The following is a 144,179-nucleotide window of genomic DNA, read 5'->3' on the forward strand; positions in this document are numbered from 1 at the left end:
GGGCGTTATATGAACTTTTCCCCTACACCTAATTCTCTCGTTTGAATTATCACAGTAACCTTTGAGAAAAATGGGCAAATTGAAAACGTTTTTTGGCAGTAAAAAGTGTTTAATTTTCCCTGAAAGAACAAAAATTGTGGAAGAAATATCCGGGAAAGTAGTTTTTTGTCCATTATATTAAAAAAAATCGACGAGAGTAGGTACTTTGTCAACTCGAACGAGGATTAACACTATGTAGTGTCTACAGAGATTAATACCACCAAGTTAGGAACTTGACGAGGATTAGATCCGGCGTTTATATAAAACAGGTCAGTGTTTTTTTCAAATTTACATAAAATCTCAAAATGGGAAAAAAAAAACATAATGAAATTTTGTTTCTTAAAATTATAATTGTGAACACCATAGAACGCTCACGTCGTTTCAATACATTTCGCGTATCATTCTGATGTTGATTTGAAGAAGTTAGCTGTTTTCAATACAACTTCTCGATGTTCAAAAATCGATGGAAAACTACTTTTCATTGCAATCATAAAACAATCAAACCGCTGCAACCTGCATTGGCTTAGTCCGAGCCGGGTTATCGGTGTGGATTTTTTTTATCGACCTCTTCCTGCCGATTTATGTTGTTGAGGAAAAGACAAATCAAGCTAAGACGATTTTATGATGGTGAACTAACTGACTACCTTTATTTTTTATTATCGGCCGGTATCGTTCGTAGCCAACAAGTCTCTCCCCGAGAAGCATTCCAAGGTCTTCTGACCGATTCCGACCTCATTTGTTTGTTGTGTGTTGTTTGCATTCGATTCCAGGCCAGTGTAAGGAATGCTTTTTTTTTGCTTCCTCACTTCCTTTGACGTGATTTGATTAGCCTCCAAATCCCACCGAAGGAACTAGGTTGAGGTAATGCAACATCAGCAGCAACCGATTGGGGGTCGCCGACAACAATTGGTCACCCGAGAATGTTCCGTGATTTGTCCGGTTTGAATTCCCTTACGTTCGAGTGAAGAATCACGATTTACCTAGTGACGTTTTTTTTCTTTTAATTGAACCCTCGGTTCTTTCTTATGTTAACGAGGTAATAGTCACGAAGACCGTTTCGCTGCGATTGACTGTGGAATTCCGGTGATTATAAAATCCTTTGTTTTGGAAGTTTGATAAAAATCTTCAATGTCGATATGTAAAACTTTCCAGTACGAAGACGATTGAGAAAGATTCCAAAACAAGAAGCGAAAAATTAACTAGGCAGTTGAATAATTACAAGGTAATTGATGTATGTATTGCCATATGAGAGTTTAAAATAGGTCAAACTAGAAAAACTAAAGCAAAAAATGTTTTGCTGTTGAAATTAATCTTAAAAGAAACGGTTCATCAAAGAAAATTGTAGCTATAAGTAGCAAATATCCAAAATGAGAAAAAAAAGAGATTTTGACAATTTCGAGCAATTTTAACGACTTTGACAATTTTTACAATTTCGATAATTTTGACAATTTTGACAATTTTGACAATTTTGACAATTTTGACAATTTTGACAATTTTGACAATTTTGACAATTTTGACAATTTTGACAACTTTGACAATTTTGACAACTTTGACAATTTTGACAATTTTGACAATTTTGACAATTTTGACAATTTTGACAATTTTGACAATTTTGACAATTTTGACAATTTTGACAATTTTGACAATTTAAACGATTTTGACAAATTTGACAATTTTGACAATTTTGACAATTTTGACAATTTTGACAATTTTGACAATTTTGACAATTTTGACAATTTTGACAATTTTGACAATTTTGACAATTTTGACAATTTTGACAATTTTGACCATTTTGACAATTTTGGCAATTTTGACAATTATGACAATTTTGACAATTTTGACAATTTTGACAATTTTGACAGTTTTGACAATTTTGACTATTTAAACGCCTTTGACAAATTTGACAATTTTGACAATTTTGACAATTTTGACAATTTTGACAATTTTTACAATTTTTACAATTTTGACAATTTTGACAATTTTGACAATTTCGAGCAATTTTAACGACTTTGACAATTTTGACTATTTTGACTATTTTGGCAATTTTGACAATTTTGACAATTTTGACATTTTTGACAATTTTGACATTTTTGACAATTTTGACAATTTTGACAATTTTAACAATTTTGACAATTTTGACAATTTTGACAATTTTAACAATTTTGACAATTTTGACAATTTTTACAATTTTGACAGTTTTGACAATTTTGACAATTTTGACAATTTTGACAATTTTGACAATTTTGACAATTTTGACAATTTTGACAATTTTGACAATTTTGACAATTTAAACGATTTTGACAATTTTGACCATTTTGACAATTTTGACAATTTTGACAATTTTGACAATTTTGACAATTTTGACAATTTTGACAATTTTGACAATTTTGACAATTTTGACAATTTTGACAATTTTGACAATTTTGACAATTTTGACAATTTTGACAATTTTGACAATTTTGACAATTTTGACAATTTTGACAATTTTGACAATTTTGACAATTTTGACAATTTTGACAATTTTGACAATTTTGACAATTTTGACAATTTTGACAATTTTGACAATTTTGACCATTTTGACAATTTCGACAATTTTGACAATTTTGACAATTTTGACAATTTTGACAGTTTTGACAATTTTGACAATTCAAACGATTTTGACAAATTTGACAATTTTGACAATTTTGACAATTTTGACAATTTTGACAATTTTTTCAATTTTTACAATTTTTACAATTTTTACAATTTTGACAATTTTGACAATTTCGAGCAATTTTAACAACTTTGACAATTTTGACTATTTTGACTTTTTTGGCAATTTTGACAATTTTGACAATTTTGACATTTTTGACAATTTTGACAATTTTGACAATTTTAACAATTTTGACAATTTTGACAATTTTGACAATTTTGACAATTTTGACAATTTTGACAATTTTGACAACTTTGACAATTTTGACAATTTTGACAATTTTGGCAATTTTGACAATTTTGACAATTTTGACAATTTAAACGATTTTGACAAATTTGACAATTTTGACAATTTTGACAATTTTGACAATTTTGACAATTTTGACCATTTTGACAATTTTGACAATTTTGACAATTTTGACAATTTTGACAATTTAAACAATTTTGACAATTTTGACAATTTTGACAATTTTGACAATTTTGACAATTTTGACAATTTTGACCATTTTGACAATTTCGACAATTTTGACAATTTTGACAATTTTGACAATTTTGACAGTTTTGTCAATTTTGACAATTTAAACGATTTTGACAAATTTGACAATTTTGACAATTTTGACAATTTTGACAATTTTGACAATTTTGACAATTTTTACAATTTTTACAATTTTTACAATTTTTACAATTTTTACAATTTTTACAATTTTTACAATTTTTACAATTTTGACAATTTCGAGCAATTTTAACGACTTTGACAATTTTGACTTTTTTGACTATTTTGGCAATTTTGACAATTTTGACAATTTTGACATTTTTGACAATTTTGACAATTTTGACAATTTTAACAATTTTGACAATTTTGACAATTTTGACAATTTTGACAATTTTGACAATTTTTACAAGTTTGACAGTTTTGACAATTTTGACAATTTTGACAATTTTGACAATTTTGACAATTTTGACAATTTTGACAATTTTGACAATTTTGACAATTTTGACAATTTTGACAATTTTGACAATTTAAACGATTTTGACAATTTTGACAATTTTGACAATTTTGACAATTTTGACAATTTTGACAATTTTGACAATTTTGACAATTTTGACAATTTTGACAATTTTGACAATTTTGACAATTTTGACAATTTTGACAATTTTGACAATTTTGACAATTTTGACAATTTTGACAATTTTGACAATTTTGACAATTTTGACAATTTTGACAATTTTGACAATTTTGACAATTTTGACAATTTTGACAATTTTGACAATTTTGACAATTTTGACAATTTTGACAATTTTGACAATTTTGACAATTTTGACAATTTTGACAATTTTGACAATTTTGACAATTTTGACAATTTTGATAATTTTGACAATTTTGACCATTTTGATAATTTTGACAATTTTGACCATTTTGACAATTTTGACAATTTTGACAATTTTGACAATTTTGACAATTTTGACAATTTTGACAATTTTGACAATTTTGACAATTTTGACAATTTTGACAATTTTGACAATTTTGACAATTTTGACAATTTTGACAATTTTGACAATTTTGACAATTTTGACAATTTTGACAATTTTGACAATTTTGACAATTTTGACAATTTTGACAATTTTGACAATTTTGACAATTTTGACAATTTTGACAATTTTGACAATTTTGACAATTTTGACAATTTTGACAATTTTGACAATTTTGACAATTTTGACAATTTTGACAATTTTGACAATTTTGACAATTTTGACAATTTTGACAATTTTGACAATTTTGATAATTTTGACAATTTTGACAATTTTGACAATTTTGACAATTTTGACAATTTTGACTATTTTGGCAATTTTGACAATTTTTACAATTTTTACAATTTTGACAATTTTGACAATTTTGACAATTTTTACAATTTTGACAATTTTGTCAATTTTAACAATTTTGACAAATTTGACAATTTAAACGATTTTGACAAATTTGACAATTTTGACAATTTTGACAATTTTGACAGCATTGACAATTTTGACAATTTTGACCATTTTGACCATTTTGACAATTTTGACAATTTTGACAATTTTGACAATTTTGACAATTTTGACCATTTTGACCATTTTGACAATTTTGACAATTTTGACCATTTTGACAATTTTGACAATTTTGACAATTTTGTTAATTTTGACAATTTTGATAATTTTGACAATTTTGACAATTTTGACAATTTTGACGATTTTGACAGTTTTGACAGTTTTGACAATTTTGACAATTTTGACAATTTTGACAACTTTGACAATTTTGACAATTTTGACAATTTTGACAATTTTGACAATTTTGACAATTTTGACAATTTTGACAATTTAAACGATTTTGACAAATTTGACAATTTTGACAATTTTGACAATTTTGACAATTTTGACAATTTTGACCATTTTGACAATTTTGACAATTTTGACAATTTTGACAATTTAAACAATTTTGACAATTTTGACAATTTTGACAATTTTGACAATTTTGACAATTTTGACAATTTTGACAATTTTGACAATTTTGACCATTTTGACAATTTCGACAATTTTGACAATTTTGACAATTTTGACAGTTTTGACAATTTTGACAATTTAAACGATTTTGACAAATTTGACAATTTTGACAATTTTGACAATTTTGACAATTTTGACAATTTTGACAATTTTTACAATTTTTACAATTTTTACAATTTTTACAATTTTGACAATTTTGACAATTTTGACAATTTCGAGCAATTTTAACGACTTTGACAATTTTGACTTTTTTGACTATTTTGGCAATTTTGACAATTTTGACAATTTTGACATTTTTGACAATTTTGACAATTTTGACAATTTTAACAATTTTGACAATTTTGACAATTTTGACAATTTTGACAATTTTGACAATTTTGACAATTTTGACAATTTTGACAATTTTTACAAGTTTGACAGTTTTGACAATTTTGACAATTTTGACAATTTTGACAATTTTGACAATTTTGACAATTTTGACAATTTTGACAATTTAAACGATTTTGACAATTTTGACAATTTTGACAATTTTGACAATTTTGACAATTTTGACAATTTTGACAATTTTGACAATTTTGACAATTTTGACAATTTTGACAATTTTGACAATTTTGACAATTTTGACAATTTTGACAATTTTGACAATTTTGACAATTTTGACAATTTTGACAATTTTGACAATTTTGACAATTTTGACAATTTTGACAATTTTGACAATTTTGACAATTTTGACAATTTTGACAATTTTGACAATTTTGACAATTTTGACAATTTTGACAATTTTGACAATTTTGACAATTTTGACAATTTTGATAATTTTGACAATTTTGACAATTTTGACAATTTTGACAATTTTGACAATTTTGACAATTTTGACAATTTTGGCAATTTTGACAATTTTGACAATTTTGACAATTTTGACAATTTTGACAATTTTGACAATTTTGACAATTTTGACAATTTTGACAATTTTGACAATTTTGACAATTTTGACAATTTTGACAATTTTGACAATTTTGACAATTTTGACAATTTTGACAATTTTGACAATTTTGACAATTTTGACAATTTTGACAATTTTGACAATTTTGACAATTTTGACAATTTTGACAATTTTGACAATTTTGACAATTTTGACAATTTTGACAATTTTGACAATTTTGACAATTTTGACAATTTTGACAATTTTGACAATTTTGACAATTTTGACAATTTTGACTATTTTGGCAAATTTGACAATTTTTACAATTTTTACAATTTTGACAATTTTGACAATTTTGACAATTTTGACAATTTTGTCAATTTTAACAATTTTGACAATTTTGACAATTTTGACAATTTAAACGATTTTGACAAATTTGACAATTTTGACAATTTTGACAATTTTGACAGTTTTGACAATTTTGACAATTTTGACCATTTTGACCATTTTGACCATTTTGACAATTTTGACAATTTTGACAATTTTGACAATTTTGACAATTTTGACCATTTTGACAATTTTGACAATTTTGACCATTTTGACAATTTTGACAATTTTGACAATTTTGTTAATTTTGACAATTTTGATAATTTTGACAATTTTGACAATTTTGACAATTTTGACGATTTTGACAGTTTTGACAGTTTTGACAATTTTGACAATTTTGACAATTTTGAAAATTATTGATTGGTTGTGATGGAAATGTAGGTATTTAAAATTCTGTCAAGAATGTTTATGTCAACATCTTAGTCACGTCCAGAAGTCTCATGTTCCCTCGAATTCTGATGTTATTGGCTCAAGCATGGGCCAGGCATAAACATACTATACACTTCATGGCAAATAATTTCGAGGACGCCAGCGAGCAATTTGTTAGGTCCAAATCGGATCAACCACTTGCATCTCATTAGTGTCCGGACTTCGCATCGTCGTCACGATTCTGGCAGGCTATTTGGACGTAATGCTAGTCTCAAAGCAAACAAATCATATTTTGTCTTTTCAAACAATCAATCTGTCATAAAATCGCAAAAAGCTGTTAGAGAGCCACAGACAAATGGATGTTAAAGTTATGGAAAGACCGATTTTTTAGTTTTTCACAAAATTGTTGAGAGAAACCTTTTTAGAAAAATTTTAGTCTCACAAAAAGTCTATTTAAAATTGTCAGGTCCACATCGCAGTGAAAAGTTACGAATCGCCTCATCTTGCAAGCTCATGTTTTCTGCGGGGGACCAAAGCGAAGAGTGACCCTGCCTGCCTTCCTGCCTGTGGGAGGGGCAAATCAAGAACCCGTGCGTTCCTGCCTTAATGACTGCAGGCAGTTATTAATGATTAATGTGGCTAAAAATAGATGCTTATACCATATCCAGTAAGCGAATTCATTCTGTTCAAGGCATGGTGAGGGAGTTGCACTGCCTGATCCCAGTTTGTCAGCATCAGGGGTTTCCTTCCGACTCTATTGAAGTCTCTGGTGGCTCCCTGGAAAGGTAGGTGCGATACCGAAATTCTGACATGGCACGAGCCTCGGCAAATTGAAGTCCCTCCCTCGGTTGACTCAACCAGCTACCTGAAGGCTTGAATAAATTTTGTAAGTGCCAAGCAGTGGTTCTTAATGTAAATGAGAGTAACAGAAAAATTGATTCATGAAATCTGTATTTAAATTCAGATTTCTCTATTTATGAAAAATATTAACAAAAAACGTTTTTCTGAAATCTGAAATTTAATTTGAATCCACAGTCTAAATGATAGACAAAATCTGTCTTACAAAAATGCTATTGGCAATTCGGCTCGAAAGGCAAGCACGTGTGTAGGCACAAATAAATTGTTTGAATCTAAATGCAGAATTATGATAATTGGTACTTGACAGTGAACAATCATGTTTAGCAATAGTTTATTTACGTTCGTTCATAAATATTCAAAAGCCAAGATCGATCGAATGGTGTTTGGTTATACCAAAAAAATAGCAGAAAATCTTTCAAATAGGTCGAAGAGCGGGAAGAGAGTGACAAGCTTTATGGTGTCAATGACAGCATTTATCATTAATAACAAACCTTTCAATACAATCGTCCAAAATGAATTTGCCGTCGTTGAGTTTAGCTTGGCATGTAAAGTTTGCTGGATGATTTATTTGAATCGCTCGAGCGACCCGACAATAACCCGGAGAGAAGCCCAATTGGAGATGATGATGGCAGGCAGGCAGGCAGGCATTCGAGTGACCTTCTATGAACCCTGAACTTGTAGGCAAGACTTACATCAATCTAAGCTGCTCCTTTAATGCCTCCGATTGTGAGATAAACCTTTTGAGTAAACAATGAATGGCTCAATCTGACTCATAGAAACGGCAGTTTGTAATCTGATTGCAGTTTAGCGATCGCGATCGAGTAAACACACGATCGAAGCTCCACAGCAGCAACGGTTGCAGTGGAATTCTCCACCCACTAAAATTAATTTTCCAAGATTAAGCGGGAATTCAGGGAAGGATCCAATTCGTCATACCCATAAGTCCATAAATCGAAGGTGCCATTCCCTAAATATGCAACTCAAGCGAAGGTGTGAGAAAATTGATGATGATTCAGGTTCAGTGTTGTCCAAATGAAAACAAATGAAAAAAAAACAAAATTCAATTAAAATACACAAGAATTTCAAAAAGAATTACAAAAAAAATTAAAGAAAACAGACAATTATGACAAAAAAAATTAAGAAAATGACAAAAATGACAAAAACGACAAAAACGACAAAAACGACAAACCGACAAAACGACAAAAAAGACAAAAATGACAAAAATGACAAAAATGACAAAAATGACAAAAATGACAAAAATGACAAAAATGACAAAAATGACAAAAATGACAAAAATGACAAAAATGACAAAAATGACAAAAATGACAAAAATGACAAAAATGACAAAAATGACAAAAATGACAAAAATGACAAAAATGACAAAAATGACAAAAATGACAAAAATGACAAAAATGACAAAAATGACAAAAATGACAAAAATGACAAAAATGACAAAAATGACAAAAATGACAAAAATGACAAAAATGACAAAAATGACAAAAATGACAAAAATGACAAAAATGACAAAAATGACAAAAATGACAAAAATGACAAAAATGACAAAAATGACAAAAATGACAAAAATGACAAAAATGACAAAAATGACAAAAATGACAAAAATGACAAAAATGACAAAAATGACAAAAATGACAAAAATGACAAAAATGACAAAAATGACAAAAATGACAAAAATGACAAAAATGACAAAAATGACAAAAATGACAAAAATGACAAAAATGACAAAAATGACGAAAATGACAAAAATGACTAAAATGACAAAAATGACAAAAATGACAAAAATGACAAAAATGACAAAAATGACAAAAATGACAAAAATGACAAAAATGACAAAAATGACAAAAATGACAAAAATGACAAAAATGACAAAAATGACAAAAATGACAAAAATGACAAAAATGACAAAAATGACAAAAATGACAAAAATGACAAAAATGAAAAAAATGAAAAAAATGACAAAAATGGCAAAAATGGCAAAAATGACAAAAATGACAAAAATGACAAAAATGACAAAAATGACAAAAATGACAAAAATGACAAAAATGACAAAAATGACAAAAATGACAAAAATGACAAAAATGACAAAAATGACAAAAATGACAAAAATGACAAAAATGACAAAAATGACAAAAATGACAAAAATGACAAAAATGACAAAAATGACAAAAATGACAAAAATGACAAAAATGACAAAAATGACAAAAATGACAAAAATGACAAAAATGACAAAAATGACAAAAATGACAAAATTGACAAAAATGACAAAAATGACAAAAATGACAAAAATGACAAAAATGACAAAAATGACAAAAATGACAAAAATGACAAAAATGACAAAAATGACAAAAAATGACAAAAATGACAAAAATGACAAAAATGACAAAAATGACAAAAATGACAAAAATGACAAAAATGACAAAAATGACAAAAATGACAAAAATGACAAAAATGACAAAAATGACAAAAATGACAAAAATGACAAAAATGACAAAAATGACAAAAATGAAAAAAATGAAAAAAATGACAAAAATGGCAAAAATGGCAAAAATGACAAAAATGACAAAAATGACAAAAATGACAAAAATGACAAAAATGACAAAAATGACAAAAATGACAAAAATGACAAAAATGACAAAAATGACAAAAATGACAAAAATGACAAAAATGACAAAAATGACAAAAATGACAAAAATGACAAAAATGACAAAAATGACAAAAATGACAAAAATGACAAAAATGACAAAAATGACAAAAATGACAAAAATGACAAAAATGACAAAAATGACAAAAATGACAAAAATGACAAAAATGACAAAAATGACAAAAATGACAAAATTGACAAAAATGACAAAAATGACAAAAATGACAAAAATGACAAAAATGACAAAAATGACAAAAATGACAAAAATGACAAAAATGACAAAAAATGACAAAAATGACAAAAATGACAAAAATGACAAAAATGACAAAAATGACAAAAATGACAAAAATGACAAAAATGACAAAAATGACAAAAATGACAAAAATGACAAAAATGACAAAAATGACAAAAATGGCAAAAATGACAAAAATGACAAAAATGACAAAAATGACAAAAATGACAAAAATGACAAAAATGACAAAAATGACAAAAATGACAAAAATGACAAAAATGACAAAAATGACAAAAATGACAAAAATGACAAAAATGACAAAAATGACAAAAATGACAAAAATGACAATAATGACAAAAAATGACAAAAAATGACAAAAAATGACAAAAAATGACAAAAAATGACAAAAATGACAAAAAATGACAAAAAATGACAAAAAATGACAAAAATTACAACAATAACAAAAAAAAGCAAAAGTTACAAGAATCACAAACATAACAAGAATAACAAAAATTACAAAAATTAAAAAATTACAAAAATTACAAAAATGACAGATATAACAATAATTTCAAAAAAAAAAAAAAACAAAAATTACAAAAATTACACAAATAACAAAAAATACAAAAATTACAAAAATTACAAAAATGACAAAAATGACAAAAATGACAAAAATTACAAATATTACAAAAATGACAAAAATTACAAAAATTACAAAAATTACCAATATGACAAAAATGACACAAATGACAAAAATGACAAAAATTACCATCTATGATGGCTTTATCTAATACAAGGGATAAATAACACGAGAGTGTCCCAGAATCCCAGAAAAACAAAGACAAAAACTTTATCTAGGACATGGAATGAAAAAAACTAACATGTGCTTTGGTCAGTTACTGCTTAGATAGATTTTCAGTTCCAAACGATTGCTTCGATTTGTCGAATATGACAGTTTTGAATCATTGTATAAGAAGACTATAGAGAACAGAATATTGGAAAAATGGATTTGCTCCTAAATTGTGCTTGCACATAATGAAACTCCCTATATCTATACCAAACCGGTCCAAAAGCTTTTAGTCTATTGATGGTCCTCGACTTTATCCAAAAATCTTCTTCATTCACTTTAAATACACAATCAGCATTCTGGCGGATCCATGATGCGAAATTGTTTATGAAAAATAACACTTTTGTACTCTCCGCTTGCTTCAAATAAGGCTTTTTTAGTTACCATTTTGGCCATAAAAAACATCCTGGTCTACGTATGTAGCTTTAATATTTTTGCCATAAGATGTTGAATAAACATTTTCGTCGGTGTTACCGTCGAACTCAATTGAACAGTAGTTTTTAACTGAGGACTCCTAATTGATAACTCAAATATACAAGTAGATATGTGGTATTACTCGCTCATTAGTGATTAAAACAATAATATTCAAGTAGTATGATCGACATGCAATTCAAGCTTACTCGATCGTATATTGGAAACGATTACTGGAAAAACAAACGAAATCTTTCACGACGACGACGACAGCATGGCACTGAATTTTCTCGACGCGGTTTGCATTTGATATGAGGATAACATTCGGCCAGCGGGCAGCAGTCATCAGTCGCATTGAGCAAATTAACGCCAAGATAAATTAATAAACAAACAGCTCGTCGTACATATAAGGCATCGATTTCGAGAGGCGGTACAACACCCTTTCCTGCCCTCTATCTTTCTGTCTTCTGAACAGGCCGACCACGTTTCTGCTTAACTTTGGAGGCGTCTGCATGTTGCTTGAGCTTTATGTGTTGCATTTAGAATGCGCACAAGGAAGATCGTGAATGCAAAAAAAAACCCGAATCACTAACGAACAAATAATTACAACCCTCAGGCAGGGGTTGAAAAACTTACCTTCTTGCCTTCTTCCCAGGTGGTGAGTAACTATTAATCTGCAGTTTATTGATATTGCCTTTTTCCTTAAAAAGAATCTAAATCTAACCAAACCTGTGGATTAATTGATGTTAGCAAAATAATTTAAAATGCAGCTGTAGAGAACATCTCCTCAGTTGTAGTACGGATATACGCGCCAGAAAAAGGCGTTGCCATTAATGCACCCACCACAACCCGATGCGATTTAATCGATCTTATCGTAAAATCTCATTCTCAATCACCGCGTGCATCTACATACGTATGTTGTAGGACTGAAACGCATTAGCATCGGTTTGTGGGAGGTGGCGCTGAAGGCAAATTGTTCCGAATATCCAAATATGCCTATTCGATCGATCTTAATCCAAGGCAATCCTCAATTCTGTACATGATCTAAGATCACGCTGATTAAGGAATGAATTTGACACTCCTCCGAACTAGTTTTATTTCATAGAATCATAAACATTACTAACACCCATAGAAAAGGTTGCAAAAATCCAATGTCAATTAAGTAATTCTCTGTGCCGAAAATGCGCTGAAAAGTGTATAGATTATATGATTGGAAAAGCGTTACTGGCATAAAGACTCGAGCTCCCCTGATATGGCGATCACAGGCGTACAGAGCCCTCTAACTTATTTAGCATGAGACCAAAGCCCAACTCCACCGTGGCTGGATACCCGATATCCTCAAGGTTACTCACACCCCAGCCCAGCTCCCAAAACTCTCCGTAGTGAACAACATTCGAAGATGCCCGCCTTGGTTAGGCTTGCCAGACGTCCTACTTTGATAGGACATGTCCTACTTTTTCGACCCTCTTCCTACCGACCTTCTTTGGACCCAAAATGTCCTACTTTTTTACGGTTAGGACCATTATCTTGTTTATCGAATTTTACTTTGCGTTTTTTTGCGATTCATTTTTCACGAAATCCTTATTGGCGCGCGCTTGATTTTGTGGATGTAAATTATCAACCATTGCTAAGCCAATCAAAAACAAGATGGCTTAGCTTATTTCCAGCCATTGAGAGACTTCTTGAAATGTTTCCAGCTGTGACAGAATATTATTATTCCGTAGAGCAACCACTGAAGCCAATCATTTCTTTTTGTTACGAATCCTTGCGCAGAAGTGTATTTTTTGTAAACGCATTCATTGATGGATGCTTTTCATAATAGTATGGCCTCGGTTGAGCGCGAACATAATTAACTTTATTCACTCTTAGGAAATTCTTGTACGTCTTTTGAAAAATCTTCTTCACTATCGGTTTCTGTCAATGAAAGTTAAGGCCCTTCTGGAAGAAATAAATAATCCATCGAAAACGGCTAAAGTGATAGAGGAATTCTGCCAAGTCTACAAGTCTTCTTTGGATTATATTCGCTAATGATTTGGCCCAATGAGTGATTTTAAGCCCTTCGATTGGCTGTCTTTGCTGGAACCACATAGTTTCAAATTCGAGCAGCTTGAAACCTGTGTGAAAATTTTAGGGAACAAAGGTATTGAAATCAACGATGTCAAACTGTATGACCAATTTCGTTCTTTCGTTCATTGCGAAGCTACAAGATGATTTCAGGAACAATCTAACTCATGAAGAATGGAAATTATTTTTCCAATCAAATCAATTACTCGATCATCACTCCGAGTTGCTGACGATTGCTGCATATTTCTTCGTCATTTCGGCCCACTACGCCAAAATATAGGATTTTCCATCATCAATACCCAGTGGACCAAGGAACGCGAAAAACTCCTCATTGACGCAGTAAGAGCGAATATCATACTGCAATACAACAACAGGGAAATTTCATGTTCAGAGTTCCATTCCATCTATTTGTTGAAAAGATAGGGGTTGCTAGAAAAAAATCGGCACTTCAGAGAAGTATGCTCCATAACAAGAACAACTTCTTTTTTTATATAAAAACTAGCTGATCCGGTGTGCTTTGCTACACCTTTCAAAAGTAATTGATATTTTCCCAAATTATTCAAACTTTTAATATTTTGGTGGCTTCATTTCAAATCAAATTATAACATAATTCAAAAGCGACCGCTATGAAATGAGAGCTGCAGCTGGAGTTTCGAACTGAAATACAAAGATGACTTAAACTAATTTTCTAAATCCTGATTTATAAATTTGTGTTGAAGATCTGATTGTTTTAATCTGTTTCTTTAAGCTCCGCTCTGAAAAAGGAGGGTCTCAATTTAATCGTACGCAAACATTCTAACTTATTGGTTGTTTTTGCTTGATATATTCTGGATTTATGCTAAAAAACTGATAAGAGAGCCCAAATGTCCTGCCCATCACCTCCTGCTGAACGGAGGTCGTGGTCTTTAATAATCATATTCATTTTCTTCGTACCCAAAAATCCTCTTATATCAAATATAGTTCCATGCATTGGTTGATAAGTTTTCAAGCTTTACTACAAAAATTTATATGGAGCCCCCTCCTTTCTTCCTCTCTCTACACTGTTAAGCGTGAGGGTCTATAACAATCGTAAAAACATATCTCGTAACCAAATACCTTTCCATGCCATATTTGTTTCTATTTGTTGGCTTCGTTAGCATAAATTGCTAACAAAATTGTATTGACCCACCTTCCTTCTCCTATGTACCCACTCAATGGAAGGAGGATTGTGTAAATAATCATAAAATCATACCAAATTTGTCCATTGTTCATTTTGTTAAATGTTAGTCTCCTCTTCCCTTTCTATATTCTAAGTTCTATCCTCTTAATGTGAGAAAGGAATGGTTTCACATAGAAATATTTGTCGTATTGAAATACCATCCCATGCCAAATTTGGTTATATTTGTGTAGTAAGTTGTGAGTTATGCATAAACTAGAAAGGAAGAACCATCCCCCCTTCCATTCTCCTCATTGAATGGAGGGGTGAGAACATAATATTTCTAGAAGTATTATTCGTACTCAAATACGATTTGATGCCAAATTTGGTTACATTTGCTCAATTAATTTATGCAAAAAATGCGAGTTATGCAAAAAATTTGTATGGAAGCTCCCCTTTCCCCCTTTATATCTTTCCACAGAAAAAAGGTTGTGCTTCAATTTATCATAGAGGTATTTCTCGTTCCCAAATACCCTTTATGTCAAATTTGGTTCCATTGGTTAATTAGTTTTCCAGTTATTCAAAAATTTATAGAAGAGGTCCCCTCCCCCTTGTATCTCTTTCTACTGGAAAGAGGGAGGGTTCTCAAATAATCATAGAAATATTTTTCGTATCCAAATACCCTCCCATGCCAAATTAGGTTCCATTTGCTTTGTTAGTTTTTGAGCTAGACAAAAAAAGTCCTTCCCCTTTCTATTGGAAAGAGGGAGGGGGCACGAATAATCAGAGAAACATTTTTTTGTACCCAAATACCCTAATTTGGTTCCATTTGCTTAATTAGTTTTTGAGTTATGTAAAAAATTATAAAAGAAGCCCCCTCCCCCTTTATATCTCCCTTCTGGAAAGAGGGATGGGTCTCAAATAATCATAAAAATATTGTTTCTATCCAAATACCATCCCATGTCAAGTTTGGTACCATTTGCTTGGTCGGTTTTCCAGTTATACAATCATTAGTTTTTTGCTTGGGAGACCCCCTCCTCCCTTCATGTTAGGGGGAGGGGTCTCAAATCATAATAGGATCCTTTCCCGGCCTCCAATAATTCCCCCTGCCAAATTTCACGAAAATCGGTTTAGTAGTTTCATTTGCTCGAATAGTTTTCAAGTTATGTAAAAAAAGGGGCAAGGCCCCTTCCCTCCTTCATGAATCTCCACTGGAAGAAGGGAGGGGTCTGAAATAATCATAGAACCATTTCTCGTATTCCACTACCCTCCCATGCCAAATTTGTTTACATTTGCTTTATTAGTTCTCCAGTTATGTAAAAAATTGTAAAGTAGGCCCCTTCCCCTTTTCCTATTTCCCCACTGGAAGAAGGTAGGGGTTCCAATCCATCATAGAAACGTTTCTCGGACCAAAATACACTCCCATGCCAAATTTGGTTCCATTTGCATGATCAGTTCTCGAGTTATGAAGACTTATCACTTTTATTTAAATGTCCCCCTCCCCCTTCCAGAAAGAGGGAGGGATCCTAAACTATTATAGGAACCTCCCCGACCTCCAATACCCCCACCTGCCAAGTTTCACGCAAATCGGTTCAGTAGTTTTCTAGTCTATAGGGAACAGACAGACAGACAGACAGACAGACAGACAGACAGACAGAAATTCATTTTTATATATATATGTAGATAAATACTAACGAAAAAATCTATATATATAAAAAGCAATTTCTGTATGTTTGTTTGTTTGTTTGTTTGTTTGTTTGTTTGTTTGTTTGTTTGTCCTCTATAGACTCAGCCGTCTTAAGAGCTAGAGAGCTGAAATTTGGCATGGATACTCATTAGGACCAGGAAGGATGAAAAATGTTTTCAGATTTTTGGATGACCCGTTCTGAAGGGGGTCGTCCATACAAGACAAATATTGTTTTCGCGATATTGACGTTATTTTTCGTCGGATTGCGTTGAAAATTTGCACATGAGTGTGTTGAAAGACGAGCAATCGATTTCAGGTGTCAAATTTTTTGTAAGGGGACAGCCAAAGGGGTCGTCCATAATAACTGTTTGCTGTTTTTGCGATATTGACGTTATTATACATCGTATTCAGATGAAAATTGGTAAACGATAATTTTGAGTGACGTGCAATGGATTTGAGGTATCAAATTCAGTGTAAGGGGCCGGCAAAAGGGGTCGTCCATATTAAATTTTCAGTATCTTAATTATATTGACGTTTTTATACATCGGATTGGGATGAAAATTTGCACATAGGAGTTATTAGGGACAATCAACCGATTTCACTTATCCAAACCAAAATCAGGGGTCGGCCAAAGGGGTCGTCCATGTTAAATATTCACTTTTGATGCGATATTGTCGTTATTATCCATCGGATTCGTACGAAAATTGGTACACGAGAGTTTTGAGAGATGAGCAATGGATTTCAGGTATTCAATTCAGTTTGAGGGGACGGAAAAGGGGGTCGTCCATATAAACCTTTCAATATTTTTGAAATATCGTCGTTATTATACATCGGATTGGGGTGAAAATTTGCACACGGTAGTTTTCAGGGACGGGCAATCGATTTCAGATGTCAAATATTTTGCCAGGTGTCGACGGAAGGGGTCGTCCATATAAATAGCGTTGTTATGCAATGATTTAGTCGAAATTTATACACGTGGTTTTTAATTCCTGATTTCTAATTTAGTAGCAGACGACAGACGAAGTGATAGTCCAATATTTTTGCAATTATTACTTAACAATGAATCTGGAAAATGCTTGGCAATTGACTTTCATACAAACTGTTCATAACATATTCCAAGTTGAAAGCGAAACGGAGTTCGTATGGGATCAGCTAGTATTACATAAAAGAATTACATAAAAATGTGATAAAAACGTTTTTGATCTTAATTTGTTGTGAAATCTTATTAAAAATTTGTGTAAAACCTTTTTTTTAAATGAATATCACAAAATAAGGCGTCCTACTATTCGTCCTACTTAAGATTGAAAAACGTGATACTTTTTCATAGTTTTTTGAGCAAAATGCCCTACTTCCCGAAATTTTATTCTGGAGCCTAGCCTTGGTAAAATATCACACGACTGAAGCAACCTGGGGTCACGGAAGACTACACGCAATCGCTCGTATCAGCGCTTCCAGGGGAGGTCGAGCTTGACGAAGCTCGAGCGCAATCGACGGAATGATTGGTTCGACGAGGACTGCAAATACCTTGAGAATCTGAATAATGTCTCATGCCTCATTTGGCTCGGTTTGTTTGATAAGAATTTTCGAGTTTTGTCAATAAAATATTAAAATAGGCTGATATGTTCTCGATTTAGGCCAAAAAAAATGGTAAGGGAGCCCTCCTGTCCTTCTCATCCTCCACTGCTGTAATGAAGCCGAGGTCCCTTATTATCATACCCATTCAAAACCCTTCATGTACAATTTAATCAGATTGGATAGTAAGTTTTAAGCTTTACAACAAAATTTTTATGTGTACCCCTTTCTTTTCTACCTTCTCCCCACTGCAAGGCATAAGGATTTATAACAATCGTAGAAACATATTCCGTACTAAAATATCTTTCCATGTCACACTTGATTTCATTTGCCGGCTCTGTCAGCATAAATTGAGAACTTATGCAAACAAAACTGCATTGAGTAATCCTCCCCCTTCTTATATTTCTGCTCACTGGAAGAAGGGTGGTGTTTCAAATAATCATAGAATCATATCAAAATAATTAACCATGTCTAATTTTGTCCATTCGTTAGATGAATTTTCGGGTCGTTCAAGAAAATTGTATGGAATTGTATCCCCCTTCCTATATTGTCAATCCTATGCTCCTACTGCAAATAATTAAGGAAATATTTCTCGTATTGAAATACCATCCCAAGCCAAATTTAGTTCCATTTGCTTGATTAGCTGGTTAGTCGAGTTATGCAAAAATACGTTAGAGAGTCCAATTTACCCTTTCTATCTCTCCATCGGATGGAGGGGTGAGTGCTTAATATTCATAGAAGTATTTCTTGTACTCAAATAATTATTGATGCCAAATTTGTCTTTATTTACCTGATTAATTCTTAAGTTATAAAAATTTTGAATGGAAGTCCCCTTTCCCTATTTGTATCTCCCCGCTAAAAGAAAGGAGGGGCCTCAATTTCTCATACAATCATTTCTTGTATTCGAATACCCTCCCACGTCATTAGCTCGATAAGTTCTCGAGTTATGAATAAAATTGTATGGAAGCTTCCTCCCCTCTTTCCATTCTCCCTGCTGGAGGAAGGGAGGTATCTCAAAAAACCAAATGAAAAATTTCTCGAATTGAAATATCCTTACATGCCAAATTTGGTTCCATTTACTTGATTCGTTTTCGAGTTATGAAAAAAAATTGTAAGAGAGCCCCCCTTCCCCCTTCTTATCTTCCCACTGGAGGAAAAAAGGAGAGGTACCAAACTATCATAGAACAATTTCTCTTACCGGAATACAAACCCATGCTAAATTTGGTTCCATTTGCGTTATAAGTTCTCGAGTTATGAAGACTTATTTCTTTTATTTGTGAAACCCTCTTCCCCCTTCAAGGGACAGGAAGGGGTCTCAAACTATTATAGGAACCTTCTTCGACCTCAGAAGCCTCTATCTGCCAAGTTTCACGTAAATCAGTTCAGTAGTTTTCGAGTGTATGGGGAACAGACATCATTTAATTTTAAGACATCATCATTTAAATATATTCAAATAGTCACTACAGACACGTTTCTAGTTTAGAACATGTAGTGACCTCTTTCGGGATGCTTTGTTACACCTTATTTGGCAAAAAAAAGACTGACCTCTAGAATTCGGTTTCATAAGGGGAAGACGAAGCTTACTCGGGAATTCATGAATTGGGATTTATTTGTTTGATTTCTCGATTGGACTTGGTCGTATCGGGTAGTTCAGGATACAAAGTCAAGCTAGGTCAGGTCCGTCAAAGGACAATAGAAGCTCCCAATTCATTTACGTCCAGTGATCGAAAAAAACAACACTAATTTATTAAACTCTAGCCGTTTTCGTTGCGTATGTGGAAAGTTATTCAGTCAGTTACATTATCTCGACAGAATACCATAATTTATCGGATGGGCGAGTCGAATAAAAGAATCATTTCATCACCCTGAGACGGGAAAATTCAATTGAGATGATGATCAGTCCAGCAGAAACCAAGCGTCTCCACCAAATGCACTGCCATAGAGAATTTGTAGAGGGAAAAAACAGAACACTGTGGTTTTTTTACGCGGTTGTTTTTACACGATATTTTTTTGCGGCTTTTTTTAGGCGGTTTTTTAACGCGGTTTTTTTACGCGGATTTTCGAATTAACGCGGTTTTTTTGAGAGAAAATATTCTAAGACTTTTTCAAAGCAAAACACTTAGAATGTTTTTGTAGATGGGAAAATCTTAGCTCTGAAACTGAGAACGTGATACATGAGATCTGAGACCTGAGACTTGAGACCTGAGACCTGAGACCTGAGACATGAGACCTGAGATGCGAGACCTGAAATATGAGACTCGAGATCTGAGATATGAGACCTGAGACTTGATACCTGAGACATGAGACTTGAGACATGAGACATGAGACATGAGACATGAGACATGAGACCTGAGACATGAGACCTGAGACATGGAACATGAGACCTGAGACATGAGACATGAGACGATCTGAATTCCACACTGTCAAATAAGCCTCACTATATTCTACTATTCTATTAATCTAATTGATTTTGTTTTTTATCTTAAAAATAAACTATCATGGTACGCAAATTTTTAAATAATCATGATTCTTACGCGTTTTTTTTTGTAACGTGCTTTTTGCGTGAATTTTTTAATTAAAATGGACTTTTACGTAGATTTTCGAATTTCGGGGTTTTTTACGCGAAATTTCGAATTAACGAGGTTTTTTTATACGCGGATTTTCGAATTAACGCGGTTTTTTTTATGCGGGACGAAATACCGCGTAAAAAAACCTCCCTCAGTGTACTATGGCCTAACAGTACTACGTAAAATTCACACATTAAACAGAACAAAATACAATAAAAACATGATTGCAATATAAGTTAATGACTACATTTGTGGATTAATCGAGCTATTTTTTTTTACCTTTGTCCTGATCCCGTTTTCATTCCGAGTCTGAAGTAGGGAATTGCATTTTGAATTCTTGGGTTTAAGTCTGAACTAGCTTAGCTTGGTTGACTACTCACATCCACCCGAATCATTGAACCCGAAATGCTCTGTTACAATGTTTTATAAAATGGTCATTATTATAATGGGTTTCTTTTAACATTCTTGCTAAGTGCTAAGGATTAGCAGCTCACTCTCAATGCAAAAACTGACACTCTCTGCTCTCTTTAACCATCAAAAACGGCGTTGGCCACGCCCTAGTAGTCTGTAGATAGGTAGGAAAAATTGTGAAAATATGATCAGGAAACACTTTTGACCAGTGCGATCTAGTAAATTTAACTCCTGGATTTTTGTCTGAACTGTTAATTAGTATAGCTTTATTATTCTTTTAAATTTCTTCTTAAAGCGGGCCATACACTACACAACATTTGTACAAATGCGATAAAATTCGATGAAATTTCGCCGAATCGATCTTTTCCGAAAAATCTGCCTTTCAGCAAATGCCCATAAGCTTCTCCTAATTTATGCGAAATGAAAACATTTATGAGACCCATAAAGTATCCATTGAACACGCTTTTACGCTAATCGATCGTTCAATCGAACGGCGGCAATCATCGGCACCAAAGCTTTTTCTAATCGCAAATCTACCGACTTTTGTTTGGAAAAAAAACAATCACCAATCTTAACACATGCCCGTGTATTACTAAAAATGTCGAATACACCGCGGGTTCATAAAATCCCGGTTACTGCGAGGTGACATTTATCGCTGTTTTAATCTACTGCCTCTGCACTGATAGTTCAGAAAGTCTCAGTAGGCCGTTTCTTTACTGCCCAGTTCCAAGTATTGCAACAACACGTGAGGTATTAATCCCATTTTAAAATTCATAAATTAATTTGAAAACCATTCGATGATTCAGCCAAATTGAATATTCAAATAGGGGTCAAAGGAAGTGGGGTGTTGAGAATATCAGATGGAGCAGGATCTCCTGATGACTGAATTCGCGCCCGCAACGCAAGCCAGCATCCGATGAGCTGTCCATTAAGATACAATCGCTGTATAGTGTAGAATTTTATGATCTTTTTTTCAGGGTTTTCATAATGCATTCTATGGTTAAGAGGCAAATGGGCATCACCGAATGTGGGGTCTGGAGCAAGGTGGAAGAACAACTTCGATCGCTGGGTAAGTTTTTCTGAGCAATAGATTACCTAAGATGTTGATTACAGATTAGTCCCACCCCTCGCAGTTATCCCGTAGAGCGTGTGGTGGATGAAATATGGGAACCACTCCTACTTTTCTCGCTTAAATTGATAATTCCTAATTGCAGGAGGTAAACTGGTTTGGCGAGGGCAATGGCTTAACAAACTTAGCACCTCCATCTCCATCTAGAATTGTCCTTGGGCCCAATGCAGTTACAGATTCTACGGATGTCATTTCCTGTATATAGATGTTCGGAAAACATAAGACCACAACAATCGAGCTCAAAAAAACTTTCACAAATTCAAATTTCCAAAAAGTAGTAAAAGCTATCTGACCGCAGCTTGCAGGACACGTGAGTAATCAAAACTTTGGTAATCCACTTTGCAACTTTTCGAATGACTTACTCACAACAATCGGACCGCATTCGAAGGTTCCCTTTCCTCGGTAGTCAGTATGGCGCATTCATGACTGGTCCGGTCGATTATAAAACCATCCCCGCAATCGAAGTCGCAAATCTACAACTTCTGAACGACCCGCGCGCCCGCAAACTTAACTTAGTCATCTTGATGAATAAATTTTACACTAACAGAGACCAAGGATTGAGTTGTAGGAATTCTCGGAAGCTTTAGTTCGTAACCGTTGCGATGTAATGACTAGATCGTTTGAAACGGTGCCGTCATAACCTCACTCGTGTGGGACGATTGATTAGTTCTGACGACAACGTTCCAATTGTCGTGACCTCACAACTTCAGGTTGATTCATGACAAAGTGTGAGGTCTATTGTAAAAGATGCATTAGCAATTTATTCGTTGTTTATCCGAAATTTTGGCATTTTTTTAAAATGTTTTTGCTTAAATGAGCTTAAATTGAAAAAATTTAAAACATACGACATTCGATTCGATAGACAGATCAAGTACTGATAACTGGCATCAAAAAAAGATACTGTATCACAAAAAAAGAAACTTTAAAGTGATATGCAAAGACAAACGTCCGGGAAGTGTCTGAAAACATTAACCAACAAAAATGACAAAAATAACAAAAAATCACAGTAACGATACAATGACAAAAATTACAAAAATGACAAAAATGACAAAAATGACCAAAAATGACCAAAAATGACAAAAATAACAAAAATGACAAAAATGACAAAAATGACAAAAATGACAAAAATGACCAAAAATGACAAAAATAACAAAAATGACCAAAAATGACAAAAATAACAAAAATGACAAAAATCACCAAAATCACAAAAATGAAAAAATGACAAAAATGACAAAAATGACAAAAATGACAAAAATGACAAAAATCACAAAAATGACAAAAATGACAAAAATGACAAAAATGACAAAAATCACAAAAATCACAAAAATCACAAAAATCACAAAAATGACAAAAATGACAAAAATGACAAAAATGAAAAAAATGACAAAAATGACAATAAGGACAAAAAATACAAAAATGACAATAGTGACAGAAATGACAAAAATGACAAAAATGACCAAACCGAGCAAAATGACAAAAATGACAAAAATGACAAAAATGACAAAAATGACAAAAATGACAAAAATGACAAAAATGACAAAAATGACAAAAATGACAAAAAATGACAAAGATGACAAAAATGACAAAAATGACAAAAAAGACAAAAATGACAAAAATGACAAAAATGGCAAAAATGACAAAAATGACAAAAATGACAAAAATGACAAAAATGACAAAAATGACAAAAATGACAAAAATGACAAAAATGACAAAAATGACAAAAATGACAAAAATGACAAAAATGACAAAAATGACAAAAATGACAAAAATGACAAAAATGACAAAAATGACAAAAATGACAAAAATGACAAAAATGACAAAAATGACAAAAATGACAAAAATGACAAAAATGACAAAAATGACAAAAAAGACAAAAATGACAAAAATGACAAAAATGCCAAAAATGATAATATGACAAAAATGACAAAAATGAAATAAATCATAAAAATGACAAAATTGACAAAAATGACAAAAATCACAAAAACCACAAAAATAACAAAACTGACAAAAAAGACAAAAGTGACAAAAATCACAAAAATCACAAAAATAACAAAAATCACAAAAAAAGACAAAACTGGCTAAAATGACAAAAATGACCAAAAATGACAATAATGACAAAAATGACAAAAATGATAAAAATGACAAAAATTACAAAAATGACAAAAGTGACAAAAATCACAAAAATCACAAAAATAACAAAAATCTCAAAAAAAAACCAAACTGTCAAAAATGACAAAAATGACAAAAATGACAAAAATGACAAAAATGACAAAAATGACAAAAATGACAAAAATGACAAAAATGACAAAAATGACAAAAATGACAAAAATGACAAAAATGACAAAAATGACAAAAATGACAAAAATGACAAAAATGACAAAAATGACAAAAATGACAAAAATGACAAAAATGACAAAAATGACAAAAATGACAAAAATGACAAAAATGACAAAAATCACAAAAATCACAAAAATCACAAAAATCACAAAAATGACAAAAGTGACAAAAATCACAAAAATCACAATAAAAAAAAATCCCAAAAAAAGATAAAACTGGCAAAAATGACAAAACGGGCAAAAATGACAAAAATGACAAAAATGACAAAAATGACAAAAATGACAAAAATGACAAAAATCACAAAAATACCAAAAATTAAAAAAATTGACAAAAGTGACATAAATCACAAAAATCACAAAAATCACAAAAAAGACAAAACAGGAAAAATGACAAAAATGACAAAAATGATAAAAATGACAATACTTACAATAATGACAATAATGACAAAAATGACAAAAATGGCAAAAATGACAAAAATGACAAAAATGACAAAAATCACAAAAATCACAAAAATCACACAAAAGACAAAACTGGAAAAATGACAGTAATGACAAAAATGATAAAAATGACAATACTTACAATAATGACAATAATGACAAAAATGGCAAAAATGACAAAAATGACATAAATGACAAAAATGACAAAAATGACAAAAATGACAAAAATGACAAAAATGACAAAAATGACAAAAATGACAAAAATGACAAAAATCACAAAAATGACAAAACTAACAAAAATGACAAAAAAGACAAAACTGGCAAAAATGACAAAAATGACAAAAAAAAACAAAAAAAAAAACTTGCAAAAATAACAAAACAAGACTAAACTGGCAAAAATGACAAAAATTACAAAAATGACAAAAAAAAAACTAAAATGACGAAAATCACAAAAATAACAAAAATCACAAAAAAAGACAAAACTGGCAAAAATGACAAAAATGACAAAAATGACCATAAATGACAACAATGACAACAATGACAAAAATGACAAAAATGACAAAAATGACAAAAATGACAAAAATGACAAAAATGACAAAAATGACAAAAATGATAAAAATTACAAAAACGACAAAAATGACAAAAAATGACAAAAAATGACAAAAAATGACAAAAAAGACAAAAATGACAAAAATGACAAAAATGACGAAAATGACAAAAATGACAAAAATGACAAAACTGACAATAAGGACAAAAAATACAAAAATGACAATATTGACAAAAATGACAAAAATGACAAAAATGACAAAAATGACTGTTTTTCGCACAGCTCAGGGAATTTAGCAAGAGGAAAAGCGAATGATTTTTCAGCTAGAACGGAGGAAATAAAAAACGCGTCTGACTTGCACAACGGTTAGATTTATTCTCTTATTTTCAAATAGGCAGTGGTGCCAATATATCTTAAATATAAGATAAACCGAAGGGCTGCCCAATTTTCGGAACGTTCATTCACCCCCCGTTGAGTCTCGATATCGAGATCAACCGAAGGAAGTACGGCTATTTGAGTAGCACCGTTGATGTTGTCTTCGCCTGGATGATAAGTCGCGATGCTTACAGGTCGCCACTGCTTTCCAACCAACGTTATAAGTAGGCACTGTTTCTTCACAAGAATCGGCAAGTCGCGATGAAACTTTCCACGGTGATTTCAGAGAAGCATAAAGTTTGGCCTGTTTATGGTTGAATTGACACACACGTGGAAGAGGTTTGGGTTTCCTCGGCTGAACAGAACCTGACATCACCCAGCCCAATTCTGTTTCTGCTAGGGTGAGGCTGCTGTTGTTCATTTTCAATCTACCATCTCGTACCAGGTTGAAAAAGATTTCATTACCAATGATCATGTCAACCGGATCAGGAACATAGAAAGATGGATCTGCCAATGTCAGACCAGTCGGAATTTCAAATGTTCGTGTGTCTATTTCGCATTGGGGTAGATTGGCAGACACAGATGGCACAACCAGAAATTCCAGCTCGGAGGTGGAAAAGTCTTTGGCACATGATTTGATGCGTGTCGAGACAGTATAATTAACACGGGTCTGAATGTCGTTGAGTCCACTAACCGGAAGTTCAACTGGTCGCATGTTAATCATAAGCTTGGAGGCCAAACTCTCACTGATGATGTGACTGTCGGATCCGGAGTCAAGAAGCGCTCGACACTTAACAGTGGAGCCATTCTTTCCGACAATTAGCACTTGCGCTGTCGATAGTAGCACCTGCTTAGTGGCTGCTCCCAAGTGAGCACACATTGTTGCAGTGGTGTACTTCGATGTTGTTGGCGTTTCAGCAACACCATCAGCTTCCATCTTTGCGCTACTGGTTGGGTTGGTGGGATGCAAGAAACTGTGGTGCTTTCGATTGCATCCTTCCACCTTGCACCCTTGCTCAGACGGACACTCACTGACTTGATGAAGTGCTCGCAAGCAGTTAAAACAAAGACTGGCCCTTGAGACGACAGCCTTCCTGTCCGGCAAATTCATTTGTTGGAATTTGGGGCACCGGTAGATGGAGTGATCTTCCTTGCAGCAGGGACACGACTGCTTCGCCATCTGGAAGAATGATCTTGCAGCTGGTTTCAGAGCGTATGTTGGGCGTCTAGCAGGAACTGTTGACTGCTGCCTTGCTGGCTGCTCGGAGCGACTTGTGCGCAGCAGAACTCGTCCTCTCTCCCGCAGGAAGTCGATGAATTCTTGAAATTCAGGTAGCTCGTTCCTCGGAAGTTTCGTTTCCCACTGCTCTTTGGTTTCTTTGTCGAGTTTCTTATACAGCACATTGACGATGAAAAGCTCAGCCAACCCTTCTACTGGGAAACCATGACCGCGAAGAGCATCGACGTGTTTGGTGCATGTTTCGACCAGCTTTGCAATGTTTTTACCTCGATGTTCGTTGGTGACTTTCGGAGAATCCAGTATGGCATCAATGTGTGTATCCAAAATCAGTCGTCGGTCCTCGTAGGCGTTTTCTAAAATCCTCCACGCTAAGTCATAATCGTTGGTGTTTATGACATCTTGGTCGATTTTGTCCTTGGCATCGCCTAACAACGCGTTTCGGAGATGAAGGATTTTCATGGCGGGAGTCTCATTGGCGTAGCGCTGCATGATGCTCTGGAAGAGGCTCTTGAAGCTAAACCAATTTTCCGGGTTGCCATCGAAGACCGGAAACGGAGCATGAAGTTGGGGAGCGGCAGCTTGGACGTACACATGTTGCGGGGGAACTGGTCGAGCCATTTCACTGCTGGTCGATGGGAGAGCGGGAGTGAGACAATCAATTTTTGTTTGGAGCGCAACATAGAGCTGGTTGTGTAATGTCTCAAAACGCAGATATTCTTCTTTTTGTTCTTCCCGCTCATCTCTCGGCTTGTTAGCAACGATTTCCATATGTACCTGATCGAAATCCTCTACACATTTTCGGAGCGTCTCTAGGTGGAGCTTAAGTAAGTGGATACTCACAGGTTCAGGTTTGAGGGAGTCATTTATCCGAAGCAGTTTTTCGTAGATCAATTCGCGGCGGTCGAGAAGAATCGTCATTTCCCGAGCCATCTTGCGCTGCTGGTCACGTAAAGCCTGGGCGGTTTTCTGTTCTGCAACAGATGGCAGAATATTCCTCGGAACCTTGCCTGGATTTGCTCGATGAGGAGTTTCCGATTCGGACATTGATTTTGTAGCACTTTTTATTTTGCACCCGCAGGTGGCAATCACTTTTTATTTTTTCCTATTGTAGGAAACACTTTTTTTTTCAAATTCAATTCAATTTTGAATTTAGCCAAAATGACCGACAGTTTTTTCACTAGTGCCTTGGGCACGATCACACACTCGGCACCAAGATGGTGGACCGATTTACACTAGTGCCACGTGCACACACACACTACTGTAGTGTCTGAATTTTTACTCGCCAAGATGGCGGACTTTTTCCACTAATGTGCTACGAGCACACACACACTGCTGAAAGTCACGGACTTTTCTTCGCCAAGATGGCGGATCTCTTCACACAATTGTGCTTCGAGCACTTTTCACCAATATGGCGGAATGTCTTTGAACTTGTGCGATGCGCACACACACACACAGTCGCAATTTGGAAGCAACGGATTTTTCCAAAATGGCGTCGAGCCGAAAATTTTCGCACACGGTACGAAATCACTCGCGATAAACTTTTCGATAGCCGGAAATCATTCGAAATTCCTCAGGCTATCCGGATCGATTAGGACCAAAATGTTTTTCGCACAGCTCAGGGAATTTAGCAAGAGGAAAAGCGAATGATTTTTCAGCTAGAACGGAGGAAATAAAAAACGCGTCTGACTTGCACAACGGTTAGATTTATTCTCTTATTTTCAAATAGGCAGTGGTGCCAATATATCTTAAATATAAGATAAACCGAAGGGCTGCCCAATTTTCGGAACGTTCAATGACAAAAATGACAAAAATGACAAAAATGACAAAAATGACAAAAATGACAAAAATGACAAAAATGACAAAAATGACAAAAATGACAAAAATGACAAAAATGACAAAAATGACAAAAATGATAAAAATGACAAAAATGACCAAAATGACCAGACCAAAATGACGAAAATGACAAAAAGGACAAAAAAGACAAAAAAGACAAAAATGACAATAATGACAAAAATGACAAAAATGACAAAAATGACAAAAATGACAAAAATGACAAAAATGACAAAAATGACAAAAATGACAAAAATGACAAAAATGACAAAAATGACAAAAATGAAAAAAATGACGAAAATGACGAAAATGACGAAAATGACGAAAATGACAAAAATGACAAAAAGGACAAAAAAGACAAAAATGACAGTAATGACAAAAATGACAATAATGACAAAAATGACAAAAATGACAAAAATGACAAAAATGACAAAAATGACAAAAATGACAAAAATGACAATAAAGACAAAAATGACAAAAATGACAAAAATGACAATAATGACAAAAATGACAAAAATGACAAAAATGGCAAAAATGACAAAAATGACAAAAATAACAAAAAAAGACAAAACTGGCAAAAATAACAAAAAAAGACAATACTGGCAAAAATGACAAAAATTACAAAAATGACCAAAAAAAACAAAAATCACAAAAATAACAAAAATCACAAAAAAGACAAAACTGGCAAAAATGACAAAAATGACCAAAAATGACAACAATGACAAAAATGACAGAAATGACAAAAATGACAAAAATGATAAAAATGACAAAAATGACCAAAAATGACAAAAATGACAAAAATGACAAAAATGACAAAAGTGACAATCATGACAAAAATGACAAAAATAACAAAAATAACAAATAAAGACAAAACTGGCAAAAATAATTTGGTTTCAGATTTTTGTCAAAAATTTCATGGAAAAATCATTTTTTTGGTTGAAAGTACAGATTTGGATGTGGCAACACTGAACGAGGGGCTAATTCGGATAAAGAAAGTTTTCAAAGACAAATTGATGCTTCAATAATTTTGTGTATTTATTTTGCGGTACAGTTCCGTGAACATTTTTATTTGCTCCAAGCTAACGCTAGGCTATGTTATTTTTTTCTGTTCTCTATAATTGTTACCATGTGACCCTCAGTAGGTTTGTAGTGATTCGTGAGTGAAAGTGTAAAGTGTGTTTTTTTAGTGTTGTATTGTTTCAAATAGAATGTCTAGTTTATTTGTTTAATTTATTTTTACACCTACTAGTACTGTTGTTGTTTTTTGTAGTTTTTCAACCCACTTTAATTAGATTATTTATTCTTAGATTTGGGTGAAGGGTGGAAATTTTAAAAACTCCTATATATAGCGCTGCTAGAAATATAAAAAATCTGCCTCTCTTATCAAATATATTATCTTCTTCCGTCCTTCTCATCTTCTGCACAGATCCTGTTTGCTAATCTCTTTTTTTTAGTTAAGTTTGTTTTCTTTATGATTTATTAATTTCCAACTCTGATTCAGTCCATTGCTATCGGTTTGTTTTAGTAATGTGTGTTTGTTAACACACACTTCAAGAATACTTATCAATCCCTCTTTTAAGGTTTTAGATGATATATACATTTTTTAAATACTTGATAGTTTGTTTAGCTAAAAATTACTCATTAACAGAAAGTTTAGATTGGACTAATATAGAAAGTTATAAGGTATCAATCAGAGGAAAAAGGTGAAACGGGATCAATTCACATGAATGAATGTGGACGAGGATGTTCCGGAGGAAATAAAAACAAAAAAAAATCTATATGAACAAAAACAAAGTTTATTTGCTATATAAGAATGTATAAACAAAAACGACGGTGCTGATATAAATAAATTAAATAACTTAATGTGCTGCTGATAAACATAACCCTAAACATACTCAAATCTGTGTGTGTGTTATAATCCAAACGTCAAATACCCTAATCAATCTACATCGGGAGGTTATAATAATAATAAAGATGATATTTGTCGTTGTTGCTGCTGTAGTGAACAACTCTACTATTTACAAACAAAAACCATAAACAAAAAATCTGTACTATTCGTTATCATGTTCAAACGGTGGACGCGACGACGGGTGTTTGTGAATGATTCCATTTCTAGTGTGATTGTTTTATGGTCAACTCAATGTTTGCCCAAGTTTAAGAAGGGTTTAAGTTTGATTGAGTAATTGATAGTAGCATGCAGTATGAATGATTGAATCCCCACTTTGACACTTCACGATGTGCTGGGAACTTTTTAAAAGTTTAGACAAGGATTTTAAATTTTGAAATCTGAAAACCAAACTCAATTTGAATATTTCTGAAATATCTAGTATTTTCTACATGATGATTTCATTCAGTGTCGGAGGTGCCACAGGTAAAGATTAGCAATCGCTATTGCGTTACGCAAGAGGCGAATCTACCAAGCAAGCCTCTCTAATAAAATAAATTAAATTAAATTAATTGCGTTACGCTGTGGCATTTTTATACAAGGTCTTGTAGAATCATTTACAATTCTTTTCTGGATTCTTTCGAGCAATGAAGACTTTCAAAGACAAGTTCCTACGGAAAGTAGCACACTGACTGAAATGTCAAATGCTGAGGCGTCTGTTCGATAAAACCCATCAACCTTTTCAAACGATTTAAATACGTGCTTAAATCCCAAGTTTAAAGATCCTAATCGGAAGTCCTTCATCGATGATGCGGTGGCCTCGTCAATATCTCCAGCGCCCTTAGCTGTAGCAACGTTTCCATTTTCGACGCTTGCGGCGCTTCCGGACCCACTCTCAAATGGCCGGCACCGGGGTGGCATTGGCGATGGTTCTCCGGGATCGGGCTCCCCTTCCGGTGAGCAGGTAGCTGATGTCGACGGCCGGCAGTGCCGCAGGATTCAACGTCATCTTGATCATGAGTCGGGCCAGGACCTGCTCCAGTCGGTTGCGCTTTTCGGCCAGTGTCTGCGACGAGAAGAAACGAGGTAAGAATTAGTCAAACAGTTTAGAAGAAAGGAGTCTAAGGGTACTAAATTTGGTCGCCACTTCTTGAGTTTGTCGGGTTTCCTTATATTTCTCTAGAAATTACCTCATTTGAAGGTAGCAAGGTAGCGCCCTCGGACCTGTTGATGGTAGTACTAGTAGTGGTGGTAGCAGAACTAGTAGAAGTAGTAGTATTGATGGTTGGATCAATCTTTTTGGGGTGACAATTTTGCAGGGTACCAAAAAACGATTGAGGAATTGGAGGGAAGGTATCGTACACCGGATGTTGTTGCAAGTTGTTGATGTTGAGATTGTAGATTTTTTGGTTTTGTTGACGAGATTTCCACGAAAAGTAGAAAAAAGTAAGGGAACGATACTGTGTTATCACATTGAACGCACACTAATTTTAGCGTGTCGATGAAGATACGATATGAGCTGATTGGATAAATGAACTAGCGGGGATTCGCGTTTGTAACGAAAGCTTGCGTGAACTGTGATGAGCTTAAGCGCTTGCGTTATGAGGCGTATTTGTTAATGTAAAATAGTAGCTACTAAATATGATGAATGATGAGCGTATATGGGTAATGTGTTTAGATGTAGGTGTCGCCAATATTCCTATGCAAATTTACAATTTTGCTGAAAATCCAACGTAACGATTGACGTTCCGATTCCAAGCCAACCCTTTTTTTCGAAATTGGATCCTATTTTCGTTGATCAGATTGATGGCCAGCAACGTAAACACCACCGACTCTGTTTGACGCAGTTTGTAAATGAATACTTCGATAATACTGAAATGCCTTTTGGCCTTGAAAAGAGTCCAGCTATGTACCAAAGATTCTTGAATTTCTGTTATTGGTTTAAGCCAATATTCTTGGCCAAAGTTAAGTTATACAAAGTACATAAACCTAATGTAAGCCAATTTTAACTGCAGAATTTGGGTGATGGTTTTGCATTAGGTCAAGTGAGATGCAACTAAAATTACATCCAACTTTTTACAGATTTGACTAAAAGAGAAAAAGAATAACTTTTCGATTCCATCGCCCATTGGAGGATTGGATGAAATATTTTCTCTGAATCGCCTTGAAGAACATAAAAGAACGAACTAAAAAATACATTTATTTCAAGAAAACAAAGACAATACGCATTCAGTCTTTCGAATACCTTCCATATTGAGTGCCGATTCCTGTAAAAATGATTCAAGTAGATGTTGATAAAGGGCGAACACGAAACTTCACGACACATTCGCCAGGGCATATTTTTTTTACCATTGGGTAAAAATCAAGCAAATTTTGCACACTTTCTCATTGATGTGTATTTTTTACATGCTGTCAAACTCGAAGTCGTGTTTTTCGATTCAACGAAAATGGATGTGAACCAACGCGAGGCAAGAAAACAAATTCTTTCGAAACCTGAAATTTTCTGACCTGTCAAAGTGGCAGTTGGGAAAAATGTTGAAAATTCACTATTCAACTGTCTCCAGAGTGTTGAACCAGTTCCAGGAGCAGTTGACGTTGGACCACGGCGAAGGAGCTGGAAGAAAACCGGGACTGGAGATCAAAAATACGGAGGCAAAGGTGAAGCGGATGACTTAAGTAAATTCCAACGACTCAAGCCGTGATTTGGCCAAAAAGATCGGCATGTCGCAGAGCTGCGCCCAGAATGCAAAAAGAGAGCTGGACTACAAACATACAAGGTACAGAACTTCCCAAACCGCATTGAGCAGCAACAACAAACGGCTTAAAATTCGGGCACGGAAGCTCTACGAGAGAAGATGATGGCAAAATATGGCAGCTGTGTGATGAACGACGAAACGCATATAAAAGCTGATTTTAAGCAAATTCCGGGGTTGGAGTTTTTCACCAGCAAGAGCAAGTTCGATGTGGACGACAAATTTAAGAAGAAGAAAATATCGAAGTTCACCTCCAAATATCTCGTTTGGCAGGCCATCTGCTCTTGCGGACTGAGGTGTGAGCCTTTCGTGACAAAGAGCACAGCAAATGGCGATATCTACAAATCTGAGTGCCTCGAGAAGCGCCTTTTGCCGTTCTTGCAGCAGCATGACGAAGCTTCGCTATTTTGGCCAGATTTGGCATCATGCTCATGCTATTTTTCTAAAAGTGTCCTGGAGTGGTATAAGGCCAATTCTGTCCATTTTGTTCCAAAGGACATGAACCCGCCAGACTGTCTGGAGTTGCGCCCGGTGGAGCAGTACTGGGCAATAATGAAGCAGGAACTTTGGAAGAGCAAGAAGACAGTCAAAGACGAAAAAGGACTCACAAAATTTGATTTGATTCTAAACATTAAAAGAAAATTGGCATGACATTTTTGGTGTCGCTATAAATTCGTGTTCGCCCTTTAATGATAGTCCTACCATGGCTCTGTGCAAATGAATGAGTGATGTAGGCGTGCCAGATGATGCAGGAGTCAAATAGTAACCAAAAAACAAGCGAACGAAAGTTCCTTTCATCTTGTTGTTTGAAATTGCTTACCTTCGGCGGTGGTGGCAACAGCTGTATGATCGGTGTCATCTTTTTCGAGCCGGAAGATCCGGACGCTCCGGAAACCGTCGAGGTAGAGTCGTCCTTCTTGGAGTTTTTCTTCCGGTTGTCTTTGGCCGTTAGGAGATGCGCGAGGGATCCCAAGTCATGTGGCTGTGAAAATGAATCAAATAACTACCATCACTGAAGAATTTTTTTAAAAATCAAACATACCGCAAAAGTCTTGGAAATTTTCAGTTTCTGCTCGAACTTGTGGAACGCATACGATTTCATGCAAATCGGATGGGCGTGTTTGATTTTCGAGAACAGACGAGCGCTCTTATCGACCCTAAGTTCGCAGATGTAGACGTGTGGTTCAGAACTATCCACCGGACGACCCTTGCAGAACGTTGCTGGATCCAAAACCCAACAACGAGCCATGACCAGTTCAATTGGAATCACTTCGTACAGTGGGACGCGCATCACTTCGTTGGGGTAGAACCTTCTCGTAGGCTCGTGGAACGTTTCGTGTGGCCTCAAGTAATGGTGTCCGTAAACGAACCGCCGACCTTCCTTATCTTTCCACAGACTCTCAACCCGGAAAATGTCGCACTCAGCGTAATCGATATTACCGATCGTTTTGTAGGTGTGCTTCCTATGAGGACCATTGGGGTTGTCGGGATCCGGAGACATTGGAATGTCACGTAGAACGTAAACCGTATCCGTCTGTCTTATCTGCAGGTTGCCCCGCATCAGCGAGATATAATACTGATAACCCTCGTCGGTGTAATCGTTGAGAGGAATCTCCGGGTCAACTGTTCGGGGTTCACACCTTTCGCAGAGATAGTTCTCGATGGCAGGATCGGCCTTTGTGCACTCAACATGTTGCCAAACCAAACACTTCGAGCACTGGATCATCATGCCTTCATCCTTAAACAGTCCACAAATACAACGAATGATATCTTCAGCCTGTTCCTGTTTGAACTTGCCTCGACCTTTCACCGGTGCCACAGGTTCCGGTTCTGTTTTCGGGATGAAACCTCTCAACAACTCATTCTGCTCACCAACATACGCGATCAACCGCTCAACCTGCCGCTGCTTGCAGATGAAGTAGTGCTCTTTCAACTTTTCCGACGCAACACCTTCCGGTGAGCTGATGCCGAAAAATTTAACCGCATTGCTGAACATTATCAACAGGTCGTCCTCGAATGCTTTCGGTTGTTTGTACGATCCCTGTTCGATGTTGGACTGGAGCTGAGCCAAATCTATCGGCCGAGGAATACGTTCGTAGTACAGAGGATTTTTCTTCTTTGACGGCAGCGTTAGCAGGTTCAGGTATAGGTGACCCCGTTCATCTGGAATTATAATACAAGTGTTAAAAACATTGAAGATGTCTGTAGATGTAAAATCAACCTACCTTTCAAGCTAGCGATCTCGAGGCAGATCTCTTTGAGCGCGACGGCAATCCGAGCGATTTTCTCCAGCTCCGGATCATCTTCGACGAAGGCCAATCCGCGAGTGCGGATGTTTCGTGGACAGCGTAGCGCAGAAATCTGCGAAGCCAGTGAAGGTTTTCCGCCAACGCCCTGTTGAGCGTTTTGACCAGATCCCAACGCAGGACTTGCAGTTTGCGATGCAGACAAATGTTCCGGTGAACGATCCTTCTTGCGAATTCTGTTCAAGTTCCTCAGCAGGAAACAGTGATGTTCGATGATCAGGGATCTTTCTTTTTGGGTGGGTGGAACAAAGTTGGGTAGAGGTTGGCCGTTCAATTGCGTAATTGGAGCGTTTTTCTTTGCCTGACGTTTTCTTGACCGAGCTGCACTTCTTGGACTTTGATCTGTCGGAGCGGCTGTAGTTGAAACCGTTTTCTCTGCTTCAACCGCCTCTAGAGGTTTCTTCATTTCCGTGGCTACTGGCAGTGGCTTGACACGTTGATATTTGCCACCGATAACGCCACGGCACTTATCCGAGCCACACATGCAAGGTTGGCCTTCGGATGGATTGAACAGAGAAAAGTTGTAGTCGTAGGATAGCTCTTCGTAGGCAGGAATGTCGCGAGCGGCAAAGAGTGCCATCCGGAACAAACCATTGACGGACCATTTCTGCATTTCACAATTCGGGGCGCACGAATGATTTACGAAGCGGCAATCACTTCCCATCCGATGACCGTCGATGACCAGTCCACCGGTTAAGTTCAAACAGTAATGATGCATATCGTTTAAGTAGATTGTACGCATACGCTCCTTGAACTCTTTATCGGTGACTACTTCTCCGAGATATTCCATAATGAACATTCCCTTTTTGATGCCTTCTTTCGAACGGATTCCCCAGCCCTTCTTCTCGGTCATAAATCGCTCCAAGCCTGGAGCGTATTCGTGTCTCTGAATCTTGGTGTTCCTGCAGCGATCACCACACGGACAGTTCTCCGGATCACACTCGACGTAGACCATACGATTCAGACAGTCCTCGATACAACCGGTTTGAGGTTTGCAGTTGCACTGCGGATGATCCGTCGAAGGATTAGCCTTGACGTCGTAGTAAACATTAGTACGGATCTTTTTGTAGTTCCAGCTAGCCACTGTGTGCCGATTGGTCAACTTCCTATTTTCGAAAGCCCACCACAAGTCAAAAGGAAGCTGAAAATCACGCTGCGTTCTTCGCAAGAATTTTTCGCAATAAGCCGGAGGTGGAAGTAAGGTTTCTGGCTGCACCTTCGGGCCACTTCTACCGGCACCTTTCCCGTCGTCTTTGTAGCAATCGGAGAACAATCCAGCAGTGATATACTTCTTGCGTGGAACCTTCTTGTTCTTCCCATCGACCGGTGGCGAGGGAGTTTCTTCTCGGAAGTAATCCGGAGGACCTTCCTCCGCCGGCAGAGGATCGTGCTCCAAATCTTCCTCCATCGATGATGATGCCGAAGGTAAATTTTCCAGCGGGGTCACCGATTCTTCCATGTCGTACTGTTGAAGGTCAACGCGAACCAACGGAACAACGACCTCCTGCGAGATAGCTTCGGCAGTATCTCTTCGCATCTTCTTCACAACTTTCTCTGCGTCAACCTTGAAGTCATCGCTTTTTCCGCGTTTCAATTTTTGCAACGGAGATGCCATTGGTGGAGCGGGGTCTTCTACCTTCTTCTGCTCCCTTCGCAACCGATCGACTACCGAGTCCAGTCTACTTGAACATCGACTTTTGGTACGTTCCCGAATTGCCGTCTCCAATGAGCTATTCAGAACGTTAGACTTATCCGATTCCCTAGGTTTTCTTTCGACTGTAGACGCAACAGCCGCTTTTTGATCCTTCTTGGTGATGATGATCTTGACAGGTGGAATGTCGTACAGGGAAGGTTCCGGGACGGGATCGTTTGAGAATGATTTGCGAGCAGCTGCAGATCGAGTCTCCTTAACTGGTTGAGGTTCCGGAGAAAGGGAGTTCTGCAGTGATCGTCTCGATGATGTGTCGATAACGCTCATGCGTGATCGACGAAGTTTGCTCAATTTTTCGGCTAGGGTTGGTGTAACGGGTATGGGCGCTGGGATATCTGGTTCTCCACCTTTTGGACGTCCTCGGGCGCGAGAGGTGGGTGTTTTGGGTGATACAGGGGTTGGTGTTGTCTCCATTGCTTCTGAAGCGGCTGCCGCTGCCAGCTGTTGCCTGGACACAGATCGCGATTGGAGACGTTTAAGCAGTGGCATCGAATCCAGTGAATCTGAATCGTCTTGGGTAATGGAACAGGGAAGTATTTTTATGACGGCGTTTTTCAGCACGATTTCTTGCTCTTGGGTTGCGTTACGCTTTGCAAGTTCTGATGGATCGAGAGCAATGGAAGAACTTCTGGTCCTTCTAAGCGGGAGTGGTTTCACCTCTTCGACGACAGTCTTGGGTTTTTTCACTGTTACGGGTGGGATTTTAGTAGACTCCTTTTCAACTTTGTTCGCTTTGGAAGATTTCGTGACCTCAATTGTATTTTGAACAGGTTCCGGTACCACACTTGGAAGTGGTTCTCTTGTTCGTGATTTCTTCTCCAAAGATTCTTTGTTGATGGGTAGAATATCTTTTACCCTCGAATGCTTTTCAGATTCGTCTACCTTAGGCGGTGGAATGCCTTTAACTTTCGATTGCTTACTACCAACGTCTTTCTTAGTTGGTTGCGTTTCATTGACCACCTGGGACTTCTCTAACGTACTCTCTTCAACGTGTTGAATAACCTCGGAAGATTTTGCCGATTTATCTTTCTTCGGATGCTGAACTTCTTTTGCTTTCGAATGCTTTTCACTTGATGCTTTGTCCAACGATTCTTTCTTCGGCATGGACTGTTCGACCGGTTCTTTCCTCTGGTGGAGATGTTCTTTTCGCTTGAAAATTCTCTCCGTCATATCCTTCTTAGTGGGCTCTCTCGTTTTGAACTTATCAACTTCGTCTTGGCACACCGGTTGAACCTCTTTAACTTTCGCTTGCTTCTCGAGATTCTCTTTCTTCAGCGATTTCGAGGACGAACTAGACTTCTTCTCTTTCCCCTTCGACAACGATTCATCTCTTTTCTCCAGTTCGCTCTTATCTTTGGACTTTCCTCGCAACTGTCTCCTATCAAATGAACCTTCAGTGTCGGATAGAGCATTCGCCAAATTTTGAGACACCGACTTCCTCCTTCTTCCAGCTCCGGTAGCCGGAGGCGTAATTGGACTCACCACCTCCCTGCCATTCAGAGGAAGTTTTCCCTGCAATCGCTCCAAACTAACTACCGACAATCGAGGCCTTGTATTCCGCTCAATGAAACTATCGGTTGGTTCTCCCTCCTTCGGTACTCGATCACAATTGACGTGAGTGTCCTTTTGCTTCGCTTTAGTTGACTTCTCCGTCTCCGACGGCACATGTCTGGTCAGATTCGAGGAATCGAACAAATCCGGCCCAAGCTCTGCCTTAACATCCCCTTCGGCTGGATCACGCTCAACCAACTTCTTTTTCTTCTTCTTAACGGTGGGGAAACCAGTTCGGTTGATCTTCTTTCGCTTCTTCTTCAACAGCAAATGGGCTCCAGTTTTGGTGAGCAGCTTTTCGATTACCTTTTCCGAACTTTTCTTCGACGAATCGTCTCCATCGAGCTTGGAGATGCCGTCCTTCAGTTGAGGTGAATCCAGCATCTCAACTTTGGCAATCAGGGACGGAATGGACGCTGGGATGGATAGTTCCAGATCCACCGTTGGCTCGAAAACGCCTGGGGGTGGAGCGTTTAAAGAGGATGTTGAGATTGCGGTTGTGGTTTGCGTATTGGAGGCTGACGAATGGATCACAGATGGACGGGATGGAGGAGTCGAACGATGGGTAGCCGCTGCGAGGATGTTATTGTCCGCTAGGATTGCTGCAACTGTGGCGGTTGGTTGGATTTTTGAGACCAAGCCTTCGAGGCGGTTCTTTTTACGGGTGAGGGCGTCACTTTTCTTGTGACCTGAAGCAGCTGTATCCAAGGCTGTTAGGTCAGCATTTCTAGCATCAATCGTAAGTGGAGAGTCGCTGGATTTGATTTGGACTATGTCCTCCGGTATAACGGGATCGGACTTTAACAGATGACGCTTCTTCGGAGTGATTGCTTTGGTGGGATCTTTAATGGTTGATGTAGAAGAAAATGTGGAAGTAATGGTAGACGCCACGTTCGTTCGACTTCCACTAGCTGCGCACGGGTTGATAACCGTTTGACTTCTCGTCTCCTCTTTCTCGGTGTCACGCTCTTTAGGCGTCTGCTCACTGAGCAAATAGTGACGCTTCTTCAACGGAAGTTTATGATCATCGGGGCTCTGAGTGGTTACTGACTTCTTATTCCGCCGTTTGGTTCCACTAGCAGCAGTCGAAGGAGATTCAACGTGTTCCGAAGCTTTACGCTTCTTCATGGATCGACCTTTCTGCATGCTCTTAGCTGCAGCTGCTCCAGCAAGAGCAGCCGCTCCAATCCCTAATAGAGTATCTTTAGCGGGACAGATTCGACACAAACTGTTGAAAGACTCACTCAAACGCTCCAACTCCATGCTCAACTTGATGTCCGAGGAAGATTTCGCCACCGAATTGGACCGTAAACGCTTTCGCTTCCTCTTTCGCCAGGGATGTCTCGATCCAGCCGATCTACTGCTACACCTACTCATCGTACTCATCCGACGATTCCGAATTGTGGTTCCGTAGCTTTTGACCGAAACGTTGTCCAGTTTATCGCTGGCACAGCTCTTTCGACGACTTCGTTTGGAGCACACGGATTTGGCGGGTGAAGCTTTCGGAATGTCTGCGTTGGTGATGCGACTAAGCAGATCTTGGCTGGTAGACCTTTGAAACCGTTTGCTACATTCCTCGGAGTTTTTGATGACATTCGCCTTGGAAAGTGGTAGTTTCTTGACTGTCATCTTGCCATTGTCTTTATTTCGATTGCTTTTGAGGAAACTAGCAAACGAGTTCTTCGGACTGATGTTGGAAGCAAAGGTGTCAAAGCTTCCAAACCTGTGGATTGACTGGAAGATTCCCTTAAAGTTGTTGATAGGCAGCAGTGGGTCTACCTTGTTCTTGGGAGTTAGAAGCATCTTGATACTTTTTTCTTTATTTGAAACTATGGGTTCTGGGGTGGTTTGCAGGGGCTTGCTCAGCGGTACACTGCTATTGTTATCGTTGACGGAAGATTCGGATTCCTCTGTGCTGCTGCTTTCCTCGCTAGTGCTTCCCAAAGTTAGTCCGGCTAGCTGAAGAATGTCTTGTTCACTAACGCTGGCAGACTTGTTAAAGTTCTTGTTGTTCATATTGTTATTGTTCGGCACAATCTTTTTCCGACGTTTTCTCCTTACTTGCTTCCTGTGTCGAGTGCTGCAATCACTTCGATAGCCACAACTCTTGGCTTTGACGCTGTAGTCACTCTTGTAGCCACAGCTCTTTCGCGATTTCGTACTGCAGTCCGATTTGTAGCCGGATAATCGTCTCCTTCGAGCGCCTCCATAATCGCTTATGTAGCCACTCTGAGAAGCCAGTTGTTTACTGCAGCAGATTGTCTGCCCTCCATCGCTTTTGTATCCACTCAGGTTGGGTTCGTTAAACTTTTTGCTTATGTCGATTTTTTTCCAAACCGGATCCAGATTATCCTCCGGTGGAAGAGGCTTCTCTTTAGCCGGTTTACTCGCCTTTTTCTTGCCCCTAGGTGGATACAAAACACGTTCCGTTGCATACGTATTCCTGTCCAAGCTCGCAATAGTGTATTTTGTTAAAGGAGCCACAATGGATGCTTTACTCGACCCACTACTGACAGGTTCCACTTCACCTTTTCGTTTCTGACTACTACTACTACTACTACTGCAAGCGATCGGTTGTTTCTTCTCTGTTTTCGGCGATCCAGTCGAGCTATGCGTCGAGAGTATTCCCGAATCAGGAGATTCACTAATCGTGTGAGGATGCGCTTTGACAGCTCCCTTCGACACAATAGTCATAGCAACGGGAGCAATTGAAGAGGTTTTCGGAGGTCGACCCCTCCTCTTGATCGGCACAATCATCGAAGGATCTGTCCTAGCTAAGGCCACACCGTTGATCGAGCTTCCAGATCCACCGGCCATCGAGGCTTCAGTCTTGATTCTGTTTAGGTCACATTGCGTATTCGACAAACTGGTTGAAGCATGTTGAGGTTGGGCGTTCGTCGAATTCCCTAGCATTGTCGTTTTGGCGACGAAATCTCGCAAAAGGCAGGAAGTGTAAAGAGGCATCGCCGAGGAAGTAGTCCCCTGATAGCTATCGTTATCGGATCCACTCTCAGCTACCCTCATAATAGCTGCATTAACCAACGCCGGAAGTTCATTGTCCGACGACGATCCACCATCAGCATCGGGAGTAGTTTGATTAGCCAACATCGCACCAGCTCCCACACTTGGCTTAGCCGGAGTCGACGTGGACAACGGCACCGATCCACAAGTCGATGGCCCCTGACTCTCCTGGCTGACGTCCTTACTATCATCCTGGTTATCATCGCTACTCGAATCGGAATCACTCGAGTCATCACTCCCACTGCTGCTACTCGTCGACCCACATCGATTGGTCTAAAATGAACGAAAAAACCGAATAAATACCCCATCGTTATCAATAAATTCAACCACTAACCTTCTTCCGCTTGACAAACTTCCGCTTCTTGTGCCCGCTTCCCGACGAGCTCGTCTTCTTCCCCGCACTGTTCCGGTTGTCCGAACTGCTGCTATCGCTATCACTATCGCTGTAGTTAGAAAGGCAGGACGAGCTCTCGGAACTGGAGTCACTTTTCCCTTTTGCTGCTGCCCCCTTGGCTGGCGGCGTTGAAGCCGATTGCTCTCCACCGATGGCTGGCTTACTACTGCTGGCCGTGGACCCGGGAGTGGCCGGAGCTGGGCTACTGGTGACCGCAGCCCTCACGCTAGTGGACGAGCTGGGCCGGTTCGATCCCGAGGGCGAAGGGGTGGGCGTCGAGTTGGACTGGTTCCGAGGAATCGATATTTTCATGCGAAGCCCTGCGGTGTCCGAGCTGTTCGGTGTGGGAGGAATTTAAAAAAAAAAAAGGAGAGCACCAGTTATAATCGATTGTTCATTAGTTGATTGAAGCGTTCGGGATGGTTCGTTCGCTTTTATGGGCGGCAGCTCTAATAGCCAGCACACAGTGCTTCCAAGTAACAGAAGTACATAGTTATGTAGGTTTGCTGAAATTAATGTATGACATTCGCAAGCTGATGTGGTTCTAATCAGATTCAATCTCATTTCAGCGTTTCATGCGTTCTTTAATTGGGAACCCACTTATATTTGTCAAGTTTAAAGGGTATCGATTTGGGGTCAGAAATGGTTTGAATTGATACTGTAACGAGTGATGTTTGACGAAGGTATCCTGAAAAGGCTTTAATTGAAATTGGTTGCCGTTGGAATGAAATGGGTTTAAATGGCATTAATAAATAGAAATATTCTCACTAAATTTCAAAAAGAATTCAAAGTATCTAGATAGCAAAACATGATTTAAATAAAATTCAGGTTAGTAAACCACCAGATTCATTTTAACCTTCTAAAGCCTATGCGACTAATCAGGAGTGTCAATAACGAACTAAGATATTCCGGAGATTGTGCAACGTTGATTATTTCGAGCCAATCAAGGAATGCAACGAATATACCGTTGGCCAAGAGGGGCCGTAGGTGGACCGTAGTTGACAGCAAACTCAAGCGCTCAAGTAAAAAAAATCATCAAGTTAACACTTCAATTAAAATAAATGGTTATTTTTCCTTAATTTTGCTCTTTTTAAAAAGACGTTAACTATGGTGGTCGGTTTTACCGGTTTCTTTTTCAAATCCGGTATTTGTTATTGATAAAACCGATAAAACCGCCATTTGTCGAAAGTATATCGAATCAATGAAAAGGGTTCGTCTACTTGCGATACGAATGGCATAAAATGCTCAGATTTTATAACGCAATTGATATAGTAGCTTTTTCTATTGAAAAAGACGATAATATACCTTTAAATTTTTCCTTTGTCATAAATCTATCATCATCCTCATGATAATCATTATATTTATCATTATCATTTTATTATTATAATTTCGCTGTGATGTTGCCGAAATAGTAGTTCATATAATTTAAAACGAATTTTTGTCCTATACTTTGTAACACAGTATTTAGAATTATGAACAGATTATAAAAGATTTAGTGAAAGTTTTTACAGTTTTTTTTTAAGAGAAATGGAACCAACAGTGTTGGTTGAAATTTCAGGGACTAGTTAAGATGACAATTGATGAAAAAAACATGCGATCGCTTTGTCTCCCGGTAGGACTTGAACCAACATTTTGTGCCTCTCCGAGGCCCATGCATTAACATTCTACTACATGTAGGTACAGGAGACAACCTGGCGTATGAAAGTTGAACTGGTCGAGTGTCGGAATGAAGGGAATTGTTCTCCCATGCTATCATCATCATTTTCGTGGTCTATTTCTATTTCCATCATTTCATCTTACGGTAGAAAAAAAAGATTTTATAACCTTTCATGAAAATGATATAAAATTTGAAATGCAAAAAGATTTTTTGTTAATAAATGACTTAATTTGATTTAACAAAACACAAAACACTGTAACTACATTTTTTGGTTAACTCACAGAATTACAGAATTTTGTTGTCCAAAATACGGATGTTTTCTACGCAACCTCGGTTGTGATCGCATTCAGTTGGCATTTTCAAAATTAAAACGAATAAACTGCCGTTCTACGCAAGAATGTCCCATGTGACTTTTGGGTCATTTTCACTTTTTTGTTGGAAACTGCTTATTATGATGTTTTCTTTCGAATACAAACACAAAAAAGTATACTTTGTTCTGAACATCTAAGAAATTTTCATCTAGGTGGTTGTCTCTATGTTGATGTTTCTACGCAAGAATGTCCCACTGAGAAAAACTCTTCAAAAACCACTCGACTGTAACAGAATTTCTCAAAAATCGCTTTAGTGACACATTGTACTGTAATGTTGAACGTTAAATGTATTTTTTTATGAATAAAGGTCATAGGGATGGACAAGGGAAAGGGGGTCACTTCAGTGAAAGCTTTTTCTCCACTCCCGGTTCAAATCCATAATTTTGTCTTATTTTTGGTTCCTCATAATAAGCATATTTTCGGATACTTATAGTATTTTTTGGCCTACGTTATCTGAGCTCCAGAATGTGTTATTCAAATGAGCTCGATCATCCCGGCTAATATGGTTAAGGCAATGCTTCTGGCATCCACTGGAAAACAATAAATCGATGCGCAATATTGCGCTTCCGCGTAGAATCTTCCTTGAATATTTTTTTCATAGTTCTAAAAAAAGTTCAAAAAAACTTGAATCGTATTCATTCGGATCTTAGAAAACTTAGAACTTAGAAAAAACATTTTAAGAACCGTTCTGATCCAATTCTGATTTCGGTGTCATGAATCCGAGTAAATCGTCATTACTGTCTGTCACTGTTCTCTAAACTTGACTCCAAACCGTAAACCTTCAGCAAATTTATCAATAATGCACTCATCTATAGTTTTGAACACTCAATTATATTTTTTTTCCGGAACACTTTTAAATCCTTCCCGTTCCCGCACAATAACAAAGAAGAAAAAAGAGCTCGTGAGACAGTTTTTCCATAGAAACAAAAAAACACACGCTCATATTCTACGCAAAAGTGTCACACGAAGCGTTTTTGACGATTATCTTCTGATTTGAGGAAAAAAAATCAAAAAGTAAGTATAGATTTCAATGTAAATTGACCAACTAAAAAAAACAATATGCATGAAAGGTGCGGAAGAGCCATAAATTTAACGAAAAACCGAAAAACAGATCAAAATTTCAATCGCGTTTTTCTCGCTTGCTCGTTTTTCCACATGGGACAATCTTGCTTAGAAGGGCAGTAAAAAGCTTTGAAAAAATCAAGCTATAAATAAAGTTATTTGGATATGACCCGCACGCTCTGTTGTTACTACAAGAAGGTTGAAAATTTATAAAAAACTTTGCCTGAAAAAAAAGAAAATGCTCCAAAAGCGTTAAAAATAAAAACAACAGAGTTCGATCAATTACCAATCACATTATATGTTTCAAAACGAAGTTTCTAATCCATTTTCAACATTTTGGGTCAGGCACTGCTTAGAACTATTTTGATAAAACTTGGTCTGTTTTTTGACAAAACATTTTTTATTTTCCAGTCATTGTACACTTGTACAGACTTTTAATGTTGTGGAGCTTTAGATGTATAGCTGAACTGAAATGTGTAAAAATTTCATGAAAAAATATCAGCTAAGAGAGAGATGGCAGCTTGTCAATTCTATTTTCAACGCCACTGTAGTTTTATTCAAAAACATCGAAAAGTTTAAGCAATTTGATTATTGCTTACATGAATCTTGCAGTAAGGTTTATAGAGCTTAGATTTTAAAGCTGATAGAACAAAATTTGTATATTCGTACTTCAATGCCAAAGAATGATGAAAAATTTACCGGAAATGCCAATTTTTTCGTCTAAAGTCAAAATGGACGGTTTCGGAAAACCAGTTAGACCACCCCAATATTGACACCATTCAGACAAATTTGAGCGATACGATCATCGACATGTATGCAGGCAGGGTTTATGTCATTCTTGGTGGATCGAAAGATGGACGCAAAAGCCAAAACTGTAAACAGAATTTGACAATAGAACCCCATTGAATCTCAAGATTTGTGAGCAAAACATGGTAGCCATCCAGTTTAACCTAAAGAAACTGTTACGAATTTCATAATTCAACTATATTGTTGCACAACGTTTACGTCGAATGGTCGAATTCACAGTGAGCGCGAAGCGAAGTGCGAAGCGAATTTCTAATTCGCGCGAAAACCCGCTTCTCATTGAAACACGTTGAAAAAAACATCGACTGGCCACAGTGCAAGCGAATTTTCTCGCGAAGAGCCGGCTCGATCGCGCGAATTCATCCAGTTCATCCGGACATACACTGAAAATATTCTCTGGGATATTTTTTATCGTAAATGACAATTAGATATCAAAAAATCTTTTTCAAAAGTTTATTTATTTAATTATCATTGCCGTTTCTGTGTTGGCTATGCAAAATGCACGGTTTTTTAGCGTGGATTTTCACTAATAACGCTAATTGAAGCAAAATCTAACTGGCAATAAACGACCGGTCCACAATATGTGTATAGGCTGAACGGATAGAAGTTGGAATTCATTGTCCGACGCCATCTTGAAATCCAATATGTCCCATTCAACTTTAAAATGCTGGAAGTGACTGAAAAGCACACGAAACTCCCACTATCTGGGTATTGGATGAAAGGGCTCAATAATTAGAAGTCGAATTTGTCGAATAATTAATGTCGGAAAGACCAAGTCGATGGAGATCAACTCAGGAAATCCCTCCAGCTTAATGGTAACTGGGCAACAAGTTGAGAAAGTGGAGTTCTTCCAGTATCTTGGTAGCCAGATAACGCCTGATGGTGGTACCATGAAAGACATCGAAACCCGGATCAGAAAGGCCCGATTTGCGTTTGCGAGTCTCCGAAACATCTGGCGGTCACGCCAGATCTCTCTACGAACAAAAATCCGAATCTTCAACTCAAACGTCAAATCCGTATTGCTGTACGGGTGCGAAACTTGGTGCACATATGCGGTGACGACGCGAAAACTGCAAGTATTTGTAAATCGCTGCCTACGGAATATCATCCGCGCTTGGTGGCCTGGCAACTGGATCTCGAATGAGGAACTACATCGCCGGTGTCATCAAAGGGCGCTAGAAATCGAGATTCGGGAACGTAAGTGGAGATGGATTGGGCACACGCTGCGGAAAGATGAAAACGAGATTTGCAGAGAGGCGCTAGATTGGAATCCAGAAGGTCATCGAAGAAGAGGCAGACCCAGAAACTCGTGGCGGCGAAGCCTAGCCGCTGAAATCCGAACTGTCGACGAGAATCTTGACTGGGACCAAGTGAAGACGCTGGCTCCGGATCGTCAACAGTGGAGGTCTTTTACCACGGCCCTATGCACCGGAGGATCGGCGCGGGATCATTAAGTAACCCAAGCAACATTTTAAACTCTGAATGGTTTTATAAGAAAAAATAGTTGTTGTATAAGGGATTTATAAAGTATTGTTTGCTTTGTAACGTAATTTATAAGGAACTCTATATAATTGCCCTTTAAGATAGCTTAAAAACCACTATAGAATCTTTTTATAGAACTCCTGTCAAATTTTGTGTTGGTTTTATAACCATCAATTTTTTTGGTTTAGAAGAGCGCTAAAAAGCAATTATTAAACCTCTCTAGAAAACCAACCTTAAAAAAAACAACAACAAAGAATGTTTTATAACCTTTAATTTTTTTGGTTCAGTAGAGCACTATAAAGCAATTATTAAACCTATTTAGAAAACCAACAAAGAATGACAGTCCAAATCCGATCGAAATGTCAAAATGTGTATGTGTGGCACGTCTCAAATGTTTACCACCAAATGTAATATTTAAATTTAGCAATTTATCTCCCAGGAGGAAGTGAGTTCGAGAGATAAAAGAGATCGGGACTTTTGTTGCAACAGAAAATTGTAATTAATTAGACCAAAACAACTTTATCGACTCGTTCCCAAAGTCTGCCGGATGCAACTTCGTCTCCAACAACTCCACCGGGTGCCGTCAATGCTCACCCTAAGATATTGATCACTTTATCATTCGAGGCGGATAAATCATGTTATGAAGTGTTCATTAGAGATTTGTTCATATGAAAGTGTTCCCTTAGAGATTTACCTTTCGACGTATTCTTGAAAACAGCGCCGACACTACCCACCAAAATCATTCAATTATATATTCAGCAACAAAGAAGAAAAAACAGGTTTCTAAATTCTCATTAGTTTCACAATAAACTCTTGTTATAATTTTCACATTATCTACACTTTTATTTCACAACTAAAACCATTGCTTGTACCGAAAAATCACGTTGCACGGAAACCGGTAATCATTCCTGTTATAATTATCCATTCTTCAGTTCCAGTCAGCATTCGAGTATTTCGCACCAGTAGATTCTACCTTGAATTGAAAACTTCCTGCTTCCGAGGTTTCATGTTATGTTCCCAGATTCTTAGTGATTTCCCAGCTGGTTTTAGAATTCCGGCGGACGTTTTCTTTTCGCAACAAATGATGACATTCTGTTCCGGATACAATTTAGCGGAAAAACCTATAAAATGTAAAAAATATGTTACTGTACGTTCAATATCAAACATAAAGGAATTATTACCTCGCAATTCAGAAACATTCCTGCAACTTTTGTGCTATGATCCCGATCGATGGCTGGGCAAAATCCTTCTCCACTTCTCCAGATCACCAAACCGTAGAATAAGGTACTCGAATCTTTCAGTTACGAGACCGATAAATAAAATATTTTTTGATCGCAATTTTGCAGTTTTCGTTTATCTTGATTATTTTGTTTTCTTTTTTGTCGCACCGTCAGCTGCACTGAAATAAGAACCCTTATAAAGATCCGTCAAAAGATCGTTTGGTTCTATAAGGTGCCAAACTGTTTTTTGGAAGAACATTTGTACTTGAAATGACATTTATCCAGAGTTGTTAGATTCATAGCAGATTTCGTCAAGTCAAAGAGATGATTTCAAGGAATCGCCATTTTTAAATGAAATCATGAAAGTTTAAATGTGATTTCTCATCGAATATTATAATAAAAACCATTATTTACCATCAATTGCGCCTAGTTAAATTATTTTAATTGGATATTTGATTAAATATTGACGTAGCAAACTAGAATACAATAGCTGAAATAAATTTGAACAATTTATTATTCCATAAAATATCTCATAAAATCTTCTATTTTTGAAATTTACAAGGGCGCGCAGTTTATATATAAGTTTCTCGAAAAACTAATCGATCAAATTAAAAGCGCAACATATTTATCCATAACGTTACCAAAAATATCGATTGTGATGTTTAGAATGTATATGAAAGGTTATTTTTGGGTCGTGGTTGAAAAAAAATCATTCAATTAGTTTTTGATTCGGTAAGATTATTTGATTTTAATTATTGCCATTGTAAAACTCTTTTCCGGATAAAAAAAAATTACGAACCTTTTGTTCAGTGCAGAAAGAACATGATTATCTAGAGAGATCTAGAGCAAGCCTTGATTAAAACTGTTTTAAGCCCATATTATTGTTTAAGAGTCTTAGAATGGGCACTTCAGAACCTCCTGTAGGTGGGCCTTTTTACACTTATAGTTGTTATATAAATGTTTTAATGGGGTTTATATAGCTAAACGTTGTTTTATAACAAAGTTTTGAAGTGCCCTTCCAGTTTCTTATAAAACTTAAATTGTTACTTGGGTAAGTAAGTAAGTGTCATATTTTCCATCATGTTGTCAAATATTTGTCAAAGTTTTTATTTCGTGTTTTGTTACTATTGTAATTTTTTGTTATTTAGTTTAGTCAACTTTAATTCATTTTTGTCAGATTTTTTTAATATTTTAGTCATGGCTTTGCCATTTTAATGTCAAATTTATCAAAGTTTTGGTATATTTTTCTAATATTTTTATCACCTTTGCCATATTTTTCTCAAAGTTTTGTCAGCGTTTCGTAATTTTTGTTGTCATAATATTGTAAAATATCTTTTCATAATTTTGTTATATTTTTGTCATAGTTTTGGTAGATTTGTTTTCATGCGATTTTCAGTCATTTGAAATATTTTAAAGTTGAGCGGAAGCCGCCGAATTGGATTTTAAGATGGCGTTTCATAGCGTCAGACTGCAAAATTCGACTTCTATTGATTGATTCCTTTCACCTAACTAATACCAAAGATACCGTCACTTCAAGATAAAGAAGTGGGCTTTGCCGCGAACATCAATTCTTCTATACGGACTTTCGATGTTCGCAACGCCACCTTAAGAGTTGGGGCAACAAGATTCATGCATCTAGCCATGGTAACCAATGTGTGTCTTGGAAAAACAAATCTGCTTTAAAAGTATATCTGTTGGAAGTGAGTACTTTAGAGCCATCTACAATGCTTTAAATGGTAAAAATATATTTTGGTTGACCTTTTGGACGAATTATTAACCATATATTGCCATTCGGAAAAAATTGATTTGAATTTGAATTAAACCGAAACTCTGCTTTTCTAATTTTACTCTGTTCGAGAAGAAAATCATCTATTGAATGCTCAATTGGGAATTTTTTTGTTCATAAAAACAAGTATGTTGAAATTGATACCAACAGTGCGAATACGAACAACGGTTGCTTTGATAATTTTGTATGTTATTTGACGTTGAAGTTGTTGAATACTCAAACCATTGACCCCCATGGAGGGTGTACAAGCTATTTTAGTCGCCTGTTATGATACCCCTTCTCAGAAGGGAGCAGCACTGAGCGTATAGAAAGAATTTTCGATAAGTTACATGGGTCTGCTAATACCCATAGAATGGGTGTTATAACTTATAGATAAAGATGCCAAATAAACTACATGTGCACTTGTACTTTCTGGCAAAAAGTGTTACCAACCCGTTACCAACCAGTAATTTGTGGATATCGATAGGAAACAATTGGCGGATCAAAGTTCAAGGACTAACAAAAATTTCAAAAATCGAGGTGATGGTACAGAACATACCAAAAATCTCCGGGCGGTGCTGAAAAGGTGTCTTGACGGTATAAAAAAATGGACAGAGGTTCGTCACTGCGCTGTCGTGGCAATCTTCGTAAAGGATACCGTCATCTGGGGCAACATGCAACACTTTTCAACTTCAATGGCGTCTGAAATCTTAATGCCTACAGATAAACATACCCAAAACATACATCAAAAGTTTTAAGGTTGATGGAACACCAAATTGACGTAGTCAGAAAAATATTGGTTTTACCAGTTATTTTTAAGTTTTCAAAAACATGCGATTTTCACCCTACTAAGAAAAAGGGGTAAGTTGCAACAAACTCTGTTACTTATGAAAAATCAAATGAAAACATTTGAAAATTTATAGTTTTTGATACATTTGTGATGTCATAACGTATAAAGCCTCAATTGCAGTATTTTTTTTTTGTTCGAATTAGATTTTACATTTTTCTATTAAAAATGTTTTTAACCCTCCAAAGCCGTTCGGGTCAATATGACCCGAAGCGCACATTTCAAACATCTTTATCATCATTCCAATATACTGATGAACTGGTAATTTTGACAGACCAAGTATGTTCTATGAAAATAATGATCAAATCAACGCCAAAAAATTAAAATTTGAGTTTTGAAAATCGGTTCATTGGGAAATGAAATACAGCTAAGCAAAGCCAAAATTGGATGCCGTTCTTTTAAAGTAAGATTTTTTTCTACCGGAAGATTAGTCATAGCGGTCAACACTTTCATTGGACCCCAACATAACTATACATTGTCGGGTAGATGGATTCTTGACGAGTTCAAACATTAATAAAACAGTTAAATACAGAAAAGCTGTCAGAAGTTATGAGTATTTTAAAAATAAAATTGATTTTTCGGACTTTTTACTTTCTGGACCAGTTTCTGAGAATGTGGTAATATTTATCAACTTTATTTTGAAATGTTGAGTAATTAGAATAAATTATCTAGACAATGAATATAATATCATCAAAATCGGTTAACATTTGCAGCCAGGAGAACGCTACTTTTAGTTGGGTTAGATACATACATCATTGCAAAAGTAGTTCTTAGAATCTTGTTTGGAAAACCGATATCTGACCTAAATACGCAAAAAAAACCGTACCCGATCATATCAAAATAAGAACTTAAACATATCTCAATGAGATATTTATATCTTTTTCAGTTAGAATATTGTTCTCATAATTTTCGACTCTTAGTTTTTTGAATCTTGGTTATATCTGATTTTGATTGGCATTCTTGAATAGGATTGAACTCACTTTCAACGATAAAGAATTTGTTTCAAATTGTTATAATATATTATAACCGTATCTTATTTGGATATGCACATAACTTTCCATGAAACACGAAGTCAACGGCCCCAATCGTAATTTAAGAGTTTCGCTAGGGGATGAATAAACCAATTGGTTTAAAATCCCAAAAAAAAAATAGTTTCGCTCAGCAGATTCATAAAATTGAATCAAATATTTGGGATACCAAAAATGGAGCATGATTTTAGCAAATAGTGTGGGTTACTGACATTCCACTAGAAATTTTTCTCGAAGCATTCATATCTTGATAAGTTATAATTTTGATAGGATTTGTTCTGCCCAATATCGATCTATGCTATCTGAACCAGATATAATCTTGATAGGAGCATATCAAAAACTGATATAATTTAGCTATGATCGCATAGATTTTTTAATATAATTTGAGATATTTTAACATCCTAGGAGTACTGAATTATAACTCATTTAGATAGAAAAAAATAGTTTCAAAATATCTCATCTTGATATAATTTTGTTTTTCCCTTCTGATCGGGTATTCGACTATTTCAAGTTCAACTGGAAGTGATTCCACCAGTCTTTGATTTTATTTTTTTGAAAAATAAGACTATAAGAGCAGGTTATTAGAGCAAGTTTTAATTTGAAAAATGTTAAAAAAGAAAACAAAATCGACGAAGGGCCGGACTGAGTTTTAAAAGAATAAATTCTACCAGAGGAGATGGTCAAGGAAGTGGATAAAACCTTTAAGGACTGTATGCCAATTTTGGGGATTGCGCCGAAAGTGTCTGCCCCTACCGTTCCTAAAATCAAAGGTTTAGCCTAAAATTCACAATAGAGATGAGGAAGATAATCTCGGGTGTAAGTAAACGCACCTACCGAGAAAGTGGCTAAGTGGTCATTGGACGAGTTTAAAAGGATGCCGAAACTCTTCAGATTGTGTTCAATATATGTATAGTGTTCATACCCTATCGAATTTTGCTAACTTATTTCAATACAAAATTATAATCAAGTTTTTTTTGAGTGGTTTCATTTTCTTCCTCGAGCCTACCTTGTCACACTAAACTGCTGCTGCAGTTGATGAGGCGGATTTTGTGGTTGTTGTTGAGCCTGTTGCTGCGACTGCTGTTGTTGCTGTTGCTGATTAGATGCCGCATGATGCTGCTGCTGCTGCTGCTGCTTGTCCGAGCTCTGCTTGCTGCTGGTTTTGCTCGTCGACGCCACCGAGGACGAGTCGGAATCGGACGACGTATCCGATCCATCGTCCGAATCCGACGACGAGGATGAGCTGGAGCTGGACGAAAGCGGCGATTTGCCCGGCGGGTTCGAATCCACCGGCGGGGTCGTTTTAACTGTCGTCATTACTGTCCCGATTGATTCTGTTGACGTTTGTTTACCACCCGCTTGTTATTTTTCTAAGATTGCTTTGATTTTTTTTCTGGCTGTTGTTGATTCACAAAACAGCTCGCTTCCCCCTAATTTTTACGGCGAATTTTGTGCGTTTCGTCGTTGTGGGTGTATTATTTTTCAATTCTTGTTACAACTATACTGGTGTTCCTTTATGAGTTCAAACGACGCCTCCACGTCGTTCCTCTTGGCAGAAACGAATTTCGGCACAGGTTGTTGATGTCGTCAACTTAACCTTCTGCCAGCTGCTGCCCAATTACTGGCCCACGTGTGTTAGAGGATCGTTGTCGAAAAGTACAAAAACATTGAACGAGAGTCCTGCAAGAGAAAAGAAATTAAAGAGAATTAAACGTCGTAAGCATTTGGCGGGAAAAACGCAAAAACCCCAACTTGCAAGCCTGCAATCCCCTTTATAAAATGGAATTAAAATATAATGCAAAACCACCCGCGGTTTTTTTTCATGCGCTCTCAGCAAGCTGCGAACGTTTGCTGTTTTTGGCAGATGGCAAGAATGGCAACGAAAGAAGAGAACAAGCGGAACTGCAACAACCACAACTCCACTGTACTGTCGAGGAAAGGAAGAAGTTTTATTCATCACATTTCTGTCGGTTTGGTCCGTGTTTGAATTTGTTGCTGGGACCGAACTTTTTGCAGTTGAAAGTGCTGGCCAAAAAACTCCGCAGAAAAAAATTACCTCTGAATGGATAAACTTTGGCTTTATAAAACGGTCTGATTCAAGCTAAGGTAAGTCATCCATCAATTCACTGATTTAAAAACAAAAATTGATGCCAAATTTAAATATTCCCTTATTTGATTGTAAAAAACTAATTTTTTGTTTTTAAATTCTCACTACCTTAAAAGTGTTTTTCTCTTTTAAGTAGTTTCTTACTATTTCGAGTGTCACCTTCTAGTACACGAAAGCTTCCGGATTATTTTTTCCTAACTTCCCCCGAACTCGTTTAGGGTGTTCCTGCTTGCTGTCATTGGAGGTGGTTTCCTATTTATGACTTTCAACAGCAGCAAACAAAAAAGTTAGTTGCAGCAAAGTTGCAATCAACAACAGTTGAATATGGAAATTAGAATTCATTGCTGATAGAAAAGGCAAAGAGTAATTAAGGCAGTAAATTGTTTTATGAAAAGGGGAAAACTTCTTGACCAGAATCGGTTATGGTAAACTTTGCAGATTAAAAAAAAAATGGTTGAAGTCATAAGGTACTTTCAAGCAGTAAAATTTCAAATTGACTGAAAAAGTTCTTAAATCTATTGAGTTCGGCAAAAAATCGTCACTGACTACACTTTGGAGACACTCGATTTCGTTTGTTGGATTAATTTTCCAGCAGTTCGAAATGTCGATTCCAGAGTGGGCATCGATCGCTTTTAATGAAATGCTTTCCCAGTTGGAAAGTGCCACCCGACCTCAAGGAAAAATTTACAATATCGACAATTTTTCCTACAGCTGTCAAATTTTACAGGGTTGAAAAACCGACGATTATTGACTAAAATAATTTTGTTCGAAATATAAATATTAAACATACTTTTTCATTTCGAAATTTTTCCTGATTTTTTTATGATTTTGTAGATTTTGTCATTTTCATCATTTTATCATTTTTGTTTTTGTCCTTCTTGTCATTTTTGTCGTTGTTATATACGTCACTTTTTCATTTTTTTAATCTATGTCATTTTTGTCATTTTTGCCATTTTTGTCATTTTTGTCATTTTTGTCATTTTCGTCATTTTTGTCATTTTTATCATTTTTGTCATTTTTGTCATTTTTGTCATTTTTGTCATTTTTTTTTTTCATTTATGTCATTTTTGTGATTTTTGTCATTTTTGTCATTTTTGTCATTTTTGTCATTTTTGTCATTTTTGTCTTTTTTGTCTTTTTTGTCTTTTTGTCTTTTTTGTCTTTTTTGTCTTTTTTGTCTTTTTTGTCTTTTTTGTCTTTTTTGTCTTTTTTGTCTTTTTTGTCTTTTTTGTCTTTTTTGTCTTTTTTGTCTTTTTTGTCTTTTTTGTCTTTTTTTTTTTGTCTTTTTTGTCTTTTTTGTCTTTTTTGTCTTTTTTGTCTTTTTTGTCTTTTTTGTCTTTTTTGTCTTTTTTGTCTTTTTTGTCTTTTTTGTCTTTTTTGTCTTTTTTGTCTTTTTTGTCTTTTTTGTCTTTTTTGTCTTTTTTGTCTTTTTTGTCTTTTTTGTCTTTTTTGTCTTTTTTGTCTTTTTTGTCTTTTTTGTCTTTTTTGTCTTTTTTGTCTTTTTTGTCTTTTTTGTCTTTTTTGTCTTTTTTGTCTTTTTTGTCTTTTTTGTCTGTTTTGTTATTTTTGTCATTTTTGTCATTTCTGTCATTTCTGTCATTTCTGTCATTTCTGTCCTTTCTGTCATTTTTGTCATTTTTGTCATTTTTGTCATTTTTGTTATTTTTGTTATTTTTGTCATTTTTTGTCATTTTTGCCATTTTTGTCATTTTCGTCATTTTTGTCATTTTTGTCATTTTTGTCATTTTTGTCATTTTTGTCATTTTTGTCATTTTTGTCATTTTTGTCATTTTTGTCATTTTTGTCATTTTTGCCATTTTTGTCATTTTTGTCATTTTTGTCATTTGTGCCATTTTTGCCATTTTTGTCATTTTTGTCATTTTCGTCATTTGTGTCATTTTTTGTCATTTTTGTCATTTTTGTCATTTTTGTCATTTTTGTCATTTTTGTCATTTTTGTCATTTTTGTCATTTTTGTCATTTTTGTCATTTTTGCCATTTTTGCCATTTTTGTTATTATTATCATTTTTGTTATTTTTGTCATTTTTGCCATTTTTGTCATTTTTGTCATTTTTGTCATTTTTGTCATTTTTGTCATATTTGTCATTTTTGTCATGTTTGTCATTTTTGTCATTTTTGTCGTTTTTGCCATTTGTGCCATTTTTGTCATTTGTGCCATTTTTGTCATTATCGTCATTTTCGTCATTTTTGTCATTTTCGTCATTTATGTCATTTTTTGCCATTTTTGTCATTTTTGTCATTTTTGTCATTTTTGTCATTTTTGTCATTGTTGTCATTTTTGTCATTTTTGTCATTTTCGTCATTTTTGTCATTTTCGTCATTTTTGACATTTTTGTCATTATCATCATTTTTGTCATTTTCGTCATTTTCGTCATTTTTGTCATTTTTGTCATTTTTGTCATATTTGTCATTTTTGTCATATTTGTCATTTTTGTCATGTTTGTCATTTTTGTCATTTTTGTCGTTTTTGCCATTTGTGCCATTTTTGTCATTTGTGCCATTTTTGTCATTATCGTCATTTTCGTCATTTTTGTCATTTTTGTCATTTTTGTCATTTTTGTCATTTTTGTCATTTTTGTCATTTTTGTCATTTTTGTCATTTTTGTCATTTTTGCCATTTTTGTCATTTTTGTCATTTTTGTCATTTTTGTCATTTTTGTCATTTTTGTCATTTTTGTCATTTTTGTCATTTTTGTCATTTTCGTCATTTTTGTCATTTTTGTCATTTTTGTCATTTTTGTCATTTTTGCCATTTTTGTCATTTTTGCCATTTTTGTCATTTTTGTCATTTGTGTCATTTTTGCCATTGTTGTCATTTTTGCCATTTTTGTCATTTTTGTCATTTTTGCCATTTTTGCCATTTTTGTCATTTTGTCGTTTTTGTCGTTTTTATTATTTTTGCAATTTTTGTCGTTTTTTTTCGAAAATCACGGCTATTTTTACATTTTGAATAATTTCGTCAAAGTTTACAATTTTGAGAATTTTGACAATTTTGGCGGTTTAGACAATATTGGCAATTTTGATAATTTTGACAACGTTAATTATTTAAACAGTTTTAACAATTTTGACAATTTTGACAATTTTCACTTTTTTACAATTTTGACAATTTTGACAATTTTCACAATTTTGACAATTTTGACAATTTTGGCGATTTCGACAATTTTGCCAATTTTGAAAATTTTGACAATTTTGAAAATTTTGACAATTTCGACAATTTTGACAATTTTGACAATTTTGACAATTTTGACAATTTTGACAATTTTGACAATTTTGACAATTTTGACAATTTTGACATTTTGACAATTTTGACGATTTGTACAATTTTGACCATTTTGACAATTTTGACAATTTTGACAATTTTGACAATTTTGACCATTTTGACAATTTTGACAATTCTGACAATTTTGACAATTTTAACAATTTTGACAGTTTTGATAATTTTGACAATTTTGACAATTTTAAAAGTTTTAACAATTTTGACATTTTGACAATTTTGACAATTCTGACAATTTTGACAATTTTCACAATTTTGACAATTTGGCAATTTTGTCAATTTTGGCAATTTTGACAATTTTGACAATTCTGACAATATTGGCAATTTTGATAATTTTGATAACGTTAATTATTTTAACAGTTTTAAGAATTTTGACAATTTTGACACTTTGACAATTTTCACAATTTTTACAATTTTCACAATTTTGACAATTTTGACAATTTTGACAATTTTGACAATTTTGACAATTTTGACAATTTTGACAATTTTGACAATTTTGACAATTTTGACAATTTTGACAATTTTGACAATTTTGGCAATTTTGCCAATTTTGCAAATTTTGACAATTTTGACAATTTTGACAATTTTTGAAATTTTTACAATTTCGACAATTTTGACAATTTTGACAATTTTGACATTTTGACAATTTTGACAATTTTGACCATTTTGACAATTTTGACAATTTTGAAAATTTTGACATTTTTGACAATTTTGACAATTTTGACAATTCTGACAATTTTGGCAATTTTAACAATTTTGACAATTTTGACAATTTTAAAAATTTTAACAATTTTGACATTTTGACAATTTTGACAATATTCACAATTTTGACAATTTTGACAATTTGACAATTTTGTCAATTTTGACAATTTTGACAATTTTGACAATTTTGACAATTCTGACAATATTTTCAATTTTGATAATTTTGACAACGTTAATTATTTTAACAGTTTTAAGAATTTTGACAATTTTGACAATTTTCACTATTTTTACAATTTTGACAATTTTGACAATTTTGACAATTTTGCCAATTTTGCCAATTTTGACAATTTAGACAATCATGACAATTTGACAATTTTAAAAATTTTGACAATTTCGACAATTTTCACAATTTTACAATTTTGACAATTTTGACAATTTTGACAATTTTGAAAATTTTGACAATTTTGACAATTCTTACAATTTTGACAATTTTGACAATTTGGACAATTTTGACAATTTTGACAATTTTGAAAATTTAACATTTTTAACAATTTTGACAATTTTGACCATTCTGACAATTTTGGCAATTTTAACAATATTGACAGTTTTGATAATTTTGACAATTTTGACAATTTTAAAAATTTTAACAATTTTGACAATTTTGACAATTCTGACAATTTTGACAATTTTCACAATTTTGACAATTTTGACAATTTGGCAATTTTGACAATTTTGTCAATTTTGTCAATTTTGACAATTTTGACAAATTTGACAATTCTGACAATTTTGGCAATTTTCACAATTTTGACAATTTTGATCATTTTGACAATTTCGACAATTTTGAAAATTTTGGCCATTTGACAATCTGACAATTTTGATAATTTTGGCAATTTTGTCAATTTTGACAATTTCGACAATTCTGACAATTTTGGCAATTTTCACAATTTTGACAGTTTTAATAATTTTGACAATTTTGACAATTTTGAAAATTTTGGCCATTTGACAATTTGGACAATTTTGACAATTTTGATAATTTCTAAAATTTTTTAAATTTTGAAAATTGGAGCAATTTATTAATTTTTACAATACTGAAATTTTTTTGATGCATGCAGTAGTAACTGAAACTTTAATTCTGAAACTGAGAAAACATTTAAAAATTCGTTAAAATATTTATCAATGCTGCACCTTTTGAAGAACCTTCAAAAGAGGGTTATGGAATTTTTAGATAGAAAACAATTGGAGGAATGATTTTTAATTCGGCACATGCAACAAACAATTTTTCTTCGGAAGAAATGTTGACAAAATAGGCTGAAATCCATCAAAAATTGCTCAAGCTATTGAATGGCGTAGTTTCCGAAATGTGTTTCCCTCGAAGCACTTAATCATTTATCGGGGACAATTGAGTTTACCTGTTCAGGTGTAAAAATGGGCTCTGGCTCTATTATGTGCCGATAGGCACGTTAACCTGTCATCTCGTACGTAATTTTCGCAGTAGAAACAGGTACCACATTTGTTTCGAGAAGAAGAAAGAAGTCACTCTGTACCGATAACTGTCAGTGATTAATGCTCTCTAGGGAAAGTTATTGAGTCTAAGCACAGGAACAAAAAAAAAAACCAGAAGCCAAAAACGAGCCAGGAGCAAGACAAACTGTCTGGCTTAGGACCGCACATTAGAAAGAATGAGGCCCTGTCATCGTTGAGGGGAGTCACGTACGCCCAAAACATTTTCCTTCTGCTGCCTGTCTGTGTGCCCTTTTAGAGTCTCCTAGTCCTACGTGGCTAGAGCAAGCAAGAAAATCCCCCGGATGGAAACGGCAAAAGTGATAAAAAATCCTGATCATAAATCACAGCCTTAGGTCGACCCCGACCCTATCTCGTTTGCCTCGGTTTGGTTTACGAGTATGTGTTGTATCTTGCTTGTGTCTTTTTGCTTCTAATTTCGTTATTCATTGCCATTCCAGAGCTGTTCCCCGGTAATAAATGGGTTATGATGTTCAAGGTCGTCTGCCATTCCGATAGAAGTAGATAGATACCGAGTATATGATGGGCAATTTGTTGCATCATCTTATCGGGAAGAGTTGCTTACCAGTTGCATCTCTACTATTTGACCTTTGAAGTCGTTTGGAGTTTGTTCGTGTGTGCGATGAGAGCGGGGAACATATCGTCACTAATGAGCAGAGGGTTGAGCACAAACGAGCCTCAAAGGAAGTCGTGGGCCTGAGCTGGAAGCATTAGGAATGTTTTCCAGCTCAAATGACATTTCCCAAATGCCTTGAGCCATACGCATACCAATTTTTACGTGTTTCTGACGAAAGAAAACGTCAGCCCGTCGTCTTCCCGGAACGATTGATAAGCCCTGGAGGTCAAATAGAAACGTATCGAATGGGTATCCGTTGTTGCAAAGCTTGATTCATCGTTCCTGTATCCGATCCGATAGATTTTGCGGAATTTTCATGATCTTTACTCCAGCTCTTCAGCTTTGCAGAAACCTTGGAAAGTTAATAAACTTGACGAGAATTGATTGAAGAATCAATATATCTTTATATTTTTGCTTTAAAGACCATTTTGAATCCTTTCATCGGTTCCTTGTTCGCCAATTCTTAGTGTATCATTTAGAAAAAAGAAAAAAATATTCTACAAAATATAATTTTCTATAATAGTGAACTGAAATGTAATGCACGACGTTTTTGATCAACATTTTGAAACATTTTTTAATTGTTTAGTTGATTTTTTTTTCAATATTTCGCATTTGAAAAGCTTAAACTTATAAAATCATTCTAGTTATATGAGACACTTGTACTGTCCAATTTACACCTACTAACTATTAGCCTATTTACAACTTATTACCTAACTGCTTTAGGTAAATTAAACATGCACATTAGACTGAGTCGATTTGGGGTCATTTTTGAATTTCCCAAACCCCGGGGTCTTAAAAGCTTCGTCTTGGTCCAAAACTCATCCACGATTTTTTGCAGAGTTTTTAAGTAACGTTTACATGAGTCAATTTGAACTTTTAGGTTTGTATGGGAAAATTGAATATTTTGTACTGAAAAATCAACATTGTTTCTGTTTCTTTTGTAGAGCCGAACCAGCTAACAGTTTTTGTGCCAATTTATAAAATTCTTAAGGGAAATTTTCCGCTGAACAACTTTGTCGAAGACCTAAACTTTGTATCTCATTAGGAAAAAAAGTTTTAAGCTTTTTAACAGGGTAATGTCTTTTGGCATTGCTGAACCATAAATTCAATTGACATCACTGCTGGAGCCTCGCGAAGTACAGCATGGAAAGTAATCATGCAATATCTCGATAGGCACCCTGCAGTGATGTCAATTGAATTTCATGTTTATCAATGCGAAAAGACATACCCCTATTAAACTGCTAATAACTTTTTTGCCTAAAAAGATACGAAGTTCCGGTCTTCGACAAAGTTATTCAGCGGAAAATTTCCCTTGGGAATTTTATAAATTGGCACAAAAACCATCAGCTGGCTCGGCTCCACAAAAGAAACAGAAACGATATTGATTTTTCAGTACAAAATATTCAATTTTCCCATACAAACCTAAAAGATCAAATTTACTCATGTAAACGTTACTTAAAAATTCTGCAAAAAATCGTGGATGAGTTTTGGACCAAGACGAAGCGTTTTAGAACCCAGGGATTGGGAAATTCAAAAATGACCCCAAATCGACTCAGTCTAATGCACATTTCCTCAAGATAGTTTGATTTTGCACACATGCATGCACATTTCCTCAAGATAGTTAAATTTGGATCCCAGATATTCAAACAATATCAATAACTCTCAATGGTTATGATGCACATTAGACCGTTGCGAAAAGTGACTTTTTATTTCCATATGTTTTTTCGATGCCTTTTGGGTCACCAAACATCAATGTAAAATTTGAGATGATATGGTTGTTTCCTGAGTTAGCGCAACGCGTTTCAATTTTGTATGGAAGAAGAAATTTTTGCACATTAAATCATCCAGAAAATTCAAATGAGCTTGAAATGAAGTCGGTCTTTGATTTTTGGTTTTGACTATTCATAAGCTTCATTTTTTGCTTACTTGCCAAGCAGCTAAGAATTTTGGCGTTTCAGCGCACTTAAAGCTAAGTATTTTTTTTAAATTATTTTATGCCACATATGGAAATTTCAAGCGTCATTAATATGGTAGGATGTAAAACATGATTAAAAATGTGTAAATATTTTTGGATTACAAATAGCTTAACTCTATTATAATGGGTAAGAGGGGGGTAGGACAGGGCATCAAACGAGCGGAAAACTGATATACAATGGATTGTGGGTTCAAACCAGCCGGAGTATCTCGGCAAATATGGAATCATGAGAAGGATACTATAGTTCCTTTTCATAATTCTAAATTTGTTTCGAACAGTTGGAAGAGAGTTTGGTGAGTCAAACCTATCCCAAACCAGTGGTAACGGACCCCTTGGTAGTGCTGCAATTATTGTTGATGAGTTAAGCATGAACAATATTTGAATGTGCGATCGAGACTTTCCGTACCGACTCGGGTCGAAAGACCTTTCAGCCACTGGTGGGTCAAACATACATACATACGTACATACATACTTGACAAGCAACTAAGAATTTTCTGATAAAAGTTATAACCATTTCAAAATAAAAAATCTGAATCCATTGAAAAGTAGGGGAGGTAAGGGCATAATGGCCACATTAAGGAAAACGCTTATTTAACCATAGAGAACAGCTATAATATGAGAATGACATCATTGTTTCATGTTCAGACACTCAAATAGTCTATTGACTAATTGGATGAAACTTGAAAAAGTATATAAAAACGTTTAAAAATGCATTTTAAAATTTTTTGCCGAAAGCTGAAAACCAGTTACTGTAGGGGCAAAATGAGAAACCTCCTGAGGCAGTATAAGCACAATTAATCGGGGCACGATGAGCGTTTTCTGCCGGGCAATCTAGCAGCGAATTCGACTGTAATCAGTTGACTCAAGTTCAATTCCTGGTCAAGGTGATTTTTTTTTCATGATCGATGCATTTTGCACTAAACGGTGAGGCGTAGATTCATCAAACAAAGCAATAACAAAATAATCTAGGTCTGTTGGTAGAATTCAAAGAATTAACACATGCTCATACATTATGTTTCTGGTGTTTTGTTTGACGGATGATGCTTTGATGCTATTAGCCGTGTAATGTAACAATAAAAAAAATCATCCATGAATATTATGTGAAAAAAAAATCCCCTTGAACAGGAATCGAACTCGAGTCTACTGATTACCTCTCCGACACCTTACCAATAGGCCAAATCGACAGATGAAACAAGTTAAGCTGTAGCTCTATTATTCAGTTGACTTCATCGAGTTGAATTCGCTGCTAGATCATACGGCAGAAAACGCTCATCGTGCCCAGATTAAAAGTGCTCTGTTCGCCCCTGGTCAACAAATTTAAGTAAAAACGCGTTTTAAAATTAAAGTGAAAAATTAACAAAAATATGATGGTGAAATTTGAGAAAAAATGTGTATCATGTTTCAGAGCGTAAATTTCAAATCAAGATGATTTCAAGGTCATAAAAGCTTATTTCGTGGTGCTCAAAAATAATATTTTCGGCTGAATCAAAGCAATCGAAAGATTCCTTTTAATTCAACCACGGTAAATGAAAAGTTCATATACCAGTATTTCGATAGCAACTTACTACAACTTCAGTTCACAGTCTGTGTGAAATTTATATAATGTTTGAGAATTTTTAAGGAAAATTGTATGTTTTTATCGGCTTTCAAGTGATTAACTATTTACAAAATAATTTGTCAGATGATCCAAAGGTTACGAGCTACTTTTGGCTTTTCACTCCTCTTTAGTGGACCTTAAATTAAATTTTTTTAACATAGTTTTCCATTTTATGAGAATGTTTAAAACTTACTTCATATAGCCATCTTCTAGACTACTACCACTACTACTTGCAGTTTTTGAATACTTTTGGTTTTGATATAATGTTATGTGAGCTAGAGTTGCCGAAAAAAATTCTGTTTATGAGAAAAAAAATCTGACTTTCTGTGATTTTACCCAAAAATTCTGTGATGGTTTTCTGTGATACTGTTTCCTTTAATTTCATAGGAAATCCATGATAAATTGGGTCTTTTTTACTTTTAAGTTCAGTAAAATTACCATTTTTATCTTACTTTACTGAATGTCAAAATAAAAATCTAAATTTTATATTGGCCAAAAAAATTCACTGAAATCTGTGAATTTTTCGAAATTCTGTTTTCTGTGACACAGATTCTGTGATGAAATTTTGCTCAAAATTCTGTAAAATTACAGATTCTTCTGGGATTTCGGCAACCTTGGTGTAAACTGACTTTAACGAAGGTAGCCAAAATATCAACTGACCGTAACCTGGCAAAATACGGACATTAAATTTCAACATTTTCAACCCCAAATCGGGACAAATTAGATCAAAATCATGAAATTATTCAGTAACAATTAAGCAGAAAAATACTAAAAACATTTTTTACAAACAAAACACGTCAGCAAATTTTGAATCGTATATTGGTCTTTCAAAACCCATACATGATTATGTAGATAAAATTTTCTAAAAAAAAAAGGTTTTCAGACGCTTCGGAGATTTTTAAATTAAAAGAATTCAATTTGACTTTTTTGAAAGATGTTGAAAAAAAAATGAATCAAACCGGGCGAAATGCGGGCTGTTTTGAAACAAAATCCGGGCAGCCCGGTTGTAGCCGGACTTTTCCTTAATTTTGTGTCAAATATCCGGCCTGGCGAGCTTATCTTAAATTTAATTGATTCTTTTAATTTTAAATAGATTTAAAGCTTATTTGATTTTTTTTTTTGGTTTAAGTTCACTGCCGTTCCATCCAAGCAAGATTGTCACATGTGGAAAAACGTGCAAACGAGAAAAACGCGATTGAAATTTCAGCTTTATTTTCAAATTTTCTTTAAAACTAAAAATTCACCGTCAGTTTTTTCGTAGTGAATAGTTCAAGTTAATCATTTTTCAATGTTTTCTGACAAAAGAAGATAACATTTCCTACAAAAAACAGCAAATTACAGCCAAAAACGCCCCGTGTGACACTTTTGCGTAGATAATAATTTGGGAAAAACGTTCCTCTTTGTTTATAAAAATGTATAGTTGAGAATGGATCCTTTAAGTAGTGCCTACCGAAAAATGTTTGTGGAAATTTCTCTGAATAAAACACTCAAGGCTTCTCGCTCCTCTTCCGCCCTTAATTTTAGTGTTTTTTTCAGTGAATAACATTATATTCAACAGTTTAAACTTATCTTAAGAGAATTTTTTGATAAAATTTGCATTTTCAATAGAATTTTGTCTAGTGTGACATTCTTGCGTAGAAACATCAACATAGAGACAACCACCTTGATGAAAATTTCGTATAAGTTCAGAACAAAGTATACTTGTTTGTGTTTTTATTCGAAAGTTAACACTAAAAAAGAGTGTTTCCAGCAAAAAAGTGAAAATGACTCAAAAGTCACATGGGACAGTCTTGCTTTGAACGGCAGTTCATTACTTTAAAATTTTCAACATTTTATTTTCAATGCTGATAAAATTGCAATGTGTTTTGATGTGCTATTTTTTCATTTTCGTTGAAAAAAAAACAGAGGTATGAGGCTTGAAATATTGTTTTCTTTTATTTTATTAACAAAAAAAAATCTAACTCGAAAATTAAAAATATTAGAAATCTGAAAAAATAAATTAGCTATTACGTCGTAATAATGAACCAAATTTTCAATGTTGGGGAAGATCCGAAGACCCCCGGCGCAAATTGTACACGGAAAATCATAAAAAGGTAAAATTTTCGAGATAAAAAGGTGAATGCTTGTGGAAACCAAAAAGGTAACTTGTACCTCACCGAGGTGAAACTCACCTCACATCGAGGTAAAATTTACCTGACTCGAGCAGACAAAAAAGGTAGCATTCACCGAGAAAAAAGGTGAATCCAAAAAACATAAATCTTACCTCGTAGCGAGTTGAAGTTTACCTGAATTGAACTGAATAAAAAAGTATAATCCACCTAGAAAAGAAGGTAAATCCAAATCAGATAAAACTTACCTCGTAGCGAGGTGAAGTTGACCTGGATTGAGCTAAACAAAACGGTACAATACATCTCGAAAAAAGTAACTATTTGCTGAATCCGTTTATTTGAGGTTAAGCTATTTTGCCGTTTCGAAACAAGTTTTGCTTCGTGTCTAATATGTGAGAATCGGAGTAGAATAGCAAGTGTTTTCTTAGATATCATTTAGTTGTGCTGATTCTCGTCATAATACTTTGCTTTTGTTTCAGATCGGCCTATAGAGCTTTGAGGTGTATTCCACATCATCCTCCAGCCGGAAAAGCCGAACCTGACCGGATTAGTCGAACGGAGGAGGTCATGAATATACGCAACGCAGGAGGATTCAGCGGCCATGGCGGCTCAGAAGAACGCTAAGCCGAATAACCAGTCCCTATTTATCTCAAATAAATATCACTTTTGAAAAATTTTGTATTTTTTAATTCTTATTGAAGAAACCAACCAATCCAACCAGCATTTACCTTTTAAATCAGTAAATGGGAAAACGGTTTTATTTACCATTTTGCTACATGAATGCAAAAAATGTAAAATTTACCTTTTTGCTACGTGAATGAAAAAAAAGGTAAAATTTACCTTTTTGCTAGGTGAATGGAAAAAAGGTAAAATTTACCTCAAAAGAGGGGTGGAAAAAATTCACCTCGCAAAAAGGTAAATTTTACCTTTTTTTTATTTTCCGTTTAAGATACAAAAAAACCTCCTGAATGGTGTTAAAATTGTACACTCAGAAGAAATTGTACTGTAAATTTCATGAGAGAAATCTTATTAACCGCTTTTATAAATCAAATGTACATAGTTGTTTATAACAGTCTATTGAATTACTTTCTTTTTCGTTAAAAGTTTTAGTAGAAAACAGAAAGAAATCATTGTTCATTCACCTGATGAATTTCGCAAGCTCGTTTTTGAAGGCTGACCACAGTACACGGGAATTCCGAAGCGATTCAACTTGGAAAAATCGTTTGAAAAATGTAAGCGGGAGATGCGTACATGCCACGACATTGTGTAGACGTCTACTTACTTAATGATCCCGCGCCGATCCTCCGGTGCATAGGGCCGTGGTAAAAGACCTCCACTGTTGACGATCCGGAGCCAGCGTCTTCACCTGGTCCCAGTCAAGATTCTCGTCGACAGTTCGGATTTCAGCGGCTAGGCTTCGCCGCCACGAATTTCTGGGTCTGCCTCTTCTTCGATGACCTTCTGGATTCCAATCTAGCGCCTCTCTGCAAATCTCGTTTTCATCTTTTCGCAGCGTGTGCCCAATCCATCTCCACTTACGTTCCCGAATATCAATTTCTAGCGCCCTTTGATGACACCGGCGATGTAGTTCCTCATTCGAGATCCAATTGCCAGGCCACCAAGCGCGGATGATATTCCGCAGGCAGCGGTTTACAAATACTTGCAGTTTTCGCGTCGTTACCGCATATGTGCACCAAGTTTCGCACCCGTACAGCAATACGGATTTGACGTTTGAGTTGAAGATTCGGATTTTCGTTCGTAGAGAGATCTGGCGTGACCGCCAGATGTTTCGGAGACTCGCAAACGCAAATCGGGCCTTTCTTATCCGGGTTTCGATGTCTTTTCTGGTACCACCATCAGGCGTTATCTGGCTACCAAGATACTGGAAGCACTCCACTTTCTCAACTTGTTGCCCAGCTACCATGAAACTGGAGGGATTTCCTGTGTTGATCTCCATCGACTTGGTCTTTCCGACATTGACTTTGAGACCTGCTGCCTTGGAACTTTCGGTGAGGTCGTCGAGTTTGCTCTGCAGACGTCGGAAAACAGATTTTCGAGGCCATTTGAAATTCAAGATAGCGGCTTCCGCCTGACTTAAAAAATGCTTTAAATGATTGAAAATCAACGAAACCCCCAAAATATCGGTATCGGGTGAAAGGACTGAATGAGTCGAAGTCGAGTTTAGCTGTTTGACGCCATGATGCGCCATCTTGAAATTCAATATGGCGGCTTCAAATCAACTTTAAAATAAAGTAAATAACTTGAAATCGTGGAAAAGTAAATTTAAAAAAAATCTAACAAAACGATGATAACAACAACACTAAATTATGATAAAAAAAATTACAAAACTCGGACGAAAAAAAATGAGAAAAATATTACAAATGTGATAAAAAAATCACAAAATTGTGACAAAAATTTGATAAAATTGACATTAAAATGAGAAATATTTGAAAAATCTATGATCAAAATAAAAGAATAAATAAAAATAAGACAGATGACGGAAGAATGACAAAAATTTTACAAAAAGTTTTAAAAAATCCTACAAAACGTGACGAAAGTTGTACAATAATAGCTAAACTCATATCAAACTAAGACAAAAATATTAATAAAAATATTTGTCATAATTTTGTAATTTTTATCATATTTTGGCATGAGTTTCCCATTTTTTTAACACATTTGTCATTTTATCGTTTGTTATATTTTTTTCAACGTTCTTTCAGACTTTTGTTATTTGTTGTACAATTTAAATAAGTTTTTTTTCAGATTTTGCCCAAATTTTGTTACATATTTGTCATCATTTTGTCTTATTTTAATAACATTGGTCATATTTTAGTATAATTTTTCATGTCTTTTTAAGATTTCTTACATTTTTTTGGGAAATATTTACCAGACAGCGAAATTTTGCATCTACAACGTAAAATTCTTATAACAGATAACACGGTTTGTGATTTGTTTAAAACAACATCGAGTGTTATCTTGTCCCACTAGGAAAATACAACCCCAAAATTTCGTCAGAAACAAGTTTGGGACTTAATTGTTTACCTGAAAATGACGTATTGAGATTGAAAAGTCTGATTTTAGTAAATACACAAAACAACAACGAAACAGAGAACCAAGCTGATAAGAAACGAACCGAAACATCAAAACAACAAAATAAATGATGACGTCGACCGTCAACTAACTGTTCTACTCATTTTCGTTCCAACACCAACAACCGACAGATGAAATTGAAAGACGGCAGCTTTGGTAATTGGAGTCACCAATACACTTGAAAAACAACTACGCACACAAGGATAGCAATTTGAGTCAAGAAAAAAGGGTTAACGATATCGCACCAACACATGGGCAGCGACTCCGGAGAAGGAAAAATCCGATGATAGGTGGTAGCACATCGTCAAGGTGTTTTCAAGAATGCAGCTGAAGATATTTCAACTTGCATGATCAGCGCTTTTCCTTTTTTTTTTGTTTCATGATTTGAATCCGCTTAATTAGCGCTGATAGTTGACTGAAGTTTAGACTTTTTTCTTGGCGATTTTTGTTGTGGAATAAGAAAGCTTTAATTTGAAGTTTAAAAGTCACTTTGAGGAGTCACGTAATCCATGAAAAATACTAGTACATCTTGGTCCAAAGGTCGTTGTGCACCTCGAGCAATGTAAGCGTAGAAGAAAAAAAAAACACTGCACCATTCTTGGATGCAATTGGTGTGCGTCAAGAACGGCGACCCCCTTTTCAACTCAAGTAGTGCGCCAAAAAGGGGGTCATCAAAGCTGTAAACAGCCAAACGTCGTCAACAGATGCAATTTGATAGCTGGCACAACGTTAGCGTAGCCTTGATATTCGTTCGTTTATGAAAAAAAAATTGACAGAAGACTGATACAAGACAGATTGACAGAAATGTATTAATTTGCTATCATTCCAGGGCATAACCTCAACCTAATGAGATATGCACCTTTCTTCTACGGACAAGATTCGTTCACTTGTTCCTGCAGCGCAATTCTATAACTAGATGCATGCATGCATCTGCTCCGACAGATCGTTCCTAATCGCTGTAAGGTGCTTTGAACTAGAAACTGGTTTCGCATCGGAGACACAACGGGCCACCGCAAATATAAATTCCATTTCATAAGACAGAAATCCAGGTCACTTGAAAGCGGGCGCTCACGATTCTTACCTAAATCAACATTTCACCTCCCCTCGAGAGCGAGAGTTACTTTTGCCACCACCACCACAACCACTTCTCTGCTCCATAATCCAATCTTCGGAATCCATTTTCGTTCCACTTCCGAATCATTACGACTCCGTTATGCAGCTTGACACTTTTAATTTCCCCCTTCGAAAATTGATCACACTTCCCAAAAAACCCACTCACAACTTCTGCCCCTTTTTCAAATCAACTGCCAGGCACTGATAAATCCCAAAACCCCGATAAATTACTCCGATCGAAGCAAAATATAAAAATTCTAAAATGGCGTCTCGCGTAACTACTCTCTAGCGGGGCCCCTGTCAAACACGATACACTCTTTTTCACGTAGCAAGGAGCCAACTTTCGAACGAAAAACTTTCCCAACACACCATAACCCAAAACCCAGGTCGCCCTGAGCCGAAAAATTCACTTTTTTAACGATTCAAGCGACGAAACACGGTAAAATTTGCACGTAAACGCTCCGAAAATGTTTGCGCGACACTTCACGGCCCACTTTGATCACTTCCGAGGGCAACGTGAGGGCGTAAATATTGACACAAACCGCAGGTAATTCTTTCGCGCGACAGTCCCGCAAAAATCGTCGTCGTCAAATTTCACGGACTGGCCACTTTTTCCAATATATCGTCTCAGTAGTGGAGTAGGGAACGCAGTCGAAAGCCAACCGAAACCACTACACATACACGCATACCGTGAAGGGCCTGTTCCGTTACAGGTTTGTCTGTGTGTGAGTTCAATGTTTTTTGGTTCTTTGCTTTCCATGGGAAATCGACGACTGAACACTGACAGTTGTCGCTGGTTCTTCTTCGCACGGGAGTTTGTTTCTGTTTTGCTTGCACTCCGCTGACTGACAGGCAGAACACGGGAAAGTGGGGTGATGTGTCGGTGCGGCATCATTTTCAATGTTTTGCTTTCAACACCCTGGAACTGACAGATTGCTTTGTGGCGCCTTTTGTCTGTATAACAGTTGACTTGGTGAGGTACACTCAAAGGTTGAGGTAATGTTAATTATGTAAATCAGATTGCTTAGAATCCGGAATGCTTAATGACGATTAGTTTTGAAACTTTTTTATTTTTAGAATAAACATCAAGAAATTTATGCTTATAATTAGCTTCATCATTTCCGGGACATCGTATTACGGAAGGAATTGCTCACTGCTTTTTTTATTGAATTTTTTCAAAGCCAGTGCAAATCTTTCCTTTTTTCGAAAACATTTTCGGGCTTTTCCGAGAAAATTTTTGAGAAAAAAAAAAATTTAAACAACTAAAAGTTGCATAGAAGCTTGCGTGCATGCTTTCAAGATTCTATTTGGATGATTTATCCTTCGTTATGCTTTTCTGCATTATTAATAAAGAAAGGGGTGAAGGTGAAGGTGGGATGTGAATTTTACGTGACTTTTCCTCAAGATGGACTGTCAAGAATGTTGATGCTAGTTTTTTTTTAGTTTTCCTATTACAGACCCTGTTCGTTTTTGGCAACATTCGATTTTAGCAACATCCGATTTTGGCACATGTGCCAAAATCGAACGATTTTTTGGAACGACTTTACCATATAGTTTTCGCTGTAACAGAACCAATACAATTTAGACAAACACCATAAATACGTTTAAACGTTCTTGATATTCCTAAAGTACAACAACAATAAATGAAAATTAAAAATAAAAGAAAGCAATCGAAAATGACGAAATACATAAAAATTTCAAATAACTCAAAACAAATACAAACAAACAAATAGAAATGACAAAAAATATCTAAACTCAACGAATTCGACACATTAAGGCTATGTGTAGACCCTATATATTTTTTTTTGTTTATTTGTGACACTTTACCAACGCTTTGGCATTCGTGTCAAGACCCTATATAGATTTTTGCAATTTGTTAAACAATTAGAAAATATGTGTCCCACATATATCCAAAAACATAGAATGATTATATGAAGCGACACTTGTAATGCATATGTGTAACAAATGAAAGTTATGAAATTTTGCATATAGAGGCTATAAGTCAGACATATTAGATTAATGAAGTTTTTTGTTGTTTATCAGTTCAATTTATTTATAAACGAAATTTCATAACGAAATATATTCTCGATTGCTCGTGTTGGCCGATTTCATCATGTTCACCGTGGTGAAATTGGCTAACGCGCCGTTGTACTGAAGCGGAGATTGCAGGTTCACGTCCTGCCGGTGAGCCATTGCATCTTTTTCGAAAAATTCATGATATTAACGGCTTATGTTCTTCCGTTCTTTGATACCTCATGTTTCTCTAATTCTTTCCATCACCTACGAAAAAATAGTTTATTTTTATTAGTAGGTAAGGAAAAAGTTGATGAAAAAACCGTTCGTTTTTGGCACGGTTCGATTTTGGCAACACAAAATTCTCGAGCGTGTTGCCAAAAACGAAAGAGGCCTGTAGTTTTATCATTTTCGTTATGTTTTTGAATTATGCTGTTTTTACAAAACACGGTATTTAAGCTTAAATTCAATACTTTTCAAAAAGTAAAAGGTCATTTTCAATGGAAAACACACAAAAAAATATTGAAGTTTGACAAGGATCCGAGGTTTGAGACATGAGTATGATCATGCCTTAATATGTGACAAGACATGTGAGATGAGACATAAGGCATGAGTCAGGTGGCCTAATACCTGAAGCATGAGACATGATAGTTGAGATCTTAGATCTGGGACATGAGCAACCAGTTTTTAGACATGAGATCCGAGATATGAAATATGAGAAGTATGATATCACATCTGAGATCTGATACATGAGATGTGAGACTTGATGCGTGAAACATAGCATACGGTCTCTTAAAGTACATCTAACCTGAGACATTAGACTGAGTCGATTTGAGGTCATTTTTCAATTCCTCAAACCCAGGGGTCTAAAGGTCGTCTAGGTTCAAAATTCTTCCATGTTTTTTTTTGCAGAATTTTTCAGTAACGTTTAATGAGTTAATTAGAATTTTCAGGTTTGTATGTAAATCAACTTCATTTTCGTTCCTTCTTTGGAACCGATATTGCTCATAGTTTTTGTGTCAATTTATAATTTAAAAAAAAATTCCGCTGAACAATCATAACTTTGTGGAAAATTATAACTTCGTCTCTTGTTAGACATTAGGTGATGAATTTGGCATTTAAAAACAGTAGATTCAATTGATATCACTGCTGGTTGCCTAGCGAGATATAGCGTGACTACTTTTCATGCAACACTTCGCGAGGCACCAGAAGCGATGTCAGTTGAATTTATTGTTTTCCATTGCCAGAAGACATACCCCTGTTAAGCAGCTAATAACTTTTTTGCCTAATAAGACACGAAGTTACGGTCTTCGACTGAGTAAGCGTAAAATTTCAATTCAAGAATTCACAAATTGGCACGAAAAATATGAGCAGGCTCGGTCTCACAGAAGAAACAAAAATGATGTCGATTTTTTGGTACAAAATCTTTATACTAATTAGCCAGTCACTTTTTTGATACCTAGACCAAGGTTGCTGAAATCCCCAAAAAAATATGTATGCCTTTTAATTGTACGAAATTCGTTATTGAATTCTTTTAAATTGTAGTTCGAGGCTTTAATTGTCACCCTTGAGTTCTGATAGCTGAAAACGTAACGAAAATCATCTTACTTAAAATCATCTGGTATAACTTAAACAGGCCTACAGCATTTTACATGTCTATGTTATTAAAAGCGTTTTCCAAAGCATTAAGCGTCCTAAATTTCAATCTTACGTCGGAGTTTTTCTATAAACCAAAGTTTTATGTTGAGACCGTTTTTGAGAATCGTAAAAATCAGTTTAGCTTATAGCCAGTCATCATCAACTTTGGAGAAGCAGGCGATGGTTTGTTTTTGTTGGTATCGCACGTAGTTTTTTTCGCTCCGTCGCGGTCAAAATTGAATTTTTGAAGTTAAGATACATTCTTATAATAAAATTGTGATTTTTTCTTGAACTAGTAAATAATGCATAGTGATCAATAATTACATGTTTCATGTTGTGCCCGACTCGATTCTCCGTTGATTTCGTCCACCTCCAGCAGGTTGAATGTTTCGCTATCAGAGGAAACACACTAGCTACTTCAATGATTGGTGAGTTCGTTCCATTACCCTTCTTATTCATTTATTCTGAACTGATCTTGAAATCCGGAAGTTTCTAGCCGAGAATTTTCAGAAGCATACCAAATTTGAAAAATCTGAAATACCGTTTATTAATTTACGAAGATATGTGAGGTGATCTCCCGCAATTTACGTGAAGTGCGTTGGAATTTTTCTTTATTCATATTTCATAGCATAGCATAGCATTGGGTGACTACACACATCTGGCATTGGCTGATACACAAAGTACAACTTAATAATCAAAATAAACACAAGATGCCAAAACGAGTATTTGGATTCAATATTCGTTCCAAGTGTTGGTTTTAAAAATAAGCGTAGTACAATAATGCACACTGCGACAAGTCAATGTAATCATAATGGGGATGATCTGATACAGCAAATAAAACTTTTCAGCTGAAGAGAACTCATACGACCCAGGACGCTATATTCAGATAGGAAGGGGAAGTGATATTTATATCAGAAATCGTACTCGGCAAATAGGACTGAAAAAATGAGTGAAAGCATTAAATTTTCAAAAAGAAACGATCTCACCAAAACCATAGAAGGTTTAGGCCGGAGCTGTCTCCCAATTCTTCCTGATTGGAGTTAACTGGAACAGGTTGCAACCAAATATTTTCAAAACATCTGTCGCATACAAGCAACGCGCATCGCAGCAATCCTAAAAAGAACTGCATTTTTTCACCCATTGCAGAATATTCCCCTTTTCTCTTGCTGTTGCCTAATAATTGGGCTGCGCCACTGCATTGCTGTTTATCCAAATTCTTCAGATGTCTTTAAAAAAAATTCCTGACTTCACCAGCAGACGACCACTGAGCACATTTTTATATCGGAAAGTACGCTTGAAAATCAATCGATAAATTTGGTACTGCGTAAGCGCAAATCAGATCACACCGATAGCCATTTTTCTTTTCTTTTAAGCACTATTTTTTTAATCGCAATTATTAAATCCCGGAAAGCTGCTTTCCAAACTTCACTCATCATTACACTTCACATCAACGATATCCTTTCTAATCTCTATGCACAGTTTCACGATTTTTCGGCTATTTACAGTATTGTTGTTGCGACTTCGACAGCCCACAGTGGCTGACTACACGGCACCCGCTGTCAGAACGATAACAGATGAGTATAAATAAATAAGTGGCAAACGAGATAAAGAAGACTGAAATTGAAATTTGATTCGTCATCCTAACAGTTGAAGTTGAGTTGCGTTCGATTCTAAACTTGGTGTTTTTTAGTTTAAATTAAAATCAACCCGACGTTCAATTCAGCATCATTCACTAAATCGTAGGTATTATCAGAATACTCAAAAGGTACACATAACAGAAACAGGTGTGCAACTATTTTTAGGCCGTTCCTACAGTTGGACAATAGGTCGTGACATTGAGGATTTCGCTAGCCGTGACTATAGTTAGTTGTGAGTATTTATAAATCAGTTTCCCACAAAAAGCAGTTAATTAAAACTGTATTTAGTTCGAGTAGGCAGTTGCGAGGACTCGAGATCTTTTGGAACGCTGCAAGATAGTAGGACACTCAATGTAAGCCTTAGTTTATAGTTTATTTTCCGTTTATTAAAAAGAAATTACTTTAGCTTTTAGCTACATCCTGTAAAAAACGGGTTTTGCTGAAAAGAGTCCGAATACGTTCCAACAAGTATTATTTTGATAAATTTTCACGGAGCACGGAAAAATTACGTCAGATGTCCAAAATTCATGGCCAACTTCCTAGATTTTTCTTAATTCATATTTCAACCTACTTTTTCAACTAATGGGGCAAATGTACTTTTACTACTCACCGAGATGCCTGTGTATGTATCATGAGCAAAAGCAAAAGCATAAGTATAGCCAGTCATCATCAACTTTACGTTACGTATCTCAAATTTCCATACATCAATCATTATCTAGACTAATCTAGATTTTAGAAGCTTTTTTTTAGGTTCGGTGATTCAACGAAACAGAAAAATAATAACAGAATTTTAAGAAAAAAATGAAAGAAAACTTGAGCAGCATTTATTGCTTCTTCATTTGACTGTAGAGGAGAGGCGGGCTATATGCGCATATTCAGGAAAGTACTCATTTTCTCCCATATTCCAATGGATAGGAATCTCAAAACTATATGCATATCAGCGGACACCTGTTTTATATACGTTAGAGCAACTTTTCTGTTAAAATCTTTTACAGTTTTTGTGAAAATAATTTTACAATGAAAGTAGTTCAAATAGCCGATTTCCGAAACCGGCGGGCTAAATGCGCGTATTTATGTTTTGAGTTTTATTTCATTTATACTTGCAATATTTTGATATTTTTTTTATTGGAAATGGTAGAAACGGATGCTTATCGTACGTCAAGGCTGAAATTTTAGTTTTCTTGATATATGCACAGAATCAGCCTGATATGGGCATTAAAAATCTGTCTCTTATTCCAATAGCTTCATGTTGAATTTCCGATTTCCAAATGATTTTGAATGAAACCCCATTAATATTTTTGTTTACAGATTCTGTAGTTGTTTGCCAATTGCCAAAAATCGAAATTTCATTTTCAATTCATTAGTCATATCAAAACTAAAGATTTTGCACAAAAATTTGGTTCATAGTCACTTATTGTGCGATTAAAATAGCTTGCACTTGTACGTGCTTTCGTCAAATTTTGGAAAAAATAAATGATAATTTCAATACATCAATGTTTCAGGTTATGCCATCATTAATACACTTAACCGATAGTTATAAACTGACAACACTAATAACAATTATCTGACAGCCTTAAAATCTTAAGAAAATAGAATTTATCAAAATTTTCATTTTGAGGTTTTGGCTAGGTTTCGGGGTGAAAAAGTCCTGTGCGCAGCGCTTCGATGATATAACAGTGACTCTTCATGGCGACCGTCAAAATTCCTTTAAAGGAGGCAGCGGGAAGCAACAATCTCAGGCCAGCAATAAGGCCAGCGAATGCTTACTTTGGACAATAAGCGCTTTTGTGAGAATCACACCTAAATTGATATGTGTACTGTATATCTTTAAATAAAGTTCTGAGCAACTTCAGTTGTTTCAAAAAAAGCCTCAAATTGAACAATAACAATAGCGGGTTAAAAACATTTTTCCCCTTACTCATTAGACTGCTAACGTAAGATTTCGATATTATCTCATAGAAAACATATGAATTTCGAATAATTTGGGGTATTTGTGACACAACTATGAAGGCAGACAATTAAGAACAACAGCATAGACTAACGTTTTTGGGATGCAACTGTTTTCTGAATATGAAATTCTATACAAAAACTAAGAATTCATCAATGATATAAATTTTCAGTGATTCAATTGACTGAATCGGAAAAAAATCTATCACCCATCCACCCTTGCGCCACTTTGTACCACACGAATTACCAATCCAATAGCTGATGGGACCTAGATAAGATAAGAAATGATACAGAGCAGGTAAGTGCCAATTGATTTGGCACACAATGAGTGCCAAAGCGACCGTCAATTAACCACAAATTACTGTCCGAAGCTCCCTCACCGCAACCACAGAACCAATCAAATCAAATCGACGGGTAATCAGTCAATTACGAGCGAGCGACCGGGGTGTAATAATAGGTGTTTCTGTATGATTTATTGTCGGTGTTGAGATTTTTGGTGACGGTTTAACGATTCTACTTATCGAGCTTGAAGCAGACATTCTGTGATTTAGGGAATGCGAAGTTTGATTCGGATCGTTAAAGTTTACCTCTTAGAGTAAATTTACTAAGTTTTGCGGGTGCACAAGTGTACTTAGTTCAAAGAGAGTGACTCTTCCTCACGAACTTCATTAATCCGTTTACGAAACCAAAAGTTTGACTTCTTGTAGACCATCATCATCACTGGACACTTGAGGAAGTATCAAGCTTTGGCTATAGAATTTCAAAGCAATATATTGGCTTGAGCAAAAGTTTGTCGAGAGTTACCGGAAATTGAAGAAAGAATAAAGCGGAAGAAGGAAGAAGAAAGAGTATCCATCTGCACGTGTGCTGTCTTGACGCTCTGGAAAAAAGCATTTAATCCACTTTCCAGACGAGTTGCTTAATGCGGAAAGGATCCACCGTCATTTGATTGGAAGCTTTCTTTCTCTTTGGTCGTCGTCATACCGTTTTTTTTCCCGTTCCGTTGCTCTGGCCAGGCCTCGGGGGCTGGACCACTCCTGACTGCCATCTGTGCCATCAGGCTCTGGAACCGGAGAAAAGATGCCGCCGCCTCTGAAGCAACGAGATCCGACGACGACTACTTCTGACAGCCTCCGCCAGCAAAAAGCAGAAGAAGAAGCTGACGAGCCACAGGATGTTGCCTTTCCGGAATTTGATAAAAGTGAGTGAGTGAATGAGTGAGTGCATTGCACATACAGAAGCAGAGATGAAAATATCAAACGAAGCGAAGCATTTTTTTTCCGCCCCGTGAAGTCCCCCTAATATGTGTGGTTGAGCCAAGTTGATAAAAGCTGTGATGAGTCTTGTTGCAGCATAAAAGCTTAAGCTAATTGACTATGTAGCTCCTCCAAATCCCGCTTATGAAGCGACAAACCTAAACTGTCGCTGACAGCCGGGCTTTCTTGTTTCTTTCACTCGGTTTCAACAAACGAGCTTCCTTTAGCTGAGGAAAGATTTGTTTAAATTTAATGGAGTTATTCTAGAAAGCGACCGAAAAAGTTTCAAATGAGTAAATTAACTTCACAAATACCTACAGGAACTTTTAAATTTTAACAAAAAACATTTTTCTTCGAAAAGAAACCAGAAGGCAAAGCAAATCTTGCCGTGCCTAAAATATCCAAATTTGAGTCCAACTACCGTAAGATGAAAAGATGGGAATAGAAATAGACCAAGAAAAATGATTATGATCACATGGGAGAACTATTCCCTTCATTCCGATAGACATCGACACTCAACCAGTATAATATTCATACGCCAGGTTGGTCTCCTGTAGAAGAATGTTAATACATGGGCCCCGGAGAGGCGCAAGATGTGGGTTCAAGTCTCACCGGGAGACAAGGCGAATTTTTTTCGCATGTTTTTCAACATCAATTTTCCCTTATCTAGTCCCTGAAATTTCATCTAAGTTGGATTCATCTCTCTACAAAAAAAGTTTCGCTGACTGAATGTTTGAGTCAAGACCCATCTTTGGGTCACGGTTTAAAAAAAGAAACCAGATATTTTTTGAAAATAATCGATAATTTTTGTCATTATTTTCATAACGTTCATATTTGTAATTTGTTATCATATCCATCATATTGTGAAAATTGTCAAATTGTCAAAATTGTCAAAATTGTCAAAAGTGTCAAAATTGTCAAAATTGTCAAAATTGTCAAAATTGTCAAATTGTCAAATTGTCAAATTGTCAAAATATTCAAAATTGTCAAAATTGTCAAAATTGTCAAAATTTTCAGAATTGTCAAAATTTTCAGAATTGTCAAAATTGTCAAAATTGTCAAAATTGTCAAAATTGTCAAAATTGTAAAAATTGTCAAAATTGTCAAAATTGTCAAAAGTGTCAAAATTGTCAAAATTGTCAAAATTGTCAAAATTGTCAAAATTGTCAAAATTGTCAAAATTTTCAAAATTGTCAAAATTGTCAAAATTGTCAAAATTGTCAAAATTGTCAAAATTGTCAAAATTGTCAAAATTGTCAAAATTGTCAAAATTGTCAAAATTGTCAAAATTATCAAAGTTGTCAAAATTGTTAAAATTGTCAAAATTGTCCAAATTGACCAAATTCTCAAAATTGTCAAAATTGTCAAAATTGTCAAAATTGTCAAAATTGTCAAAATTGTCAAAATTGTCAAAATTGTCAAAATTGTCAAAATTGTCAACATTGTCAAAATTGTCAAAACTGTCAAAATTGTCAAAATTGTCAAAACTGTCAAAATTGTCAAAATTGTCAAAATTTATCAAAATTGTCAAAGTGTCAAATTTGTCAAAATTGTCAAAATTCTCAAAATTGTCAAAATTGTCAGAATAGTCAAAATTTTCAAAATTGGCAAAATTGTCAAAATTGTCAAAATTGTCAAAATTGTCAACATTGTCAAAATTGTAAAAATTGTCAAAATTGTCAAAATTGTCAAAAATGTCAGAATTGTCGAAATTGTCAAAATTGTCAAAATTGTCAAAATTGTCAAAATTGTTAAAATTGTCAAAATTGTCAAAATTGTCAAAATTGTCAAAATTGTCAAAATTGTCAAAATTGTCAAAATTGTCAAAATTGTCAAAATTTTCAAAATTGTCAAAATTGTCAAAATTGTCAAAATTGTCAAAAATTGTCAAAATTGTCAAAATTGTCAAAATTGTCAAAATTGTCAAAATTGTCAAAATTGTCAAAATTGTCAAAATTGTCAAAATTGTCAAAATTGTCAAAATTGTCAAAATTGTCAAAATTGTCAAAATTGTCAAAATTGTCAAAGTTGTCAAAATTGTCAAAATTGTCAAAATTGTCAAAATTGTCAAAATTGTCAAAATTGTCAAAATTGTCAAAATTGTCAGAATTGTCAAAAGTGTCAAATCTGTCAAATTTGCCAAATTGTCAAAATTGTCAACATTGTCAAAATTGTAAAAATTGTCAAAATTGTCAAAATTGTCAAAATTGTCAAAAATGTCAAAATTGTTAAAATTGTCAAAATTGTCGAAATTGTCAAAATTGTCAAAATTGTCAAAATTGTCAAAATTGTCAAAATTGTAAAAATTGTCAAAATTGTCAAAATTGTCAAAATTGTCAAAATTGTCAAAATTGTCAAAATTGTCAAAATTGTCAAAATTGTCAAAAATGTCAAATTGTCAGAATTGTCGAAATTGTCAGAATTGTCGAAATTGTCAAAATTGTCAAAATTGTCAAAATTGTCAAAATTGTCAAAATTGTCAAAATTGTCAAAATTGTCAAAATTGTCAAAATTGTCAAAATTGTCAAAATTGTCAGAATTGTCAAAATTGTCAAAATTGTCAATATTGTTTAAATGTCAAAATTGTCAAAAATGTCAAAAATGTCAAAAATGTCAAAATTGTCAAAATTGTCAAAATTGTCAAAATTGTCAAAATTGTCAAAATTGTCAAAATTGTCAAAATTGTCAAAATTGTCAAAATTGTCAAAATTGTCAAATTTCTCAAAATTGTCAAAATTGTCAAAATTGTTTAAATTGTCAAAATTGTCAAAAATGTCAAAAATGTCAAAATTGTCAAAATTGTCAAAATTGTCAAAATTGTCAAAATTGTCAAAATTGTCAAAATTGTCAAAATTGTCAAAATTGTCAAAATTGTCAAAATTGTCAATATTGTCAAAATTGTCAAAATTGTCAAAATTGTCAAAATTGTCAAAATTGTCAAAATTGTCAAAATTGTCAAAATTGTCAAAATTGTCAAAATTGTCAAAATTGTCAAAATTGTCAAAATTGTCAAAATTGTCAAAATTGTCAAAATTGTCAAAATTGTCAAAATTGTCAAAATTGTCAGAATTGTCAAAAGTGTCAAATCTGTCAAATTTGCCAAATTGTCAAAATTGTCAACATTGTCAAAATTGTAAAAATTGTCAAAATTGTCAAAATTGTCAAAATTGTCAAAAATGTCAAAATTGTTAAAATTGTCAAAATTGTCGAAATTGTCAAAATTGTCAAAATTGTCAAAATTGTCAAAATTGTCAAAATTGTCAAAATTGTCAAAATTGTCAAAATTGTCAAAATTGTCAAAATTGTCAAAATTGTCAAAATTGTCAAAATTGTCAAAATTGTCAAAATTGTCAAAATTGTCAAAATTGTCAAAATTGTCAATATTGTCAAAATTGTCAAAATTGTCAAAATTGTCAAAATTGTCAAAATTGTCAAAATTGTCAAATTGTCAAAATTGTCGAAATTGTAAAATTGTCAAAATTGTCAAAATTGTCAAAATTGTCGAAATTGTAAAATTGTCAAAAATGTCAAATTGTCAGAATTGTCGAAATTGTCAGAATTGTCGAAATTGTCAAAATTGTCAAAATTGTCAAAATTGTCAAAATTATCAAAATTGTCAAAATTGTCAAAAATGTCAAAATTGTCAAAATTGCAAAATTGTCAAAATTGTCACAATTGTCAAAATTGTCAAAATTGTCAAAATTGTCAAAATTGTCAAAATTGTCAAAATTGTCAAAATTGTCAAAATTGTCAAAATTGTCAAAATTGTCAAATTGTCAAAATTGTCGAAATTGTAAAATTGTCAAAATTGTCAAATTTCTCAAAATTGTCAAAATTGTCAAAATTGTTTAAATTGTCAAAATTGTCAAAAATGTCAAAAATGTCAAAATTGTCAAAATTGTCAAAATTGTCAAAATTGTCAAAATTGTCAAAATTGTCAAAATTGTCAAAATTGTCAAAATTGTCAAAATTGTCAATATTGTCAAAATTGTCAAAATTGTCAAAATTGTCAAAATTGTCAAAATTGTCAAAATTGTCAAAATTGTCAAAATTGTCAAAATTGTCAAAATTGTCAAAATTGTCAAAATTGTCAAAATTGTCAAAATTGTCAAAATTGTCAAAATTGTCAAAATTGTCAAAATTGTCAAAATTGTCAAAATTGTCAAAATTGTCAGAATTGTCAAAAGTGTCAAATCTGTCAAATTTGCCAAATTGTCAAAATTGTCAACATTGTCAAAATTGTAAAAATTGTCAAAATTGTCAAAATTGTCAAAATTGTCAAAAATGTCAAAATTGTTAAAATTGTCAAAATTGTCGAAATTGTCAAAATTGTCAAAATTGTCAAAATTGTCAAAATTGTCAAAATTGTAAAAATTGTCAAAATTGTCAAAATTGTCAAAATTGTCAAAATTGTCAAAATTGTCAAAATTGTCAAAATTGTCAAAATTGTCAAAAATGTCAAATTGTCAGAATTGTCGAAATTGTCAGAATTGTCGAAATTGTCAAAATTGTCAAAATTGTCAAAATTGTCAAAATTGTCAAAATTGTCAAAATTGTCAAAATTGTCAAAATTGTCAAAATTGTCAAAATTGTCAGAATTGTCAAAATTGTCAAAATTGTCAATATTGTTTAAATGTCAAAATTGTCAAAAATGTCAAAAATGTCAAAAATGTCAAAATTGTCAAAATTGTCAAAATTGTCAAAATTGTCAAAATTGTCAAAATTGTCAAAATTGTCAAAATTGTCAAAATTGTCAAAATTGTCAAAATTGTCAAATTTCTCAAAATTGTCAAAATTGTCAAAATTGTTTAAATTGTCAAAATTGTCAAAAATGTCAAAAATGTCAAAATTGTCAAAATTGTCAAAATTGTCAAAATTGTCAAAATTGTCAAAATTGTCAAAATTGTCAAAATAGTCAAAATTGTCAAAATTGTCAAAATTGTCAATATTGTCAAAATTGTCAAAATTGTCAAAATTGTCAAAATTGTCAAAATTGTCAAAATTGTCAAAATTGTCAAAATTGTCAAAATTGTCAAAATTGTCAAAATTGTCAAAATTGTCAAAATTGTCAAAATTGTCAAAAATGTCAAAATTGTCAAAATTGTCAAAATTGTCAAAATTGTCAAAATTGTCAAAATTGTCAAAATTGTCAAAATTGTCAAAATAGTCAAAATTGTCAAAATTGTCAAAATTGTCAAAATTGTCAAAATTGTCAAAATTGTCAAAATTGTCAAAATTGTCAAAATTGTCAAAATTGTCAAAATTGTCAAAATTGTCAAAATTGTCAAAATTGTCAAAATTGTCAAAATTGTCAAAATTGTCAAAATTGTCAAAATTGTCAAAATTGTCAAAATTGTCAAAATTGTCAAAATTGTCAAAATTGTCAAAATTATCAAAATTGTCAAAATTGTCAAAAATGTCAAAATTGTCAAAATTGCAAAATTGTCAAAATTGTCACAATTGTCAAAATTGTCAAAATTGTCAAAATTGTCAAAATTGTCAAAATTGTCAAAATTGTCAAAATTGTCAAAATTGTCAAAATTGTCAAAATTGTCAAAATTGTCAAATTGTCAAAATTGTCGAAATTGTAAAATTGTCAAAATTGTCAAAATTGTCAAAATTGTCAAAATTGTCAAAATTGTCAAAATTGTCAAAATTGTCAAAATTGTCAAAATTGTCAAAATTATCAAAATTGTCAAAATTGTCAAAATTGTTAAAATTGTCAAATTGTCAAAATTGTCAAAATTGTCAAAATTGTCAAAATTGTCAAAATTGTCAAAATTGTCAAAATTGTCAAAATTGTCAAAATTGTCAAAATTGTCAAAATTGACAAAATTGTTAAAATTGTCAAAATTGTCAAAATTGTCAAAATTGTCAAAATTGTCAAACTTTTCAAAATAATCTAAAATGTCAAAATTGTCAAAATTGCCAAAAATGTCAAAATTGTCAAAATTGTCAAAATTGTCAAAATTGTCAAAATTGTCAAAATTGTTTAAATTGTCAAAATTGTCAAAATTGTCAAAATTGTCAAAATTGAAAAAATTGTCAAAATTGTCAAAATGGTCAAAATTGTCAAAAGTGTCAAAATTGTCAAAATTGTCAAAATGGTCAAGTTTGTCATAATGGTCAAAAGTGTCAAAATTGTCAAAATTTTCATAAATCTCAAAATTTTCCAAAATTGTAAAAATTGTCAAAATTGTCAAAATTGTCAAAATTGTCAAAATTTTCATATATCTCAAAATGTTCCAAAATTGTAAAAATTGTCAAAATTGTCAAAATTGTCAAAATTGTCAAAATTGTCAAAATTGTCAAAATTGTCAAAATTGTCAAAATTGTCAAAACTGTCGAAATTGTTAAAATTATCAAAATTGTCAAAATTGTCAAAATTGTCAAAATTGTCAAAATTGTCAAAATTGTCAAAATTGACAAAATTGTCAAAATTGTCAAAATTGTCAAAATTGTCAAAATTGTCAAAATTGTCAAAATTGTCAAAATTGTCAAAATTGTCAAAATTGTCAAAATTGTCAAAATTGTCAAAATTGTCAAAATTGTCAAAATTGTCAATATTGTCAAAATTGTCAAAATTGTCAAAATTGGCAAAATTGGCAAAATTGGCAAAATTGTCAAAATTGTCAAAATTGTCAAAATTGTCAAAATTGTCAAAATTGTCAAAATTGTCAAAATTGTCAAAATTGTCAAAATTGTCAAAATTGTCAAAATTGTCAAAATTGTCAAAATTGTCAAAATTGTCAAAATTGTCAAAATTGTCAAAATTGTCAAAATTGTCAAAATTGTCAAAATTGTCAAAATTGTCAAAATTGTCAAAATTGTCAAAATTGTCAAAATTGTCAAAATTGTCAAAATTGTCAAAATTGTCAAAATTGTCAAAATTGTCAAAATTGTCAAAATTGTCAAAATTATCAAAATTATCAAAATTGTCAAAATTGTCAATATTGTCAAAATTGTCAAAATTGTCAAAATTGTCAAAACTGTCGAAATTGTTAAAATTGTCAAAATTGTCAAAATTGTCAAAATTGTCAAAATTGTCAAAATTGTCAAAATTGTCAAAATTGTCAAAATTGTCAAAATTGTCAAAATTGTCAAAATTGTCAAAATTGTCAAAATTGTCAAAATTGTCGAAATTGTTAAAATTATCAAATTTATCCAAATTTTCAAGATTGTCAAAATTATCAAAATTGTCAAAATTGTCAAAATTGTCAAAATTGTCGAAAGCGTCAAAATGGTCAAATTTGTCATAATGGTCAAAATTGTCAAAATTGTCAAAATTGTCAAAATTGTCAAAATTGTCAAAATTGTCACAATTGTCAAAATTGTCAAAATTGTCAAAATTGTCAAAATGGTCAAAATTGTCAAAATTGTCAAAATTGTCAAAATTGTCAAAATTGTCAAAAGCGTCAAAGTTGTCAAATTTATCATAATGGTCAAAATTGTCAAAATTGTCAAATTTGTCAAAATTGTCAAATTTGTCAAATTTGTCAAATTTGTCAAATTTGTCAAAATTGTCAAAATTGTCAAAATTGTCAAAATTGTCAAAATTGTCAAAATTGTCAAAATTGTCAAAGTTGTCAAAATTGTCAAAATTGTCAATATTGTCAAATTTGTCAAAATTGTCAAAATTTTCATAAATTTTAAAATTTGCCAAAATTTTCCAAATTGTTAAAATTGTCAAAATTGTCAAAAATTGTCAAAATTGTCAAAATTTTCAAAATTGTCAAAATTGTCAAAATTGTCAAAACTGTCAAAATTGTCAAAGTTGTCAAAATTGTCAAAATTGTCAAAATTATCAAAATTATCAAAATTGTCAAAATTGTCAAAATTGTCAAAATTGTCAAAATTGTTAAAATTTTCAAAATTTTCAAAATTTTCAAAATTTTCAAAATTTTCAAAATTGTCAAAATGATTAAAATTGTCAAAATTGTCAAAATTGTCAAAATGGTCAAAATTGTCAAAATTGTCAAAATTGTCAAAATTGTCAAAATTACCGAAATTGTCAAAATTGTCAAAATTGTCAAAATTGTCAAAATTGTTAAAATTGTCCAAAATGTCAAAATTTTCAAAATTGAAATTGTCAAATTTGTCAAAATTGTCCACATGGTCAAAATTGTCAGAATTATCCAAATTGTCAAAATGGTCAAAGTTGTCTAAATTATTAAAAATTCCAAATTCAAAAAAATCCACGGTCGCCATTGAAATTCCGAATACTAATGAAGATTCGAGCTTGCAGTGGATAAATTTAGCATATTTGGTGTTGTATTGATTATGTGAGTTACTAGCATAATGTTAACGCTGATGATTTTTTTCTATCATCTGCTTCGCTGTTCATTCACCATTTCTTGCGTCCATCCAATGGAGCGTAAAACACCATCCACCGCTGACCATTTCAATCATAAAATAATTTGCAATACGCGATCAAGCAGGAGCAGCAGCAGAAAAAAGATGGTATGAAAAATGTCGGCAATCAAGCAAAAAAAAAAACCCTGCCAGAGATTGATGATAACAAATTATTTCGCACGGTTAAAAAACGTTGTCGTCCGGGTATGGATGGACTGCTCCGAGAGAAAAATTTATTGGCGGAGAAATTTCCCGATAAATGTGCGCCATTGTTTGTCTGGAAGAGTTCGCGATGGTGATGAAGGAAGGAAAAAACAAACTCACAAAATAACGACACGTGTTCTAGGTATTTCTTTGCTTACAGTCATACAAGTTTTTCGCTAACGGCATCTGATTCTGTTCCATTAGTCTACTTTAGCAATATTATTGCATATTTATTCGGCTGTTAATTCAGAAAAAAAAATCTTTAAAAAAAATTAGCAACAAATATCCAATCCGATTACACTCTCGAACTCGTTGTGGGACCACATATGTTGAAGAAAATTTTCAAAAAGAGCAATTTGCGAACTGAAATTGCAGCTTGCAACATTTTTCCACATTGATTTTTTTTTCACATTTCCTATCAGGAGCAGAATTGATTTTTCCAAATTTCTCCTGTCATCATTTTTGTCATTTTTGTCATTTTTGTCATTTTTGTCATTTTTGTCATTTTTGTCATTTTTGTCATTTTTGTCATTTTTGTCATTTTTGTCATTTTTGTCATTTTTGTCATTTTTGTCATTTTTGTCATTTTTGTCATTTTTGTCATTTTTGTCATTTTTGTCATTTTTGTCATTTTTGTCATTTTTGTCATTTTTGTCATTTTTGTCATTTTTGTCATTTTTGTCATTTTTGTCATTTTTGTCATTTTTGTCATTTTTGTCATTTTTGTCATTTTTGTCATTTTTGTCATTTTTGTCATTTTTGTCATTTTTGTCATTTTTGTCATTTTTGTCATTTTTGTCATTTTTGTCATTTTTGTCATTTTTGTCATTTTTGTCATTTTTGTCATTTTTGTCATTTTTGTCATTTTTGTCATTTTTGTCATTTTTGTCATTTTTGTCATTTTTGTCATTTTTGTCATTTTTGTCATTTTTGTCATTTTTGTCATTTTTGTCATTTTTGTCACTTTTGTCATTTCTGTCATTTTTGTCACTTTTGTCATTTCTGTCATTTTTGTCATTTTTGTCATTTTTGTCATTTTTGTCATTTTTGTCATTTTTGTCATTTTTGTCATTTTTGTCATTTTTGTCATTTTTGTCATTTTTGTCATTTTTGTCATTTTTGTCATTTTTGTCATTTTTGTCATTTTTGTCATTTTTGTCATTTTTGTCATTTTTGTCATTTTTGCCATTTTTGCCATTTTTTTCATTTTTGTCATTTTTGTCATTATTGTCATTTTTGTCATTTTTGTCATTTTTGTCATTTTTGTCATTTTTGTCATTTTTGTCATTTTTGTCATTTTTGTCATTTTTGTCATTTTTGTCATTTTTGTCATTTTTGTCATTTTTGTCATTTTTGTCATTTTTGTCATTTTTGTCATTTTTGTCATTTTTGTCATTTTTGTTATTTGACGTTTTGCAAGTTCCACAGCTTTCTAAATATTAGCCAGTTTTTGATTCCCAAATCAAATAAATGTTTGACTGTGAATATTTTTTATTTTCTTAACGTCTTTAGATTTAGTTTTGAATCTGTTCTAACTGAGGAATAAATGACAGTTTGGCGAAACTTTAATTTTTATTTATTCAGGATCACACTCTAGGCCCTTGATTCAATCATAAAAGGGAAATTTCATGTTTAGGATCCACATATTTTTCTAATGAGATTAAACCCCAGAAATACAAATTTACATTTGTCACTTCCGGACGGTCAACTTCTTTTACTCGACATTATCTGTGCCTTGGGTATTTCCATTTCTGAATTATTAAAAAGGGTTGAAGGACAAAATGAACACTGCCTTATTGTAATGTGACAAGCTTTATTCTCCAAAGCGATGACAACACAGAAAAAGCAAAAAAAAAATAGACATTTTCAATTCGATTTCCTCTCCTGCCCCTTCTCTTGAACAGGTCCGGCCTGCATCCACGTGTTGCTGCTGAACAAAACCATCCGGTTGTTTGTGATCCTGGGACTGGCTGCCGTCGTTCTGCCGGCCTTTGCCTATCTGTTCTTTTTCTCACAGGAAATCGGTCACGCCGAGAAGCGCCAGCTGGTGGGAACATGTGGCCACCCCACGCTCTATCACATCCAGTGCGGGTACGCCAACATTTCCCTCGAGGAGTGCCACTATCTGGGATGCTGCTTCACGACCCGGGGTGTTTGCTATCACACTCTTCCCTCCGAGTATCAGTACCGGGCCGAGGATCCGGGGGTCTGCGGCAATGGAGCCGTGCTGAACCCGGTCCGAGACAATACCCCATTCTGTCGAGGAGGAGAAGGAGGCCAGAATCAATGCGTGCCATCGGCTCGGAACGTTCGAATTTCCGTCCAAATTATTGACCAAAGTATGGTCCAAATTTCACTTTCCACCAACAACACTGGAGAATCCGCCGTCAAGAGCACTTGCGAAACGCTCGAAACCAACGACCTGCTGGTGGACATCTACAACGAAACATTTTTCGTCGAGGTCAAACGGAAATCACCGGATGCGAGCATCATTCTGTCGACGGCACGGGGACCGCTGATTGTTACCGAAGATGGTTTCCTCGAATGGACCCTGCATCTCGGAATGGACGTTCTCTATGGGCTGGGGGAGGCCGTACTGGAAGCCGGACGAAAGTATTTGCTGCTGAACAACCAAAATTCGTCCGCCGTACCGGTTGTAATGGGATACGGTGAGTGTTTGATTTTCCGTTCTTTTTTTTTCTTGGTTTTGGGTTCGAATTTCGGAGACTCACTAGGTCGGGGCACACATGGCGCGACATTTTCTCGGAAATGAGCGTGAGAAATTCTTTGTTGAAATATGTTCGATTTTCTTTTTATCCATTCGAACTGATTGAGGTTGTTTGAGGTCCCCAAAGAGCGAGTTGATACAAGTAAAACTTATTCAAATATGGTCGTTGCAGCCAATGAAATTGGAAAAATCGAAATTTTATGAGACCAATGCCTTAAAAAGGCATGGAACGTCAAGATCAGGTGATATTAAAATTAATTTCAGTGAGCAAAGGGACAAAAATTTAAAAAAAAAACTAAAAAGACAAAATGCAAAAAAGGGAAAAAAATCAAAATCAGATAGCATGACAAATATTAAGTATGTATTACACAAAATGCAAGACACCAATTATGGCTAAATCATAAAACCGTCAAAATTCTAGAATTCACATCTATTAAGGATCCTGCAGGATTGATGCAAAAATGTAGATTATGACAAAAATGACAATCATCATCAGAATTCAAAACATGCTGAAAATGACAAATATAACAAAATTGACAGAGATGAAAAAAATTGAAATAAAATAGTAACCGAATTGGAAAAATATTAAAAATTTCGACAACAAAGATGAGAAAATGGGAAAAAATATTCAAAAATATTAAAGTGAAAAACTTTGAAAAGTACGATAAAACTGGCAAAAAACAGCAAAAATGGCCATAATAACCAAATCGCCACAATATCGAAAATAATTTTTTTAATTATTAAATAATAAGATTTTTTTTTATTTTGACAAAAAGCATCTAAATGAAAACAGAGAGAAAAAGGCACGCAAACAAGAACGATGAAAATAACAAAAAAAAACTGACAGCGATTCCAAAAATGTAAAGAATTACAAAATTCGACTAAATTTAAAATTGACATAAATAACAAAAATGTCAAAAAAAAGTAACATACACAATTGTCGAAATGATAAAAATGACAAAATGGCGAGAGTACGCACGCAACGCACGAAGTACAAATACGCAACAATGGAAAAATAAGAAAAAGAATAAAAATAACAAATATTTCAAAAATCACATAATTTGTCAAAATCTCAATAATGCAAAAAATAAGTAATATTTCACAAATTATAGAGACCTAAAACGACAAATGATACAAAAAAAAAAAACAAAAGTAACAACAATGATGCGAAAGAAAAACTGATTAATTGACAAAACTGATTTCAAAAATTAAAAAATGAAGAAACTCTGCAAAAAAATGTTGAAAACTCAAAAAATGATAATATGATTATCACAAATTGTGCGAAATTGCAACAAATTATGCAAAATAACAAAAGTGACAACAATGATGCGAAAGAAAAACGTACAAAATTGACAAAACTGGCAAAAATTGCAATAAGTTAAAAAAAATCTACAAAATAAAAAAAAATAGTGAAAACTTGAAAAAATGAAAATATTGACAGAGATGAAAACATTTAAAGAAAAAAAAAGAAAATTACCAGATTGGACAAAATATTTAAAATATCTGATTTGTTGAAAATGACAAAAACGAAGCACGACAAAAAAATCAAAAATTAAAAAAATTCAAAAATTATAATAATAATTAAAATTGTTGAAAAAAAGCCTAAGTGACAAACATTACAGATTTTCTAAAAGTCTCAAAAATGGCAAAAATGAAAAAAAAAAACAAAATTATCAAAAAAAAATTAGATCAAAGGATTAAAACGGAATAATCACAGTAACAAAAATGGGAAAGACAAGCAAACGGCAAGAATAACAAAAATAACAAAAAAAAAAAAAAAATACGAACAACAAAACCGACCAAAATTGCAGAAACTTAAAAAAATATATTGTTGCAAAATTCGTTAATATTAGAAAAAAAATCATGTACAGACATGATTAAAAAATAAGCCAGCTTTGTCTCTCGCAAATGACGAAAAGGGCGAAATTACACAATTGACCAGAATATCCTAAATTTAAAAAAAAATCGAAATGATAAGAATGACAAACACGACAAAAATGACAAAAAAATTCATAAATTTTCGAAACGCCAACTATGATAATCAATAAAAATAAAAGTAATCAAGAATGATGAAAATAACAATAAAATCAACTGACAACGATTGCAAAAATGTTGAAACTGACAAAATAACAAAATTCGGCAAAAAAAAAAAAATTTGTCAAAATGATAAAAATCACAAAAAGGCGGGTTTAACAACAATGCCAAAAATGAGAAAAAGAAAAAAATTACAAATATGACAAATATAACTTAATTTGTCAAAGTTTTAAAAAATGAAAATAAAAAGCAGTATTATAAAAATAAAAGAGACCTAAAATGACAAATAATACAAAATAACAAAAGTGACAACAATGATGCGAAAGATAACTGACAAAATTTACAAAACTGGCAAGGATGGCAAAAATTAAAAAAATGAAGAATTACTGCAAAATAAAAAACGGTTGAAAACTTTAAAAAAATACAAAACTTTAAAAAAATACAAAAAGACAAAAATTCCAAGAAAAAAATAGAAATTTATCAGATCAGATATAATATTAAAAATATCAGATTTGTTAAAAATGACAAAAAGAAAGCACGATAAAAATATCAAAAATGAAAAAAAAAATACAAAAGAGATATTAATAATTAAAAATGCTAAAAAAGTCTAAAGTGGCATACATTACAGGTTTTTTTTTTTAAAAAGTGATTAAAACCGATAAATAATTTAAAAAATTTTAAACTTATAAAAATGAAAAACACGACAAAAATGACAAAAGGGCTTAAAATGGAAAAATATGCACAATTTTTCGAGACTACAAAAATTGCGGAAATTAAAAAAGAGAAAAAGGCACGCAAACAAGCATGATAAAAATAATAGTAAAATCAAATTGACAGCGATTGCAAAAAATGTAAAAATTGACATAATGGACAAAAAATAAAACAATGTCAAAAAAATGGAAAATATAATATTGGTCAAAACGATAAAAATGACTAAAAGGCGGGTTGACAACAATGCCCAAAAAGAGAATAAAACAAATATTACAAAAATCACCAAATTTGTAAAAATCTCAAAAACACAAACAAAAAATAGCAGTGTTCCAGAAATTAAAGAGACTCAAAATGACAAAATAACAATACTGACAACAATGATGCGAAAAAAACTTACAAAATTGACAACTCTGGAAAAGATTGCAAAAATTAAAAAAAAAATCTGCAAAATAAAAAAAAATGGTGAAAACTGAAAAAATTACAATATTGGCAGAGATGACAAAAAATCAAAGAAGAAAAAAAGAAATTTACCTGATTGAATATAATGTTGAAAATATAAGATATGTTAAAAATGACAAATAGAAAGCACAACAAAAATATCAAAAATGAAAAAAATACAAAAATGATAATAATAAATAAAAATGTTTAAAAAAAGTCTAAAGTACATTACATTTTTTTTTTAAAATGATAAAAAAAAATGGCAAAAAAGAAAAAAAAATCAAATTATCAAAATACAAAAAAATAAGATAAGGATCACGATAGAAAAATCACAATTACAAAAATTACAATTAATAACTGGCATAAAATAAAAAAAAAATCATCTCTTTCTCACTCAAATGACAAAAAAATGCTGAATTATCCAATTGGTTCGATTGTTATAAATTAAAAAAATAAAATAAAATTATTAAAATGACAAAATGAAAATGGCAAAATATCCAAAAACTTAAACGATAAAAATGAAAAACAAGACAAAAATCACAAAACCGCTTAAAATTGCAAAGTATCCATAAGTTGTTTTAACAAAAAAAATAACGAAAATTGCACGCAAACAAGAATGATAAAAATAACAATAAAATCAAACTGGCAGCGATTGCAAAAAATGTAAAAACTGACAAGAATAACAAAAACCGAAACAATTGGAAATGACATAAATAACAAAAATGGCAAAAATGTCAAAAGTATCAAAAAAAAATGTAAAATACATAATTGGTCAAATTGATTGAAAATGACAAAAAGGCGGGGTTGATAACAATGCCAAAAATGAGAAAAAGAATAAAAATAACAAATATGGTATCAATTGATTTGTCAAAATCTCAAAAATGAAAAAAGCTGTACGACAGAAATTTAAGAGACCCTGAATGACATTTGATACAAAACAATAAACACAAAACAATAAAAGTTACAACAATGATGCGAAAGAAAAACAGACAAAAGTGAAAAACTGGCAAGGATTGCAAAAAATTAAAAATGAGGACTTGCTGCTAAATAAACAAAATGGTGAAAACTTAAAAAATAAATACAAAATTGACAAAGCTGATTAAAATTCATAGAGGGAAAAAAATACAAAAATGATAATAATATTTGAAAATGTTGAAAAGTGAAGTCAAAAATGGCATACAATACAATTTTTTTTAAAGTGACTAAAAAAATAACCAAAATGAAAAAATAAACAAAATTATGAAAATACAAAAAATAATGATAAGGATCACGATAGAGTAATCACAACGACAAAAATTAAAAAGACATGCGTGGCAATGGAAAAAATGACGAAAAAAATAACTACAAACAAAACCGACCAAAATTGCAGAAACGTAAAAAAATGATCGGTACAAAATTATTTGATATATTAATAAAAACACAAAAATTATATATGTACATGACATAAATTTAAAAAAAAGTCATCTCTGTCTAACTTCAATGACAAAGAAGGCAATATTATACTATTGGTCAGTATGGTTAAAAAAATCAAAATGATAAGAATGACGCTACAAAAAGGAGAAAAATGCTGAAAATGGCAAAAATGCACAAGTTTTGAAAGCGCCATGAAACATGATAAAAAAATAAAAATTAAAGTAAAAACGTTATAATTGAAAAAGAGTGCCAAATGACATGGATGGAAAATAGAATCAAAAATTAATAATATAACAAAAATGTTGGAAAATAACAGAAGAAAAGTCCAACCCAGAAGGAAGTTTAAAAAATCCCAAATATGAAATATGTAAATGTTCGTTTCGAATTCTAATAACGTGTAATGTTTTCTTCGTGCAGGTATCAACACCACTTTCTTCAACGGAATTGTATTCTCGACGCCCGGACTCACCGAGGTGGAGATCACCGGCGCCCGGCAGGTACTGATCCGTGCTCAGTACACCGGTGACTTCAAGATCCAGGTCCTAGCGGGTCCCAGCCCCCAGGACATCCACCGGCAGCTGAAGCAAATTACGGCCAATCAGTATCTGCCACCGTATTGGGCCTACGGAGTTCATGTCTGCGATGAGCGTAGAAACGTTTCACTTCCGGATGTTCATCAGGATATTGAGGATTTGTTGACCGAGGGAATGCTGTTCGATTCACACTGCGTCAACGACGACGAATTTTGGCTTTCGAGCCAAATGGCTTTGTCTAATAATTTAACGAATATTTTAAATATGCTGCGGGGTGACGGAAAACGATTCCTGGCATCACTGGTTACGCTTTTAGAACCGAAAGCTGATCCGGCGTATTTGAAGGCGAAGTATTTGGGATTGTTTCTGCGAAATGGAACCGATATCACAACCTACCGAGGATTAGTCCGCAACAGAACCGCTGTCTATCTGGATTGGATCAATCCACTGTTGGATGGTTGGTTTGATGAGATTTGGCCTAAAGTAGAGAACTTAAAATCGGATGGGTATAATCTACGGGAAGCATCACTAAGAGATGATGGAATCCATTCGTATCCCAATCAAAGCCATTTGATCTTTTTGCCAGAAAGTTTGAATGTAAGTTTACGAGATCTCATCCGCTGGGACACCAAGTTATCGAACAGCATGGAACGAGTTCTGAAATCTCAAAATCAACAAGGTACGGAGATGCTTCATAAAGTTCAACGGAAAATGACCCCTGATCAATTGCTTATAAGTGGAGCCTATAATATGACTACGAAGGCAGCCATCATGTCACAGAATGTAACGGCGTCCTGGATTTCCCTTCGCAGGGAAGTCAATCGAGCTATTGGACTCTCCGTTTCCGGAATAAACTTCATAGGATCTCCCATCTGCGGTAATGCCGGTGACAACATTACCGAAGAACTTTGCATCCGATGGTATCAGTTCGGATCGCTTCTTCCTCTTTTCAAAGTATCCGCAAATCGAACTCCCAATCGCTTCAGCAAGTTTGCCGCACGGATCATGGCCAGCACCATCAGACATCGCTACGCCCTGCTGGAATACTACAACACCTTGCTGATCAACGAACAACCATACCTGAAGCCGATGTTTTTCAACTACTTCCAGGAAGCGAAGGACTTTTCGGTCGAACTGTGGGAACAGTTTACGATCGGTGATGCTCTTCTGGTGGCTCCGGTCCTCCTTCCGCGGATGGAACAAATCGATATCTATTTTCCGGAGCTATACTACGAGCTGTGGTCTGGGGAGCAGCTTCCGGACAATAAGGTTCTGCATTATTCGGTTGTGGAAGCCGATCTGCCGATTTTCATTCGACCAGGGTGGATTGTTGGGTTGAGGAACGTTTCCGATGAGGATGTTCTGGTGGAGCAGACGAGATTTCGTCCGTTTCATCTGATTGGAGCCTTGAAATGTGCCGGAAGCTCCAGGATATGTTCGGCTAATGGAACGCTAACGTTGGTAAAAGGTTTCGATATTACTTTCACGGCCGTTTTTGATGAGGTAAGTGAATATTGTTTCACGTAGGATTGCCTAATAGATTTTTTTTCCCAATCGACGATCGATCCTTAAATCTAAATCCAGAATATTGGAATACATTCGAAAACAAACGAACTAATTTCATCATCAAATACTTTTTGAAATATTGCATGCGTTATTTTCAAACCAAACGGCATTCGTGTGAATTTATAATTTTACATACAGTGAGCGAAACAAGAATAGTACCATTATGTTTTTGATTGTTATAATATGAATCACACTCAGTTGATAACTACGAGCGTAACGGCGCGTGTTTCAATCGGGATTTTTAATCAAGTTTTTCTTAGCGATAACGGTTTTTCGGCACGGTGATTTTCACTTTGAGAGATAGCCAGTAGTTTGAAGCAACATAGCGTGGTGAAGTTTTTTCGCTTCCGGTTCGAGCAAAAACGATATTAACGATAACACTATCTCACCAAAACACCAAATTGGATAGTGTTGTTATTGTTTTGGTTTTCGGTAGTGGCAGTGGATTACCATAACCAGCTCATCCCGCTGCCATAATCTAACCTGGAGCGTAGCAACGAAGAGCCTAACTTCAGGCGTTTAACTGCTCGAAAAGCTGTGATCTCTTCGGCTCCTTTTACATAAAAAGGTTGACTGGCTCACTTAAGCATCACGTGTTGAAAATATTTGGATTGAGTAGAGCATAGAACAACGAAACGTGGTACCTTCGCCCTTCGCGTTTCCGTTGTTCGCCTAGGGTAAAGGGCTGTACCACTCCTCTAGAGAGTGGGTCTGTTTGTTTTCCGTAGTAGTGGTACCTTAGCCTCTTGCTACTACGTGAGGCGCCAGGTTAAAAGGCTTCAACGGCTTGTACCTTCGTGCGCCTTGGGTCGTTGAAATTGGACAAGGGTAAAGCGCACCGTATCTGCTTATCGAACGAATACGTTACTAAATCTTCAACTCTACCTGAACATAGTTACCATATACTGTGTGACGCCAGCAACATTCGCTATCGAACGATATAACCAGCTAGCCTTATGGCTAGCTCGGAAAGCCCCCCGGGAGGAGGCTCCCCGCCGGGCATAACGTACAGCCGAACACTGCCTGAGTGGTTCGGTCCACACGAAGACACCGTTATATTGCAGATGAACCCAGCCGATGGGCACAACCTTCCGAAGAATCCTTTCACCATCAGCAAGTCAGTCCAACTTGACGGTGGCAAAATTGAATACGCCAAAACCGAGGCCAAAGGAACCAAGTACATCATCAAGGTTCGTGGTCGAAAGTTGGCTGAAAGACTATTGAAATTAGAAGCTCTAATCGATGTAACACCAATCCAAATGATACCGCACCCCCAACTCAACTTCTCGCGTTGCGTTGTTTCCTGTCGTGATGCCATTGACATAGACGAATCCGAGATACTGAACGAATTAAAAAGCCAAAACGTTACAAACGTCCGACGAATCAAAAGGAAAGTTGAGCAGAAAACAGTAAATACTGCCACACTCGTTCTAACGGTAGCGGGCATCGAAAAACCAGAATACATCAATTTTGGTCTCCTCCGTATTCCAACCCGTGCCTACTACCTAACACCGATGCTTTGTTTTAAGTGCTTAGATTATGGACATACCAAAGTCAAATGTACAGCCAATGAAAGATGCCAAAACTGCTCTCAGGAGCACCCAGGAAAATGTGAAAATCACACATTCTGTCATCACTGTCAAAGTGGTCATTCAGCACTTAATCGCCAATGTCTAAAATATGTTATGGAAGACAAAATATGCAAGATGCAGGTAGATCTTAAAATGTCTTTCCCTGAAGCCCGACGTTTATATGAAACGAATAATAAACAGCAGTCATACGCCGAAATCACTTCACCAAAATCACCGCTACAAGAAGAAATTGACAAAAAGGACCAGATCATCCAACAGGTGCAGAAAAAAATCACAGAGCTCGAAAGTATCAACAAAAATTTGCAGTCTAATTTTCTTAAGGCGAAAACGTGGATCCAAAGATCATAAAGCCTAGAAAGGAATCGCGCCGGAAGTCAAGACAGAAAGCAACTCTTGCCAACAAATGCCATACAAATTGTAGTCGAACCGCCGAGAAATGAAAACTCAACCAACGCTTCAAGAGCACAATCACAGCAGTCCAACCGCCCAAGTCGCTCATTGGCACCAGCTCAATCCCAAGCAAACCGTTCAACAACACCGATCAAAAGAAACCAAAGCGACTCTCTCAAACAAACGCAACCACCACTGAAAAAGCAAGCAACCACCCAACCACCTCCCGAATCCGAAGGCTCCGACGATCTAGGATCCGAAACCGAAGTACCAATGGACAGTTGCAGCCAGGATATGTTCTCCCAAAATTAAAATAGCAAAATGACCACCTCTCAAAATTCTTCAACGCAAAACCCGTCCCCACAAGACTCGGAACATCAACAAGGATCGCCCCAACACAACGCAATCAGGTACAACCCATGACTCTAGAATCACCCATGCTCAACACCTCAACCACAACAAACCATCGCACAAATCGTAACTACAGTAGAAACCGCCCTCAAATAAGAGAAGAAACACTAGTCCTGCAGTGGAACGTTTGTGGTGCCCACCCACGCAGAGCAGAACTCCAGCATCTTATTACCCGATACGACCAAGTTGCAGTTGCCATTCAAGAGCTTCGTACATCTAATCTACAACGGTATGTTAACAACTTTACCTGGTTTTCATCTCCTTGCATATACCCTCACACATCAAGCGCCGGGATCGGAATAAGAAATGGTATTTCGTTCTCCCAAGTAAGCCTAAACACAAACCTCCCTGTGTGCGCAGTTACCATCGAAGTACCCATCAAAGTCACCATCTTATCGACCTACATCCCGAATAGAGAAACCCTCACAACATTTGAAACGGAGTTCGAAAATATAATCCATTCTCTTCCACACCCTCTTCTAATCGTTGGCGATTTCAACGCCCATAGTACAACCTGGTGTGGAAAACGCACTGATCGTCGCGGCTGTCTTATTGAAAAACTCAGCGCTGAAAATGCACTCATAATTCTAAATTCTCTTGACCACACCTACTTCTACCTATCCAACGGCACAACTAGTGCAATCGATCTTTCCTTGGCATCGCTATCCATCTGCAACCGTCTCTCATGGCAAGTCGAAAACGACCTGTGCGGTAGCGATCATTTTCCGATTAGAATCACCTTAAATACACAATCGAAAGTGCAAAAGTATCGTCCCCGCTGGCTAGAAAATCAGGCTAACTGGCAGCTTTTCGAGGAAACCTTACAAGAAACAATAGACCCTAAGGCTACACCCACACTAAACAAATTAACAGAAGCAATTATCAAGGCAGCCGAGGCTAGCATCCCCCGCACTAGCGGATACTGCCAGCGCAAGGCCGTTCCTTGGTGGAACGAGAGAGTTAAGGAATTGATCGAAGATCGTAGAAAAAAATTAAGAACCCTGAGGAGTCTTGCTCCGGACGATCTCAGTTTTGCCGACGCTTTGAAAACCTTTCAAATAGCACGCAACGCCTCACGCCGCGGTATAGCGGATGCAAAAAAAGCTTGTTGGGAAAACTTCGTTGCGTCTTTCTTCTCGGCAACTCCCACATCGGTAATGTGGCAAAACTTCAATCGCTTTTCTGGAAAGCGCAAACCATCAAGAATGGTGCTTAAAACACCCAACGGATTAATAGATGATAGTCAGCAAATCGCAAACTTTCTCGGTGATCACTTCCAATCCATGTCCGACCAACCACTACTTCCTTTCCCTCCTGCACCAAGAAGCAACCGTCATAACCGGAAAGCCATATCGGATTTAGAAAAGAAATTTTCTATCAACGAATTTTTCACTGCGACAAAATCAAAAAAAGGCCATTCTGTTGGACCGGACAACATAAGTAACGAAATGTTGCGTCGACTCCCTATTGCAAATAAAACACAACTGCTGGATCGTTTGAATGAGTTATGGGAAAATGGAACTTTTCCCTCTTCATGGAAGGAAGCAATAATAATACCCATTGCGAAGGCTGGCAAAGATCCCAAAATAGCTAGCAACCAGAGACCTATATCGCTTACTAGCTGCCTTGGAAAAACTATGGAGCGTATGGTTAATCGTAGGCTCGTTCAGTGGATCGAAGATCGACAATTGTGGAGCTCAAATCAATACGCCTTCAGAAAGGGGAGAGGAGTTGATCAATACCTCACGGAATTGGAGGTGGCGCTAGATGGTCCGTTTGAAAAAAAGCAACACTCCGAGTTAGCCTTACTTGACCTTAGTAAAGCGTACGATACCGCACAAAAAGCACCGATACTTGCAACCCTTGCAAAATGGGGCATCAGTGGAAAACCATATATGTTTCTGAAAGATTTTCTCACGAACAGAAAATTCAAAGTGTCGGTCGGTGGAGCTTTTTCCGAATTAAAATCCCAGAAAAATGGAGTTCCCCAAGGATCAGTCTTGGCCGTAACACTGTTCCTTATCGCAATGGAGCCGCTGTTCGAAAGAATTCCTCGTGGGATCCAAACCTTTGTGTATGCCGACGACATTGTCCTGCTTGTATCAGGTGTACAAGTCAAAAGTCTAAGGAAAAAACTGCTAAAGGCAGTTACTTCCGCTGTAGAATGGGCTGCTGAAATTAAGTTTACTATCTCATCAGAAAAGTCAAACATCCTTCACATCTGCCGTAGGAGGAAACACAAAGCAGTTCCCCAAATAACGATCCTCGAAGAAAGTGTTCCTGAAGTGAAAAAAGCTCGCATACTTGGAGTGACTTTTACTAAAACCCTCAATTTCGCGTCTCAGATATTTGAAACTAAGACAGCACTGCAATCTCGGTTAAATCTGCTACGTGCCATAGGCGGCCGACCATAAGGTGGTCAGGGGAACTGTATCCGGAATCTGTTCAAAAGCATAGGTGAGTCAAAAATGTTTTACGGCATAAACACGATAGCGAGAAAAGGCACCAACTCACTAAAAGCGCTCATGCCCACATACAACTCCGGAATACGCATCGCAGCAGGAGCTATGCGCAGCAGCCCAGATCTGTCAATGCATGCTGAGAGTGGAACACTTCCGTGGAATTTTCGTCTCACTGAACGCCTCACAATTAATTCGATACGCATGCTTGAAAAACCACATGGTCTAATAACTCCCGCCTCGAAGAGGTCACTGGAGGCTTTCGAAACGCTTACGGGAAAAACGATTCCCGCAATAGCTCGTTCTATCACAGTCAGCACTCGACCCTGGAACGCTTTACTTTTTTGATGAAACAATTGGCGTTGAGGACCAAGAATATGGCAGCACTATCTTGCAGTTAAAGCCGAATTAAGTCTGAATAATGATTTTTCGGGTTTATTTAGGACCATCTATATATATCAAAGTAGTTTTCCAACACAGTTTTGTTGAACTTCACACTGAAGGAATCTTTTCTGGATTTGCAAAAACTCACTAGCACAAGTATATACCAAAGTCGAAGTTTCTACTCATTTTAACTTCCTAGTCAATTGCAAACCTTACCAATAATACTGCTAGACCAGACGACTATCAAGTTCTATTGGATAAAACAACAATAGTCTGATTATCGGACCGAGAAAGTCACTTTTAAGTGACCTTGATGCGATTCCAATTATTAGAGCAAAAAATTTTTCAAACATCACGGTTGACATGGTTGCTGATTTTCCTTCACCAACACGTTTCAGATCTTAATCATCTGCTAGTCAATCTTGAAGAGACTGGAAAAACTTGACTGTCGTCATGGACTTCTCTTCTCGTGACGGAAGATATTTTTAAACCACGGTTGTCAAATCAAGTTGACGTGTTACTGTATAATTCGAAAAGTATCAAAGTTTTGGATTGCTTTGCTGACGTCCGTCGTGTGCGATTTGCTTTTTGACGTCGTTTTCGATATTTTTGTTTTAAAAGTAACCGGATCATTCTTTGGCAGGCCCCGTGGAAAACCTTTGCAACATTCAGTTACAGTATCCAAGCCAACAGATAATCCACATTGGTCTATGTTTCTAGGAGGTCCCGAAACGCAAAACAAGTTTATTGTTTATTGTTTATAAAAATTAAATCATCTGACATAGTTGTATTAATGATTATCTTAATACTAATTTTACAGAAATCGTACATTTAGTCACTATTGATTGTTTCTCATTTGATCACGAAGGTTACATTCAATCAGGCGTTTAAAGGTTGCAGTTGAGACATTAAAATCAAACAGAGCGTAGTTGCGTAACAAGCTTATTTTTGCGGAACGTAAGGGGTCGTTGTTGCCATAGCGCGCACTTCTTATTTCCAGTGAAAGCCAGTCACGATGTCGGAGAGCTCTTTCTGGTGCATATATATTGCAACGAGATAATATCCAGGAACAGTCGATTTCATTGCGAAGAATCTTTGCCACGAACAGTGATTAACCGATGGTATGACGATGTGACAGCGTCTGAAGCCCAAGCAGAGCATAACGTTTTGCATACGGCGGCAGGTTTAAAGGGTTCTCCCAAGGCAGCTCACGAAGAGCATAACGGACGAATTTACGTTGAATCGCTTCAAAACGCGCTACCCATACAGCTTCATAAGGCCACCACACCAGGTTTTCAGATTCTAAAATTGAACGCACCAGACAGCAATACAGAGCTCGTAAGCAGACAGGATCTGTAAATTCTTTACTCAAACGTATGATAAATCCCAGCATTCGGTTGGCCTTTTCAAGTGTGACACAGTAATGACGCTTAAAAGTCAGGTGACTATCCAAAACAATGCCCAGGTCCTTTATTTGATTTACACGTTCTAAAACTTCGCCTTGTATGTTATAGTCGTACATGAAAGGATTTTTCTTCCGTCCGAATGTTATGATACAGCACTTAGAAATGCTCAAAACTAGTAGGTTTCCAGCGCACCAATTTACTACGGTACCGATAAATTGCTGTAATATATGACAATCGGATAAACTGTTTATGACCAGAAAAATTTTCAAATCGTCTGCGTACTCCACATCCAACAAGCGGCAAATTTATGCCGTTGCAGAATAGTGTGAACAATAGCGGGCCCAAGCTACTACCTTGTGGTATCTCTAAAGTTGGGATGAAATCTACAGATTCTGATGATCCAATTTCAACGGCTAGACGACTATTAGTTAGGTAGCTTCTGATCCATGCACATAGTCTTTTGGAGAATCCCAAACGTTGCAACTTTTAAAGCAGAATTACGTGATTAACTGAATCGAATGCAGCAGTAATGTCCGTGTAGATAGCGTCAACTTGCTTGCCACCATCCATATTGGATATACAGAATGATGTGAACACTGCCAAGTTTGATGTTATCGAGCGTTTCGGAAAAAATCCGTGCAGATTGTCTGAGATCCAATTACGACAAGCTGAAAACATGACATTGTTGACAATTCTCTCTAAGACCTTCGAGCAGGCAGCTAGCGATTTGACACCTCGGTAATTGCGCACCTCTTGCTTATCACCTTTTTTGAAGATTGGGCTCATAAAAGATTTTTTCCACATGGCAGAAAATTGCTGCAGTCCAATGGACTGATTGAAAATATAGGTTAGAGGCTTCAATAGTACACTTAACGAATTCGACACATTTGGGCTATGTGTCAACCTTTATAGTTTTTTGCAATTAGTTGTACAGTTGAAAAATATGTGTGCGTACATATAGCCCAAAACATCGAAAGGTTATAAGTGGAGAAATATGAAAGGCACATGGGGGACAAATAATTTGAATAAATTTCTGCATTTAGAGTATATATGCGTGGCAAATTGCTTTAATTAATTTCAAGGGAGAATTATATGCTTAATAACTTTGGACTTTCATAGCTTTATTCCTAATTTCTTTATTTAAAATTGCACAAACTGTTTTCCTCACACTTCTTCATTCCTTGATGGGTCACTGATTGGTTAAGGGAATTTTAAGAATGAAGATCCCCGTCCAGATCCAGGGGGAGCAGCACCGGTTGTTCCAGATGGTTCGAGCGGCTTGATTCAGGTTGTTGGTGGTTGAAGATGCAGCTGCATCCAGGTTCGAGAACTTTTTGCTTCCACATTCCCGGATGTTCTGAATCATTAACTCTGATGTAGCTTTTGCTTTTTGAACTTTTCGGGTCCTGAGGGAGCATCTGCTGAGGCAGTTCTCTGTGCAGGTTCTGAAAAAAAACCGTAATCAATTGACCTTATGAAAATAAATAACAAACTCAGGCCATATCAGTGAGCCTGGCAAACACGGGGACGTACATCCGGAACCGCAGCTTTAATCCTCTCCTCATGATTGAACCCGAATGAATCCGAATCGCACCCGGTCGTCTAGCAACAGGAAACTAACTTTTTTTACAGTTTTCGTTAAATTTCTTTTCATGTTCGAATCTTATTTCCGCGTGCGCCATTTTGAAACAGAAACAGAGAAAACATCGACAGCCGGTTCGATGAAAATTTGACTGTTCGCACACGCTCATTTCATTTCAGTCAGCCTCATATATTTACCCCACTTAAAACTTATGTGTGAACGATTTAATTGTTATGAGAATCATATAAAATATATGCGTAGAGGAATTTTGAAGACTTATGTGTGAGGGAAACATACATCCGAAGTGTGGATTTTTTGCAGTGTAGAGGAAGGCACTTTTTTAACACGCAAGCAGGTATTCCATCCTGTGTAGCTGAAGTAGAGTACTTTAGATTCCTTATAGACTCTGAAACCATTTCCTCGCTTATAACAAACACGTCAAGGTTTAGCACATCCATGGGCAATCGTTTGATGGCTGCGTTGATTTGATCTGCGGTTGGCGATTGTATTTAGAATACACTGGAGAAGTACTCCGCAAACAGATTACATTTTTCAGCAGGTGATATGGCAGTTCTATCATCTAAATGCAGCTGCGCAGGCAGACCAGATTCCTTCCGTTTGGTATTAACGAATTTCCAAAACTTTTTGGATTAAGGCGATGCTCACTCTGAGTACGATCCACATAGCGACGGTAGCATAGTCGATTGTAGACCCGGTATTGCTTGGTAGCGTTATTAAGTAGCAGTTTAATTAAAGGACACCTGGAGTTAGTAAATTTTCGCAGCAATTTTGAACGAAGCTGTTTTAGCCGTTTCAAACGAGCATTAGTCCAAGGAGTTCGAAGAGGAAGACGAGCCATAGGCACAGATTTATCAAAAACATCATCCATAGTTGTTGTCGATCGCACTCCATTCGGCCACATCCACAGTTCAGGGACATGAACCCCCGAACGCGTGACGGACACCAGAGTACTGGGATCTAAATACCCAGATGTCCAGATCTGTCCGTCGTATCTACCGGATCTTGGAATAGAATATGTTTACAAATTTCATTCCGTAAGACGCATAATTCGCCATTATTGTTCGTTAGAACCTTTTTCTGATTTTGCTTGCTTCTCTACTATCTATTACTCATACACTTCAATCTCGTACAATATCGCTCCAAAAACTGACTACAAGTTCGACGTATACTAGTTCAACGTGTCTTTTTCGTTAAATCCCTCGTTCAATCTCCCTCTATTTTCTACCGTACACGAACTATTTCATCTATAACTAGCTGATCCCATACGAACTCCGTTTCGCTTTCAACTTGGAACGTGAACAGTTTGTATGAAAGTCAATTGCCAAGCATTTTCCAGATTCATTGTTAAGTAATCATTGCAAAAATATTGGACGATCACTTCGTCTGTCGTCTGCTACTAAATATGAAATCAGGAATCAAAAACCACGTGTATAAATTTTGACTACATTATTGCATAACAACGCAATTATTGCCAAAAAGCTAAACCTCTTTCGGGGGCTCTTATATAAATTTTGATATCTGAAATCGATTGCCCTTCCCTCAAAACTTCCGTGTGCAAATTTTCAAAGCAATGGAATGCTGTATAATTACGTCAATATTGCTAAAAATAGTGAAAAATTAATTTATATGGACGACCCCTTTCGTCGACCCCTGGCAAAATATTTGACATCTGAGATCGATTGTCCGTCCCTGAAAACTACCGTGTGGAAATTTTCATCCCAATCCGATGTATAATAACGTCGATATTGCAAAAATATTGAAAGGTTTATATGGACGACCCCCTTTGCCGGCCCCTTAAACTGAATTGAATACCTGAAATCCATTGGTCATCTCTCAAAACCCTCGTGTTAAAATTTTCGTCTGAATCCGATGTATAATAACGACAATATTGCATCAACAGTGGAAAGTTAACATGGATGACCCCTTTGACCGACCCCTGATTTTAGTTTGGATAAGTGAAACCAGTTATTTGTCCCTAATAACTCCTATGTGCAAATTTTCATCCCAATCCGATGTGTAAAAACGACAATATCATTAAGATACTGAAAATTTAATATGGACGACCCCTTTTGCCGGCCCCTTACACTAAATTGGATACCTCAAATCGATTGCACGTCACTCAAAACTATCGTGTACCAATTTTCATCTGAATACGATGTATAATAACGTCAATATCGCATTAACAGTGAACAGTTAATATGGACGACCCCTTTGGCTGTCCCCTTACACAAAATATGACACCTGAAATTCATTGCTCGTCTTTCAACACACTCACGTGCAAATTTTCAACACAATCCGACGAAAAATAACGTCAATATCGCGAAAACAATATTTGTCTTGTATGGACGACCCCCTTCAGAAGGGGTCATCCGAAAATCTGAAAACATTTTTCATCCTTCTTGGTCCTAATGAGTATCCATGCCAAATTTCAGCTCTCTAGCTCTTAAGACGGCTGAGTCTATAGAGGACAAACAAACAAACAAACAAACAAACAAACAAACAAACAAACAAACAAACAAACAAACAAACAAACAAACAAACAAACAAACATACAGAAATTGCTTTTTATATATATAGATACACTCTATATCCATATACTCAATCTCTCTTCGCCAAGTCAATGGCTATTACACACTTCGACAAATATGCTTCTAGTTTTCTCTTGTTATCTAATACTTTTTTCTATCATAGTCCTATTTTCTACATTGTCGACGGCCTTTAGTGGGTTTCGTGATAGTTCTCTTAGCCGTACATCTGCAATCACCGGGACTTGCAGACACGTTTCCACCCTGGACCACGAGGAGGTGGAACTACCAGTTCAAAGCATAGGTCTTTTTTTAATAGATAATCACCCAGGTGGTAAATCATTTTTAAGGATTGCATCCCAAGGTAGGGTGAGCCACCACATCCCCCCAGTATGCTACTCTGGGTCCATGGGTAAAATTGGTCGACTCATGATACTATGTACCCCTGCGCTATAAAGCCTCTGGTCATAATTCCCATCCGGACCTGCATCGAAGGCTGTACCCGAAATGGAAGACCAAGTCCGCGATTAAGCGCTCATCGGCTTACTCAATTTCAAGTCAAACTCCAGCATACATACCCTGCCTCTTGTTACGATTCAAGACTAAGGGCCTCTCCTCTGACGACTCGAAGTTCGGCCTTTATTCGAAACTCAAGGCTCGCATGGTTTGCATGACTATCGTGCACTCGACCTCTGTTCTAGACCACTGCAAGAGACCAATTGTGGTACAAACATGTGGAAGGAAGAATAAGAATCAATGAATTAGAAATTCGACCAAAATGATACAAGTTTCGGCTTATATCCGTTGAATCTTGGGTGTTTTAAGATAAATTTGGTTTGTATTTAGTCTAATAGTTCAAGCTTTTCCTTGGATAACTTAAAATACATAAATTAAACTCTGTATTAGGATAAATTCTGAACAAACGTTCGAAATCACCTATCAAATTCCTCCAAAAACGTGGTTCTCGCGATACACTTGGAAGGAGTGTCTCTATCACGGACATCTCTTTGGTTGAACATGCAAAGTGCGACTAAGAAAGGGATTTTTGTAACTGTTGAATCATAATTAATAAAGTGAAAGTGTAGGATGGATAAACCGAGCTCGAAGGTGAGTGGCAAGCCGTGTTTCTAACCATTCGGGTCCCAGCCGTCCGGACTCCAGCCAGCCGATGAAAACGATGGCCTCCCGCAAGCTGATCGAAAGGGAGCTTTTCGGAGATACCGATGACATGGATGAAGATGGCCCTGGTTACGACAACAATGACCTCTCGTCTAACGACTCGAGATCTTGACTCCGTTTGGTTTGGCTCGCTTCCCTCTCCTCTTTACCCGTCCGTTTGCCGAATCGAGAGCAACTTAGCAACTTCCTGGATACGCGTCTGTCACAGCATACGTCCGGAGCTTTATGAAACATCCCAGATGATTCCCGGCGAAGACGTTATCGTACACCGATTCGAGTGACCCAGCCGCCGACAACGTGAAGTCACTTTACTCGAGAGTATTTTGCGGCGTAAATACTCTTCCCCCTACGAGTTCGACTGCGAAGAAGGTGAAGTCTTATCCTCGCAACTTCCCTTGTAGGGAGTGCGTTCTACTCAGATACTCCGCAGCGGTGGAGGTATCCCTCACAACATTCACGACGAACCTAACAGCTCGGCATACGCAGAAGGTAAAGTCTTATCGTTGTATGCTTTACCCCCTTTCCTTTGACAAAGCATTTCCATTCTTCGGGAAACGTTTCCTGCTCTATTCGACGGCCTATTAGGCTCCTCTAAGTTTCGCTACAGTTAGATACACTTGGCAACTCTCCGAAATAAATTTATCCATTTAAAATTTCAACAATTGACTTAGCAGCAAGTGATCATGAATATATACGTTATCTCAGAGATCCAGGTGAATACTAATCTGATGTGTTCAATTAGTTTTGCATCGCCGTTTTTGAGAAGGTACATCCATGGAAAACTTTTGAAAGGAAAAGTGTACAACTCCGTTTCTAATCTTATTTCCATAAAACAATGTTTTTTTATTCAAACTTTGCTAAATGTAACTGTAGCAACAAAATATGAAAAGTAGAACTTTTTGGTCTAAATAAGGACGATGTAGGACATGTCCTACCAAAGTAGGAAGTCTGGGGAGCCTACTTCTATGGTTCGTTGAACCAAAGTGAGAGTCTTTTAAAACCCAAAAGTAATTCGCGTAAACTCATACTTCTTCCCGCAGAGTGAACGACGGACTTTATTAAGACCTAACCATTTAACCTCCCTGAGAGCATATAATTTATATTCCGTTTATTTTTAGACTCTCGCTGTCACCGTGGAGCTGATAGCCGATGACGCCAGCCGGATTGTTGTCTGCCCACCCGAAGCTGATCCAAATTCGGTTAAAATTTCTGCGGAAATCACCAACTACTTGTTTTACAACAACCGAACTACACCGTTGGCCGGGACGCTGCCCGATTGTGACCTCTGCCAGAAAACAGTGTGCAACAATTAACCAGAGTGAAAAATATAAACGATTTGTTATAGTTTGGTAATGTAATTTTGGTGTTGAAAAATGTCAACACAGCACCCAGTCATTGACTTTAACTTGACTTCGCTAGACGATCCGAAAAGTTGTTTTCATCACCACAAATTTTTTCACCGGAAAGTCCCATCCGAATCCCACAAAACAAAGTACACTTTTACCCGGGAAAACAACAACATGGTTCAGCTCTCGGAGTTTGGGCGAAAACTTCAGTTCTTCGGAAAATTTCAAGGAAGCAGCTCGTTAGCCGGTCGTTCGTCGTTGACGAACTTGGGAAGCTTTCCGTTCATCATCATCATGCGATGCCCGCAGTTGGGGGTCGTTTTTCAGCCATTTACCGGGAATGAGGAACATTTTAAACTATTTATTGGTTTCCTGAGAGCGGGGCGAGAGCACAAAGAGTCTCTCCTTCCATTTTAAAAAAAAAGATAATGGCTACGGGTTTCTTTGAACCATCGTCGGCATCGAAATTGGATTTCATTTTCCGCCGAAATCCATCTGATTATCTTTCTTTTTTTCGTCATCGGGTGTGGCATTTAAAGACACCCGGAGCTAATTCATTCATTCGTGAAAATGGCGCGCGTTATGCGTCAAGCTTAAATCACGCGGGGGAGGTTTAATTTGCATCGTGTCGATGCCACAATGTTGAGACGCTCAATTTCTGGGAAAGCTACAAGGATTTTTTTTTTTCAGGTTCAATTTTAAATTTAACGAGTTCCGCGTCCCAGGTAACTTTTCCTAGCGGGGTATTTCGATTTTCCTAATCTAGTTATGTCATAGGTTGTTGATAGAACTTACGTTTCTAAAAAAAAGCACAAATCGAAGAAAAAATTAATGATTTTCTAAGAAGCTGCCAAGCAGAGCAATCAAGGAAGTGATTTCCTCCTTCCTCCTTCTTTTAAAAGCAACATTTCCCTCGAAAGCTTATTAAGATTCAAGCGCTAGTTTTCGGGAAAAAGTCTTCGGATGTCTTGAGAATGAATTTAAATCCGAAATCTAAAAGCTGAATCTGAACATAACATTTGAAATCTGAATCTGAAATCTGAATCTGAAATCTGAATCTGAAATCTGAATCTGAAATCTGAATCTGAAATCTGAATCTGAATCTGAAATCTGAATCTGAAATCTGAATCTGAAATCTGAATCTGAAATCTGAATCTGAAATCTGAATCTGAAATCTGAATCTGAAATCTGAATCTGAAATCTGAATCTGAAATCTGAATCTGAAATCTGAATCTGAAATCTGAATCTGAAATCTGAATCTGAAATCTGAATCTGAAATTTGAATCTGAAATCTGAATCTGAAATCTGAATCTGAAATCTGAATCTGAATTCTGATTCTGAATACTTTTTTTTTTATTTGAAATCTTTTATTTCTTCAATTATAAACTTGATGCTTTGGGCAAAACTTTGGAAACATTTTTCATGTAGAGATCAACCCATCGATTCCCTGAAATAGCTCAGAAAACTTCGAGTGAATGGTCACGATTTTGAGGACACACTTGGGTTACAGAGGTAAATTTTCCCTAATGGAAGGAAATAACGACTACCTAGAAGCTCACTTTTAAGAAAACTTGAAACCGATAGGATATTCCGGGAGCTTCATCCTGGTGGAGTAAAGAAATTTATCCTTTCACGGTAAAGGCTTAACTCCAAAAGATAAACTCTTCAAACTGTTCCCATGAAATTGCGGAAAATGTTATCGAGAAATTTTGGATTTCTATGAACATTCTGAAAATGGTAACAGCAACTTTCATGTCCTAGGTTGAAAAAAAAAAAACAAAACATTTTCATTCTCCCCCCGATTGCCATCCATTTCAATCAATCAACCTCTCAATTCGTCGGTGTTTAAAAGTTTGTTGGTGAAATGATTGATGTTCTGCTAAATGCTTGATTTGTTTTCCCTTTTTAACCGGTAACCCTCAAGACTTACCCACTAGCAAAAAAAAAAAAAACAGGAAAAACACAGGCAGCTTTCCCTGTTGACTTCAAAGTATTTGCTGAGAGAGAGAAGTTGGAGGCAGAAAAGTGGCGGTTCTTCGTCATCGTCTGGTTGAATGGAAATAAAAGCAGAAAGTGAAAATTCCGTCGCCATCGGAGCCTAACCGAAAATGTTTTGGGGGATCACTTTTTGATTTGGACTTTTCTATTGGTGGGACCTCGAACAAATTCGACAGAGGTATGTATAAATATTAAAAAAAATCGAGGAGGGTTTCAAAATCCCTTCGACTTCTATGAGTGTGTGGTTGACCTGTGTGGTGAAGTAGAAAATATTTACAAACCTTTTCGGGGTGGAAATATTTAACCGATAACAACATAGCATGACTGAATCTCGGTCGTTTGGTGTTTCCATTTTGAGGTTTTGATTTTTGGTATCTGATCAACTCTAATTCAAGTTCCTTAATCGAAGATTCAGTAATTTCAGCAACTTAAATGCATAGCAAAAGTGGCATTCACAAACCTTCAAAAGTACTAAACCTGGAAATACACAGTTGTACTCGAAAAAAAATCCACACTTTCAATTGTCATTCAATTTTGGATGCAAGGGTAAAAATTCAGGAAATAATCAGGGAATCTACCTAGTAAGAAAGCAATGTTTAAAACAACGACAAAAAAGACAATAATAAAAAAAAATCTAAAATGATAAAAATGACAAAAATGATGAAAGTGACAAAAATCACAAAAATAATAAAAATGACAATAAAGACAAACGTGACAAAAAAAAAACAAAAATGACAAAAATAAATTGCTAAAAATGAAAAAACAAAATTTAAAATTGACAAAAAAAAAAAGACAAATATGATGAAAACCACAAAAATGACGAAAAAGACTAAAAATAACAAATATGACAGAAAAAACCAACTGACAACTGAAGAAATAAAAAAAATGATAAAAATTACTATAATAACAAAAATGACAAAATTAACAACAATTCAAAAAAAATGCCAACAATAAAAAAAGTGACAAAAATGACCAAAATGACAAAAATAATTAAAGTGACAAAAATGACAAAAATGAGAAAATAAAAACAAATAATAAAAATGACAAAAAAAAAACTTAACAAATATGATAAAAATGACAAAAATAACGAAAAAGACAATAATGACACAAAAAACAAAAATGAAAAAATTACAAAAATAACAAAAAGTTAAATAAATGACAAAAAAGGCAAAATGACAAAAATAACCAAAACGACACAAATAACAAAGATGTCAAAAATGTCAAATATAAATGAAAAAAATTACAAAAATTTCAAATATGACAAAAATGAAAGGAATGACAAAAGTGACAAAAATAGTAAAAATGACAAAACTCACAAAAGGAAGAAAAACGACAAAAAAAAACAAAAGTTAATAAAATGACAAAAATTACCGAAATGACAAAAAATATTAAAGTGACAAAAATGACAGAAATGAAAAAAATAAAAACAAACAATAAAAGTGACAAACATAACAAAATGATAAAAATAACAAAAATGACAAAAATGGAAAAATAACAAAAAGAGAAAATGAAAAAAAAAAACGACAAAATTAACAAAAATGACAAAAATAACAAAGATGTCGCAAATGTCAAATATGTAAAAATGAAAAAGAAAAATCAAATATGACAAAAATGAAAGGAATGACAAAAGTGACAAAAATAGTAAAAATGACAAAATTGACAAAAGGAACAAAAACGACAAAAAAAAACAAAAGTTAATAAAATGGCAAAATTGACAAAATGACAAAAAAAGACCCAAATGACAAAGGTAACTAAAGTGACCAAAATGACAAATATAACAAAATTACAAAAATGCCAAAAATAACAAAAATGACAGCAACGACAAAGGTTACAAAAATGAAAAAAAAAACTAAAATAACAAAAGTAAAAAAAAAGACGAAAGTGACAAAAATGAAAAAAAATATAACAAAAATAACAAAAGTGACAAGAATGACAACAATTTTTAAAATGACAACAGTGTTAAAAATGACAAAAATGAAAATATGACAAGAATGACAAAAAAGACAAAGTGACAAACATGACATAAATGACGAAAAATGGCAGCAATGACAAAAATGACAAAAATGAAAAAAATGTCAAAAATGACAAACATGACAAAAAGACAAAAGTGACAAAAAGAAAAAAAGCGACTAAAATGGCAAACGCAGCAAAAATAACATAAATGGCTAAAATGACAAAATTGACAAAAATTAGAAAAAACAAATATGACAAAATTGAGAAAAATAATAAAAATAATTAAATTAACAAAAATGACAGAAGTGACAAAAATGGCAAAAGTGTCCAAAGTGACAAAAGTAACAAAAATAAAAAAAATAACATAAATGGCAAAAATGACAAAAGTTTAAAAAAATGACAATTTGACAAAAATGACAAAAATAACATAAGTTAAAAAATTAACAAAATAACCAAATTGACAATTTATGCGCACAAAAAGTATGTAAGCTTGCTACACCTGAAACCTGAATAGAATAGAATGAAGACATAAGAAAGAGACCTGACACATGCGACTTTGTAACCGATGAAATGAGACATGAAACTTTATATCTTAGACCAGAGGCATGACATGAGGCCTGAGACTAGAGACTGTTTGTCTCAGTCTCTAGTCTCAGGCCTGAGACCTGAGGCATAAGTCATTAGACTGAGTCGATTTGGGGTCATTATTGAATTTTCAAACTCTGGCATCAGAAAAGCTTTATTTTGGTAAAAAATTCTCCTATGATTTTTGCAGAATTTTTGAGTAACGTTTACATAAGTAAGTTTTAACCTTTCGATTAATATGGGATAATTGAATATTTTATTCAGAAAATTCATCATTATTTAATGTGTCTTCTGTGGAACCGAACCTGCTTATGACTTTTATGAGAATTTATAATTTTTTTAGAGGAAATTTTCCGCTGAACAGCTTTGTCCAAGATCGTAACTTCGTGTATTCTTGGGCAAAAAAAATTATTAACTGTTCAACTGAGGTACATATGTCTTTTGGCATTAAAAAACGATAAATTCAACTGACATCACTGCTGGTGCCTAGCAATACTTTGCTAGATATCAGCAAATTAAAATTGGATGAACTTTTGTCTATACTCGCGGTTTTATTGTCAAAACAAAATAAACTTTTATCTTACTCTCTGGAGCCACAACTTTTCTAAGCAGCTTTGGAAATATACCCAAATTTGGTATCAAAGAGATATTCATTAGTTCACATTTCTACAATTTTCAGTTAATTTGAATACTAATGACGGATTGACTTCACTCGTGCAATATCAATCTCACTCTCTGGAGCCACTACTTTGTAAGAAAAGTTTATTGAAAAAGATATTAGAACAAGACAGTTAATTTGCTTTTTGAAACACACTACAGAAATGTACGCGGAACTCGGAAAATTGGATTCAATGTGAACACATTAAGGACTGCAAAGAAATCTAAGTTCGATAAAACCAAAATTTTACATTTCTATCTCAGAAATCACTGGACAAAATTCTAAACATTTTGTTTCATAAGTTATCGAAAGTGTCTAATTTTGTAGAATAAAATTTCTTTATAAAAATAGAACACATTGGAGTTATGCCTCTCAGTGAAGCGCATACGCGACAAGTGAAAAAATGAGATATCTTTTTTTGTGTTGAGGTGTGTTAAGCTCATGCTTATGAACAACAATTCACTTTTTGTATGTACCTACCACTTGTGTTTCCTTAAGCCAAAGGGGTATAAGTGTATTATTTAACAGTTCAGTTGAGGATGTCAAGAGATTGTTCGTTGGGGTACCTTGAGTGCTGAAATCACTCCTAAGCCTGCCAGTGAAGGCCTCATGCCAAATTCAAATTCATTTTATTTGCAGCGACCATCAAGTTTGTACTGACATTTGACAGGATTTGTTATAGCTAAAATGCAAAATCCGCTCACGGACGCTATTTAACACATTTCTTTTGAAAACCGTAAGGTAATACGAGTTATGACAAAAAGGTTTTAAGCGTAGAAGAGAGATATTGGTCTTGGTCTTGGTGGATATTGGATTTGGTGGATATTGGATCACTCGTTGCGCCCCTGCTCGTCTCGTTACTACCGAATTCGTAGCGACCTCGTCGAATAACACCTTCTAGCGCTACGTCGAACATCATGCAGGATAGACAGAAGCCATAGGAGGATTTGCCATAGTGTCAAAATTTGGTCCGTCGTAGAACGTTCCTCCATTAAGCCGGCCTGATGACTTCCTACGAATCCAACAGGGGATTGTGGCGTTAAGCGGCGGAGTAAGATTCGGGACAACACTTCCCAAGTAACACAGATTATGCCAACTAGCATTAGCATTATTATGGTTTAATTATGGTATTTTTTAGTGCAGCTCGTTTTATGACGGTTTTATTATGGCCATGCAAAATGCTTATATTTTTTCTCGACCATATGTTTTCAGATGGTTTTGAAAACGCTAATAAAACTTTTATTAAACATACTGTTTTAGTTATTTTGAAAGAGTTATGAATGCTCTTTTTAAACTATAATAAAACCCAAACTTAGAAGTTTGCTTCAAGCTTTCTTTTGCATGTTCTATAATAGCACTCAGTGCATGATTATTAAACCGCCATAAAACTTAGTGACAGTTCTCGATCAAGATGTCAAAACAGGACACGCTCAGATTAGATAGCACATATTTGAATTGGAACTCCCATTTTTACACATTTTTGGTAAGTTATGCGTGTTGGTTTTGAGTTAAAATTAAAAAAAATACATCTTTGAAAACTTGAAATCACCGAAAGTGGTATGAATATCTTTACAACATGAGTATTGAGTGAAAGGGCCCAAATAGTAGGAAAAAATTGTTGCTTGACGCCATCATTAATTCAAGATGGCGGCTTCCGCTTTATTTTTAAAGCTGTAAATTACTGAAAATATCGTGAAACCTCCACAATATAATTATTAGGTGAAAGTAATAAACGAGCAGAAGTCAAATTTCGTTGCCCGTCGCCATCTTATATCCAAGATGGCGGCTACAACTCAACTTGAAAATACTGTAAATGACTGAAAATCGCATAAAACCTATATTATAGGGGTATAAGTTGAAAGAAATCAACCGGTAGAAGTTGAATTTCGCTATCTGACGCCATCTTGAAATCCAAGATGGCGGCTTCAGATAAACTTTAAAATGTAGTGAACGACTCAAAATGACATGAAACCCAAATTGGTAGTGGGTGAAAGGGCTTAACGAGTAGAAGTCGAATATTGCTATCTTACGCCATCTTGAAATCCAAGATGGCAGCTTTCTATAAACTTTAAAAATGCTCTAAATCATTGAATATCGCATGAAACCTCCAAAATATGGGTGTTTGTCAATTGGGATAACCTATAAAAAGTTTATTTTTGCATTCTGACGCTATCTTGAAACCCAGGATGGTGGCTTCAGCTGAACTTAAAAATACTGTAAATGAATGAAAATAGTATGAAACTCCCAAATATATTGTATTGGGTGCTAAGGCTAAATGATAGAAGTCAAATATCTCTTTTCGCGTTTCTCTGAAAATCTGTAAGTGACTGAAAATCCCACAAAAACCACCACAATACAGACCCCGTTCGTTTTTGGCAACATTCGATTTTGGCAACATCGAATTTGGCACATGTGCCTAAATCAGACGGTTAACAGAAACAACATAACCTTATAGTTTTCGCTAGAATAAGACCAATACAATTTAGACATAATAGCATGATGGGAATAAAAGAATTACATAAATGGCAAAAAAATCCAAAACTATAAACAAAACAAGAAAAGTGCTAAATGCATTAGAAACATAATGAAAAAATAATAAAAGTGATTTAAATTATCTAAATTGTCTTAAAATAGTAGTTTTAATGTAGTATTACGTGAAAAAAAGTTGTGTTCAAGAGATTTTCATTGATTAACAGCATTTTAAATTCATTGGAAGCTGCCATCTTGGATTCCAAGATGGCGTCGGAAAGAAAAAAATCGACATCTTCTAGCTTAGCCTTTTCACTCAATACCCGTAGGGGAGAGTGGGGATACTTGATCCCCTTTTCTTATTTTCACCATATCTTTTTGGAAAAATTTAGCAACTCGCCGTCTTTGACATTTTCTGACAGCTTGTAACTTCAAGTTTCTATGCTCAAAAAATTAGAACGATACTTGAACCCGTTGATGAACTAGAAGCATTTTCGTGGGAGTAAAAAAATTGCGATGTTTCTGAAGTTAGGGGAGACTTGATCCCCTATTGAAGGAGACTTGATCTTTTATTGAGATAGCCCTAATCCTTGTATAAAAATCAAACAAAACCCCAAGATAGAATGTCAATTGACTATTTTGGTCATGTTTGTTCACATTTCACAGTTTATAGCAGACATAAGAAGAAAATTCTATAACTTTGTCTCAACGCTAATAACATTGCATACTGCAAGGCGCTATTTTTTATAATTAAGTGAAAATTAATTATTTTTGCTCTTTTCTTCAGACAATTGTTTGCTAAACATTATATTTTGGATAAATATTAGTAATTTCGTAATCAGCAATCATAACGATCAATTCACAAGAAGAATATGCCGTTTGGAAGGCGGATCAATTGTACCCAACTCTAGGGGATCAATTGTACCCAAAATCAACATTTTAGAAAACTTTTTCTGAAAAAAGTTGAGAGTTTTCCATTGCTTTGAAAATATGGCGTTATGAAGTTCATTTTACGCTCGAACGATTGATACATTGGAACAAATATTTTTTTCATAATTTTTCCATGTATGGAACATTTTAAAGTGATGAAAAAAGATCTTCAAGTTACATTTTGTGAAATTTTTCAAACAAAGTTCAATTACTCAAACAATTATTTTGTTAAAAAAAATTTAAACTACAAGCATTGTCATTTTGCTCATTTCGGCACATTTTTCTAGAACATTTGATCTTTGTAAAACATTCCAGTTTCAAGATATAGCTAAGGAATCAAGTATCCCCAGGGATCAAGTATCCTCATTCTCCCCTATAGTGGTGGTTTAATACGACTTTTCGTCAAAAGTTGAGCGGATGCCGCCATCTTGAATTTCAAGATGGCGTCTGATAGCGAAATTCAACTTCTACTCGTTTAGCCCTTTCATCCGATACCCATTTTGTTGGGATTTCATGCGATTTCAAGTCATTTACACCATTTTAAAGTTCAGCGGAAGCCGCCATCTTGGATTTCAAGATGGCGTCAGACAACGAAATTTGACTTCAACTCGTGATTTATTCTACGGGTCATTTAAAACCAATCCTTTTTCATTCAAAAAGTCTGTCCTCATTTACTGTACTACACAGCAAGAAAAATTCGTGTAATTTTAAACCGAAAACGATGCACGAAAACGGAACATCGATTTTGATGTAAAATTCTATCACGATGTATTTTTTTCAAGAATGTAATTTTTGGGGCGTGTAAATTTATATCGAAAACAATGCACGAAATCGGACGACGAAAGCCGTCGTGCAAAAATAGACGGGGATGTAAATTTTAAGTTTTATTATCGTAAATATTAGAAATCTTTGCTAAATATTCAGGTTTTGCTGTTGTCTATGAATGAATACGCTGCTTTTAAAATTTTAATTTCGCATATATTCCCAAAAATAACCTAAAAGATATACACCATCACACCTAAAAGATATACACCATCACGCACAGCGTTAGCCTGGAATTTTTGTTTCATCCGATGATTCCCAGCACGGTGATGTTGAACAGATGGCCGTCACCAGGATCCTCGATTCGTCCCAGAACACCCTTATTTTTCCTTCGCGTCACCTCTGCCTGACGAAAACTCCTCCGAAAAATCACTGCCATTGCGAAAAATCTTATCTTGCTGCAATGGAGAGAAAACTGATTAATTTCAACAGCATTCTTTTTTAAATATGACATTATTATGAACCTACCAGCTTTTGAAGGATTATGGAAATGCTAGAGCTACGTCTACAACTCGTTTTCGAATAATTTCCTTACTTGTTTACTTGTATCCGACGCGCGCCAAACAAGTTGCACATTTCCATTTAATTTTAAATCAAACATACAATTTTACACTGTTTGTGATATAAAATTCATTGACCGCTTGATTTTCACATCACGGAATGTAAAATTATAGCAAAACAATGTATTTCTATTCACATTTTGAAAAAAAGACTAAAATTACATCAAAAGGAGTTGAAAATTACATCGTCTTCGATTTACACTTGTAAAAAATTAGACTACTCGTGTTTTAGATTCCGTATACTTTTAGAAATTTTTTGCTGTGTAATGATTAACATCTCAGAAATGAGGAACTCAACCTTAGCGTGTAATTGGTTGGCTTGCGAGAGAAACGTCAAATCGTAGCTTTTTTTGGGGTCATCATTAAACCATAATAAAACTATGAATTGACTCACGCGCCGCACACAGGAGTATTTTAAACCATCGGTATAGTGTGTTCTTAATGGCATAACTCGAAACATTGATGTATCAAAATTATTAATTTTGTCTTCCTAAATTTGGTGTAAACACGTACAATTAAAGACTGCGTAACACGTAGAATAATGTGACTATTAACTAAATTTCTTCTACAAATCTTTAGTTATAATATGTCCAATGAATTGTGGTTGAAATTGCGTTCATTTCTTGATAAACACATGTAGTAGAGAAGCTAAACAAAATAGTGCAATGTTTTTTATCAAACCTATATTGTTTTTTTTTACAAATTAGTGTTAAAGTTTATCTTCCGGGCTCCGCCGGGAAAAATTTCACATAACACACGAATGCTTCTAACTTCCTCAAATATTTCCAAAAGAAAAATCGTGCGCATACTTGCGAACTCGAGCTATTTTCAATTTTGAAATCTAAAAATTTGAGCGATTTTTGTCCTAAATTTTGTTTCAGATAGCGAGCATGCCATGCATTTACTTTGTGTTATAAAAACGTTTTTTATTGCGTTTGATTTGTTTCTTAAAAAAATGGTATTTTTCATAATATCTTATAGTTGGTCGGCTGGTTTGCTTCGAATTTACTTGAAAACAAACATTTTATAAGGGTGCAGCAAGTGACCCAAAAAGACCAAAATAAAGAAATTTGAAATTTTGGTTAAAAATTAGTTGTGTATACTTGAAAACAACGAAAAAAAGATTTTGAATCATTTTAAAGAAAAAAACAGGTTTTGGCCAACTTTTTCCACAGAGTACTCCTATGTGCGCCGCCTTGTTCAAACAAAACAAACAAACTTCGAACATACTTGTTTTATAGGTACATTGGAGCACAAAGAAGCGTTTTCCATCGATAACTCAAAAACGATGAAATTGCACATGGGACTAATATGCGAATAAAGGCAGTGTAGCGCGGCGTTCTCTTCGTCCATCACCCTCCTACACTCCTCGTCGACCAGTCGTTCGGTCGAGTTCATCCAACATGCCCGATGACGTTCTCCGCAACGCTGTTGATGGCTGTCTTGTTGGTATCCCAAAAGTCTTCAAGAGGGGCTTCGTCCAGCTCGTCCTCGCTGCTTCAGTCGCGCTATATTTAACACTAAACATACCGACACTTTGTATTCCTATACCTATTAATACCGCGGGCGGTCAAATGACGGCAAACACCATTTCCGCTAAAACTCTCTTGTTTTTCAACCGATTTCTACAACATTTATAGTTTTGAAAAGCTTATAACGTGACTCAAATATGCTTCTCAGACAATTTACAGCTACAATCCATTATTTTAAAGATATTCAAAATTCAATAATTTTTTTATGAAAAAACATGCTTCAGAAAAAAGTTATTATCAATTATAAAGGGCTCGAAAAAAAAATTTCACTTAGTGCCTGAGAAAGCTAAAGTTAGAAGCTATATGTTTAAAATATAAAAAAAAAATTAAATTATTTGAAGATCATGGCTACAAAAAATGTTAAAAATTGTGTTAAACCTGTACTTTTCAATCAAACAACCGCCAAAGCTGTCCCTGTTACAGTAGAAATTTTTTTAAAAAGTGAATTGGAAAGTTGACGTAATTTGTCACATTTTGGCATCTTTAGATTTTTAAAATACGAAATACATTATTTATGTAGCTGTTTTTCGAACTTTTTATGAATCTGGATTATTTTAGACAATCCCTACACCTAAATTCAGCTTTGCACTGGATTTTGAGTATGTTTTTTCATAAAAAAAATTTATTGAACTTTGAAGAACTTTAAAATAATTGATTGTAGCTGTAAATTGTCTGAAAAGCATATTTGAGTCACGTTATAAGCTTACGTTTGAAGAAATCGGTTGAGAAACAAGTGAGTTTTAGCGAAAATGGTGTTTGTCGTCATTTGACCGCTCGCGGTATGAATAGGTATACCACATGCGTTATTCGAAAACCACAACACTTAGAAAAATTTAAAAAATGTAAAAATACCTGCATTTTAAAAATAAAAATAGTCCTGTCGTTAAATTTGCGAAAAAAAATTTAAAGTTCCAAAACCGTCATTAGACCGCCTCCGGTACGTTTAGTGTTAATCAGACGGGTGCGGTTTCGTATGTTGTTCACTTCGAAGAGTTTTGGACGCACACGCTTCTAAGAAAAGGTGAATTATTTAAAACAAAAGCAAAACAAGTTGTGAATCACGTTAGTCACTGGTATTATAAGTCTGATATGTTCTGGGTTTGTTCGAATCCCATTGGGTTCGATTGGAATCCCATTGCTAATACGACCTGTGTGTTCTGGGATTTTAGGCCCAATAGGTTTACTCATCCTATTCTAAAAATTCCGTGGAAAAAGATACCTTAAAACAAGAAAATTTTTGTCTGTTCGACATTAAATCAGATCAGCTGTAGATACTGCCCTCAACAATAACAATAACGTTACCGCAAATGACAACGAATCAATGCATTCTTCAAACCTGATGCTAAGCTGTGATATGTTCGCATTTGAAAAGGATTTCTTTCATGAATGGAAAAAACCTCAAGGAACACATCGTTGTCATGTTACACTATATTATACTCAAAATTGGTTGTGATTATCCATTGATTCATAGACGTTCGCAGCTACATATTTGGTAAAATTCAACAAGAAATTCGAAAAACAGACTAAAATATGTTTCGTAATTGATTCCGCTAGACTGATGGTAACAAAACAGTTAAGATTGCATCTTTTCATTAAACTTGTTTGGGATTTGTGGGAGGTTACCCGAAAAAATAATAGTCACTTTAAATTACTAACCTTCCTCTTGCCTTACCCTGACGTAGCGTTTGCGTCGTTCCTCATCAAAGGACGTCCACTGCAACAATTGTCAACCCGGAAAGAGCAGGGTGTGTTCGGAGAGTGGAACGCGCCAGAAGAAAATCCTTTTCCCACAATTTTCTTTCTCGAGCATCAGCAGCCAAATTACCTCAGCTCTTTAATGGTTGCGCAAGCATCGAACAACTGGCCCGCTATTCTCAATTCCTTGGTATTGCTGCTACTTCCGGTGCCAGTTGGCAGCTTTTGTTGCTTGTTGCTGTTAACATTATTAGCGATGCCAGATGCTGTCATCGACGCCGCCGTCGCTGTTGTCGTTGACGTCGTTGTCGTCGTCGTCGAAGTGGAATGCACCGTACTCAGACAGCGGAATGCTTTCTCCACCAGCTTGGTTAGCTTATCGATGGAAATTTCCCCGGACGCATTGGCCGCTTCGTTGCCCTCGGCGAATCGCAACTGTGGACCGGTTGTGCCATTGATGGTGCCCTGTCCATCCGACGATATCTGCTCAATGGCGTCCAATCCAACGCAATGAGGGTGGTGCGGAAAAGAGAAAAGAAGAGATGGGAAAAGTTATGTGATATAGTGAATTAATTGACAACAGATGGCGACTTCGTAGCGCGCAAACGAACGACCGGCAAGAAGGCGGCATTGTGGAGTTAAAACCAGATTAAAGCAAATTATGGAAGGATCTCTCTCTCTCTCTCTGAAAGGATTTGTTGTTGTCCCCATGGCTGCTGCTTCTGTCCTTCCTGTTGAGTTGTTAAGAGGGAGAACAATGAATGACACATCGAATCCGCTTGAAATCACTCGGAGCTGGGTGTATGTGCTGGGATCCCGTAACCAGCAGAGCGCGTGTGGTTTGGATTAGAAATTTCACATTGGCGGTCATCAAAACCGGATCGTGATTAGACGGGATAAAGAAGAAACTACCCGATAAGTTGTTAACCACTAGTGGTTCCGAGGAACATCTTCTTCTAATATATAAAGATGAGTTGGACTATATATGTTTGATTGTATGCACCTTATACAAATACACACCGCTTAACCGATCAGCCTGAAATTTAGTACAGTGGTGTTTTTGGACCAGGGTAAGGTTTTAGTAATAGTTTTGAGCCCCTCCCACCTAAGAAAAGGGACCCTCCCATACAACTTTCGTTTTTTTCTCACGAATCAAAAGTCATGGCACCCATTTTGTCGACCGAATTTCGTTTCCTTTGGCGAGGTTTTTTCACCATCACCATGGGCCGGGCATTAGAAACGACCATCAAGAGTTCACGTGTACTGGCTAGCAAATCAAAGCTTGCTCAGCATTAAAAATTTGGAAGGAGAAATATTGGCGGGTGTTTTTTATTCCTTCTTCTGTTTAAAGCACGTGGTAGCGTAACGAGAAATTTGGATGTAATAATAAGCCTACATTTTGAATTGAAAATTAAAACTCACCTGTTAGAAACACATTGATTAGAATTTAGTGGCTTTAAATGGCTCTTTTCTGCCGCTGGGGGGCTTTGAGGGTCTACAAAATACACCCTTTGAACTAAACAGTGAACAACGAATTGTCATCTTCAGATGAATAACTACTTGGGCTGAGTGCTGAAAAACTTATGAACCGATATTCATAAATTCCAGCTTTTAAGAACCAAACATATTTTTGGAATTCCTCATAGAGAAAGAATAATTTATTAGATTCAGAGTTATACAGGGTGTCGACTCATATCTGGTAATAAATTTCCCTGACTTTCCCTGATTTTCCAGTCATTTTTCCAGAAAATTCCAGGTTTGAAAAACAACCTGAGGAAGCAACTTAAAGTTATAAAAAATATATTTCCCCCGAAAATAAACGCACAGAAAGCTTTGAGTCGAGTATACTAATTTATTACGATAATATTAAGGGAAGTATTATTTGTGATACTAAACATTTTAAGATAAGTCATCGAGTTTGGATCCATTTGTAGAAATTCTTATGATTTCAGCATAACAATTTTCTCTTGCAAGGTATCAGCCTTCTTCTGTGCGTCTTCCAAAATTTTACTACGTTTCACCTCAAGCGATTTAGCTTCCGCTTCTCGATGACACTTCATCAGCTTTGTTAGATCTGATTTAAGAGCTTCCTTTTTGCGGCAATTTTCGTCTTCCAAATACAGAGCATGTGAATTTCGAACTCTCTGAACAAGTTTGTTGGAAATTTGGACATTCGATACGAAAATTCAGAACTTACTTTTCGCTGAGCTTAAGATATTTTTTACTAGCATTCTTAGCGTCATATCCGAGAACAATGTCTTTCGATGGTAGATGATTTTTTATTTCATTCACTGCATACACTGTAACCTAAATTAAACAAATTCAAGGTTAAATCTTATAGGCAAAATCTAATATTATGACAAGTTCCCTAACTGCGTAAAATCGTTTTGAATGTTTAGGTAAGGCCAAACTTGTTTTAATGTCAAACATGTTGAAAATCAGATGTTTTGGAAGGAAAAAAAAAAAACAATCTCACCTCGGAATACGGTATTACAGAAAAAATAAAAATATATGTTAAACGAACCTGGTTAATATTCTTCAGCTGCTCAATCTTCATCTTTCCATTATCCCTCGAACCATTTGACTCAACGAATTGTACAGAAAAGGTACTATCGGGCTGTCCGACTGAAATTCTTGTAAGTGGTTCCACTTCGCCCCCAACGGATACGAAGAAAGCCAATTTGACCAGAAGAAGCGGATCCTTGAGGCATGCAACAACGTCTCGATATGAATCGGATGTCGGCTCTATCTTGTCATTTTGAACACCTTCAACAAACTTTTTCATGTGTAGAGTGATTACTATTGCTCGCTGAGCAACGCTCACGTTCTCTAACCAATGGTGAGCGCAAAACTTTAACGGAAACACGGTACTTTTAGAATACTGTGTATATAGTGCGCGGCATGAAGGTCATCCTTCATCAGGTTGTAGCTTCCTCTCAGATATTTGAGAATATCCCAGCCAGTAGCGCGAATACCATCTTTGAATGCGCCATGTAAAATATGTAATCCGCAACTTCCGCAACAAACGATTTTTCGTAGTCTTGTTTAGAGATTCATCAAAGCCAACGACGATATTGTTTATGTTCTGCAGGGTATCGTCGAGTTCCGTTCTAAAATAAGGAGCAATTCCAAAAAGCCGCGTATAGCTGATTTTGTCCCGACCAAGTTGAATCTTGTCCGCAATTTGGCTATCAGTGAACATCATCTTGAATACGGCAGTGTCTTTTTCTGCGGCGCGCAGCGATTTATGACTTACGACTTACGTCTCCAGGCACCAAAAAATCTCAGCTTTTGTAGTATCGGTTTTCAGCATAAATTTATCGATAGTCCTCGAGGAAGAAGAAACATTGCTGGTAGAAGGAAGCGAATAAGGATGAACGGCAGATGGCGATTTCTCAGCAATGAGAGGAATTTCCGAATTATTTCCAACGCTATTAGAAGCACCGGGCTCCAGTTCCTGGTTCTGCGGTTTTTGTGTAAGGTATTTCTTCATACTGCCGGATATAGTTCGCAAAAAATCAAAGGGCTGACGATACATGAGCAACGTACAGTGAAGTAAATTTTTAGCACATAATAAACTATGACGTTTCAATTTCTTCAAATAAAATCAGGATCATTATTTTTTCCCTGATTGGTAGAAAAATTCCCTGATATTCCCTGATTTTCCCTGATGCAAATTGAATTCCCTGATTTTCCCTGATTTTCCAGGTTTTTCCAGATAGTCGACACCCTGGTTATAAGTTCAAGGCTGCGATTTCAACGCTTCGATAGCCTCCGACAAATTTAAACGGGGGATTAGAAAATTGATAAGATAATTTAATCTGAGCTTTTGAGTTTTATACAACTCAATTTCATTAGCCAATTTCATCATTGATGACCAATGTAGTCGATTCTACCATAAAATTTTGAGAATTTTTTTTGTAAAACTTTTTAGTTCTGCAAATTCAAACAAATGATATCTTGGAATTTTAACATTGATTACTCTTCTAGATAATCAATGGGATGTTTGTACCCTAGAATAGAAAAATAGAAACAGAACTCAAATGAAACTTTTTTCATAACATTGAATTGATGATTTCGGCTCAGAGCAAATTTGTTTTCGATAACTTAAAAAAAAACTATAAGTGGAACTTTCAACATTTAAGGTAAACTAATAATATGACAGTGTGACATTCAAAATCGGAAAAGTACAGCGAATTTTCAACATGGTTCAACAAAGTTCAGAGGTCTTTTTAGAAATTTCTTAGTAAATAAAACTTAATTATTCCATTGTACAAGGAGATCATCCATCGAAAAATGTGGGATGATCTCCAACAGAGATTTTCATTAGATAAGGGATGGGAAAGTTAAAAAAAAACAGTTTGATCTTTTGAAGATAAATACATAAGGCTTAATTTATTCAAGCTTCCTCAAAAATTATGGTTGTTGAAAATGTTTTTTTTTTTTTTTTTGAAAGGATGAATTAGCATTCAAGGGAATTTTTTTTCTTCATTCAGATTAATTCAAACCTCATAATTATAAATGTTTTAATAATATGAAAACGATAAACAAAGTGAAAAATCTAAAAAAAAGAAGAATTCCCAAAGTTTCAAAAAGTAAAACGTATCAGTTTGATTTATATTTTATGAGAACCCGAGCAAGGCCGGGTAAAATCAGCTAGTCTAATATATAAAGATGAGTTGGACTATATATGTTTGTTTGTTTGTATGCACCTTATACAAATCCACACCGCTTAACCGATCAGCCTGAAATTTGGTACAGAGATGTAATTGAACCAGGGTAAGGTTTTAGTAATAGTTTTGAGTCCCTCCTACCTAAGAAAAGGGACCCTCCCATACGACTTTCGTTTTTATTCCCACGAACCAAAAGTCATGGCACCCATTTTGCCAGCCGATTTTCGTTTCCTTTGGCGGGGTTGTTTTTACCATCACCATGGGCCAGGCATAAGAAACGACCATCCAAAGTTCACGTGTACTGAACAGCCAATCGAAGCTTGCTGAGCATAAAAAATTTGAATGGAGAAATTTTGGCGGGTGTTTTTTCCTTCTACTGTTCAAAGCACGTGGTACCGGTGCGAGGCATTTGATTGCAATAATGAGCCTTCATTTAGGATAAAAAAAACTACTCGCCTGTTAGAAATATATTGAAAAGAACATTGGTTGAGAATCTACTAGAATATGCAGTATGTAAAGTATGGATACATTAATTCATGTTCATTATGAATTGACTTCTTCAGTTGAATAACTATTTGGACTGAAAACTAATGTTCCAGCTTTTAGGAACCATCCATTTTCATAATTTCAGAACTCCTCATAGGGAAACAATTAATAAAACTGAGGGTTGTAAGTTCAAGGCTGCGATCTCAACACTTTGATTTCCGTGTAGGAATTTAATTTACAAAAGGAATTAGTAGACAATTAAACGTTTATTTTATGCAAAAAATTAAAACCAAATCCAACGCACGAGGCTTTTAGTAATTTAATCAGATGTTTTTAGTTTTGTACAATTCAATTTCATTTTAAGTTATTATTGATTATCGATGTGTTCAATTCTACCATCTAATTATAAGAAAACTTAAAAAGCACATTGAAAACATGCAGAGGTTTCAGAGGAAATCTATTTAGAAATTTCTAAGTACAAAATAAAACTTAAATGGGTATTCCATTCTACGGAGAGATCTTGAAAAGAGATCGTTAACATTTGTTTACAAGCTTAATACGTGGGATTTTCACTAGATAACTGGAGAGAACTGGAACAGATAAAAAAATGTTATCATTAAATAAAGACAAATGGGTTAAAAGCTATCGATCTACGTCTATAATTCTTTTTATTTTCATATTTCGCATTCCTATCATTCTTCTTTCTTCTGAAAAAGTGTTAAGCTTAGCAGACCATTGTAAAAAACACTAAAAACGGATTTGGCTCCTTAAAACTTAACGCCGTTTCAAATAAAGATATTATAAAAAAACAAATGGGAATTCAATTCAAGCTTCCTTAAAAAATGGTAAAATAAGGTTGCCAGAATTGCCGTATCGGGACCGGACAAATCCAGCCAATTTTATCAAAAAACCTGGCCAGCATTTGATTTCAATATGTTCAAACCGATATCCTGGCGATATCCGGGCAAACTAGGTCAAAACCGCGGAATTATTCAGTAAAAATAACAAAAAAAAATATACTTGCAATATTTTTTTTCATCAAACCACATCAGCAGATTTTAAGTTGTATTCTAAAACTTGCCATTTAAAACTTCTTTTTGAACGTAAAAATGAAAAATGATAATAATTATAAAGTCTACGATTAGGTTACGTTTTAAAAATGATGTGAATAGATCCGGGAAAAATCGGGGTTTTTTGCTATAATATCCGGGAAACCGGGCCAGACCGGACTAACCTCAAATTTTGATTAAAATTTTCTAGCAAATCCGGATAAATCCGGGCAACCTGGCAACCTTAGATTGAAATGTTTTTCGTGATAGAATGGATAAGAATGCAAGGGAATTTTTTTCAAATTTCTATTAGCAAACCTAAAAACTATAAGTCATTCAATAATATGAAAACGATAAACTTTGCTAATAATCCCAATAAAAATTTTAAGGAAACTAACAAAACTTACAACGCTCAAATATGATTCAATTTGTTATAAAAATGAACAAAAAACTTTCATAAAAAATATTTCATGTGAACCCGAGCAAGGCCGGGTAAAATCAGCTAGTTAAATATAAAGATAACACGATTTCAATGTAACAGAATTGATTGGAATACTCTTTTTCCAGATTTTTTTTTAATGGAATAACGAATTCAATAAAGAATATGAGAAGAATGATACAATTTCTTTACTCAAAATCGGGAATGAGTTTCAGAATTTAGAGAAAAAAACTAATTTGAAACTTTATCAATATCAAATGTGTTAAGAATCTATATTAAGATGTATTGATATGAATCTGGGTTTTAAGATCTGAATCACTCAAACAGCTGCCGCTCCAGTACTGTTCATCATATTTTGAAGGCTTCGGATATTGGTTATCGTTATAGTAGATCGGTTAAAACAGTAACTCTTCGGGATGAAATAAAATTATTTGGGAAAGAGCTGCTTTAGGAATCGAGACAAGTTCCAAACTGTGTCTATCGCCTTAACAAATCTTCAAAATCTTAAACAGACTACAAAAACAGAAAACTACACTAGGGTAGAGGCGGGCTATATGCGCATACTAAGAAAAACACTCATTTTCTCCCATATTCCGATAGATAGGAGTCTGAAAACTATATGCACATGAGCGGACATCTGTTTTCTATACGTAAGAGCAAATTTTCTGTTAAAATCTCTTACAGTTTTTGTGAAAATAATTTTATAATAAAAGAAGTCAAAATAGCCGATTTCCGAAACCGGCGGGCTAAATGCGCATATTCATGTTTTAAGCTATATTTCATTTACACTTGCAATATTTTGAAATTATTTAATTGAAAATGGTAGAAACGGATGATGAGCATACGTCAAGGTTGAAATTTTGGTGAAATTTTTTACATCCCTAGCTTTTTTGCATGAAACATTGTTAAGTAGCCTTATTTCATGGTAATATTTTGTTCATATTGTATTTTTATCGGATCAGTATGAAGTTCTTCTTTTTTCGCTGTAAGATCGTGATTTGAGCGTAGATTTAATGTTTAAATGATAGAAAGTAAAAAAAATATAAGACTTATCTATTTTTCTTGATATAGGCATTTAACCTGCCTTGATATGGGCATTCAGAACCTGTCTTTTATTCCAATATCTTATCATCTACAACTTTGTCAAAAGCTTCAATTATTAACAATAATTAAAGTTCAATATATTATAACAAAACTGACAAAAATCTTGTTTGAATTTTTAAATTTTTTCGACTTTATACAACAATTTAATTTTTTCATGCCATGTGTTAAAAACGTATTACCCTCAAACTGCACTGATTAGATATGATGAATCTCTAGCCATATAGTCAATCGGCTGTATGCGCATATTACCCAACATGCGCATTTAGGAACACTTCCCCCTACTGGAAATAAGTATAAAGACAACATAGTTATAACTGCTCTTACGTTTACAGTGTAAACAACTGCAACCGAATGTTAGTCAATGTAAATGTAGTGGTGAGTTGAATAAGGCATTTCCCCACTTGTCAGCCGAACAGCTGATTTCTCATGTTTACATTTTCTCGGTATATCGTGGTAGGGTAAACATAAAAACAACATTACGTATGTTCAATAACCAGATAGTAACGATATGAAATTGGCATTGCAATTGCAGTGGTTTTGCAAGCGCACCTTGATGAGGGGCATATAAATTCTTTATTTAATGATTTGTAAATTCATAACAAGTTAAGACATGAAGGTTTGTTGATGCTTTCAATTAAAGAAGTTTTCAAAAGACAGCATTGAACAGTGCTTATCATCAAAGATCAAAATGGCGAACAGTTGGTGTTTACATTTTTCAAAACAAAAACAAAAAGCTACCCTACCACAATCTGTCTCAGGAAATACTCTATATTATCTGTGTGTCAGAATGGGTTATAATGCATGTGTGCGTACCAGAGTATGAATATTTCCGTTTTGGGCCTGGAAATACGTATAAAGACAGCTGTTTGCTTCTGTTCAATTTCGAAAGAAAACATCATTTGTGAAGATTTTCACATATTATTTGATATTTACAGGAAAAATGCCAAAAATAGCCCTTTGAGCGATTATGAGAAGAGAAGAGTAGGGTAAATGTACCTAGGACAACGGCTTAAGGAAGCTGTTTTCATTAATTCAATAGAATTGCCTTCCATGTTGATTTCAAACTGATATTTATTCATTGAACTATATTTCGAATACTGTTTTATGAAACTATGTAGGAAATAGATCAATCCATTACGTACTTTTGAGTCAATTTATGATTTATTTTTCTCATTCAAGTTCCCCCATTGTCGTACCAGGTCCCTAATTCCGTCGTACAAGGAGACCGGAATTGTCTTAATTTATTCCACCCTCTTCAGAAATACATTTAACGATTGCAAGTCATTGCCAAGAAAGGCGATGCTACACATTATTAAAGTCCTTTGTTTTTGGAAATCAAATCAATAAAACGTGTTTTTCTAATAAAATAGCCTTTGTCTTGCTACTTATTTCCAAACCGAAAATCCGTTTTTAGAGCATATTTATTTCAAGATGCATGAATCTTAAGAAACAACTGTATTTCAAGAAATGGCATTCTTCTTTGAATCAACCGTGGACAAGTTTTGAATTGAATAATCACAGGAAAGTACAGAATTCCCTATATACAGCTTGTCTTTATACTTATTTCCAGCAGTGTATCAAAGATTTTTCAGAAATGCTAACCCAAAAAAACATGTGGAAAAAACAAAAACAAAAAAATACAACAATGATAAAAAGAACAAAAACAGAAATCATGACAAAACTGCAAAAAAGCTCAAGACTCGCGAAATTGACAAAAACGACTCAAGTACAAAAGTGTTAAAAATGACAAAACTGACAAAATAAATACAAAACAAACAAGAATAACATAAATGACAAAAGTGAAAAATTATAGGAAGATTAAAATAAAAAGAAATAGATAAATAACGAAAAAAATACAAAAAGAATAAAAACCGACTAGATGAAAAAAGGAAAAAATGACAAACGGACCAAAACATCCAAAGAAAAAAACATGAATATAATGACAAAAAGTACAAAAAAGACAAAAATAAAAAAATAACATAAATGTGAAATATAAAATGAAATTACGCAAATGACAAAAATTATCCGAGTAAAAAAAAATAAAATAAACACAAAACCACCAAAAACCAAAAATAACAAGAACAAATAATAAAAATTGAAAAAAGGCAACAATGAAATTCACAAAAATAACAAAGCTATAACAGAAATGTAAGAACGGAAAAAAATCAAAAAGAATACCTAATTGGGCAAAAAACGAAAATGACCGACATTTTACATTTAACATAACAGAAGGAAGAATAATGATAATAAAAATTACAGATTCGTATTCGTATAAATACAAAAAAGACAACAAAAAGATAAATAACAAAAATAAAAAATAAAACAAATAATAGAAATAATTTATTTTCTGTGAATTTGGGCCATTTGTGTATTCCAGGGTGACCACAACTTTTTCATTTTGAAATTCCCGGTTTTTTCCGGGTTTCCCGGTAATAGATTCAAGGTTTCCCAGGCTTTAATGATCTGAAATTTTCAACATATTTAATTGATTTGGTTTTTCATCACATTCATATAATTAAACATTCAGATGAACTTGATTCTATTTTAAGGTTTCTATCACCTTTTCTAAAAATGTTTAAAATGGGTTATGGGTATAGAGCAGCCGGAGTTGACGACACTTTAATGCATTTAAAATCATTCACAAAATAGCTTAAAATGTTGTGTTAGTCCTCATTATAGCCATTTTACGAAGTAAAAGTATTGAAATGAATTCAATGTGAAAGTCTACCGTTTTTTGATAAGTTACAGTTCACAAAATTCATGTCTCCGAGAATCTCTGAATCTCTGAGAGTCTCTCAGAACTCGCTCGTCACAGTAAATTCAATTAAAATGTTGTTGTTGTGCTGTACATTCAGTAATAGTTGCAATTTCAAGTGAAATAAATTTTTGCTAAAAATTGATCATACAGATTCTCAGAGAATTGTTCATAGTTGCATATTTTTCCAAAAATTATTAAATTTAAGTAGAATTATATTGTAGTTATGAACTTTTATTTAAGACATTGTTTAATTATATAAACTTACCTTTTATGATAAAAATACCAATAACCATTAAGATCTCAAAAATAAGTCGCTCTACATAACATATGAAATGTCAAAAATAAATGGTAATTTTTGAAAGGTCATAAATCTTATTTAGATGCAGTGTTTAGAATCCTCCAGAAATATTGCCAACAATAAAACTTATTATCTAACAAGAAATCAAAGTAATTTTGATCATAATCATCATGATCCTACCAACTTGTCTTCTGTTTTTAACCCGAGATTTAAACCAAAAAAAAAAAATCTTCACAGTTCAGTATTTTTTTTTTAACTTTTAAATTCTTTGTTCAAGTAGTTTTTTTTTAGAAATAATTAATAGAACTTTTTTTGCATCATAAAGTTCTTATTACAGAATTTACTGTTTTGATTAATTAGAAATGAAGTTACAATCTTGGACAAAGTTGTTAAGCGGAAATTTACCTTTTAAGAATTTTTAAATTGGCACAAAAACCGTGAGCAGGCTTGGTTCCACAGAAAAAAAAAACAAAAGTGAGGTTAATTTTTCAGAATAAAATATTTTATTTTTTTATACAAACCTAAATGTTTATATTTACTCATGCTATCGTTAACTAATAATTCTGCTAAAAATCATGGATAAATTTGAAACAAAACGTAATTTTTTAGACCCCAGGGTTAAGAAATTCAAAAATGACCCTCAGTAAGACCTTGTTTCAATTCAGATTCACCCACTGTATTTTTTAAGCCAAGAAATTTCAATTTTGAAATTAATATTCGAGAAAAAATACGGAAGAATAAGAAAATTATGGTGTCTAAACTTATGATAATATGTACAATCAAAATTCCACATACAAAATACCAACTCACATTAGAAAACATCCATTGTTTAATTTCATAGCGTTGAAAAATTGTAATTCACACTTTAAGAGTTGAAATCGGCTGAAACTCGAATTAAACTGTACTATTTCAAAACTCTGAACACTGAATTCAGAACCCATGAATTTGAAGTTCAAGGTAAAATGTTCATTATTATTTTAGAAATCAGAGATCAGTTTCTTCAATCAGAGATTTGGAATAGAGCTGTACGGGATATTCGGGCCGAATATTAATCAAATTTTAATTTGTCAAATATTCAGCACACCAAACAGTTGCGCCACATATTCGGACGAAATTGTCGCAAATTAAAAAAAAAATTAAAATAAAAAATGAGCATTTCTATATTCCCTACTGCATACGACCCCTTACATGGTTTTGGTTTTTTTCTACAGTTCCTAAACTTTATTTAGTACTGCAAAACGTTGCAAAATAATTTTATAATTTGAAAAATCTCATCTCATTTTTAACACTTTTCAAATAATTCGAAAAATTGTTTTTCATAAATTTCTAAGTTAGAGGTGAATTAAATAATTTTCATCGACATTTTTTTTTTAACTTCATGCAGTTGCTTTGTTATGCAGAAGCAAGTTAATTTTGACTTTTAATCAAAAGTAAACCCCCGAATCTCGAAAATTTGAGCTGGTAGAAAAAAAAAATGCGTCCTCAAATAATTCAAAATTACCTCCTAAAACTTTGACACCACGGAAAATCATAAATTTTGTTACCTTGTTTTATCGAACAAAGAACAGAAAAAAGAAGTAAAACAATAAACTCTAATACAATTATTTTGTTTATTTGTTTAAACAAAATCTTTTTTTAGCATTGAAATACCTACAATGATATTTTCCCGATGTAATTCATTTCAAAAACAAATATATGAAACTTCGATTCAGTTAGAATATTTATGTTCTGGTGAACAAATTCTGGATGTGAAATATAAATTTTATAGTTGATTTCCTTACTTCTGCAGCCGTTTTCGCTAAATTTTGATGATGTTTCATACGACGTAATGAATGCACACGCGTGATTTTGTATGGTATCATGCAATGATGAATAATAGTAACAATTTTGAAATATCTAAACACAATCTCTTAAAGAGCTCTTATAAATTCTTTACGTTGTTACTAAAAAGTTTTTTTCAAAGGTATTTCAAGTAAATTCTCACTACAAATTTTACTTTTTTTATGTTTTGTCACCAATAAGGTTAAAAATCAATTCATCCGATTTTCTTGTGAATATTTACAGGAATCATAACACATTCAAGCTTTTAAAAGTGTAATTTGATATTTAACTCTGCAAATTTTAAGAGATTTCGAATTTCTTGTTATTAAGCTATAAAAACCAAAAATACATCGTTTCGTGCATAAAGATGATTTGTAGGTTTAATTTAAATTTTTATCTTGTTTTTAACTCTTGAATTAAACACTATCATTTGAAAATATAACGAAAGTCTCTTTTTACATTTCCAAGTTAGTAAAAAAAAAATTATTCGGAATTCGAAATTTAACAGTAGGTAATTTAACTTTCATGCATTTTTTTCTATATGATAGATAGTTTTTTTTCAATGATTGTAATGACATATGATGTTTGAACAAATTTTAGGTGACTTTTTAAATTATTTACTTATTCTTCAAGACAGTTTTAAGATCTGGATTCCGGAAAAAAAATTAGTTTTTTTTAAATTTAAAGGTGATTCAAGAGAGATCAGAGTTTTTTTTTTTTAATTTCTAAACTGATAATTTTCTTATCACACATTTTTTAACTGTTGAATTCTGACATAGAAATTAAAACTAATATTTTAAGTTTTGGGTTAAATTCCTGATCTTGGAATCAAAACTAAATTTTGGTGTCTTTATGAAAATTTTCCCGGTTTTGGATCCGAATTCCCGGGTTTCGCGATTTGATTTCCAATTCCCGGGTTTTTCCCGGTTTTCCCGGTTCTGTGGTTATTCTGGTATTTTAATTTTTTTTGTATATTTTGCGATTTTTTTCATCTCTAGAATAATGTCATTTTTTTTTTGTAATTTTTGCCATTTTTGTCATTTTTGTAAGTTTTTCATCTCATTCTTTTTTTGTTGGTTTCATTATTGCATTGTTGTCATTTTTTGCTTTTTTTTGTCGTTTTTTGTCAAATTCAAGATTTTAGTTTGAAAACTGGCTCTATTTTTGTAAATTATTTATTTGAAACGGTTCATAATTGGCTCTCTAAAAAACTGCAATATTGTTAACCTTAAACTAAGGTTTCCAGATTTTTTTTTTATTTAAAAATTCACGACCAAAAATCTGGGCAAATTTTGTCAAAACCCAGAAATAACTTAATAAAATCAAGAAAAAAATTGAAAAAAAATTTTTTCAATCATAATTTATCGACAGATTTAAACCGTTTTTAAGGCTGCCAAAAAACCTTTCATTATCTATATATATAAAAATGAATTTCTGTCTGTCTGTCTGTTCCCTATAGAATTGGAAACTACTGAACCGATTTGCGTGAAACTTGGCAGATGGAGGTATTGGAGGCAGGGGAAGGTTCCTATTGTGGTTTGAGACCCCACCATCTTTCATGAAGGGGCCATGGGGAGGGGCCTCCCAAACAAAAGACAATTTTTTGCATAACTCGAGAACCAATCAAGCAAATGGTATCATATTTGGCATGGGGTGGAATTTGGGAACGAAGAGTATTTCTATGAATATTTGGTACCCCTCCCTCCTTTCAGTGGCATGATAGGAAGAGGGGAGGGGGCTACCTTACAATTTTTCATATAATTCGAGAACTAATCAAGATATTGAAACCAAATTTGGCACGGGAAGGTATTTGGATACGAAAAATATTTCAATGATTATTTGAGACCCCTCCCTGTTTCCAGTAAAAAGGGGGGGGCCTCTTTCAAATTTTTTTACATAACTTAAAAACCAATAAAGCAAATGGATACGGAAAATATTTCTATAATTATTTGAGACCTCTCTCTCTTTCCAGTAGGGAGATATAAAGGAGGGAGGGGGTCTCTCTTATAATTTTTTACATAACTTAAAAACTATTCAAGCAAATGGAACCAAATTTGGTGTGGGAAGGTATTTGATAACGAGAAATGTCTCTATGATATTTTGAGATCCCTCCGATCTTCCAGTCGGAAAATCTTAAGGTAGGATGGTGCTCCCTTACAATTTTTTATATTTCTGAAGAACTTACCCAGCAAATGGAACGAAATTTGGCTTGGGAGGGTATTTAAGCACAAGGAATGTTTCTGTGAATATTTGGTACTACTGCTTCCTTCCAGAGGGGTGATAGGAAGGAGAGAGGGGGGCTTCTTTACAATTTTTCGCATAACCCAAGAACTAATCGAGCAAATGGAAACAACTAAGCGATACGTAAAGTGGCTATTTGCTTATTTGAGACTTCTTTCTCCTTCAATTGGGGATACAGTTAGAGGGGAGGAGCTCACATACGATTGTTTTGCACAAACTAAGACTTATCTAACGAATGGAACCAAATATGACATGGGAACAACCATACAATCGAACAAATGCCACAGAATTTGGCATGGGAGTGTATTTGAATAAATGGAATGTTTGATCTTGATCCCCTCTTTCCAGGTAGGGTATAGGCTGGAAGAGGGGCTCCGATACTAATTTCATTGCCTAAGTCGACAACTATTAAAGCAAATGAAAATAATTTTGGCATGAAAGGGTATTTGAGCACAAGAAATGTTTTTCCGGTTGTTTAGCCCCCCTCCCTCCATTCAGTGGAACGATTAAAAGTGGGAAATTACTCATACAGTTTTTTTTAATATTCTAATCGAGAAAATGGAACCAAATTTGCATGGGAGCATATTTGTACGGGCAATATTTCTTTGATGGATTTCTTGCCAGAGGGGAGATATAAAGTGGGGAGAGCGTCACACATTTTTTGAATAACTCGAGAACTTATCGAGAATAGAGCCAAATATGACATGCAATCGTATTTGTTTACAAGCAGTGTTTTTTTCTAATGTACTGAGACCCCCTTCCTTCCATTAAGGATATAGGAGTGGGGAAGGGGGTCAATTTGAATGATAATTCGAGAACGAATAGGTAAAATAAGTGTCCCGTGACGTTATTTGGTTACAAAAAATGTTTCTATGATAGTTTAAAACCGTCTCCACATTAAAAAGGGACAGCGAAGGTTCCATATATACAAATTTTTTTTGGCATAAGTTATAAACTTATGAAGAAAAAAAAATCCAGAGTCATAATAAGGATTAAAATACGGATTTAAAAAAAATATTAAGATATTAAGATTCTCAAAATAAAAAAAGTGTCAATTTTGCTTTAAAACATTCAAATGATTTTGAAATGGAATTGAAAATTATGTGCAAATAAATTAAAAGATAAATAACTAGATACCACAAATTTCAATAATTTTTGGAAGGTGTAGCAAAGCACACCGGGTCAGCTAGTAATGTTTATAAAACTTGCTGGAAAAATTTTGTTTGGTAATAATAAAAAACAAAAATTTATCACATTTTGTTTTTTTTTTTTTGGTTTTGTTGATTCTGCCAAATAAAGTGAATAAATCGGATCTTTTTTTCAATGAAATCCAAGAAACAGAACTGAGCCGGATTGTTCCCAATTTTTTTTATCAAATATTTGAGCAAACCTGGATAAAACACTGCAATCTGGCAACCTTATCTTAAATAAAAGACACAAGATAACATAGAATTAGTTATTTTTAAAGTGAAGATTACATATTTTTATCACTAAAATTTTTTTCTTAAAAATCAACTCCATAATTTAAATCTTTGGGATGTTTGGAGATTTTTTTAAACAAAATTTGCAAAATAAACTGAAATTCTACTTTATATTCGTGAAAAACTGTGTATTCAAATTCCGAAAACCATGAAAATTTCATTAAAAAATCATGGTTTTCGAAACTGGAGTTCATGATTTTTAAATCTGATGGAACCAAATTTGAACAAGATTTAAAAACAGCTTTACATTTCCAATTTCTAATCAACAATTAGATTTTTTTTAAACTGTTGAAGAATTCTGAACCTGGGATTAGTTTTCGATGTTATGGCATGAGTTCTGAGTCAAGATTTTTTGTCTTGAATAACCTCAATCACAAAATTTGATTAGGAATTTAAATTTTTGAGTCTAGACTAGAATCCTTCGCTTGCATTTTTGAAACCCTCATGGGGCGGTTTTAAGCTGATTGAATTTTTAAGACTGATTAGTAATTTAAGTGTTAAGCAAGCATACAATACTTTGGCATGAATCTGAGGGTATTTTAAGAGGCGAATGAACTAATTATTTAAAGCCTCTATAAATAAATCAATCAATCAATCAATCTGAGGGTATACATTCAGGCGCATTCCTGTTCGATGGAATTTAATATCGCTGAAAATAAGGCCCGAACAAATTTGAAATACTTCTTTTGTCACTCGGAGTTGGAACATCGAGGGGGGGAAGGGTTAATAAAAAATAATGCTTAAAAATAAGCTTGTATGCAACACAATTGCATATTATATCGTTACACAAAACCTATAAATCAGGTAATTTTTTATCGAATGACAAATGATGAAATAACTCCCATCTTCTTAAATTTGTTTTTTGGTCTTGTATTCTTTCAGTTATTGGATGTTTTTTATTGAAATTTACATAAAGTACTTCAAATTTTATTTATTTCCCCCTTCGGGTTTTTGGAAATTTCGGAAGGGGGGGGGGGGGTGACAAAAGAAGAAATTGATATTTGTTCCAGCTTAATTTGTAGTACGTTTTAATTAAAAAAAAAATGACAATTTTTTATTGGCAATCAGCATTTTCGTATTTTGACGGCATTTCTCTGTTGTCAAACGTCTGATTTAGATCGAATCAGATTATAAAATTCCATGATTGAAATAGACCAAATAATGCAACGCACAGATTTGTGTCGCATTGCAGAATAATTTGATCCAATCCCATCGGGAGAAAAGCATTTTTGGCACGAACCCATTTGCCATACGAGTACTGCGGAGGAAGGAAGGGACCTGGTTTTTACCACATCATACACTGGCTCGATTATCTTTGAGAGCCGAGTGTAGGACGGATCTCCACCCACATATGTATGACACACTGGACTTTTTCAATCGATAAGCAGCATATTTTGGTGAAGGGTTTTCCTCCTGAAAACAATGCCACATTAATGTAACCACTGAAATCCCCAAGTTCCTGGACGCTGGACACTCGCCGATCCGAATTGAGATATTTTCGGAATGTGTGTCCGGCCTAATCTAGAATCTCGAACAAGTCATACTGGCAAATCTGGGAACTACATTGGTGGAAGGTATGTTAGTCCGTGGGAGCAAACCAGTAAACATGTGTCGTCCAATTTGAAGAACCGCACGTGGGAGTATGAAATAGATTCTAAAAGTGAGCCAACCTTACCGCCATCTATCCATCCATTCAGTTGAGTGAGGGTCTACAACAGAGTGAGTACACAACACAACGACGCCCAGGTGGGGGAGGAATGTTTTATCCTTACTTCGTCCATGGCTTTCCACCTTCTTCCTTCACTTGTTAACGTAATAAACTCTGCCAACACTTACGAGTGTATCCAGATAGTCGGTCAGGAGCGGGCCCACGGCGGCCACCTGCGTCCAGACCCTCGGGTTGGCCCGGGTGTACAGGGTCAAACGGCGCCCGGCGATGGCGAGCAGCAGCGTTCCGAAGGCCTGATCCGGGACGATGTTCTCCAGCAACTCTTCGGCGTAGGAGTCCCAGCCGTGGGCGTACAGCTCCACAATCTGTGGGAAAAAAGGAGGAGATATGTAGGTACAAAAATACGATAGAAGCATTTTACTTAGAAACAGTATCTGTCCGGGGTGTTGGCTGGCCGTTAGTCGGTCGGTCGGTCGTTTTCGTCGGTTGGAGGGTCGCTAGAGGGTCTAGAACAAATGGATTTATGTTTGTTGCCGATGTGTAAGAGGAGACTTTTGTTTTGGATTTAACGAAACATCTTTTTAATTGAAATTAAGCTATCATCGGACACACGGTAGCACTTCCATCCTAATTATCTGGCCAGTGAGTGGGATTCTTGTGGGAAGATGTTTGAGTTTTTTTCACCAAAAATACAAAATTGGCTTTTTAAAATTGCAATAAGAAAACAATCTTTCAATTATATGAATATAAATACAATGGAAAATTAATGTGGCAACGATTTAGTTTATTTTCATAACTTTTGTATTTTTTTCTCATTTTTTACATGCCTTAAAATAATTAAATTTGGTGAATAATATTTAAAAATATAAATTGAAACCGAATGTGCAGATAAGTAAAAAATAATTCTCCTTGAATATATAGATAATTGTGATTAATACAATATTTTTACCTTATCAAAATTTGAAGAAAAAAAATGGAATTTGAAATTACGGAGAAATTTGGATTATTTGACAAATGACTACATCTAGACATTGTTAACATATAAATAAATTTAAGCCACATTGATGAGTCTCATAATGCTGAAGTATAACGAGAGAAAACAAACCTAATGAGAGCAAATTTATCAGCAGTTAATAATAATCCTACAGACTGGATACTCTTTTCGCAAAACTGATAAACAACCGATCTGCGTACGATAGAGTCAGCCAAAATGAACTACCGAAGTGATCGGATATAGCTCCGCAACACAAAATAAAGTTTAAGTCAAAACCTCATATGAAGTTATTCTTTAAATTTGTACAATAAAAAGGCATATCTTTGAAGACAATAAAAAGTGTTTATAAAGTCAATCCGCGCTTCTTAATTCATTCGAAAACGCTAAAATATAAACTGCAACAGACATTTTGGAAATCTTTTTAAAAATATTTTCCCATAACATTAATTTACCTCCCATGTAGCGTCAGTTTTCATTTCTGATCATTTTGACTTATTTAAAACTAGCTGACCCGGTGTGCGTTGCAACACCTTCTAATATGAAATGAAAATTTTAGAAATTATTTATATTTTGTTTTTTTTTTGTACGTATCATAAGTGCTCGGTTTATGCCAAAAAACTTGTATGAAGTTTCCCTTTCCCCTTCCCATCCGCAAAAGCTGGAAGGAGGTAGGGATCCAATTTTTTCGTAATCAAAACTCTCATAACAAATTTGGTTTCATTGGTAAATAAGTTTTAAACGATACATCAACATTAATATCGTCTCTCACCACTCCACACTACAAAGTAGAAGGGTCTGTAAAATTCCATACAAACATATCTTGTACCTTCCCAGGTCAAATTTGATTTTTTGATTGATTACTTCTATACCAAGAAAATCGTATTGGACCCCCCCCCCCCCCATTTCTTATGTACTCACTGGAAAATACATGGTGTTTCTAA

The 144,179-nt window shown here is 34.8% G+C and overlaps 3 protein-coding genes and 1 long non-coding RNA gene across 5 annotated transcripts; 1 reads left to right on the forward strand and 3 right to left on the reverse strand.

The window, feature by feature from the left end:
• Positions 1 to 30,296: 30,296 nt before the first annotated feature.
• On the reverse strand, positions 30,297 to 71,868 carry LOC129750673 (histone-lysine N-methyltransferase ash1-like). Of its 2 annotated transcripts, XM_055745674.1 has the most exons (8): positions 71,227 to 71,868; positions 54,142 to 54,815; positions 42,840 to 43,233; positions 36,142 to 42,778; positions 34,959 to 36,079; positions 34,737 to 34,898; positions 32,354 to 32,458; positions 30,297 to 32,229 (listed from the first exon to the last, which is right to left on the reverse strand). In XM_055745674.1, exons 2-8 carry the CDS (start codon positions 54,450 to 54,452, stop codon positions 32,059 to 32,061), a joined length of 8,901 nt encoding a protein of 2,966 aa, XP_055601649.1. In that variant the 5' UTR covers positions 54,453 to 54,815; positions 71,227 to 71,868; the 3' UTR covers positions 30,297 to 32,058. The 2 variants fall into 2 exon arrangements, with proteins under 2 accessions (XP_055601649.1, XP_055601650.1); XM_055745675.1 differs by lacking the exon at positions 32,354 to 32,458.
• LOC129750674 (uncharacterized) lies at positions 49,098 to 51,640 on the reverse strand. Its single transcript, XR_008738451.1, has 2 exons — positions 49,457 to 51,640; positions 49,098 to 49,396 (listed from the first exon to the last, which is right to left on the reverse strand). It is a non-coding gene; the product is annotated as an uncharacterized LOC129750674 (long non-coding RNA).
• Positions 71,869 to 78,829: 6,961 nt separating the features above from the next.
• Positions 78,830 to 111,035, forward strand: LOC129757580 (uncharacterized). The gene is made up of 4 exons (XM_055754853.1): positions 78,830 to 79,694; positions 90,210 to 90,974; positions 96,047 to 97,665; positions 110,796 to 111,035. The coding sequence occupies exons 1-4, from the start codon at positions 79,574 to 79,576 to the stop codon at positions 110,988 to 110,990; spliced, it is 2,700 nt and encodes an 899-aa protein (XP_055610828.1). The 5' UTR covers positions 78,830 to 79,573; the 3' UTR covers positions 110,991 to 111,035.
• A 12,911-nt stretch (positions 111,036 to 123,946) lies between these two features.
• Positions 123,947 to 142,675, reverse strand: LOC129757085 (rab3 GTPase-activating protein non-catalytic subunit-like). The gene is made up of 2 exons (XM_055754204.1): positions 142,412 to 142,675; positions 123,947 to 124,708 (listed from the first exon to the last, which is right to left on the reverse strand). Exons 1-2 carry the CDS (start codon positions 142,658 to 142,660, stop codon positions 124,352 to 124,354), a joined length of 606 nt encoding a protein of 201 aa, XP_055610179.1. The 5' UTR covers positions 142,661 to 142,675; the 3' UTR covers positions 123,947 to 124,351.
• Between the last annotated feature and the right edge of the window lie 1,504 nt (positions 142,676 to 144,179).

The sequence above is a fragment of the Uranotaenia lowii genome, chromosome 3 (assembly GCF_029784155.1).
Source record: "Uranotaenia lowii strain MFRU-FL chromosome 3, ASM2978415v1, whole genome shotgun sequence".
In the NCBI taxonomy this organism is placed as follows: Eukaryota; Metazoa; Arthropoda; class Insecta; order Diptera; family Culicidae; genus Uranotaenia; species Uranotaenia lowii.

Bases quoted from the DNA above. Each gene is read 5' to 3' on its own strand.
- LOC129750673 (XM_055745674.1), bottom strand. From the start codon at position 54,452: ATGACGACAGTTAAAACGACCCCGCCGGTGGATTCGAACCCGCCGGGC. The intron at 43,234-54,141 runs GTAGGCTCGAGG...CACACCGAACAG, and splicing joins CAGCAGTTTAGTGTGACAAG to CTCGGACACCGCAGGGCTTC. The intron at 42,779-42,839 runs GTTAGTGGTTGA...CGTTCATTTTAG, and splicing joins AGTTTGTCAAGCGGAAGAAG to ACCAATCGATGTGGGTCGAC.
- LOC129757580 (XM_055754853.1), top strand. From the start codon at position 79,574: ATGCCGCCGCCTCTGAAGCAACGAGATCCGACGACGACTACTTCTGAC. The intron at 79,695-90,209 runs GTGAGTGAGTGA...TCTCTTGAACAG, and splicing joins CTTTCCGGAATTTGATAAAA to GTCCGGCCTGCATCCACGTG. The intron at 97,666-110,795 runs GTAAGTGAATAT...GTTTATTTTTAG, and splicing joins TCACGGCCGTTTTTGATGAG to ACTCTCGCTGTCACCGTGGA.
- LOC129757085 (XM_055754204.1), bottom strand. From the start codon at position 142,660: ATGCTTCTATCGTATTTTTGTACCTACATATCTCCTCCTTTTTTCCCA. The intron at 124,709-142,411 runs GTAAGTGTTGGC...GCCATTGAGCAG, and splicing joins CCGACTATCTGGATACACTC to ATATCGTCGGATGGACAGGG.